This window comes from Erinaceus europaeus, chromosome 12 (genome assembly GCF_950295315.1).
Source record: "Erinaceus europaeus chromosome 12, mEriEur2.1, whole genome shotgun sequence".
Taxonomy (NCBI): Eukaryota; Metazoa; Chordata; class Mammalia; order Eulipotyphla; family Erinaceidae; genus Erinaceus; species Erinaceus europaeus.
The window spans coordinates 93,813,690-93,945,405 of record NC_080173.1 but is presented as its reverse complement, the minus strand read 5'-3'; the positions used below and the strand labels follow the sequence as shown (position 1 = coordinate 93,945,405).

Below are 131,716 nucleotides of genomic sequence, written 5' to 3'. Positions count from 1 at the left end.
TTTCCCTAGTGGGGCAGGGCTTTGGAGAGGTGGGATTCCAGGACACATGGTGGGGTCTTCTGCCTGGGAAAGTCAGATTAGCATCATGGTAGCATCTGCAACTTTGTGTCTGAAAAAGCATTTAGATATAAAGAAGAATACATTGTTTAATAATCTGGAACCTAAAGGCAAGAATATAGCAGATGAGATTTGGGGTTTCCATTTTGGGAAAAGCTGGTAGGTCTATTTGAGGTATATTCCAAGGGGCCCATGACTTTACTAATTTTTGCCTGAGACTGACAGCTAACATGCAGGTGAGCTAAAGGGAGATGGTGTCAGGGTTGGATATAGGATTAGATAGCTGGATCAGGGCAGAGAGTAGCTCCCAAATCTGGGAAAAGTATATTAACAAAGTCAATTCTAAGGCTGTGGTGGAGAGTTAGCAATAGGTGTGGTCTGTTGAGAAACATTCTCATGAAAACCAGAGGTGCATTCTAATTATAGCTGAGTCAGCAGCATGGGTTCAACTTCCAGTTTTTTTTTAAAATACAGTGCCTTTGGTCTGGGAAATGTGGGGGTGGGGTGGGGAGAGGTGGAAGAGAACTGTGGGGCTGGGTGCAGAATGAAATTATATGCACGTGATAATGACTGCATTGTAATAAAATAGTTAAAAAAAAAAGAATACAGTGCTTTCTGGTAGGTTATTTAAGCCCCCAAAATCTTAGCTTCCTTATCTGATAAATAGAAACAATAACAACTCTCTGGGTTGCTATGTAGATTAACCCACAGGATACATGAAAATTTTTAAAAAATATTTTATTTATTATTGGATAGAGATAGAGACAAATTGAGAGGGGAGGAGGAGATAGAAAGGGAGAGAGACAGAGAGATACCTGCAGCCCTGCTTCACCACTTGGGAAGCTTTCCCTCTGTAGGTGGGGACCGGGGGCTTGAACTTGGGTTCCTGGGCACTGTAATATGAGCACTTAACCAGGTGCACCACCACCTGGGCCCATAAACACTCATTTCATTTCCTTCCTTCCTTCCTTTCTTTCTTTCTTTCTTTCTTTCTTTCTTTCTTTCTTTCTTTCCCCCAGGGTTATTGCCAGGGCTGGGTGCCTGCACCACTAATTCACTGCTCCTGGAGACCATTTTTCCCACTTTTGCTGCCCTTGTTCCATCATTGTTGTGCTTATTATTATTATTGTTGTTGTTGCTGTCATTAGATAGGACAGAGAGAAATCAAGAGAGGAGGGGGAAGACAGAGTGGGAGAGAGAAAGATAGACACCTGCAGACCTGCTTCACTGCTTGTGAAGCGACTCCCCTGCAGGTGGGGAGCCGGGGGCTCTAATCGGAATCTCTACGCCAGTCCTTGTGCGTCACACGCTGCTTGCTTTCTTAATAGACTTTGCCCACATTTCTTAATAAACCTTTTCTCTTTTAATTAAATAGCAATGAAGGTTTTTTTCTTGTAGGTGATAGAGGGAGGAAGGGAGGGAGGGAGGGAGGGAGAGAGAGAGAGAAAATAGCATTGAAGCGTCCTTCCATGTTGTGGGTTCCAGGCTGAAACTGGGACTGTACACAAGGCAAGATAGCACTTCATCCAAGTGCACTGCTTTGCTGGTCCACATTGTCTCAATATCCTGATGGTGCCTGTGCTCGGTAATCCTTTCTGTAGCACTGGGAGGAACTGAAAGACCCAAAAGGAGGTCTTGAGATCCCTAGGAACATTACCATGCTTGAGGTGATGAAGAGTGGGTCAGGAGCTTTGGTTCCTAGTGGAGGATCCATTTGGATAGGATCCTATCTCTCCTCTCTCCTTGGGAAAACACTGTGACTAACATGTCTGTGCCTCCTAGTACACCAAACATCCATCTTTTCCTTCCCTTCCTTCTTCCTTCCTTCCTTTCCTCCTTTCTTTCTTTCTTTAAAACATATTTTATTTATTTACTAATGAGAAGGATAGGAGGAGAGAAAGAACCAGACATCACTCTGGTACATGTGCTGCAAGGGACTGAACTCAGGACCTCATGCTTGAAAACCCAGTGCTTTATCCACTGTGCCACCTCCCGGACCTCCCCTTCCTCCCTCCCTCCCTCCCTTCCTTCCTTCTTAGATAAATTTTTAAAAAAAAACTTATCTTTGTTTATTGGATAGAGACAGAGAGGGAAAGGGTAGGGGAGACAGAAAGGGAGAGAAGGAGAGACACCTGCCACCCTGTTTCGCCACTCAAAAAACTTTCCCCTTGCAGGCGGGGATCGGGGGCTTAAACCTGGGTCTTCGCTCATTGTAACAAGTGCGTTCAACCAGGTTTGCAACCACCCGCCCCTCTCAGATTTTTTAATGAGTTGATGTGATTTAATATTGATTTACAAAATTATAAGATAATGGGGATATAATTCTGCACTGTTCCCACCACCAGAGTTCTGTATCCCCATTCCCTCTAATAGAAGCTACGTTAGTTCTGCCAAGGCTGCAAATGTGGGTTGACTATTATTTCTATAGCCATATATATATATATATATTTGCCCATTATTTTTTCTAAGGTCTTATATCTTCTCTTCCTTTCTAAATCATGCCTACATCTATTACAACTTCCATATATACCTCCTTTTTTCCTCTTCTCTCTTTGGGTCCTGATAGAATTGGGAGTTCAAAGCCCTCTGGTCATCTTCCCCTAATATTTTTCCCCCTCTGGGGGTATGGACCAGAATTCTTTTTGGGCACCAGACATCTTTCTATTTTATTTTAATTTTTTAATTGCTAGCAGGGTTATTGCTGGGGTTTGGAACCTACACAATGAATCCACTGCTCCTGGCAGCCATTTTTTCCTTAGCATTTAAAAAATTGATTTATTTTTGTTATTATTTGATAGGATAGAAAGAAGTTGAGGGAGGTATATAGAGAGGAGAGGAGAGGAAAAGGGAGATACCTGCAGAACTGCTTCCCAGCTCCTGAAGTTTCCCCCTGTAGGTGGACACTGGGGGCTTGAACTCAGGTCTTTGCTCATGTGTTCAACTGAGTGTGCTCTTGCCTGTTTCCCAGCATCCCATTTGCTGTTAACTTCACACAGGCTCCTTCCTGTCTGGCTTAGTCCCAGTTTCTTTCTTAGAAGCCCAAATGCTCACTTTTTGTTCATTTCCCTTTTGGGCTGTCAGTATTTCCTGGGAGTTTCTGGATTTTGGCAATTTTCAAGTCATGCTTTGATCAAGACCCAATCTTTCTTTACCACATAAGCACACACACACTCTCACAGACAGTGGGCAATGCTTTTGGCTTGTCTTCTGAGACTCACAGCCATCTTTTATCACAACAGCTGCCGCCTTCTTGCTGACTTGATGTCATGTGTCCTTAGAGTCAAGTCAGAATGGCCAAAGGCCCTACCTGCTGCTGTCTTGTGACCCTGTGTGTTGATTTGACATTGCCTGTGTGTTCCTTCTGAGCCTGAGTTTCCTTATTTATAACTTTTGGGGAAAAGGAGTGAGTTACTTTCCAAGATTCTTTCCAAATGTGAAGATCTGTGCTTCACTAGGAAATATAATTTCCCCTTCACACTGGCCCTATAAGCTGACTCCCTGAGGATGCTTCTCTGTGTTATTATTATTATTATCATCATCATTTTTGTCTCCAGGGTTATTGCTGTGGCTCAGTGCCTGCACTATGAATTCACTGCTCCTGTGGTCATTAAAAAAAATTTTTTTTTTTTTGGATAGGACAGAGAGAAACAGAGGAAAGGGGAAGATAGAAAGGGAAAGAGAAGGAGGCCCGATGGTAGCGCAGCAGGTTAAGCACACAAGGTGTGAAGTGCAAGGACCTGTGTAAGGATCCCAGTTCAAGCCCCCGGCTCCCCACCTGCAGGGGAGTCGCTTCACAAGCGCTGAAGCAGGTCTACAGGTGTCTCTCTTTTTCTCCCCCTCTCTGTCTTCCCCTCCTCTCTCCATTTCTCTCTGTCCTATCCATTAATAATGACATCAACAACAACAATAATAATAACTACGACAATGATAAGCAACAAGGGCAACAAAAGGGAAAAAAATAGCCTCCCAGAGATTCATGGTGCAGGCTCCGAGCCCCAGCAATAACCCTGGAGGCAAAGAAAAAAAAAAAAGAAATAAGAAAAAAAAAAAAAGAAAAGGAGAGAGATAGACAGACACCTGCAGCCCTGTTTCACTACTTGTGAAGCGACCCCCAAGTGGGAACCCAGGATCCTTGCTTAGGTCCTTGTGTTTCATACTATGTGCACTTAACCTGGTGTGCCACTGACTGGCTCCATTTTATTTTATTTTATTTTATTTTATTTTATTTTATTTTATTTTATTTTATTTGTCTTTTTTATTGGATAAAGACAGCCAGAAACTGAGAGGGTAGGGGTGATATAGAGGGAGAGAGAAAGAGGGGCACCAGCAGCACTGCTTCACCACTTGCAAAGTTTCCCCCCGTAGGTGGGAACCAGGGGCTCAAACCTAGAAACTTGTGCACTGTAACATGTGCGTTCAACCAGGTGAGCCACCAGTTGATGCCAAGAAGGTGCTTTTCTGTATGCCCAGCCCAGCCCAGCCCAGTCCAGCCCAGCCAAGCCCAGTCCACCTGGCTGCTCCCTGTCTAACATGACGCCCCACCCTCACCCCAGCCCTGTCCACCCCTCCATTCACTCACTCACTCACTCACTCACTACTCACTCACTCACTCACTCTCTCACTCACTCACTTCCTCACTCACTCACTTCCTCACTCACTCCTTCTCTCAACATACTGGCAGTGATCACACCCTGACTGGGTGAGGCCGGTGTCAGCTAATTCTGCCCTTTGAGAAAGTGAACATGTCTCATTGGAATGTGTGACATCAAAGAAAATTATAAGTTTAAACACGCCCATTTTGACTGGAGACGGGGATGCCCTCCAGCCTCCAGAAAATGGGAAGTATCTACAGAAAAAAAAATTGGTTTTGGGTCTTTGGGTGGAGCCAGATTTAGAACCCAACTTCTGTTCCTAGGGTAACAGAGAATATTTGCTACACATTTGCAAACCTTTTATCTCATTTGGTGTGAGTAGAGTATTCTGCCTACTTGGGCTTAACCCATAAAGATAACTATAGTTTAATTTACATAACCACTCTGGGTTTTATTATGCCATAATACTTAGAGTTGCTGAAGAGGTTGATATGGAGAGTCCACAGATTACAATTAAATGAGTATGTTTGTGCCCCACGAAATGTCATTCCCATGGGTCTGGAATCAAATAAAAATCCCTGGAGTGTGTGGGCAGATTACTGCCCTCTCCATATCTAGGGCTTCCTGCTTGGTCCAGTCTTGATTCTGGTTCTCTAAGTCTGAATGGCTTGAGTAGGTTTTTTTTTTTTGCCTCCGGAGTTATTTATTGCTGGGGCTCGGTGCCTGCACTAAGAATCCACTGCTCCCGGAGCCCATTTTTTTTTTCATTTTTGTTGCCCTTGTTGTTTACTGTTGCTGTTGTTTTATTATTATTGTTGTCACTGCTGTCATTGTTGTCGGATAGGACAGAGAGAAATGGAGAGAGGAGGGGAAGACAGAGAGGGGGAGAGAAAGATCTACACCTGCAGACCTTCTTCACTGCTTGTGAAGTGACCCCCCTGCAGGTGGGAGATCTGGGGGCTCGAACTGGGATCCTTACACAGGTCCTTGCGCTTTGAACCATGTGCGCTTAACCTGCTGTGCTGCCGCCCCGCCCTCTGGATTTGGGCATTTTTTACCTCAAATTTTGCAGCATGAGTTTGGTGGACTGACTTAGAACACTTCCAGTAACATCATCAGCTTCATAAAAAAAGAAAAAAATTCCAGGGAAGCCGGGTGGTAGCGCAGCGGGTTAAGCACAGGTGGCAAAAAGCGCAAGGACTGGCGTAAGCATCCAGGTTCGAGCCCCCGGATCCCCACCTGCAGGGGAGTCGCCTCACAGGCAGTGAAGCAGGTCTGCAGGTGTCTATCTTTCTCTCCCCCTCTCTGTCTTCCCCTCCTCTCTCCATTTCTCTCTGTCCTATCCAAACGACGACATCAACAACAACAATAACTACAACAATAAAACAAGGGCAACAAAAGGGAAAATAAATAAATAAATATTTTGTTAAAATCCAGAAAAGAGGGAAAGATACAGCCATAGCTAAGAATATTCCTTTACAATCAATCACATTTAATTTTAAAAACATGGAGCTTTTGATGAATCTGCATGTTTTCCTTGTGTAAGGGTCACGCTAATCTCCACATTGCTCCGACTTTAGTGTATGTGCTACTGAGTGAACACCACATTTAAGTTTAGAATTGGTGTCTAACATTATTATTATTATTATTATTTTATTTTTCTCAGATCCATAAACTGACTTTTCTTAGTTTCCTTTTTTATTTATTTATTTAATTTATTTTTTATTGGGGAATTAATGTTTTACATTCAACAGTAAGTACAATAGTTTGTACATGCATAACATTCCCCAGATTCCCATATAACAATACAACCCCCACTAGGTCCTCTGAATCCTCTTGCAGCCTTCAGGATCCTTTCTTTATCCTTATCCCTTTCCATTCTAAATATGATGTGTCTTGGTGTCTTTAAGTCTGGGTTAATTCTGTTTGGGACCCTCTGGGCTTCTTGAATCTTTATGTCTTTGATGTTGTCTAGACTAGAGAAGTTTTCAGCTATTATGGCCTGAAGAATGCTTTCTTCCTCTCCCTCTCTTTCTTCCTCTGGTAAGCCAATAATGCGTATATTGTTTCTTATGAAGTCATCCTATAGGACTCTGTTGTTGTTTTCAGCATCTCTTAATCTCTTTTTGAGATCTCTTACTTCTTTTTTAGTTGTCTCTAATTTGTCCTCGATCTTGCTAATTCTGTCTTCAGCCTCATTGCTTCTATTCTCTCTGCCCTCTACTGTTTTCTGGAGTTCATCTATTTTGTTACCCTGTTCTGATACTGTTTTAGCTTGTTCAACTAGTTGTGTTCTTAGCTCAGCGATTTCAGCTTTCTGCTCTCTAATAACCTTGAGAGTTTTCTTCCAGAGTCTCATTTGTTGTTCCTGTATTTCTGATTACAATTCTTTCAAACTCTTTACTCACTCCTGTGATTATTTCCTTAGCTAATGTTTAGCTAATGTTTATTTTCTTAGCTAATGTTTGGATATTGAACTTGTTATTTTGGGGGACTTTTAGCTGGACTGTTGTCCTGGTTCGTTTCTCCAATATTTCTTCTTGTTGGTTTACCCATTTTATATGTTATGTTATGAGTTCCCTCTCTTAGTACTTTTCAAATTACTGATCACTATTTCCTGGATTGACTTGTGTCTAAGTAAGGTAATTAAAGAGTTCACAGTGGTGGAAGTTAACAGTTGTTTCAATAGTATTTTAATCCCTGAGTTGGAGCTCAGTGGTTTAAAAAGCCTCTTTTTTTTTCTTCTTTCTTCTCTGTAGGCTATGGGAGCCTGAGGGCTTATAAACTATAAGTAGGCTTCTTAGCTTAATCACTGACTCCTGACCAAGAGATAAGGCAGGGTGTGGCAGAGATAGTCCAGTGGTTATGCAAAGAGACTTTCACAGCCCTACAGCTATGCCACTGAGGTCTTCTGACTTTCCTGGTTAGATCTCTGTCCCCTGGTGTCCCTCCTTGCCACTGCTCCAGATTCTGAGGGCAGTAGCAATGGATACTCAGAGTTGCACCGTGAGTCCCCGGGGAGTCCTGTTCTCCCTTCAGCTGTCCCCTTGTTGGTGGAATAGACTGGAGGTGGTGTCTCAGCTGATAGACCACTGGACAGTTACCAGCCAGTTAGTCTCTCCCTGGGTTCCTCTCTGTCACCATAAATGTGTGTTTGCACTCACTGGTGATTTGGTGGGTTCCTGTAGTCGTTCTAGTCCTGTCTTGTTTCAGTCCCAGGTGGTCTCCTTTGGTATTCCTAGTTGATCCTGGAGAGGCCATTTCTTAGTTTCTGAAGACTGATGGCTAAGTATTAGCCACATTTGTGAATCACAGCTCTGAATGACTGAGCAGAGATGCAAATTGTAGTTGAATGTGGACTCACTGCCTGGTGCCCCAGAAAGCCAACACTGTCATAGTACTTTTGGATGAAAGGAAAAAGTTCATTTATTGTTGGTCCAGTGCAGTGGGGGAACTCCACCTCCTTCGTCTCCATGCAGGTAGAAAGAGGGTGAGGCTGAAAAATAAGGAGATGAGTTCCTAAGGTCTTTGCCAGTCTTTGTACATTTTCCTCTTGGTTTTCAAATCCAGTTTGACCATATTAGCAGCAGCTGAGTCTAATCCAATCCATCAATTTCAGGCCATCTCCTCACTCTAGGGTCATAGGGGACCTTAGGGCTGTGGTTTAAAAACAAAAATGCAAACAAAAACATAAAACTAGCGAAAGTTTTGGAGAAACTAAAAGTGGCTCAGGAGGCAATCTTGGGAGTGCTTTTAGGCAGAAACAGCCCAATAGAACCTTTGGATTAAGAAAATGCTCCTTGGGGCCAGGTGGTGGCACACCCGGTTGAGCGCAAGCATTGCGGTGTGCAAGGACTTGGGTTCAAGTCCCTGGTCCCCACCTGCAGGGGGAAAGCTTCGCAAGTGGTGAAGTAGTGCTGCAGGTGTCTCTCTGCCTCTCTCCTTCTCTGTCACCTCACTCTCTCTTGATTTCTGACTGTTTCTTTTTATTTATTTATTTATTCCCTTTTGTTGCCCTTGTTGTTTTTATTGTTGTAGTTATTATTGTTGTTGTCATTGTTGGATAGGACAGAGAGAAATGGAGAGAGGAGGGGAAGACAGAGAGGAGGAGAGAAAGACAGACACCTGCAGACCTGCTTCACCACCTGTGAAGCAACTCCCCTGCAGGTGGGGAGCCGGGGTTCGAACCGGGATCCTTATGCCGGTCCTTGTGCTTTGCGCCACCTGCGCTTAACCCTCTGCGCTACAGCCCGACTCCCGTTTTCTGACTGTTTCTATCAAACAAAATAAAGATAATAAAAAATTGTAAAAAAAAAAATTTAAAAAGAAAAGAAAAGAAAAGAAGGCGCTCCTTTAATTCTTTTAGATGTGTCAGACCTTAAGCCCCCAGACTAAAAGGAATTTGTTGGTGTTCAATTCTGTATTTACCTCTTGGGAGATTCGTCAGTTTTGTGAGATTATTTCTAACAAATTCAACTGTGAAAGACCTCTCTACCTTTTACCTACTACATGCCTTAGTAATGTTTCTTAATTTTCAAAACTCTGGGTGGATGGTGCCTGGTGCATGTCCAAGGATCCTGGTTTGAGCCCTGACTCCCCACCTGCAGGGGGTCTGCTTCACAAGCGGTGAAGCAGGTTGCAGATGTCTACGTTTCTCCTTCTCCATCTCCTCTCCTCTCTCAATTTCTCTTTGTCTGGTCAAATAAAAATAAAGTAGAAAGAAAAAAAAATGGAAAAAATAGCCTCCGGGAGCAGTGGCTTTGTAGCGCTGGCACTGAGCCCTAGCAATAACCCTGGTTGGAAAAAAAAAAATTCTGGGTAGAGAAACCCTCAATTCTGGAAAGGAATGACAGACTACAGTTTGATATGCCTTGTGGCAGGGCTGACTCAGGAAAGGATACTTCGCTGAAATTTATTTGCCTTTTGAGGAAAGGCTGCATTTTATAAAAGACTTGAGTTTGGAGGGTTAATTAGGACGAAGTCAGCAGTGTCCAATTAATATAACCAGAAAAGCTCTTACTCAGTCAGACCGTCACTTTGCCTGAATTTATCTCAGGGGACTGTTTGCATATAATGATTTGCAGAGTCCAGAGAGTCCCACAGGAGTTGAAGGTCAGAGCTGAATCGAGTAGGGATCGGATGAGAGGAGAATGGCAGACAGAGCTCCAGGTCTTTCTGGTGACTGCAGAAAACAGATGACTGTGATCAGAGTCTCAGCTTCTCACAGTGACTCAGAATCCAGATACGGAAAAGTAGGCAAGAATCAGAAGTGCCTGACCGTACAATCAGAAAGGACCTCCTTGGGGGCCGGGAGGTAATGCACCGGGTTAAGCGCGCACGGCGTAAAGCGCAAGGACCCGCGTAAGGATCCTGATTCCAGCCCCCCAGTTCCCCACCTGCAGAGGGTCACTTCACAAGCGGTAAAGCAGGTCTGCAGGTGTCTGCCTTTCTCTCCCCCCTGCCTTCCCCTCTTCTGTCAGTTTCTGTCTGAGCCAACAACAATAACATTTAAAAAAAAATTTTTTTTATTCTGCCCCTATGGGCAGAGTGGAATGGCCTTTCAAACCCCCTTTCAGACTACCGCAGGAGCAGTGGATTCAGTAGTGCAGGCACAGAGCCCCAGTGGCAACCCCGGAGGCAAAAAAAAAGAAGGCACCTGTGGAAGCAGCTGGACCACACTAAACAGATCTGTGCTTCACATGACCAACTGTGAGAGTAGTGTGACACAGTGAGCGGCCAGCAGTGACCTGACCAGGGAGAGAGAGAGACACAGGTGCTGAAAAAAACTCAGCTGGACGAGCACACACAGGCAGGATACGTTTTTGTTTTTTCAAGATGGAGCATCCTAGAGGGCATCTGCCTGCGACGGGCTCTATGCAGTAGACAGGGACGTAATAAAGGAACAGGAGGAAACACAAATGAAGGGACAGAATCCCTGACGAGGGAAGGAGAGTATGCCTTTTTTTTTTTTTTGCCTCCAGGGTTATTGCCTGCGTTGTTTTTTCTTTTTTTTAAAATTTATTTATTTATTTATTTATTCCCTTTTGTTGCCCTTGTTGTTTTATTGTTGTAGTTATTATCTATGTCATCGTTGTTGGATAGGACAGAGAGAAATGGAGAGAGGAGGGGAAGACAGAGAAGGAGAGAAAGATAGACACCTGCAGACCTGCTTCACCGCCTGTGAAGCGACTCCCCTGCAGGTGGGGAGCCGGGGGCTCAAACCGGGATCCTTTCACTGGTCCTTGCCTTTGGCGCCACCTGCGCTTAAACCGCTGCGCTACCGCCTGACTCCCTTTTCTTTTTTTTCTTTTTCCATTTTCATTAGATAGGATAGAAAGAAATTGAGAAAGGAGTGAGGGGGAGATGACAGAGAGAGAGAGAAAGACAGATACCTGCAGCTCTGTTTCGCTGCTTGTGAAGCAGATGGGGAGCTGGGGCCTCTAACCCGGATCCTTGCATTTAGTGCGTTTTACTGGGTGCACCCCTGCTCGGCCCCAGGAGTGTCTGTCATCCATGAACAGGAACTAGACTTTGGCAGATCGAAGGAGACTGCTTTTGGCACAGGTGAGGGCACAGGAAATAATTGCTGGCATCTTAGTAGAACTGACTGTGGAAAATCGAGAGTGGTTCTAACTGTGGACTTTTTCCTTTAAAAACAAAACAAAACAGGACAGTGTGAATCAAGATCTTTTGCCCAGAGTGAAGGTAGTAAGAAGAGGGTTGGGGGACGAGGAAGCCAGCTCTTTGGAAAGAGAGAGCAGTCTTCTGAGAGGAACAGTACCATGCTTCTGCGATGTTGAGGTCATTCGGAGGGGGAATGCTTTGAATCCCTCTGTGATGTGCTCCAGAAACACCTGTATTTTAGGTGCTGGCTCAGAGGAGGCGGATGGATGGTGGTGATTAGTGACAGTCAGATTCTTGCCAAGGGAGTATGACGGGGGTTTGAAAGGCTATCTACCCAGCAAGTGCCAGAGAAGGATGGTGTCTAGAAGAAGCTAAGAAGAAAATGGAGACAGGAAAGGAAAGATGACACAGAGGAAATTATGAAGATTAGAGACCTGATGTAAATAAGTGGACTAACTGCTGTTGAGCCTGAATCATTCCGCTGTGCCCACAGGGGCATTCAGGCAAGTGGACTGTTGGCACAGTCAGAGAGTAGAACTAAAAAAAAATTTTTTTTTTTTTTTAGTATGGTCTGGGAGGTGGTGCAGTTGATAAAACATTGCACTCTCAAGCATGAGGACTTGAGTTCGATCCCCAGCAGCACATGTACCAGAGTGATGTCTGGTTCTTTCTCTCTCTCTTTTCCTATCCCTCACATTGATAAATAAATCAAATATTTAAAAAATTATTATCTTTATTTGTTGGATAGAGACGGCCAGAAAATGAGAGGAAGGGAGAGAGACAGAGAGGGAGAGAGACAGAGAGACACCTGCAGTCCTGCTTCACCACTTGTGAAGCCTTCCCCCTGTAGGTGGGGACCGGGGGCTTGAACCTTGGTCCTTGTGCACTGTAACGTGTGCACTCAACCAGGTGCACCACCACCCGGCCCCTGAGAGTAGAATTATCAGTTCATAATTTTGAAGATAGATTTATTTTTTAAAAAAGAGTTTTTGATATTTATTTATTCCTTTTTGTTGCCCTTGTTATTTTCTTATTGTTGTTGTAGTTATTGATGTCATTGTTGTTGGATAGGACAGAGAGAAATGGAGAGAGGAGGGGACAGAGAGGGGGAGAGAAATACACCTGCAGACCTACTTCACTACTTGTGAAGCGACTCCACTGCAGGTGGGGAGCCGGGGGCTCAAACCAGAATCCTTAAGTCAGTCCTTGTGCTTGACACCAACTGTGTTTAACCTGCTGTGCTACTGCCCCACTCCCTGAAGATAGATTTCTATTGGATTCAAAATCCATGTGTGAAGAAGGGTATTCAGACATCTGCTACAACATAGATGAACTTTAAGGACCTTTTATGCCAAGTGGAATAAGCCAGTCTCAAAAGAAAAAAATCTGTATGGTTCCTCTTATAAGAGATACTGAGAGTAGTCATATTCATAGAGAAAGGACATCAAGTGGTGATTCTAGGAATTGGAAGTGGAGGGGTGGGGAGATCAGTATTAAATGGAGGCAGGTTTGCAAGAGTCCTGTGGGTGGACGGTGGTGATGTTTGCACAGCAGTCTGAATATATTTAAGGCCACTAAACTCTATATTTATAAGCAGTTAAATGATGCATTTTATATTTTGTGTATTTTGTAAATTAAAAAAACAAAAAACAAACCTAGGCTGGAGAAATAGCTCAACAGATAAAGCACTGGACTCATATGCCTGAGGCTCCTAGTTCAGTCCCCAGCAACATATGTAATGAGTGTGGTGGTGCTCTGGCTTCTCTCTCACACTTTTTTGTCTTATTGAAAACTCTTTCTGGGGGCTGGGCGGTAGCAGAGCAGGTTAAGCGCACAGGCATAGGATTCTGGTTTGAGCCCTTGGCTCCCCACCTGCAGGGGGTTGCTTCACAGGCAGTATAGCAGGTCTGCAGGTGTCTGTCTTTCTCTCCCCCTCTCTGTCTTCCCCTTCTCTCTCCATTTCTCTCTATCCTATCCAACAATGACAGAAGCAACAACAATAACAACAACAATGATAAACAACAAGGACAACAAAAGGGAAAAAATAGCCTCCAGGAGTAGTGGATTCGTAGTGCAGGTACCGAGCCCCAGTGGCATTGTCCAGAAGGCTCTGCTGTAGGATTTGGCCATGAGGTGGACGAAGAAGTGGTGGTAGTTTCTGATTCCAGAGGGCTCCATATGGTTGAAGGCTCACACTAGGTGCCGTCACTTGAGATGGTGAGATGAAGGAAGGGGTGTAAGTGAGTAACTATGTGGAAATCTAGGCTGGTTCCGTGCCTGCTGATAGGCCCTTGAAGTTGGGATAACAGTCGGACCGGGGAATCACCCTCCCTCCCCCTTCCAAGAAAGATCAGAGGTTTCCTGGTATGTGGTTAGACCAGTTCAGTTTCCAGCAACACCTCTATGGGAAAAGGAACTCAAAAGAAAACTGTGACCCATAGATTAGTCTTGCAGAAAGCACCCCTTGAGGACAGTCTGGACTGGCAGAACCTAGTTTCCTTCCCTCTTTGCTGAGATCTAAAACTAGGCACTGCAACACAATAAGACCTCTCAAAACGGGAACAGTTAGAAAGGTTTTTTTTTTTTTTTTTACAGATTTTATTTATCTACTTATTTATTTTCTGATGGTGAGAGACAGAGAGATAGAGATGGAGAGGAGAGACACTTATAGAATTGATCCACCACTCTTAAGCTTCCCTTTACGGATGGGCATGGGAGGACGGGGGTCTTGAACCCAGGTCTGTGCACATGGTAATGTGTGTACTGAGACACCACCAGACCCTGGGGAGATTATATGGCTGGAAAAAGAATGGCTGCTGGGAGTTGGGCGGTAGTGCAGTGGGTTAAGCACACATGGCAAAAAGCACAGGGGCTGGCGTAAGGATCCCGGTTCAAGCCCCAGGATCTCCACCTGCAGGAGGTCACTTCACAAGTGATGAAGCAGGTCTGCAGGTGTCTATCTTTTTCTCCTCTTCTCTGTCTTCCCCTCCTCTCGCCATTTCTCTCTGTCCTATCCAGCAACAACAGCTACGACAACAATAACAACAACAACAACAAGGGCAACAAAATGGGAAAAATAGCCTCCAGGAGCAGTGGATTTGTAGTGCAGGCACTGAGCCCCAGCAATAACCCTGGAGGCAGAAAAAGGGAGTCGGGCGGTACCTCAGCAAGTTAAGCGCATGTGGCACAAAGTGCAAGGACTGGCCAAGGACCCTGGTTCGAGCCCTGGCTCCCCAACTGCAGGGGAGTCCCTTCACAGGCGGTGAAGCAGGTCTGCAGGTGTCTGTCTTTCTCTCCCCCTCTCTGTCTTCCCCTCCTCTCTCCATTTCTCTCTGTCCTATCTAACAACAATGACATCAATAACAACAATAACTACAGCAACAACAAAAAAACAAGGACAACACAAGAGAAAATAAATAAGTATAAAAAAATAAAAAAAATTAAAAAATGGCTGCTGTCAGGAAATCAATGACTTGTGTATTCTCGCGAGATGCATAATAAATCTGACACAGATTTTCAGTTTTCTATGGCCTCCAACTCTGACGTTCTTGACTTTCGCGAAGTTCTGACCAGTGACCAGAAACATTCCTCCTCGATTTATCTGGTTTAATCCAGAACCTGCAGCACTCGCCCCCAGGGTGGAGAGCCCTGGGCTGTGCAAAATCTTGGAGACACCCCGCTTCTGACCTTGGGAGCTAACTGGGCCCAGGACGTCCCCCCCCCCACTCCAATCTGTTAGTGAACAAAGGTTCAAATTGCTCCTTGTTCCGTAGGCAAATTAACGGAGAGACAAGCACTGATGTGAGAAAAGCAGATGTAATCAGGCGTGAGACAAATCTGAGAAGATGGTAGACTCATGTGTCCAAAGCCGTCTTCTTCTGAGGTGAGGCTGGGGTTCCGCTGGCTTGCCGGCCTTATAAAGGGCACTGAGTCAGTGGGGGAGAAAGGTCTAGTCACAGACATTTGACTGACATAATGGTTCTTGTCATGAGATTATTTACCCGCCTGGGAAGGGTCCTGTCACAAGAGCTGAATCATTAGAACCGAGTAGTCTATGAATCTTAAAGGCAGGATCGCTAAGCAACACATTCTCCTTGAGGTCTGCATAACAGGTTCATCTTTTCCTGGAAACTTTTGGTTTTTAACTTTCTTTAGTATCAGGAAACATATGTATATATATAAGGAGAGCAAGATGAAGTCTAATACTTTCTCTCTTACACTTCTTTTTAAATTTTTTAATGATTTAATAGTGATCGACAAGACCAAAGGATAAGAAGGGTTTAATTCCACATAGTTCCCATCCCTATTGGAAGCTTTCCTATTCTTTATCCCTCTGGGAGTGTGGACCCAGGATAACTTCTACCTCTATTGTGTTAGTTTTCCAAACTTGTTTGAATATATCTGAGGAAATCCAAGAAGAAAGGTGGAGACACTCTCCAGGATATAAAATGTAGCATCTGGAAAAATCTGGGTTCTTCCTTGCCTGTCTGGCAAGAATTGCTCAGTTCTTGGGTTCCAGATTTCTGATTTTTTTTTTTTGAGTCATTCTTGACTAAAAGCACATAATGACATAGCACACATGTCACGCCCTCTTCCTTGACTGTTTAACTGTATAAATAAAACTGGTGAAAGGTAGCCTATACCTCATAAAGAGTGTGGTACCTGCACTCAGGAAATGTTTGCTCCTTTCCTCCTCCCCCAAAATAACGACAATTAAGCCCTGTGATTAAAGGACTATTAAAACTTCGTTGTTATTCCATTTTTGGGAGAATTGTGCTTTTTTTTTTTTTTTTTTTCCTTTCTTTTTTGAGTATGGACTCTCTGTTTTCCCTCCTTGGAGTTGACCCTTTCTTTTTCTGTAACCTCTTCTTTTCTTCTTCTGTGTATTTACTTTTTTTTGCCTCACAGTCTGAATGGGACCACTGGCAACGTCAGTGCTGTGTATACCTCCCATTCAGTGGGGCCCAGGGAATGCTCTCTTCTAAGGAGCTAAGTTATGGGCTGTATCTAACGTCCCATTCATGTTTAAAACCCTGATTCCAAGTACTCAGAATGTTACTGTGTTCAGAGACAGGACCTTTAATGAGGGAACTGGGTTAAGATGAGGTCATCAGCATGGGTCAGATCTAATGTACTGGAATCCTTATGAGGAGAGCCGAGTAGGGCATAGGCACGTACAGAGAGGAGCTTTTGTGAAGACTCAGGGTGAGATGGCCTCCTCAGTTTGGGTGGGGGTAGATAGCATAAGGGTTATGCAAAGGGACTCTCATGCCGGAGGCTTCAAGGTCCTAGGTTCAATCCCTGTGCCACCATAAACAAACAAACAAACAAACAAGGATGAAACAGAGCATGAAGGGGTTAAGAGTCTGAGGGAGAATTTGGTGATGGTTGGGATTGCCCACAGGATACTTGTCCTTCACTCAGCAATTGAGAAGAGAGTCAGGAGCGAAACGCCTGTTCTGTAATCACACCTCCCAGCCCAGGATATTTAAAAACTGCCATGGGACAGTGGGGGTTGGAATGATTTGAGGAACAAAAGCTTTCTTTCCCATGTTGTATAACACATATCATAGTTAGGCTCTTTCTTTCTTTCTTTCTTTCTTCTTTTCTTTCTCTCTTCCTTTCTCTTTTTCTTTCTATCTTCCTTTCTTTCCTTTTTTCTTTCTTCCTCCCTTTCTTTCCTTCTTTCTTTTTTACCAGAGCACTGCTCAGTTCTGGCTTATGGTGGTGCAGGGGATAGAACCTGGGACCTTGGAGCTTCAGGCATGAGACTCCCTTTGTATAACTATTATGCTGTTCCTGCCCTGTATACCACATAGAAATTAAACCTTTCCTTCCTTTGTACAAATGCTGTTAACAAATTTACTGTGAGCCACGGGGTAGGGAGACTTATTTGCATGGTTTCACTTCTACAAACCCAGAAAAGAATCTTTAGAAGGAACCAACCCTGACTACCCCTTAAACTTGGATTCTAGTCTCAAGAAATATGAAAACAAAAAAAGACTTTTTTTTTTTTTTTTTGCTTCCAGGATTATTGCCAGGGCTCAGTGTTGCACTATGCATCTACTACTCCCATGGCTTAAAAAAATTTTTATTTTTGGATAGGATAGAGAGAAATGGAGAGAGGAGGGGAAGACAGAGAAGGGGAGAGAAAGATAGACACCTGCAGACCTGCTTCACCGCTTGTGAAGAGACCCCCCCCTGCAGGTGGGGAGCTGGGGGGCTCGAACCAGGATTTTTGCATGGGTGCTTATGCTCCATACTATGTGTGCTTAACCTAGTGCACCACAGCCCGGCCCCCTAGACTTCTGTTGTTTAAACCAACTGGTCTGTAACATTTTGTATGGCATCCCAAACTCCCAAACCACGTGAGGAACACTTTATAGAGAGGGCAGAAGGGTTCCCTTAATACTTGCTGCATATTTAGCATTCAACAGTCTGTCAGCCTCACGGCCGGAGTCCCATCATGGTAGAAGACTAGAAGACTAAGTCTTTCCTGAAGCTCCTGAGCCACACTGAGATTCTCATTTCAAACCTGCCTCCCAGAATGTGGAAGAAGAGGAGAGGGTGAGAGTCAGGTCGGAAACATGTACCTTTGGGGTTAGGTGGTGATACACCTGGCAGAATACACACGGTACTATGCACAAGGACCTGGGTTCAAGCCTCTGGTCCCACTCTCTCCTCCACTTGCAAGGTGGGAAGTTTCACAAGTGACGAAGCAGTACTGCAGGGTTTTTTCTCTCTCTCTCTCTCTCTTCCTCTCTACACCTCCATTCTTTATTTCTATTCTAAATAAAATTAGAATATATAAAAACGGGAGTTCAGTGGTAGCGCAGCGGGTTAAGCGCACGTGGTACAAAGCGCAAGGACTGGTGTAAGAATCCCGGTTCGAGCCCCCGGCTCCCCACCTGCAGGGGAGTCACTTCACAAGTGGTGAAGCAGGTCTGTAGGTATCCATCTTTCCCTCCCCCCTCTCTGTCTTCCCCTCCTCTCTCCATTTCTCTCTGTCCTACTCAGCAAGGACAACATCAATAATAGCTACAACAATAAAACAACAAGGACAACAAAAAGGAATAAATAAATAAACATTAAAAAATTTAAATTAAAAAAAGAATACATAAAAACACACACACACACGTAAGTACATACGCCTAGCTTCCTCAATGCCTGACTTGTCACTGGAGTCCTTATATTTTGGGTTCCTCTAAAAAAAATTAGCTGGGAGCCGGAAGGTGGTGTAGCCTGTTAAGCGCACCTGGCGGAAAGCGCACAGACTGGCATCAGGACTCCGGTTCGAGCCCCCGGCTCCCCACCTGCAGGGGGGTCGCTTCACAAGCAGTGAAGCAGGTCTGCAGGTGTCTATCTTTCTCCCCCCACCCCTGTCTTCCCCGTCTCTCTCCATTTTTCTCTGTCCTATCCAACAACAACGACAGCAATAACAACAATAATAACAATGACGATGACAAACAACAAGAGCAACAAAAGGGGGAAAAATCAGCCTGTCAAAGAACATATAGCAGCACAGGCTCTTCATCACTGAGCTTCTTCTTCTAGCGTTTGCCCTTCTTCCGTAACCAGTCAACAGCGTCAGGTTGAGCCTGATGTCTGCTTGTTGCTGGCTTTGAAAGTGACTGGGATCCATGTGGATTCAGTCGGCTAGGAAGGATCGTCAGTTTCCCCAATAAATGGGTACTGAGCTGAGGAATACCCACTCCTTTCCAAATCAACAGACACATTGTGGTCCTCAGCAGATTTATGGGGGAACGAATGACTCACATAAGAATAGAAGTTGCAGGGTTGGACCTGAGTTGCGGCTGGTCTGTGGAGAGAAACCCTGGGCTGGCTGGTGTGAGTGACCTAGCTGCCTCATCACAACAGCTGGCTGCCTTGTCATGACAGCTGGCTGCAGTCCCAGCCCCAGGGGAAGAATGAATGACTATCTGAACTTCCTCTGGGGGCAGGAAACAGTTAACATTGTAGCAGCTGCAGTCATCGAGGCGTGGCTCTGTTGTCTGACTAGGCACTGACTTGAGCTGCTACACAGACGCTGGGTTCAGGGGCAGAGGAAGGGCAGCTCAGGTGGGCAGAGTCTTCCAGATGTCAGAGTTAGAGCTGATGGTTCCCGGGCCACTGCCTGGGATCACTACTCACCCTCTGCTCACTCTCAGCACAGATTCTGGGCCAACTGACCCAGCAAGAGAGGAGGACATGGCTCCCCTGGGTAACTCCCAGGGGGAGCTGGAGGGACAGGGCAATGGCTCTACAGAGCAGGGGGCTCCTGGCGGTGACTTGGAGGAGGAGATTCTCTGTGACTTCTGCCTGGGGGACAGCAAGGTGAGGGCAGTGAAGTCCTGCCTGACGTGTATGGTCAACTACTGTGAGGAGCACCTCCGGCCACACCAGGAGAACAGCAAACTGCACAGCCACGAGTTGGCCGAGCCAGTGAAGGATCAGGACCTTCGCATCTGCCCTGTCCACCACAGCCCCCTGGTCGCCTTCTGCTGCCCTGACCGGCAGTGCGTCTGCCAGGAGTGTGGCCAGGCTGAGCACAAGGGCCATGCCTTGGTGTCGCTGGATGCTGCTCGCAGGGACAAGGAGGCAAGTGCCGGGGTCCGATCCGGGAAAGGGAGGTGGGGAGACACGTGGCCAGGTAGAGGCTGGGCTCCTGCCACTGCCCCCGGAGCTGGCGACTTCACTTCTGTGCCCTGAGTTTACCTTAGTGCCTGACCATTTGTTCCAAGTGAATATCTATTGCACAGGGCTTTGGAAACTGAAGTGGGTGGGGCTGGGTGGGGTGGTGGCACACCAGGCTAAGCACACATACCACTAGGCACAAGGACCTGGGTTTGAGTCCCCACTCCTCACCTGCAGGGGGAATGCTTCATGGGCAGTGAAGCAGTTGTGCAGGTCTGCCTCTCTCTCCCACTCTGTCTTTCCCTCGTCTCTCAATTCCTTTTGGTCTTGTCAAATTAAAGAACATTAAAACAAACAAAGAAACAACCACCACAACCACAACCACAACCACAACCACCACAACAAAAAATGTCGAGTGGGAGCAGTAGACTTGTAGTGCTGACACCTAGCCCTAGTGATAACCCTGGTGGCAAAAATAAATAAGTAAATAAACAAGTAAATAAGTAAATAAATAAATAAATAAGTGAAAGAAACTGCAGTAGGTTTAAAAAAATTTTTTTTCCCCTCTCAGCCCTGTTGTTCCTGTGTCTGGGTCTGTTTGTCTCTCTTGTTTGCTGGTTCTCTGCTGTTTCTCACTCACAATGTCTGGTGATAGGAGTGGGGATACAGAAGGTGAGGCCCCCAAGTGGTGTTTCCCTGGCTGGGTCAGTGTAGCATATCTACTAACAACCAAGAAATGTGGGGCTGGGCAAGAGAAAAGAACGAAACCTTTCCCTTCATTTCTCTTCTGCCCTGTACTCCAAGCAACAAAACAAAACAGACAACAACAACAACAACAAACTCCTGGTATGAAATTTAAGCTCTCGAAAAGTACTAAGATCACACCGAATTTGAAACTTACTCCAAGTACTAAGCCAAGGAGGGTTTAACTTGGGGAAAATGAAAACCCTTCATCAGATAAAGGTCTCAGGAGAGACGGAGAAAACCTGTGATCACAGCCTGTAATTTTATTCCTGTCAGATAAGGAAATTGTTTCTAGAACAACTAGATTTTGTCTACACTGGAGCTGGAAGCCTAGAGAAGTTCTTGGGAATGGATTTAGCAACTTCACTTCTCTTACTTTGACTTTCTCAGCAGGAAAGTGCAGTTGGCTTGTCCTTGTCCCTTACCTATTCCTGGCTGTTCCCAGTATGATGCATTGCACAAGACCTCTCCAGGGATTCACACACACACACACACACACACACACACACACACACACACACACACACACACACACACGGCAACTTCCTGACCCAGAGTTCCTGGGCAGCAGGGGAAGAAAGTTTCCGCAAAAGGCAGCTTACTAGCTGGGCCTGTCCTCCACGCCCTTCCTTCCTCGGGCACAGATATTGACCCAGTGAAATTGCCCCGGGGCCAGGAGAACTCTGTATTCCAGATGCTGACAAATTACCCTTCGCCCTGGAAGTCACTTGCCAACTGTTTTCAGCATCTCCAGTGTCACTGAGTGTCCTGCCAGAAGAACAAGCCTCTGTCACTCCTTTCCCTACTCCTATGACCATTAAGAGCCACAGTACTGGGGCCTGAGGGTGGGGGTGGGGGCAGCTCAGTGTCTGCACATCTGCCTTGCAAGCGTGAGCCTCTGGATTTGGTGCCCCTACACCACATGAGGACAACAAAGAGAACTTGCAGAATTACCTCAACCTCAACAGTTCCATCTATTGAAGGAAAAATTCCACACAATTGGGGGAATTTTTTTTTTTTTTAAATGAGTAATGCCAGATGCTAAATGCTTTCCGGGGGTTTTTGTTGTCGTCGTTCAATTCTCAGATAACTTTATACATGTCCCAACATAGCTGTGATAGACAATAAAGTGGGAGGTAAAGTGTAGCTTCTCCTTCCTCTTTTTTTTCTCCTTCCTCCTCTTCTTCTCCTCCTCTTCCTCCTCCTTCTTCTTCTCTTCTTCTTCTTTTTGCCTCTAGGCCTGCACGATGAATCCACTGCTCCTGGAGGTTATTTTTCCCATTTTTGTTGCCCTTGTTGTTGTTATTGTTGCCACTGCTGTTGTTGGATGGGACAGAGAGAAGTGGAGAGAGAAGAGGGAAGACAGAGAGGGGGAGAGAAAGACAGACACCTGCAGACCTGCTTCACTGCTTGTGAAGTGACCCCCCCTTCTGCAGGTGGGGGCCAGGGCCTTGAACCTGGGTCCCTGCGCATTTTAAGGTGAGCACTTAAGCAGGTGCATCACTGCCTGACTAGCCGGTGAATTCTATCAGAGGGGGAAGGGGAAAGCAAAGCAAAGGAAGAGAAAACAAAACCAGTGACTGACCCTTTAGATGCGTATCAGATGGGTTTAAATAGGGGCTGGAAATAGTTGGATTTCTCTGAAGGCTCTTCTTACCAGCTACCACATTAACAGAGGCTTTCTATGGGATGTGAAAAGGTCTGTTTGGGGAACGGGAAATACCTAGTCTTTCTTTTGCTACAGACTTTCTACAAATGTAACTGTCTGGCCCCTTGGTGTCTGGAGGAAAGCAATGTACCTATGACATAGATCTTCATGGTTTATTATTATTTTTATTCAACAGACAGTTGTTTCTTTCTCTCTGTTTAAAAAATATTTTTATTGGGAGCTGGGCAGTAGCACACTTGGTTAAGCTCACATAATACGAAGTGCAAGGGCCGGCACAAGGATCCTGGTTTGAGCCCCCGGCTTCCCACCTGCAGGGGGTGTCGCTTCACAGGTGATGAAGTAGGTCTGCACATTTTTTCTTTGTATCTTCCTCTCCCCTCTCAATTTCTCTCTGTCTTATCCAACAACAACAATAACAGCAGCTGCAACAACAACAATAATAGCAATAACAACAATGGACAAAGATGGCCGCCAGGAGCAGGGGACTCATGGTGCAGGCACCCAGCCCCAGCCATAATCCTGGAGGCAGAAAGAAAAAAAAATTATTGGATAGAAATAGAGATAAATTGAGAAAGGAGGGGTAAATAGAGAGGAAGAGAGACAGACAGACACCTGCAGCCCTGTCTCACCACTCATGAATCTTTCCCCCTACAGATGGGGACCAGGGGCTTGAACTTGGGCCTTTGTGCACAGTAATGTATGTGCTTAACCAGGTGCGGCACCAGTGAGAGGGGAGAGGGAGACAGAGGGAGAGAGAAAGAGAGACACCTGCAGACCTACTTTGCTGCTTGTGAAGCGTCCTCCTAGCAGGTGGGGGGCGGAGGCTTGAACCCGGGTCCTTTCCGTTAATACTATGTGGGCTTAACCGGGTGCACCGTGGCCCGGCCCTGCCCCCCATGACTTTCTTCATCTGCGTTTTCCTTCCCTTGTTTCTGCTTTCCTTTCCTGGTGCCATCAGTGATGCCAGGGGCCTCCCTCGAAGCAGCCGGAGCCTGCTGTTTCACTGAGGGCTGAGGGCGAGGTTGGAGTCTATACACGTGACCTTTATTGCTGACTTGAAAAACCACACATACATCTTTATATCACAGAAGAAAGACCCTCCTGTGTTCCCCTCAAAAATCTTACAAGCCTGCCTCAAGATTGCTGTGCAGATAGAACAGCAGCTGGGCGAAGGACTCTGGGAGAGTTCTGGGTGCTGTGAAATGATACTCTGCAGTGCCAACAGCTCTTACCCCAGCTGTTGTGACGGTGCTCCACCCACAACCTCTATTTTCTGGTCTGCCTTAGAGAACTCTGTCCTTTATGTCCTCTAGTGCCTTGGTGCCTTGTTTTCAGCTCAGAGAACAAGATTCTTCTTCTCCTCCTCCTCCTCCTCCTCCTCCTTCTTCTTTTTTGCCTCCAGGGTATCACCGGGGCTGGGTGCCTGCATTATAAATCCACAGTTCCTGTAGCCATCTTTTCGACTTTTTTTTTTTTTAATATGGGACAGAGAGAAATGGAGAGAGGAGGGGAAGACAGCGAGGGAGAAAGAAAGACACCTGCAGACCTGCTTCACTGCTGGTGAAACGACTCCCCTGCAGGTGGGGAGCTAGGGACTCAAACCAGGGTACCTGAGCTTCGTATTATGGGCACTTAACCCGGTGTGCTACCACCCGGCCCCCAGCAAGCTTATTCTGTGAGTACAGCTACATTTTCCAAGTGATCCAAAAAATCTTTAGAGATTTCTAGTAAGGAACTCAAGAGTCCAGCTCAGAAGTCAAGAGTCCAGCTCATGATACCTCAGTGAGGCTGCAGCTACCACCTGGACTGTTTTGAAAGTGTTACTGGACACAGTGAGGGGTCCTGAAGCCCATTTTTACCTTCGGCGACTTGAGCCTGTGGGAGTTTCTTGCTGAAGGTCACTTTGATTCGTGTCAAGGGCCAACTGCTCAGGCAGGCGAGTTGCGTGTTGGACGCTGCAAATGGCACGTCTACCAGGACACAAAGCAGCTGAGATTCTGCACTGGCTTCCCAGTACAGTACAACTTGCCCCTCCACAAGTTCTCGTTGTCTCTAGAGACACCAGTGGACAAAATTAGGAGGTGAGTTTTGATTATTGGCTTTAATCACCTGAGCTTACTAATGGAAACTCAGCTCTTCCTCATGGGGACATCAGTGCTACCCTTGGCCCCCAGGCTACTCACCCTTTGCTGTTTTGACATGTGGCTTTTTCTGCTGGTTGCAGACTCTCACCTTCTCAAATCTGTGGTTTACTGATGCAGACATCAGATGGTTTGTGTGTGCCTGTGTGCGTGTGTGTGTGTGTGTGTGTGTGCGCGTGTGCATGTGCATGTGCATGTGTGTGTGTGTGCGCGCGTGTGTATAAGGGTTGTAAAACTTATATTCTTTCTGGAACTGCTTTCCAGTTCATTCTGACCCACAAAGGGCTTCTATTTTTTCCACTTTTCTCAAATTTATCAAACATGTACAGCATTACTATTATTATTATTATTCTTTTACAAAGATAGGGCCTCACACATACATTTTCACTGTTCCAGGCCTCTGTTTTGTTCATTCATTCATTCACTCATTCATTCATTCAGAAAGGCGGAGAGAGAGAGAGAGAAAACACAGCATCAGAATTTCCTCCAGTGCTATAGCACCTTTCATGTGTGTTCAGGCTTAAAGACGAATCTCATCTGTGGCAAGGCACCTTGCCCTACCCAGTGAGCTACCTGACTGCCCCTAGCACAGTGTTGTACTTTTTTTTTTTTTTCCTTCATTTTGGTTCTTAAGATATTATTGTGGGGGGGGGGACTTAGTGCCTGCACAATAATTCTTGGTAGCCTTTTCTTTTCTCTTTTAAGTATTTATTTATTCCCTTTTGTTGCCCTTGTTGTTTTATTGTTGTAGCTATTATTATTATTGCTATTAATGTCATCATTGTTGGATAGGACAGAGAGAAATGGAGAGAGGAGGGGAAGACAGAGAGGCGGAGAGAAAGACAGACACCTGCAGACCTGCTTCCCTGCCTGTGAAGTGACTCCCCCTGCAGGTGGGGAACTGGGGGCTTGAACCGGATCCTACAACGGTCCTTGCACTTTGTGCCACCTGCCATTAACCCATTGTGCTACTGGCCGACTCCCAGCCTTTTCTTTACTATGAGAGAGAGAGAGAGAGAGAGAGAGAGAGAGAGAGAGAGAGGAGAACCTGCAGTACTGCTCTAATCTTTGTAAATCCCTCCTCCCCCTTGTAGGTGGGGAGGTGAGGATTAGGGCATTGAATCCAAGTCTCTATGCATGGTTTTGTGTGCATTATATTAGGTACCTCACATCCCGCCCAGCAAGCATTATCAAGTACTTCCTTTGCGCTTGGTGCAAAGCTATACCATCTGGAATCCGGAAGTGTGGATTCCAGTCAGGAAGCCAAGACACGTTCCATAGCTCCCTAGTGTACCAAAGGGCAAGGCAGCCAAATGCCACAGATTCCAAGGAGGAGTAGGTAGTGGGTGTGAGGTCAGAGGAGGGTTCTTGGAGGGAAGACCTAAGTGGAGTCCTGCCTTAGATCTTGATGTTTAACAGTGACACTCAACCTCAGGATAGTTCAGGCCTGCTTGCTGAAGGTGGACACAGTCCCCTTGTAAAACAAGGGCCAAGTTCCTGGAAGCCACGAGTATCTATGCCTGTCTGGGAGCAGTTAGCCTGCCCTGATCATAGCCAGTTTGCTGAGCACCAAAGGGTAGAGGATTTCTTCTGGAAAGTATAAAGAACTCCTTGGTCTCAGTATTAAATAACTTTTGTTGTTGTTGTTGTTTTACCCTTAAGTATTCTATCAGGCCATGTCTATGTCTCAGAAGCAGGTGTCTGTCTTATTGGACTGGACTGGCATGGAGTAGGCGCTGACCAGTTAACAGAAGGAGAAGTAAGGAGCTGACTCTCCTCTCTCTGAGGTTATAGTTTGCACCACTGCTCCCTGGCCACTGAGCTCTGGGTGCCATCTTTGCCCTGTAGACAGAAACAAGAATATTTCTGTGAAAGGGGACCTGAATCAGAGGAAGAAGGAACTACTTTGATAAGGATCCTACAATCAGCAGAGTTAGGCGGTGGCACACCTGGTTAAGTGCTCACATGACAAGGACCCAGGTTCAAACCCTTGGTCCCTACCTGCAGGGAGAAAGCTTCACGAGTGGCGAAGCAAGGCTGCAGGTGTCTCTCTGTCTCTATCCAATAATAAAATAAATTAAAAAAAAATGTTGACATTAAGGCTTTGGAAAAAAAAAGGATCAGGGCCAGGTGGTGGTGCATATGTTGCAATGAGCAAGGACCTGGGTTTGAGCCCCTGGTCCCCACCTGCAGGGTGGAAGCTTTACAAGTAGTGAAGCTGGGCTGCAGGTGTCTCTCTCTGTCTCTTCTCTGTCTCTCCCTTCCTCTCCATTTTTGACTGTCTATCCAATTAATAAATAAAGAGTTAAAAAAAAAAAGGATCACACAGTCAGTCAGCGAGTGCCGGGTCTTCAGGGCACAGCCTTTTTGCACAACACGTGATGCCCCCTTGCTGCAGGAGGCAGGACTCTGGAGCTTTCCTTATAAGGCTGTCCCGGCTCCTGGACACCACTTGACCTGCTTCTGTGCAGAGTCCAGCCTGGTCTATGATGTGCACAGGGCTGACATCATGGGAAGCTCTGAAACCAGAGTCTGAGGCACCCAGTCCTGTTCTAAGAAGAGGAGTAACTGGAGGTACTGGTTCTCCAGGGTGGCCCCACCTCTTTGGCAGTCAGGAGTGTCTTCCTTGGGGTGACTTACTCAGGTGGCTATTAAGTACTTAGGAACCCTTTTTCCCCCTTTTATGGCAGTTTGAAGACCATGGAGAAAGTACAGTCACTGGATATTTCCTACATGTCTCCCTCTAGCTTTGGCTAATGCCAGGCTGACTGCTTTTATACAATCTCATGTCTGAGCCTGTTGCTAGGATACTCTGTTGTGTCTTATAGAGCTTTAAACTCATGCTTCTCCTACTCCCTTGGAGGAGGCCCCTGTACAAGACAGACCAGGATCCCATGATTGCCACCAGATATGCCAGGCCACCACTCCCAGGCACTGCCTTTTCCCCTTCTTCACCTCTGGACAACAGAGCTCAGGTCTCAGGGGTAGGCCACTCAAGAGATTCCCTTGGCTTCATGTCAAGCACCTAAGCCTGAACAAACATGACTTGCCTTCTGCAAAGTGTCCTTGGGCACCCGTCCCCTGCCTGCCCTTGCCTCCCTCACTGTGGGGACCCAGAGTCCTCCTAGGTTTCAGTAGGGAGAAAGGGAGAGACACTTCATTGATGGCCTTTGAGTTCTATTATGGTTTAATGACTCAGAGCTTCAGATGCAGACATAAGCTATTAAAAGCAACGAAAAGCTATTCTATTTTCTTTTCTGTCTCATGTCTTGGAAGAAGCAGGAGAGTAACCAGGCCTTTGAACTCTGCAAAGGCTTACATTTTACATATTGGCAGGCTTCTTGGCAGAAAGTGCTTAAGGAGTCCCAGGAGGCGAGAGAGAAGCTGGCCAGTGGGGTCAGAGCAGGCAGACCTGAGGTTCTCAGGCAGACACTCATCTGGGCTGGCAGAGCTCACTCGATCTTACTTCAGGACTAAATGAGAGTTTTTACTTACTTCCTTCTATTTTTTTTTGTTGTTGTTGGGTAGAGACAGTGAGAGAAATTGAGAGGGGAGGGGGAGATAGAAAAGGAAAGGAAAAAAAAAAGCTTCTGATGGTAAACAGCAGCAACGGCAATGATGGAAAAACCTAACATTGACGAAACACTTGGCTGTGTTTCCAGGTGAAGCCTCAGCTATTCCAAAGAAAACTTGGACCTCCAGCATTAACCCTAAGCCTGTGCTCTTTCTTAGGGCTACTGGGGTAGATGGCTGGGGCTCAGCTTCAATCATCAACTAAGTGACCTTGAGTAGATGACTCCCTTGTTTCACCTGTGAAGTGGAGATAATGACATTTACTTCGTGTGGGTGTGTGTGATGAGGATGATATCAGGAGATTCATGGACATGCTTGAAACGCCAACTTGCAGGCCCAGGTTTTGTGCTTATGTTAATTTAGCCAATTCATGCTCTTGAAGTGGGAAAGAAAAAGAGAGAATGTTCAAACAAAGAAAGAGTTAACTAACCAAACTGTAGGAAGGAGGGAAGTCCCATCCCTGGCATTAAGCCTGCCCCCCCCTGCCATTGATCTATCTTCTTTCTACCTCAAATCACCCCTGCCTGCAGGGTAACATTAATCCCACTGGCTAAAACCCTCACAACAGTTGCTAAGGAAGCTTCCACCTTCCCAGTGTGCTTTGCTTTTCTCCACCCCCTTTCCTAGCCATTTCCGTTTCTGACTTGCCACTTCTGGTTTTATCCTAAAAAGCCACTTCTGTTTCTGGTTTCTCTCTCTTCTACGTCCCTACCTAGAAGAGGTCAGGCGTGCAGACCCGGAGGCGGACGCTGGCCATTGCGGCTGGCTCCGCATGGCTTAACCTGCTGCACCCACGCCTGACTCTGGGGCCCCCTGCATGAATAAAGATTTGTACTGCTACTGCCACGAGCTTGGTTCCTGGGTCATCTATCTCCCACGTTGCTGAGTGAGTAGCAGCACAGGCTGAGTCCAGTTGAGTTCTCTCCAACCCAGAGAGCGCGCACCCAGGGAAGAGGCACCCCGGGAAGAGGTACCCCACACTAGCCCAGCAGTCCCAGATACCAGGAGGCCTTGAGAAAGGAAGCCCCCCATCCCCACCCCAGGCACCCAGTGGCACATCCTGTCCTGACTGGCCATGAAACTTCAAAGTCCAGAACCTTTCCCTGGACACAGCTATGCAGGAAAAGATCACAGTAACTAAGGCAATCAGACTCTGAGCAGTGGGTACCAGTCCCACCCTTAACCTTGCAGCTTCTGCTTCTGTGATGAGGCGGCTTTCTGCTCTCAGCCCTGCAGCCGCCCCTGTAAGCCTGTAGCTTCCCTTTGTTTAGAATTGTTTTAAGAGCCTGGGCTCTTTTCTGTGGCCCATTAACATAAATAAAGTTTCTCCTTGTTGCCTCCATCCATCGGCTGGCCTGAGTCTTGAACCTGTAACACGTCAACCCCAGGAGAAGCATAGTTTACTGACTCACTAGGCCTTTATTTGAAATGATCCAGGCTGATTTCTGTGAGCACTTTCCCATGGTCCAGCTCTCCTTTCCATGGAAGAAGTGTGTGTGTTACCATTGCTCCTGATGTCCTACTGTGTGAATTGGGCTCCTTCTGTCTTAACATTCTTGTTCCTTCTTTTTAGGCTGAGCTTCGATGCACACAGTCTGACCTGAACCGGAAACTCCAGTTGAATGAAAATGCCATCGCCAGGCTCCAAGCCAACCACAAGTCTGTTTTGGTAAGGCTGGTCTGGGCCACCTGCTGGACTTTAGCACGTCTGGTATCTGAGACAGGTTCAGTCAGGTCTAGCTGGGGGGCATAGGGCATGATGTCTGCAGGTTAAACTTTTATATCGGGGGGGGTCCATGGGGTTTCTTAGCAAATGAGAATGATACAGATACAGATATAGTTTCACCATAAATAAAAAAAAATGTTCAAAATTGGCCAGCATTTGTTTTCTAATAGTAAGGAGTAGAAGCAAACCTAGTCCTACAATAACAACATTCTTATTTTCACATTTGCATATGCTTCCTTTCTCTCTCTCTCTTCTTTTTTTTTTTTTTTTTTTTTGACCTGGAGAAAAGAATGTGTCTGGGAGTGGAGAGTGGTGTTTAGCTAGAATACTGGAATCAGGCATAATTTTGGCTCCTTCATGCATATGAATCTCACCAGTCCCATGTCCTTCCAGCAGAAAAACATTACTGAGAGCTGTTGTATTAGTGGACGTACTTGATGAGGCCAGAGGAATGCTAGGCGACATTGTTTTGGTTTCTGGCCATTTTTCATATGAACTAAGTGGACCTAAAACAAACATCTCCACATATGCATCTCATTGGCGCATGACAAACTAATAACTACCATGCAGAAGAGAATAGAAAACACTCACCCATGACAGTGAGTCACCAGGAATAATCCTATTCGTTCACCCATCCATGCATCTGTTTACCCAACCAGCCACATCTAATACATGTGTTTATTTCAATACACTTTCTTCCTCCTTGGTGTCTATAACAAACTGATATCTGAAGGATGGACATCTTACCACCATAATTTTATGAGAAAGAAAAAAGAAAATTGGTAATACTTTGAAAGTCTAATAAACCTTCAGGGGACTGACATCTAGGCTCTGTAGATAATCAGGAGAACCATTTGAGAGAGCATCTTGCCTCTTTTCAACTCTTGACTTTCAGACACTTGGATTCTACTGTGTTCTTCTCTGAGGTGCTTGGTAATGGGGGTGGGGTGGTGATCACTCCCCTAGTGTACAAGGGTCATATAGATACTGAGACACCATGTGTCTGGTGCCTGCAGATTGATGGTGGGTGAACCCATTTCCCGTTTGTTCCCAAATTGTTGTCTCCTTGACCCCAGAATAATTCAGGTCTTTGATAGACTCATGCGTCTTTTTCATTAACTTTGGATAGTCAGAGAACTTGTAGCCTCTCCGATTTCTGTTATTTGTCACCATTTGGACTGTAAATTATATCCTCGGCACTTTTTACTTCAGTGCAAGCAAGAGTGTTTCTCTTCTCTTGGGAAGGCTTATAAGAGAAAGTTTACCTGTGAGAGTAAAGGTGTTGATTCACCAGCATTATTCAAGAGCTTGTAAAAATGACAGTGATTGAAAGCATCCCAGAAAGTTGTTCCCTCTGTGAACAAATGCCATCCTGTCAACCCTTATCACATAACTTGTGTCACCCACAAGGTCATCTTTCTAGACAGCATGTGCATGACAGAGGCACGATACGTTTCGCCACATCTTTCCTTCTGACTATCGCAGGGAGCAGCTTCACCGGGCACAAAGAAATTCTAGGAAACTCATGTATGCTACTGACTTGTTCAAAAACGCTCTATTATAAGTTTACCATGGGAGGGAGTCGGACATGGGAGGGAGTGCAGCGGGTTAAGCGCAGGTGGCACAAAGTGCAAGGACCGGCGTACGGATCCTGGTTTGAGCCCCTGGCTCCCCACCTGCAGGGGAGTCGCTTCACAGACAGTGAAGCAGGTCTGAAGGTGTCTGTCTTTCTCTCCCCCTCTCTGTCTTCCCCTCCTCTCTCCATTTCTCTCTGTCCTATCCAACAACGACCATCAATAATAACTACAACAATAAAACAAGGGCAACAAAAGTGGAATAAATAAATAAATATTAAAAAAGAATAAATTTACCATGGAAAGCATGACTCTCAGGTATGTTGGATACCTGCATTACCCTGATAATGAAACTGACTTTTAGAAAATTTGACTTGTTATTTCCACACTGAGCTGGAAGAGGATTCTGAGATCATGTAACTACCGCCCTCATTACAAGGATGTGGAGAGTAGCTAGTGATGGTTTACTCATTCTTTCATCATATAGATGAGAAGACGAGTTTCTGATGGGCGAATATTTATACCATGGAGAGTAAATCCTTTTGTTCAGGAATCCAGGAATCGTATGAAGCTAAAAGATTCCTTTTACAATAAAAAAAATCACTGTAATTTATAAGATTCTAAGTATATTTCTTCCTTCCCTCCTTATTTCTTTCTTCCTTCCTTACTTCTCTTCCTTCTTCCTTCCTTATTTCTCTTTATTTTTCCTCCCTCTCTCCCTCCCTCCCTCCCTCCCTTCCTTCTTTCTCCAGGGTTATCACTGGGGCTCAGTGCTAGTACTATGAATCCACTGTTCCTGGCGTCCATTTTTTCCATTTTATTGGATAGGACAGAGAGAACTTGAGAGGAGCGGAGGAGATAGGGAGAGAGACAGAGATACATCTTCCGTTCTGTTTCACCACTTGTGAAGGTCCACCCTGCAGGTGAAGTGCTTTATACTACGTCAGCTTAACTGAGTGCACCACTGCCTGGCCCCATAAGTGTATTTCTTTCAAAGAGACTTACATGTTTACTAGTCAGAGAGAGAACCAGAGCATCGTGCTGGCATATTTGGTGCCAGAGATCAAGCCAGCGACCTTACACCTGCTGGTTTTGCACTCAGCTGCGGTGCCGCCTCCCTCACCCCTCCAGCCCACCAGGCTTACTATTTGATGCTTTGAGCTCTGATCAAGTTGGACGCCTTGCCAATAGTCTCTGTGCTCCTCTCCCTGCAGGTGTCCGTGTCAGAGGTGAAGGTGGTGGCCGAGGAGCAGTTTGGGGAACTCCTTGCTGCCGTGAGGAAGGCCCAGGCTGACGTGATGCTCTTCTTGGAGGAGAAGGAGCAAGCGGCTTTGAACCAGGCTAATGGCATCAAGACCCACCTGGAGCACAGGAGCACGGAGATGGAGAGGACCAGGCAGGAGCTGGAGAAGATCGCTTCCCTGGGCAACACTGTCTTATTCTTGGAGGTACAGGCGGGAGAGGGGTTTAGGGGCGATGGGAGGTGGGGCCCAGCATGCGGTGAATACCAGGGTGGGGGGGGCACCCACAGTCTGCTGGGCTCGTGGCAAATGTGGGAATGGAGCTACTCTTTGATACTGGGGGTACCTGAGAAAGTGTGGAGACAGTGAAACAGGTCCTTAAAAAAACAAGTATTTATTTATTCCCTTTTGTTGCCCTTGTTGTTTTATTGTTGTAGTTATTCTTGATGTCATTGTTGGATAGGTCAGAGAGAAATGGAGAGAGGTGGGGAAGACAGAGAGGGGGAGAGAAAGATGGACACCTTTATACCTGCTTAACCGCTTGTGAAACAACTTCCCTGTAGGTAGGGAGCCGGGGGCTCAAACCTGGATCGTTATGCCGGACCTTGCACTTTGTGCCACCTGCGGTTAACTCGCTGCTCCACTACCCAATCCCCAAAAAACAATTTTTTAAAAATCATCTTTATAGACACATCCAGAAATCAAGAAGGTGGGGGGGTTTACACTGGGGCTTGGTGTCTGCACAATGATTCCACCATTCCTGGTGGCTCTTTATTTTTCATTTTCCTTTCTGGTGGCTCTTTATTTTTCCATTTTCCTTTCCTTTCCTTTCCTTTCCTTTCCTTTCCTTTCCTTTCCTTTCCTTTCCTTTCCTTTCCTTTCCTTTCCTTTCCATTTTTTATTTTTCCCTTTTGTTGCCCTTGTTGTTTATTATTGTTGTTGATGTTGTTGTTGGATAGGACAGAGAGATATGGAGAGAGGGGAGGGGAAGACAGACAGGGAGAGAGGAAGACAGACACCTGCAGACCTGCTTCACCGCCTGTGAAGCGACTCCCTTCAGGTGGGGAGCTGGGGGCTCCAACCAGGATCCTTACACCGGTCCGGTCCTCGCTCCTTGCGCCTCGTGCGCTTAACCCGCTGCTCTACCGTCTGACTCCCTTCCTTTTATTTTCTGAGACAGGGAGAGGGAGGGAGGGGAAGAAAGAGGTCAATAACACTTCTCCATCTGTCATGAAGCTTCTCCATGGCAGGTGGAGACTGGGGGGTTTGAACCCGGATCCTCTTGCATAGCAATGTATTTGCTGGCAGGAGCACTGCCCAAAGGCCTGATTCTTCTCTTTTCTAATGATGCAAAAGGGAGAACAGGGAACTGCTGTCCTTCCTTAGTTGCTGATAAACTGAAAACAGTGTCTGAGTTAGGCTCACACACCTGGTCAACACGGCAATTAAGGAGGAGGAATCTGGACGGTTCAAGTAGGCTCCAAGGGGGAATCCCTGAGCTGGGTGCAAACTCCACCATCCCGAGCACTCCAAAGGGCTCTTCAGCTTTTAGCAAGTCGCTTGACCTTTTTAGGTGTTGGACTCATTTATTAGACAACCGGCTCAGAGTCAAGAACCTCCAGTGCTTCTTCACCTGTAAGATTCCTAATTACAAACATCTTTTTCTCTTGATCGCACTTTTGAATAAATTCCATGTAGTGAGACCCTAACAAAGTGGGGAAAAATGTGTGATACAGAAAAATAAGAAAGAAAAGAAAATCCGTATTTCCGTTGTCCAGTGACAACCTTAGTCATCCACTTAATAGAGGAAAGAAAAGCAGAAAAAGACAAAAAACAAACAAACAAACAAACAAACAACAACAAAACTACTCAAACCAACAAATACCTTTCTGGACTTTTTTTTTTTTTTTTTTTTGCTGCTTGATGTTAGAATAAAGAAAATATGAATAAAATTTGACTTCCTATGCCAAGCATTTCCTTGAAGTTTTCCATCAAATAGAGAAATATTTTCTTATTTTCTGTTCTTCTTTTATAGCTTTAACACACACACACACACACACACACACACACACACACACACACACACACACGTTAATAAGGGGAGTCGGGCGGTAGCGCAGCGGGTTAAGTGCACATGGCTGGCGCGCAAAGTACAAGGACCAGTGGAAGGATCCTGGTTCAAGCCCCCGGCTCCCCACCTGCAGGGGAGTCGCTTCACAGGCGGTGAAGCAGGACTGCAGGTGTCTATCTTTCTCTCCCCCGTCTGTCTTCCCCTCCTCTCTCCACTTCTCTCTGTCCTATCCAACCAACAACGACATCAATAACAAACAATAATAACTACAACAATAAAAAAACAACAAGGGCAACAAAAGAGAATAAATAAATATTTAACAAAAAAACTTAAAAAAATAGCTGTAATAAGGAAGGTTTTGCAGTGGCTAGAACGTTAAACTTGCAAACACGAGGTTCTCAAGTTCTGGCCTTGGTTCCCAAGTGCCAGAGTGATGCTTTGGCTCTCTCTCTCTCTCTCCCTCTCCCTCTCCCTCTCCCTCTCCCTCTCCCTCTCCCTCTCCCTCTTTTTCTCTCTGTCTCATAAATAAATAAGTAAATCTTAAAAACTTTAATTTTATAAGATGTATTTTTAAAGTATTTATTTATTTTCCCTTCTGTTGCCCTTGTTGTTTTTGTTGTTTTTGATGTCATCATTGTTGGATAGGACAGAGAGAAATGGAGAGAGGAGGGGAAGACAGAGAGGGGCAGAGAAAGACAGACACCTGCAGACCTGCTTCACCGCCTGTGAAGCGACTCCCCTGCAGGTGGGGAGCTGGGGGCTCTATCCGGGATCCTTATGCCGGCCCTTGTGCTTTGCGCCACATGCACTTAACCCAATGCACTACCACCGGACTCCCTTTATAAGCTGTATTTTAGTTTAAAGTAATTTATTTTTGGTTAAAGATAATTTCCTTCTCCCTGTGTTGTTAGCTAATTGAAACTATGTATTATGTAACCCATCCGTCGCCTCACTGATAGGAAATACTACATTTATCATATTTATCACAAAAGTTTCCCTTCCTAAGTTGTCTGTTGTATCCAGTGCCCTCTTTAATGTTCCAGTTGTATTTGAATTTTGATGTTAGGTCTAAAACATAACTTTTCCTAATCATTACTTTGGTTTGAAGCTTTAGCAGCTTACTGTGAATATCTTTGTGGAAACACTTTCAAAATTCTGAAACACAGTAAAAGGATAGACTATAGTATTAAATAGACAAGGAAGAGGAAGTATTCCTGTATATGGTCTATTCATGGACCTTGTGAGGTCTAGACCAGCTTCTCCAGTTCTAACTGAATTGTGCGTATGTTGGTGACACACACACACACACACACACACACACACACACACACACACAGAGTTATACACACATTTAGACATTTAAAAGAAAGTTCAGCTCCTGTCATAAGGGTGTGCATTGCAGCTATGACAGCTAGAACATCTCAAACTCTGTCCTGTTTCCCTTTTCTGAAGGAATATTGCAAGTTTAAAAACACAGAAGACAGCTCCTCCCCTAGTATTTACATAGGGTTCAAGGACAAGCTCTCTGGCATTCGCAAGGCCATCACTGACTCCACTGTCCACTTAATCCGGTTGCTGGAGGGTTACAAGGAGAAGCTCCAGGAGTTTGCCAAAGAGGGTAAGATACTTTCTGGCCTGTGGGCTGTGGGTGTGGCATGCTCACAGGGTACAGGGAGGGAGATTCAGTCAGGGGGGACTATCTCCTTCTCAAAGCCACCCTTCAGCTAGACTTTATCATTTAGCCCAGTTATTGTTGATTAATGAACACGTATCTTGGTGAGTGAATTTGATGCTTGAGACCCAGAGGAGGTAAATTCATTGCACTCGTTGTTGTTGTTGTTGTTGTTTGTTTTGGGCAGAGCAAGGACCGTGAGTGCGTCTGATTTCCTTACTCAGGTAGAGAGAGGGAAAGACCTCAGCACCTCCTGTGTGGTTAAACCTGGGCTGAGTGTGCATGGCAAGTTGTGCACTCTGCCTGGTGAGCTGCCTCCCTGGCCAGCGTTGCATCATGTAATTGACTGACATTTCCCCTTTTTTAAAAAAAATCATTTAAAAAATTTATTATAGATATATATTTGATAGAGACAGCCAGAAATTGAGAAGAAAGTGGAGACAGAGAGGGAGAGAGACAGACAGACACCTGCAGCCCTGCTTCATCACTCGCAAAGCTTTCCTCCTGCAGGAAAACCCCTGGGGGACAAGTGGCTCAAACCTGGGTCCTTGTGCATTGTAACATGTGCGCTCAACCGGGTACTGCACCACCCCGCCCTTTGATGGACATTTCTTTTTTTTTTTTTTTTGCCCCTTTTTAAAATTGTTGTTGTAGTTATTGTTGTTTTTGATGTAGTCATTGTTAGAACAGAGAGAAATGGAGAGAGGAGGGGAAGACAGAGGGGAGACAGAAAGATAGACACCTGAGGACCACTTGTGAAGTGACTCCCCTGCAAGTGGGGAGTCGGGGGCTCGAACCCGGCGGGATTCTTACGGCGGTCCTTGCACTTTGCGCCATGTGTACTTAATTCGCTGTGCTACTGGCCGACTCCCGATGAACATTTCTATGACTAGCTTCAGAGGTTGCTGGTGTCTGTCCATATTTTTTAAGTGAAACCTACAAGAGAAATATGGTTCATTGAACTAACTTATTCTTCTGAGACATAAGGAGGCTTCAGCACCTACTTCCTCCAGGAAGGCCCAGGGAAAGTCTGCTTCTGAGGTTCTCCTGAGCACCAGGATGAATGTGCATTTACAATTCTCTGATTTTCTAGAAGAATACGACATCAGAACTCAAGTCTCTGCCTTTGTCGAGCGCAAGTATCGAACCTCAAAACCTGAGCCCACAACCAGGCAACAATTCCTCCAATGTAAGTTATAAACAGCTCCTCCTTCCTCACAGATGGATGCCGACATAATGCTTTGTGGAAATAAGACCACTGTCTCTCACAGAGGTTTCAGGTTCTTTCTTTTCTTTTCTTTCCTTTCTTTTTCTTTCTTTCTTTTTTTAAAAAGCCAAGCTGAGAGAAGCTTTTTTTAAGATTTAAAAAATTTATTTATTCCTTTTTGTTGCCCTTGTTGTTTTATTGTTGTAGCTATTATTGTTGTTATTGATGTCATTGTTGTTGGACAGGACAGAGAGAAATAGAGAGAGGAGGGAAGACAGAGAGGAGGAGAGAAAGATAGACACCTGCAGACCTGCTTCACCGCCTGTGAAGCGACTCCCCTGCAGGTGGGGAGCCGGGGGCTCGAACCGGGACCCTTATGCTGGTCCTTGCTTTTTGCACCACGTGCACTTAACCCGATGTGCTACCGCCCGATTCCCCGGTTTCAGATTCTTACAACCTCAGATTCTTACAACCTTTTTTTTTCTCTTTTTTTAGATAGAACAGAGAGAAATGGAGAGAGGAGGGGAAGACAGAGGGGGGAGAGAAAGACAGACACCTGCAGACCTGCTTTACCGCCTGTGAAGCGACTCTCCTGCAGGTGGGGAGCTGGGGGGCTCAAACTGGGATCCATACGCTGGTTCTTGCGCTCTGCACCACGTGCGCTTAACTCACTGCGCTACTGCCTGACTCCCCTATTTAATTTTTTGTTTGTTTTCACCAGAGTGCTGCTCAGCTCTGATTTACAGTAGTGCTGGGGGATGTAGTCTCAGATCTCCAGGACCTCAGTCATGAATTCTGTTGCAAAAATCACTGTTTTCCCTTGGACCATACATTTGCAATATATTTTTTTTTAAAGGAGTCTACTAGCAACAGTGGACTTCCTTTTTTTTTTCTTCTTCTTCTCTTTTCAGTTTTTATTTATTTAACATTGGAGAGGGAAAGAGACAGAGACACCTGCAGCCCTACTTCACCACTCATGAAGCTTTCCCCCTGCAGGTGGGGGTCAGGGGCTTGAACCTGGGTCCTTGTGCACTGCAGCGTGTGGACTTAATCAGGTGCACCAGTGCCTGGCCCCATTTGCAATTTCTTTTCTTCTTCCTTTCTTTCTTTGTTTTTGCAATTTTTAATTTTATTTAGAAACATTTCACATATACAAGTACTTTGCCCAAGTAGGACAAAGAATTCTTATCTACTTTTCATTCAGTTCTCTACACATTAGGGCTTTATATGAGTACACTAGTCAAAACAAGGGAGTGGACATTACTACAATGTTATTAACTCGTCACAGAATTTATTCACGTTTCACTAGATGTTCCACTAATGCCCACACAGCTGCAGACCACACACCTTGGTGCTCAGCTTATACTCAGTTTTCCTTTTGACTCTTTGGAATACTGAGTCCTTATCTCCCTTCAGAATATGGTCTCATAGGTTACTAGTATGTTCCCTTACCCAGACACGAAGGAGTTTGGAAAGCTCCTTCTAAGGCAAAACTAAAACAATTTAAGTAGGGTTTAGCACATTGACTCATTTGGCAAATATATATTGAATGTCTCTGAGCAAAACCTCAGGATAGAGTCCTATTGGAAATGTGGAGGACAAGCATGGGAATATCACACAGATTACAGGCTGTTACACACTGTGATGATGCAGTGAAGTTTCACACACCAGGGTGCTTTGAGAGGAAGTGATGGAAGGCCTCTGACATTTCAGTAGAGGAGAGCCTCTCAGAGATGGTGAACTCTCCGGAGCAATCTGAAGGGATACATAGGTACTACTCCGAACACAGGTTAGGGTAACAATCATGTGGTGGAAAGAATGGTCTATGTCAGATTCCTCAATGGATGGGTTTGAGTTGGGGTAATTAATCAAAGAGGAGAGGGCAGGAGTTGAGAACTAGAGGCACAGGTAAGAGCCACTTATGCAAATGGTCATGCAAATTGACTCTCAAGTCGGAGGCTCTGAGGTCACAGGGTCAATCCCCTGCACCATCATAAGCCAGAGCTGAGCAATGTTCTGGCCTCTCTGTATCCTTCTCATTAATAAAATAAAATAGAATTTAAAAGATATAGAGAGAGAGAGACATTTTGGAAGTAATATGAGGAGCGACTTGAGGAACTGTGCAGATAGAGAATACGGAAAGTTACTCTCTGAAACTGGTAAGAGAATATGTCTGGGGGGACATTTCAGTGGTTCACAAGGCTAAATGCTGGTCAATGATTAGTCACCAAAATGAATGAGTGAGTGAGTGCACGAATGAATCAAATGTGGGAAAGTGAGTGCTTATTCTCCCAAAGCTGTGACAATGCTGGGAAAAAATAGTGCCTGGCTTTCAGTACTTCATTTATTGAATGAATGAGCGGATCAATGGGTTTTCTTTCTTGCTCGGGTTCAGCAAACAATAAATACAGCGTGTATCCAGCAATTTGCACTTCAGAAAAGAAGGAAGGAGAAAATCTGGTATTCTCTTTCTTGGTTTTCACTCACCTCTTTTTCCAGGGGGGGATTGGGGAGGTGACTGCTTTTTCATACTTTGGAAACTGACTGGGTTTGAAGTGTGGCGTTTAAATCAGATGTTGGTTGCTGATCTCTCCTCTGGTTTTCCACTCAGACGCTTGCGATATCACGCTCGACCCAGATACAGCGCACAGGTACCTCCGGCTGCAGGAAGACAACCGCAAGGTCACCAACACTACGCCCTGGGAGCACCCCTACCCAGACCTCCCCAGTCGGTTTGTGCACTGGCGGCAAGTGCTGTCCCAGCAGAGCCTGTACCTGCACCGCTACTATTTTGAGGTCGAGATCACTGGGGCAGGCACCTATGTTGGCCTAACTTGCAAAGGCATAGACCGGAAAGGGGAGGGACGCAACGGTTGCATTTCCGGAAACAATTTCTCTTGGAGTCTCCATTGGAATGGGAAGGAGTTCACAGCCTGGCACAGTGACACAGAGACTCCACTCAAAGCAAGCCCTTACCGAAGGTTGGGGATCTATGTCGACTTCCAGGGAGGGAGTCTGTCCTTCTACGGTGTAGAGCCGGATGCCATGACCCTTGTTCACAAATTTGACTGTAAGTTTTCAGAGCCAGTCTACCCAGCCTTCTGGCTTTCCAAGAAGGAAAACGCCATCCGGATAGTGGATCTGGGAGAAGAGCCTGAGAAGCCAGCATCGACCTCAGGGCAAGCTGCTCCCTAGACCCTGCTGCCTTATTCTCTGTGTGTCAGCCATTCTAAGATGCCTGTATTCTTCACCATCTGCTCATGACATTCTCTATCAGGTTGACAGGAGATAAGTGTCCAGACTTGATAACCAAGCCTCTTCAGGGTGATGGAAAACACTGTGGAGTAATGATAATAAATTGCTTTCTTGTGTTGTATGTCCCAGATGCTGTTCTGACTGCTTCCTGCGTATTCATTTACTTAATCTGCTGTCTGCTCCCTGAGCTAGGTATTCACACAAGCCCCATTTTGCAGATGGAGAAACCAAGGCGGTTAACTAGTTTTCTCTGGTGACACAGTGAATGAATAACAGAGTTGGGACTCCAATCTGAGAGAGTTGGCATGAAAGTTTTGACTAGTACCCCATGCTGCCTTGCTTACTAGCTCAATGGGGTTGTATATAATGGATTAAATTACACTATGAACTGTAAGACTTAACTATATATACTTGGCCATGGAACATCAAAGCCCTCTCTCAGAGTTTGCACCTGTCTCTGCATCTCCCTGTCTCACTGGGCCATGGAGTTGTACAAGGGCAACTACATCACACAGCAGCCCATCCTAATTTTGGACAGCTGGGATTATAACAAATATCTGAATGGAGGCCAAGTCTTGGTCCCTCTGGCCTTTGGGGAAATGTCTCATTTCTCTGTTCTGAACTCCGTTAGGTTTTTTATTTGATTTCATCGCCAAAGGACAGATCTTCAATTATCTGAAGGCAAAAGGCTTGTGCACATCCTTCTGGGGAGAATCCTTAAAAATTCATTTATTTGTTAAGCGCACTTGGCTCGAAGAGCAAGGGTCAAAAAGATCCCTGTTGGAGCCCTGGCTCCCCACCTGTCGGGGGATCACTTCACAAGCAGTGAAGCAGGTCTGCAGGTGTCTATCTTTCTCTCCTCATCTCTGTCTTGCCCTCTCCATTTCTCTCTGTCCTATCCAACAACAATAACAGCAATAACAATAACAACAAAATGGAAAAAAATGGCCGTCAGGAGCAGTGGATTTGTAGTGCAGGCATCAAGCCCCAGCAATAACTGTGGAGGCAAAAAAAAAAAAAATGAGTAGAGACAGAGAGAAAGGTGGCATAAAGAGGGAGGGAGGGAGACAGAGAGAGAGATAGAGAGAGATATTGCAGTCCTAGAGCTTCCTCTGGTGCTGTGGTGCTGTGGCCCAACTTGTGCTGCTAATAACATATGTGTACACAGATCTTTTTGGATGGGTGTGTTGAGTTCCTTAGGATATATCCCCAGGAGAGGAATTGCAGGATCATAGGGTAGGTCCATTTCTAGCCTTCTGAGAGTTCTCTCAATATATATTATTTGATAAAGATTTTTCAAAATATATTTGTTCATTTATTTTGGGCACAGACAGAGAAATTGAGATGGGAAGGGGAGATAGAGATGGAGTGAACAAAGATACCACCTGCCCTGCTTCATAGCTGTGTGCACCTAACGAGGTATGCCATTTCCTGGTCCCAACACATTTTTTTTATTAGTGAGTTAATATTGATTCACAAAATCACAAGACAACAGGGGTACAATTTCCCATCTTTCTCACCACCTGAGTTCTGTGTTCACATTCCCTTTATTGGAAACTGCAGTAGTTCTCCCAAGATCACAGCTACGGGTTGACTATTCTATAACTATCTATCTATACATATATTTCTGCCCATTTCCGCCTTTGGTCCTACCTTTTCTGTCTTTCTAAGTCACATCTACACCTCTTGCTACTTCTTGCCGGGCTAGCTTCATGGGCCGGAGAGAGAGAGACGACCAGGGACTCATGGCTGAGCTGGAACGCAGTTCAATCTTTATTGCCGAGCAGGGATGCAGTGCAAGCTAGCTATCTCCAATCACAATCCTGTCCTATATATATCTCCTGAGGCGGAAGTGTCAGGAAGAGGAAGTACGTAGGATAGGGGGTGGGGAGAAGGAAAAAGCACTAGAACCAGTGGGGATTAAACCAATGAAAACAATGATTATGTAAATAGACCACAGCGGCAAGCAATGCAACAGAAGGGGTCTTAGAAGCAGAATTTAGAAGCAGACCAACAACTTCTGTCATTCTTTTTTTCCTCTTCTCTTTCAGGGTCTTGATGGAATTGGGGTTCAGATCCCTCTTGTCATCTTCCCTTATCATTTCTCCTCTTCTATGAGTTTGGACTGAGATTCTCTTTGGGGTGCAGAAGGTGGGAGTTCTGGCTTCTGTAATTGATTCTCTACTGGATATGAGTGTTGGCAGGTGGATCCATACCCCCCAGCCCGTTTCTATCTTTCCCTAGTGGGACAGGGCTCTGGAGAGGTGAGGTTCCAGGACACATTGGTGAGGTCGTCTGCCAGGGAGTTTAGGATGGAATCAGCATTTGCAACTTGGTGACTGAGAGACAGTACAATATAAAGCAGGACAAAATATTTAATAAACAAGAACCAAAAAGTAGGATCAGACCAGATGAAAATAGGGACTTTAGGGTGGAAGAAGATAAGTCTATTTTAGGTATATTCCTAGAGGCCCATGACTTTAGTAATCTTTGCTTGACTTTGCTAGATAACATGGAGGCTGACTAGAAATATTGTCTGGGAGGATCGTGTCCCAGTTGAGAATAGAACTAGAAAGCCAGATTAGGGCAGAGAGTAGCTCCCAGGCTTGAAGAAATATATAAATACAATGAACTCTTTACCATTTTGATCTGACTCAGAGATCGTAGCGATTCATATTTAGCACAGGAGCCTGTGTAACCTCTGAGTCCCTGTCACTCTGAGCTCACAGTCCATGGTCACAGCTGGGAACATTCTAGGCTGGTCCTGCTTATTTCAGGACCAGTGTTCCCTGAGTAGGATGACCCAGCCTCCCTTCAGAGAGTGGGGCAGTCCTTACTACTGCTAGTTTATAGTGAAGGTAAGATCCTGGAGAGGCCCACAAAAAGCCTAATGACATCCCTGATGGATGTGGACAGTAATGGCAGAGAGAGCGAGAGCGAGAGAGAGAGAGAGAGATCTGTTTGAGGTCTAAGCCCATAGTATCTACAGGGAATCCAAGGATGCCCTAATTAGGACGCCAGGTGGTGAACTGGCCTGGTATTGGTCAAAAAGGTCATTGATAAGTGAATCAGTCTCTTGCCCTTTTCCAGCTTTTGTAGTCCATTCTTTGTCTGACAAGCTTACACTTTCTCCCAGTTGTTAAAACATTGAGTGTCTGGTCAACAATTTGTTTGGCTTTGTATGTTAACTTTTTTTTTCTTTTGATGGTTTTTTTCTCTTCATTCTTTTTTTATTTTTTAATTTTGTCTCATTATTATTATTATTATTATTTTGCCTTCAGGCTTATTGCTGGGGCTGGTGCCTGCACGATGAATCCACTGCTTCTGGAGACTATTTTTTTTCCCCTTTCGTTACCCTTGTTGTTTATTGTTGTTGTTGCTATTATCATTGTTGTTGTTGCTATTATTGTTGTTGTTGCTGTCATTGTTGTTGGATAGGACAGAGAGGAATGGAGAGAGGAGGGAAGACAGAGGGTGAGAGAAAGACAGACACCTGCAGACCTGCTTCACCATTTGTGAAGTGACGCCCCTGCAGGTGGGGAGCCGGGGGCTCCATCCAGGGTCCTTACTCGGGTCCCTGCACTTTGTGCCATGTGTGCTTAACCCACTGCACTACCACCCGGCGCCCCTATTTGTCTCCTTTTTTTTTTTTTGAAATCTTAAGGACAGTTGACATTCTTCCAGGAATCTTACCAGTTCTAAGTAAATTCCCATGTTTCCCCAAGATTCATGATGAGATAAGAATGCTGGTCAAGGGGCCAAGCAGTGGCACAGCTGGTTAAGAGCACACATTATAGAGCGCAAGGACCCACGTTCAAGCCCCTGGTCCCCATCCTCAGAAGGAAAGTTTCACGAGTGGTGAAGCAGGTCTGCAGGTGCCTCTCTCTCTTTCTCTCTCTCTCCCCCCTCTCAATTTCTCTCTGTCTTTACTCAATAATAAATAAGTTAAATTTAATTTAAAAAAGAATAATATAAGCATGTCCACTAAAAAAAAGAGAGAGAGAGAGAGAATACTGCTCAAATCACGGAGCTCTTTTTTTTTTTTTTTTTTGTTAAAGCAAGCATTTTAATTATGGCACAATATATATATAAGTTCTCCTTAAAACAGAGTACCGAACATGTAATTTCCAGGTCACGGAGCTCTTATACTTTTAAGTGGGTCTAGCATATTTTTGGCATTAGTGTCTTCAAATCAAATTGATTAAGCATACATAGCTTTTATAAAGTACAAAAGTCATTCTGCAAGAGACAAATATGTAGTGGTCCAGAAGATAAATTAGCCGTGTCTTTTGCTCACAGCACATCGATGTCAACGGACAGGAAAAGCATCCATATGTGAAGAATTAAATAGGGATCTGCTGTCCAAGACAGTCATAGGCAGGACAGGATAGGGAATGGATGTTTGTGCCTGGCTTCTCATCTCATGCTTTCCCTGGCCTCTTCTCAGTGGCTGAGTTCTGTAGCATGCCATTGACTGACCTGATTGCCTCCCTCTCTACAACCAGCTGCCCCTGCTCTGGGGTCTTATTTATTGAGAAAATCCCACCATCTCTCTGAAGGAAGGAGAGCAAGCACTGGACAAGAGGAGATTAATGGGGGTGGGGGGGCTGGACGGTGGAACACCAGTTAAGACACAGGCATTACCAAGCACAAGGACCCAGGTTTGAGCCCCTGGCTCCTTACCTGCAGGGGTCTGCTTCACTACTAGTGAAGCAGGTCTGCAGGTGTCTTTCTCTCCCTCTATCTCACCACCCTTTCTCAATTTCTTTCTGTCCTCTCTAATTAAAATAAGAAAGAAAAAAATGGCTGTAGGGAGTGGTGGATTCATAGTGCCAGCACTGAGCTCTAGAAATAACCCTGGTAGCAATAAAAAACAAAACAAAACAACAAAAACAGAGATGAGTGGCTCATCAAATGAGCACCAAAGCAGTGGTCAGCGAGACTTGAGATCAATTTTTTTTCTTCCTCCAAATTAATGACTTATGAAGTGTACCAGAAAAAGAACATGTGTATATCATCTACATATATGACTAGTTTTTTAAAAACTTGCCAAGCTACTCCCTTATGCTATCTTTGAACCCAGTAGTCACAGCCTTTAAAAATTCTTTTTAAAAAAAAAATTTATATTTATTTTCCCTTTTGTTGCCCTTTTTTTTTTATTGTTGTAGTTACTGTTGTTGTTATTGATGTTGTCATTGTCGGATAGGACAGAGAGAAATAGAGAGAGGAGGGGAAGACAAAGAGGGGGACAGAAAGATAGACACCTGCAGACCTGCTTCACCACTTGTGAAGCGACTCCCCTGCAGGTGGGGAGCCAGGGGCTTGAACCGGTATCCTTATGCTGGTCCTTGGGCTGGTCCTTGTGCTTGGCACCACATGCGCTTACCCGCTGCGCTACTGCCCAACTTCCAAATTCTTTTTTTTAATTAGTTATTTAATATTGATTAATAAGCACTGATGCTTCCCCGAGTGTGGAGGGGACTGCGTTTGAGCCTGGACCATCCCGATGGCAGGTGAGCTCATCAGGCTCAAATTCATCAATGACTGAGCATTTTATTACAATAATGATGTTGATAATAGTTAGCATTGACTAAGGGCTAAACATATACCAGCAAATCTTGCCTGAAGAGTCTTATTTAGTACTCCTATGACTTCATGAAATAGGAGTTGCTGTGGTCTTCATTTTACAGAAGAGGAAACTGAAGTGGGTTAATTAATTAATCACCAGAGTGGATTAACTAATGAATACATCTATGTTCAAAGTGGAGCAAATTGTTTTACTGGGATCCAGATCTGCACCATCAAGCTGTATTACCAACCAGACACATGGGTGGGCATACAATTGACACTGGAAGTGGTGCTCCCACCTCATATTTTCAGGCCTACTGACAAATTTTCAGAGTGGTTCCCTACAGAGACATCTGTTTAGCATTAAAATTTTTAAAAAATATTTATTTATTTTCCCTTTTGTTGCCCTTGTTGTTTTTCATTGTTGCTGTAGTTATTATTGTTGGTGTTATTGATGTCGTTGTTGTTGGATAGGACAGAGAGAAATGGAGAAAGGGGGAGAGAAAGATAGACACCTGCAGACCTGCTCCACCGCCTGTGAAGCGACGCCCCTAAAGGTGGGGAGCCGGGGGCTCCAACCGGGTTCCTTACGCTGGTCCTTGTGCTTTGCGCCATGTGCGCTTAACCCGCTGCGCTACCGCCAGACTCCCTGTTTAGCATTTTCTAGCAGTTAAACACATTTATATTAAACATCTGTGCTTTCACTTTAATAGTTAAGAAAACTAAGGTAAACATTCAATTATTAAGCATTCTTTTACATTTTCTGTTTCTGTATACACACACACACACACGCACACACACACACACACACACCTTGGAGTATTATTGGGACATCTACCTTGTAATTAAGCAGTTATAAATGTAAGAAGTTTACATGAAATTTTATATTCACAAATCTCTAAAAGTGATTAATAACAACAACAGCTGAAGCTCGATGACATCAAACTCTACAATGTTTTGTTTTTCCTTGGAAAGGAGTCGATGTATGACCCTTGAATTCAACTCTGGTTGTTGCTCTAGAAATGAGATGACCAGCTCTTACACAATATACAGCAACTGCCTTCAGCTGAGCAGCGCCGGGCTTAGGAGATTTACGGTAAAGCCATGTTTCCTAGGAGGTCAGTACAAAAAGCCAGGCTTCAACCGGCAGTTTATGGGAAAGACCAGCTTTCCATCCAACAGAGCGTTTTACCTTTTCTTTGGGAGATGTTTACAACAGAAAAGGCACAAGTGGGACATTCATCAGCGACTCCTGTTTCTGTGGCATTTGGTGGAATCAACAATAGACAAGGATAAAATGCGCTGGTCATCTCAGGGACATGGAAAAACTGGACTCCAGGCTCAACAACGCCCCGTATTTTCATTGTGAGAAGAGCAGCAATTCTGCCCCCGTGTGTCAGAAGTGTGAAACGTGTGTGTTGGCTTGGAAGATCTTCTGTACCAAAGAGTGGTTCCAGCGAATCAGCGAGCTATCACAAAGGAGGTTTCTAGTCAGCATCCTGGTGCAGTTAGACAGCTTGTATTTACTACACTATTTCCAAAACATGCTTCAGACGACAGGGGGGAAGGATTTCATCTACAACAGGTCCCGGATCAACCTCAGCAAGAAAGAGGGGAAAACAGTCAAGTCTTCCTTGAACAAAATGTTGGATAAGACGATAGAAGGGAAGATGAAGGAGATTCTGCAGTGGTTCACGAAGTGTACCCACAGGACCAAGGCAAACTATACACTCCTGCTGCTACAGATGTGCAACCCCCCGCTGCTGTGCGCCGCTTCCAATGTCATCAGAGTCCTGTTTCTGAGAGAGCAGAACATCATCGCAGGTAAACAAGGTCCCAGGTAGACATCAGAGAGCCCCTGGAGACCAGGGAGCAAGCTTTGAGGGATCTGTACAGTTAAAGAGTTGAGAGCAGCTACCTTATGGTCTTTTTTTAAAAAAAATTTATTTATTATTTTTTAAAAACACAGATTGTGTTTCTTTTTTTAAAAAATATTTATTTCCTTTTTGTTGCCCTTTTAAAATTGTTGTTGTAGCTATTGTTCTTGATGTCGTCGTTGTTGGATAGAACAGAGAGAAATGGAGAGAGGAGGGGAAGACAGAGAAGGGGAGAGAAAGATAGACACCTGCAGACTTGCTTCACCACCTGTGAAGCGACTCCCCTGCAGGTGGGGAGCCGGGGGCTCGAACCGGGATCCTTACGCCGGTCCCTGTGCTTTGCGCCATCTCCGCTTAACCCGCTGTGCTATACCGCTCGACTCCCTTATTTATTTATTAATGAGAAAGATTGGAGGAGAGAGAGAGGAAGAACCAGACATCACTCTGGTACATGTGCTGCGGGAGATCAAACTCAGGATCTCATGCTTGAGAGTCCAATACCCTATCCACTGCGCCACCTCCTGGACCACATGGTTTATTTGTTTGTTTATTTATTTATTTATTTATTTTTGCCTCCAGGGTTTTCTTTGGGGCACAGTGCCTGCACTACGAATCCACTGCTCCTGGAGGCCATTTCCCCCCCTTTTATTGCCCTTGTTGTTCATCGTTGCTGTTGTTATTATTGTTGTTATTGCTGTTGAATAGAACAGAGAGAAGTGAAGAGAGGAAGGGAAGACAGAGAGGAGGAGAGAAAGATAGACACCTGCAGACCTGCTTCACCGCCTGTGAAGTGACGCCCCTGCAGGTGGGGAGCCGGGGACGGGAACCGGGATCCTTACGCCGGTCCTTGCACTTGACTCCATGTGTGCTTAACCCGCTGCGCTACCGCCTGGCTCCCCACCTTATGGTCTTAACCTGCTGCGCCCAGCCCTCCATTAATTTTTTTTTTAAAATAAAAATATCGACAAGATCCATAGGATAATGGTCTTCGCCTTATGGTCTGGTCCTGCCCACGCAGTCACAAACAGGATTTGACCTTTCATGAACGTTAGCAGCTTTTTTTTTTCCACAGAAATATTAAGTGCCATTTTTTCCCCCACCAGGGTTATTGCTCGGGATGGTGCTGGCACTACAAATCTGCTGCTCCTAGAGGTCATTTTTTCCTTTTTAGTGGAAATTGAGTGAGGAAGGGAGACAGAAGGGGAGAGAAAGATAGACACCTATAGACCTGCTTCACCACCTGTGAAACAACCCTCCTGCAGGAGGGGAGCCAGGGTCTCAAACGGGGATTTTTGAGCCAGTCCTTGCGCTTCATACTATGTGTGGTTAACCTGATATGACCAGCACCCCAATTTTTTTTTAATTTATAAAATAAAAGTATCAAGAAGACCATAGGATAAGAGGGGGTAAAATTCCACACAGTTCCCACCACCGTATCCCATCCCCTCCATTGCAAGCTTTCCTATTCTTTATCCCTCTGGGAGCATGGACCCAGGATCATTATGGGGTGCAGATGGTAGAAGGTCTGGCTTCTGTAATTGCTTCTACATTGAACATGTTGGCCCCTAGATTTTAAGCTGATCGTTTTGTATACCCGACAATTAATGTTATAAATATACAATTGACCCTGGGCAGAAAAGGGAATGGTCCCCAGCCTTGTAGTGTGAAGTAGCAGGAGGTATGGGCAAGCCTAAGCAGGGGGCATTTTCCTGAATGCAGGCTAGAGTTCTTTGTCCTGACACCTAATCCTGTTTACCAAAGCAGAAATTACTGAATGTGATTTCCTTCTAGAAAAATTGTCAGATGACAACTGCAGACGGAAGTACAGGACTTTTTTACTGGCAAGCATCCAGAATATATTTCTGCACCTTTTGAAGGCACAGAAACAAATACCCCATACCTCTACTTTAAAAAACAAAAACCAGTGCACTGCTCAGCTCTGGTTTATGGTGGTGCAGGGGATTGAAAATGAGACTTTGGAGCCTCAGGCATGAGAGTCTATTTGCATAACCATTATGCTATCTCCCCCTGCCCCCCATACCGCTATTTAATGCTGATTCAGTCTCTGCATTAATTGGGTTAGGTACTGGGCTTGGGAGGAATGTGAGTGGAAGCTACTAAATTGCTTTATGTAGAAACCGGGTCGGGGCCAGGTGATGGCACACCTGGTTAAGCGCATTATACACATGACAGTGCACAAGGACCAGGGTTCAAGCCCCTGGTGCCCACCTGCAGGGAGAAATAAGGCTTCAGGTGTCTCTCTGTTTCTCTCCCTCTCTATCTCCCCCTTCAGCTCACAATTTCTCTCTGCCTCTATCCAGTAATAAGTAAAATTAGAAAAGAAACTAGGTCAACTGATTAAAACATATTAACTTTTAAAAAAATATCTTTTATTTATTTATTAATGGGAAAGATAGAAGGAGAGAGGAAGAGAAAGAGCCAGGCATCACTCTAGTATATGTACTGCCAGGGATTGAACTCGGGACCTCATGCTTGAGAATCCAGTGATGTATCCACTGCCCTACCACTGAAACATAGAACTTTCATCCCTCCCTCCAGCTGACCATATTCCTTGTGCCTAAAGTCCACCCTTGAAGTGAGGTTTATCTAAAGGTAGGGACAGTGAAAGGACCAAGTAAGTCTAGAGCGATAGTTCTCAAACTTTAGCTTGTATCAGCACATGGAGGCAGCACGAGTTATTAAAAGAGGTGCAGCTGGGTACTTCCCCAAAGATCCTGACTCTGACGGGCCAAAGTGGCTTCAAGATTCTGCATTTCTAACTAGTTCTCATCTTATTGTAGCTTCTGGTCTGGGTATTGGGAAGGGCTCAGTTTGAAAGTCATAAATCCAAGTAATTGGGGGAAAGAGAGAGGCAGGCTGGGAGTATGAATCGACCTGTCAACGCCCATGTTCAGCGGGGAAGCAATTACAGAAGCCAGACCTTCCACCTTCTGCAACCCACAATGACCCTGGGTCCATGCTCCCAGAGGGATAGAGAGTGGGAAAGCTATCGGGGGAGGGGGTGAGATATAGAGACCTGGTGGTGGGAACTGTGTGGAGTTGTACCCCTCTTATTCTATGGTTTTGGCAATGTTTCCTTTTTATAAATTAAAAAAAAAAAGATCAGAAAAAAAAAACAGAAAGTCATAAATATAGGTATCAGGGAGAGGATCTTGGATGTCTGGCAACTGGATCAATAAAACAAACAAACAAACAAACAAAAAAGAGGAAAGATTGATTATAGAGGGCCATGGGAGTAGCAGGTACAGGAAACACAGGTTTTGTAGTGGTTGGGAGAAAGTTGGGGTGGAGGGTGGGTGTCAGATGGAGGCGCTTCACAGTCTGAGCTCAGGAAGATGGGGAATTCCTAAAATCCATGAGTCTTGACTTGTGGTCATAGTTGTGTGTTAATGACATCTGGAAGAGTTTAAACAACAGACCTAGGCCGGGGTTAGATCCTGATATAGATTACTTGAATTCTTTGGTGTGTCAAGGATATAAAAGGATGATAATCTGAAATGAAGAAGTGACAGTAAAAATCAGAGCTGGGGGCTGGGTGGTAGCACAGCGGGTTAAGCGCACTTAGTGTGAAGTGCAAGGACCAGTATAAGGATCCTGGTTCGAGCCCCCGGCTCCCCACCTGCAGGGGGGTCGCTTCACAAGCGGTGAAGCAGGTCTGCAGGTGTCTATCTTTCTCTCCCCTCTCTGTCTTCCCCTCCTCTCTCCATTTCTCTCTGTCCTATCCAACAACAGCAACATCTATGACAACAATAACAATGACAACTACAACAAGGGCAACACAATGGGAAAAATAGTCTCCAGGAGCAATGGATTTGCCCCAGCGATAACCCTGGAGGAAAAATAAATAAATAAATAACATAAAGTAAAATAAAGTTAATTAATTAAAAAAATCAAAGACTCTTACAAGTTAGAGTAGATATTATCCAGTTCAACTTCTTATCTTATAGATGAGTAAATCTGAGAATTTGAGTGACTTAGCCTAGTGTCTCCCCTCAAAGCAGCCTTCACTGAACAGTGTTACCCTCCCAAAGTTGGACATACACACACACACACACACACACACACACACACACACACACACACTCTATTCTGCACTTCTCAGTCAGCACCACCAGGCCCTCAAAGTTCAAAAAAAGAGAAAAAGAGGGTTGAGTGGTAGAGCAGTAGGTTAAGCGCAAAGTGCAAAGACCAGTGTTAAGAATCCCAGTTCGAGTCCCTGGCTCCCCACTTGCAGGAGGGTCGCCTCACAAGCGGTGAAGCAGGTCTGCAGGTGTTGTTCTCCCCTCCTCTCTTGATTTCTCTCTGTCCTATCCAATAACAACATCAATGACAACAACAAGGGCAACAAAATGGAAAAAAAAAGGCCTCTAGGAGCAGTGGATTCTAGTGCAGGCAAGGAACTCCAGCAATAACCCTGGAGGCAAAAATAAATTAATTAATTAAATGTGAGAGAGAGAGAAGGAGGGAGGAGATTGAGCAATATTCCAAGGCTGTGTTTTTCTTCTTTGAGAAAGACTTCCAAGCCCAAGCCTGAGATCTGCTGGGCAGCTGGAAACAAGGCACACCCTTCCCTTTCCTGACATTCAAGGAAAAGGAACATTGCTTGAAAGTGTTTGGAGGGAGTATCATGTAGAACTGATGGTCAGTTGGTAGCTCCTCTGATATTTGTTCTACTTAATTCCACCTCTGGAAGGGGAGAAACCAGGATTAAAATCAGCGTGATGCTCCACTCCAAGTTTTCACCTCTTTACCAGGACATCACCAAGAGATCTCTGAAAACAGACATCAGAAAAGAAAGTATCAAGGGTTTCACTTGAAGTTTTCCTCTCCCCATTGGCACAGCCTCTCTACCCCCTGGGCTCTGGCATAGAGCCACCTCTAGGACCGATTCAACTAGTGACTATTTCTGTAGCATAGGAGTCAATATTTGGTGTCTCAGGCTTGAAAACTTTGTAATAACCATTATGCTATCTCCTCCCAGGAGTCAATCTTGAGACAAAAGCAGTGGGCAGTTAGGATCTGACCTTAAGTGCCGGGCTAGCGTGGGGGAACCTCTTGCCGGGTGCGGACTCTCTGGGTTGGAGAGAATGCAGCTGGAGCCAGCCTGGGCTGCTACTCACCCAGCGACGCGAGGGAGATGACTCATGAACAGAGCTCGTAGCGGCGAGGCAGTTCGATATCTTTATTGATCATAGAGCCAAGGCTTTTAAATGGCAGACCCAGAAGTGGCAAGTCGGAAACGGAAAGGGCTAGGAAAGGGGTGGAGAAAGGCAAAAGGGGCTGGAAAGGTAGGAACTTCCTTAGCAATTGTTGTTAGGGTTTTAATTGGTAGGATTAATAATACCCTGCAGGCAGGGAGGGTCTTGAGGGTAGAAAGAAGATAGATCAAAAGACTAGAATGGGTGGGGATCTTTCAGGCAAAACAATGATTATGTAGATAGTCCATAGTATCAGGAATGCAGGGTGGAGCAGGGGGAGCTGATTTAATGTTTTAAGGAATGCCAGGCTCATGGAGGCAGAAAAATGCAGAGTGCTTTGTGAGGCTCCTCACAATTTCCCAACACTCCAGGATCTCCTCTACTGGTTTTTGAGTAAAAACAAGTCACAGGAGAAGGAAATACAATTCCTAGGAAATGTCAAATTTGGGATGACATTTGAACAGTGCAGTCACCACCTAGACAGCCATCACCCAGCTCCAGTAATAATCAACATCTTACCAATCCATTGGATTCATACTCCTTTTAACTGCCCCCCTACCTTGCTGGGCACTTTTAAAGGGAATACCCAGCATAATGTCATTTCACTTGAGTATGGCAGGCCTTGATACTAGAGATATCTTCTTGAACTGCAAGACGCTTACATTTTTGTGTGTTTGGTCATTCATTTTGTCAGAAGAAATGACACAAGTCTAGTAGCCTGAGGGTAGGCCCTGAAAAGCTTTATTTTCATGCCATGCTTTTTGGAAGTACTTCTTATTGGCCTGGAGTTCTGCAAAGTCACCCCTACTATGTACCTTTCCGTGGTTTCGTTCTAACAGAACCAGAAAAAAGCTTGCCTGGGCTGAAGAAGCCCTTTTCTGGAAAAGGAGAAATGTTCAAAGCTGGAGGGGCTCCCTCAAGTCTGTTGCTTGACCTGGATACCATCAGAGAGCTGTCTTCTGGAGTCAGCAAATACCGCGATTTTATCCGATACCTGCCTATTCACCTCTCCAAGTACATTCTAAGTATGTAGGGTTGGATTAGGGGGATTTTTCTCTTCCTTTTATAAAATATCTAATTTATTTATTTGGTAGAGGCAGAGAGAAATTAAGAGGGGAGGGAGAGATAGTGAGAGACAGAGAGAGGAGCTGGGTGGTGGCGCATCTGGTTGAATACACGTTACAATGCACAAGGACCTGGGTTCAAATCCCCCAGTCCCCACATGCAGGGGGGGAAAGCTTTGCAAGCGGTGAAGCAGTGCTGCAGGTATCTATCTTATCTATCTATCTATCTATCTATCTATCTATCTATCTCCCCCTTCTACTTGATTACTGGCTGTCTCCATCCAATAAATAAATTAAGATAATATAAATTAAAAAGAGAGTGTGAGAGAGCACGCACGTGCGAGAGAGAGAGAGAGAGAGAGAGGGAGAGAGAGAGAGAGAGAACACTGCTTTACCACTTGCAAAGCTTTCCCCCTGTAGGTGGGGTCCGGGGGCTTGAATTGGGGTCCTTATGAATTGCAATATGTGTGCTCAACAAGGTGCGTCACCACCTGACCCCTGGATTGGGTAACTTCTCAAGAGGCTTCCCTTTATAGCTTAGTTCTGGGGTCCTCAGATCTATATATATATATATTTTTCTTTTTTTTTTTTTCTCCTCCTTCTTTTCTCCCACCCCCCAGGTATGTTGGATAAAAGCACCCTGAACAGATGTGCCTATGTGAGTCAGCATTGGGCTACCTTGGCACATCAGGTCAAGATGGACTTGTCTCTGCACATATACATTCAGAATGAGATCACCTTCTTGCAGGTACATCCTGTCTGGCAAGGGGCAGTCTGGAAACCCATGTCCGTGTTGGTCCAACTGGGAACCTTTCAGTCTGCTAGACAGACCCACCTCCGGTCTCCTGCTCCGTAGTCAGTCGCTGCCTTGGAAGTTCTCACAGTGACTTCCTTTTTGTCTGGACACTGCCAGTTAATTGCCATTTACTGCTGCACTGTTGGTGCACTTAGCAGAACAAGATTCTCGGAAAACCTACAAAATAGAGAATTTCTTTAGCTAGGGAATTTGTAACTTACACAGTAATAAGCAAGCCATGAATGTGTTTCTGGATCAGTCTATGTAGAGGCTTATAAAGGCAGAATATGCTTTTAGGTGAAAATATAATATTCCCTCTGATAGCAGCTGTCTCTGGCATTTTCACTTTTTTTTTTTTTTACAAAATATTTATTTATTCCCTTTTGTGTCCTTGTTGTTTTATTGTTGTAGTTATTATTATTGTTGATGTCATCATTGTTGGATCGGACAGAGAGAAATGGAGAGAGGAGGGGAAGGCAGAGAGCGGGAGAGAAAGACACCTGCAGACCTGCTTCACCGCCTGTGAAGTGACTCCCTTGCAGGTGAGGAGCCGGGGGCTCGAACCGGGTTCCTTACACTGGTCTTTGTGCTTTGTGCCACCTGTGCTTAACCTGCTGCACTACCACCCGACTCCTGGCATTTTCACTTTTATGAAACTTAAAAACAATTTTTTTAAATGTATATTACCAGAGCACTGTATAGCTCTGGCTTATAGTGGTACTAGGGCTTGAACCTTTGGAGCCTCAGGCATGAGAGTCTGTTTGCATAACTATTATGCTATTTCCCCCAACCCCCATGTTTTCACTATTGTTTCCAGTCTGAAGACCAACTCTAAATCATGGAGTTTTGGTATTCCCCAAATACAGAGATATAAGAAGCAGGCCACTCTGTGGAGAGCTGGGGACACCTGGCTGCCACTTTTAGGTCTCTCTGTAGATGTGCAGTTCTTACTGTCCTCCTTCAGCCAGTCCCCACACACAGCTGGTCTAACTGCCCACGTTCGAGAAGAATTTCCTCAACTGGGGTTTAGACATCTTTCAGATCTTTCCAAGAACTGATTTTCCTCCTGTTCTTGAAGAAGGGGAACAAAGAGTAACCAATTACTTTAAAAGAAATTAATTTTTTTTAAATTAACACCAGAGTTGTTGCTGGGGCTCTGTAATGGCACTAGGAATCCATTGCTCCCAGTGGCCAATTTTTTCCTTCCTATTTTATCTGCTAGGACAGAGAGAAACGGGGGGGGGGGGGGAGAAAGAGAGAGAGAGAGACAGACAGACAGACAGAGAGAGAGAGACTTGCAGACCTGCTTTTCCGGTTATGAAGTTTCTCTCCTGCAGGTGAGAAGTAGGGGTCTGAACCCGGCTTGTGCCTGGTAATGTGCTCAACCAAGTGCACCAACACCTGGACCCTGCCATTTGTGTATTTTGCCCCCGTCCCGCAGGGGTCCTACACAAAAGGAATAGATCCTAACTATGCCAACAAGCTTCCTATCCCCGTTCCTAAAAACACAGAAGATGGCAAACAAACGCGTGTGAAGAATCAAAAAGTGAAGCTGAGGACGAAAGTAAGTATTGATGATACCCGTGGACATTGTCTTCTTCCTGGCCATTGCAGACTGGCATCCAGACTCAGTAGTGCCATGGACACATGGTACTCTAGACAGAGGACAGGCACATGGGATACAGGACATAGGAAGGTCAGGGGTACGTCACACGAAATGGGGATGTAGGAGACGGCATTCTTTAACGGAGACCTGCCTTCTATGCTGGATTCCTGAGCAAATCACTTTTTGTCCTTTTGCCTTTAATTGTTTTATCTGTGAAAGAGAAGGGTGGATTTGGTGATGTTCTGAGTTCTTCCTTACTTCAGATGTCATGGCCATGTCATCTTTTCATGGCACCAACTTCTGGTGCATAGTACAGCAGCAGTACTTTTGTTTATTATTATTATTTTTTTAGACACCTGGAGACCTGCTTCACCACTTGTGAAGCGACGACCCCTGCAGGTGGGGAGCCCGGGGGCTCGAACCGGAATGCTTACGCCGGTCCTTGTGCTTTGCGCCATGTGCACTTAACCCGCTGCGCTACCACCGGACTCCGTATTTTTGCCACCGGTCACTAATGGGACTCTATGTGGCGCTACAGATCCGCTACTTCTGGGGGCCATTATTGTCCTTTCTATTTTTCTTTGACAGAAATTGAGAGGGGAGGAGAGATCAAGAGGGGGAGAGAAAGTGGGGACTCGAACTCAGGTCCCTGCACATGGTGATGTGTGAGCTTAACCGGGTATGCCACTGCCCGGCCCCGATAGCAGTCATTTTACACACGACTTAAGTGTCCGTGTGTGTGCTTGGCACTGTCAGGTGTATGCACTGTACATGGGAAGATCTCACTTGAGTCAGATGGCTGCTGAAAGCACACTCTTTGTGAAGTCATTTTCTGAAAAAGTTGTGCTCTGAGTACAGAGTACGGAGGTGAAGAGCGGGGGTGGGCGGTAGCGCAGCAGGTTAAGCGCACGTGACGCAAAGAGCAAAGACCCATGCAAGGATCCTGGTTGAAGCCCCAGCTTCCCACCTGCAGGGGCTTCGCTTCGCAAGCGGTGAAGCAGGTCTGCAGGTGCCTTTCTCTCCTCCTCTCTGTCTTCCCCTCCTCTCTCGATTTCTCTCTCACCTATCCAACAACAACGGCTATAACAATAATAATAGTAACAACCACAACAAGGGCAACAAAATGGGAAAAAATAGCCTCCAAGAGCAGTGGATTCATAGTGCTGGCACCGAGCTCCAGTGACAACCCTGGAGGCAAAAACAAACAAAAAAGAGTCAGGGTGATTGACTGTTTGCTAGCTCATGGATAACTCCAGTGCTTTCTCACAAGCCCCTCCTGTCACCACACAGAAGTACCCACAACCCAAAGAGGAAGAACCCGTGGACCCTGGTATCTTCGTATGGTTGATGCTCTGGGATGCGTGACTGGGGCCCTGGGTCAAGTTGCTGCCCTATATTGACTTCAAGTCTTCCTTAGCAGAATGATTATAGTCTGTGGACTGCCTACCAGAACCAGGAAACCCAGCTGGTCCAGATGGAAGAGAGAAATGTTTTCTGTGGGACTTACAACGTTCGTGTTCTCTCTGAGGTGTAAGTCTTAGGATCAGAATTCAGGAATTCTGGAATGCTTGAGTCACCCACACTGATATTTTAGGATGCCCGTGACCCTGGTTAACTGAAAAGGGTCCTGCTCACTTCAAACTCCAACCCCAGTCTGTCATAAGATCCCATCTAGAGATCAGAAGCTTGATTTTTATACCATGCTCAGGGGTGAGAAGGGTATCTTTGCTTATAAATGCTGGGAATACTGACCAATACTATTTGCATATTCATGTGCCTATCTATAATCACCCTTTGTTTCTCTCTCTTCCATTTTTCCTTTTTGAATATTCATTTATTTATTAATGAGAGAGAGGGGGAGGCGAGAGAGAACTAGGACTTCACTCTGGCAACATGCAATGCCGGTCGTTGAACTCAGGACCTTATGCCTGAGAGTTTTATCTCTGCTGCACCACCTCTTGGAACACAGTTATTTCTTTCTTTTTATCTTACTATAGTCCAGTGCCTCATACATGTACAATTCTGGGTGTCTGGGCAGTAGTGCAATGGGTTAAGTACACATGGCACGAAGCGCAAGGACTGGAGTAAAGATTCTGATTTGAGCCCCCCGGGATACCCACCTGTAGGGGAGTCGCTTCGCAGGTGGTGAAGTGGGTCTGGCAGGTGTCTTTGTCTCCCCCTCTCTGTCTTCCCCTCCTCTCTCCATTTCTCTCTGTCCTATCTAACAACGACGACATCAATAACAGCAACAATAATAACTACAACAACAATAAAAAGGTGCAACAAAAGGAAAAAAATATACATATGTGGAAATATACAATTTGACTGCTCCAGGACTGAATTTCCACTCTTTTTAGTTCAATTAGAGAGATACACAGAGAGGTATTGATTCATTCTTACTTTAGAAACTGTATCAACTGATTGGAAAAAGGTTTTCCAAATGCCAGAAAATGCATAGAGAAAAGCAAAGATGTTTTTATAATATTTCCACCAAGTGAGAACACTCATTACTATTAAGGCCTACCCCAAAGATTTTTTTCTTTGTATGTAGAAGTATATATTTCAAATTGAATGGGGTTATCTTATTTCTGTAGCCCACTTAGCAAAGTACTGTATCCTTCTGCACCACATAGAAAAAAAAAGGCATTTATGATAACAATATGTGACAAGAAGAAATGCCTTTAATACTCTAGTTTTCTGTCTTGGTTCAGGTCTAGCACCTCACTATTCACTGGGGTTTGTGAAGTTTATCTCTATTTTGTTTTTGGCAGCTGATGTTATGAACTAATTATATCTTGAAATATTTGAGTCAATAGAAAAGAGTAAGTAGATGGGGAGACCATATTGAATTTTTATGGAGAGTGTGGTGAAAAGTGTTTTTGTTTGTTTGTTTGTTTGTTTGTTTTTGTTTTTACCAGAGCATTACTGAGCTCTGTCTGGTTCATGGTGGTGGTGGGGGGTAGGAGGGTGGATTGGACTTGGGAGCCTCAAGCATGAGAATCTCTTTGCATAGCCACTATGCTATCTACCCCCTCCCCATACACACACATGACAATTATTTTTTATTATTATCTTTATTTATTGGATAGAGACAGCCAGAAATCAAGAGGGATGGTGGAGATAGAGAGGGAGAGAGACAGGGAGACACCTGCAGCACTGCTTCACCACTCGCAAAGCTTTCTTTTTGCAGGTAGGGACCAGGCACTTGAACCTGGGTCCTTGCACACTGTAACATGTGCACTCAACCAGGCACGTGGCGCCAACACCTGGTTCCAAAAGTATTCTTAGAACACATGATGGCATTGGCCTGGGAGAGAGTGCGGCAGCAGAGTACAGGACTTCAAAGCGTGGGGTCCTGAGTTCAAGCCATGAGATTGCTTGTGTCGGTGTGATGTTCTTGTTCTCCCTCTCCCTCTCCCTCTCCCTCTCCCTCTCCCTCTCCCTCTCCCTCTCCCTCCCTCTCTCTTTCTCCCTCTCCCTCTCTCTCTCTTTCTCTCTCTCTCTGTTTCTCTCAGTAAATATGTATTTCTTAAAAAGAAACGACTAACTCTAGATATGACAGATAGAATGAAGATAAGCATATCAAGATTTCTTTTATTCAGAATGACTATATCCCTGGGTGCTGAACCAATTCTACTCTACTCTACTCTATGGCACTGGAGTCACTAAGCTGTGGCTTACTTGACAAAGAAAATGTGAGAAATTATGTGGTTATCTTGCTCAGATCTCACATATCTACCAATAATTAATGGGAAAATTAACTCAATGCACTCTGTTTTATTGGACCACAGGCTTATTAAGCGTAAGGTTCATATTCTGTTCCCCCCCCCCCCATGGCATCTTCTAGCACAGGACTTTAAACCTAATATGTGCTCATATTGGCTAAGAATAAAACAACAGTGCAGTATATAAAAATGTTCCAATCTATGTTCTGCTGAGGTGTTTTATGAAAAAAAAAAACTTGTTTTCCATGGTCAAATAAGTTTGGGAGGGTTAGGGAGACAGCATAATGGTTATGCAAAAGACCTTCATTCCTGAGGCTTCAAGGTCCCAGGTTCAATCCCTCACACCATCATAAACCAGAGCTGAGCTGTGCTCTGGTCTTTCTCTCCGTCTCTCTCTGTCATTCAAATAAAACAAATAAAAACATTTAAATTTTATTTTAAAAAGTTTGGGAAATACTGTATAGGATAGTCTCCCAGGGGATTTATTGTAATATTGTAGTTTTTTTTAAAAAAAGTATATTTATATATAATCTGCCTTTTGACTTTAGATTAAAATGATTTGATTTACTTATTTGCTTTGTATAGAGACAAAGAGAAATTGAAAGGTGAGGGGGAGATAGAGAGACATCTGCAGCTCTGTTTCACTACCCATGAAGCTTCCTTGCCCCTGAAGGTGGGGACCCAGGACTTGAACCTCATTCCTTGCACACGGTAACATGTACACTCACCCAGGTGTGCCAACATTCTGCCTGGTCTTTAGGTTTTAATTTGCTTGAGATGGGCTTTGATATGGTGTGGGGCAGGGACCCTTCAGCTCCTTAACGCTAGACTTGCTGCACTTCCTTTGTTGGAAGGCTGTCGTTGGCTGTTATGACACTACTTTAGGGAAAAGCCAGGCCTGGTCCTGGAAGGGCACGGAGGTTTCTTTCATGAACCCTCCTCTTCTGCAAACCAGGTTGGACCAAAACAGAGTCATCCACTATTCTGGGGGAAATCTGGTAGCCATAGCATCCAATCGCAAGATCCAGCTTTTGGACATCATGCAAGCAAAGGAGATACCCATCAGGTTCCGAGGCCACGCAGGCAGCATCCGCACCATCATCCTGTGTGAGGAGGAAAACTTTCTCTTGAGTGGGAGTTATGACCTGAGTATCAGGTAAGTAGTTTAAGAAACTTGCGGTCTCTACTCTGCCTGGGGCAGTTTGTGAAAGAATCCTCCATGTTGATCTTTTTTTGTACTTAACTGAAACATTATTGCAAAGCGATACAAATTTCTAGCATACATGGCAAGTTTTCTTTATTTTTTTTTTTCAAAATAAAAACCGAGAATTTGTATACTGTTATTGATTGATACTTTAAATTACCCAGGGAGTCGGGAGGTAGTGCAGTGGGTTAAGTGCACGTGGCGCAAAGCAAAGCGTAAGGACCCGTGTAAGAATCCCGGTTCAAGCCTCCAGCTTCCCACCTGCAGGGGAGTCACTTCACAAGTGGTAAAGCGGGTCTGCAGGTGTCTGTCTTTCTCTCCCCCTCTCTGTCTTCCCCTCCTCTCTCCATTTCTCTCTGTCCTATCTAACAACAATGATGTCAATAACTACAACAATAATTACTACAACAACAATAAAAAACAAGGGCAACAAAAGGTAAAATAAATAAATAAATATTAAAAATATTTTAAATTACCCAAATGAATTTTTTTCCACACTGCTTTATAGCTTGTGAAGCTTCTCTGCCTGCAGCTGGGTGCCAGGGGCTTGAACCCTCATCTGATGTTGGACATCTGGGTTGCTTCCAGGTTCTGGCAATTACAAACTGTGCTGCTATGAAACATAGGTGTTTCTGTGTCCTTATTTTTATGTCTTTTTAAAGGCATAGTTTATATTTATTTTTATAGATTCTTTTTTGAGGGAAGGAGTTTTGTATGAAATGGAGTATAGAAGCAAAACAGTGTTTTTTGTTTTTTTTTTTAAATTTGTTCCCAGGGTTATCACTGTGGCTCAGAACCTGAACAATGAAGCCACTGCTCCCAGCAGCCTTTGCTTTTTTCTTTCTATATTTTTTTGGATAGAGACAGAGAGAAATGGAGAGGAAAGGTATGAAAAGAGAGACACCTGTAGCACTGCTTCACTGCTTGTTAAGCTTCCCTCCTGCAGGTGGGGACAGGCGCTTGAACTCATGTCCTCGTGCATGGTAGCGTGTGTGCTCTACCATAGGCACCCCCCTTGACCTCAAAATTGTTTTAAAATATACAGAAATACCCATTAATACTCAGTACTCAGACCAAGGAACAGAACATTACCATTCCCCAAATCCCCCTGAATAATTCCCTCCCCTTGTTGCTATCCTAAATTTTACACTAAATATGCTCTTATATTTATTTAAAGATTTAAAAATTAGTTTTTATTATCTATATATCTCAAAGTATATTGATCATTACTTTCTTACCATTTTTAATCTTAATATAAAGGGAATAGAATTTTCAAATTAGTTTGTATCTGATTCTTGGACTGGAATGTATTCATCCATGTGGGATAAGTAGCAGTCATGTTTTTTTGTTTTTTTTATATATTTATTTATTTTCCCTTTTGTTGCCCTTGCTTTTTATGATTGTTGTAATTGATGTCATTGTTGTTGTATAGGACAGAGAGAAATGGAGAGAGGAGGGGAAGACAGAGAGGGGAAGAGAAAGACAGACACCTGCAGACCTGCTTCACCACCTGTGAAGCGACTCCCCTGCAGTTGGGGATCCGGGGGCTCGAACCGGGATCCTTACACTGGTCCTTGCGCTTTGCGCCATGTGCGCTTAACCCGCTGCGCTACCGCCCGACTCCTATATGTTATGTTTATAGAAGCTATAGTAACTTATTATGTGACTGTCTCATGATCTACACATTTATTCTCAAGTTGAGGAGGATTCATGAACATTTTAGGGCGTATATTTTGGTGCCCTTAGTCTTGAGTTTTCGTTTTCTTTCTTTCTCGCGAAAGGTGCTTCACACCTGCAGGATTCCACAACTACTGGAAGGCTGCTTATCTTTCAGATCCAAGATGAAAGAGAGAGGGAGAGAGAGAAAGTGAGGAGGAGAGACACTGCAACACCTTTGTGTGATGCTCCCAGGTGGCCCTCACACATGGCGAAGTGTGCACTCTACCGTGTGTGAACCTTCACCTAATCCCCATTGAAGCTTAAAAAAAATTAAAAAAAAAATTTTTATTTATAAAGTAGAAACACTGACAAGACCATAGGATAAGAGGGGTACAATTCCCACCGCCAGAACTCTGTATCCCATCCCCTCCCCTGATAGCTTTCCTATTCTTTATCCCTCTGGGAGCATGGACCCAGGGGCATTGTGGGATGCAGAAGGTGGAAGGTCTGGCTTCTGTAATTGCTTCCCCGCTGAACATGGGTGTTGACAGGTCAGTCCATACTCCCAGCCTGCCTCCCTCTTTCCCTAGTGGGGTGGGGCTCTGGGGAAGCAGGGCTCCAGGACACATTGGTGGGGTCATCTGCCCAGGGAAGTCTGGTTGGTAATCATGGTAGTAGCATCTGGAAACTGGTGGCTGAAAAAGAGTTAACATATAAAGCCAAACAAATTGTTGACCAATCATGAACCTAAAGGCTGGAATAGTGCAGATGAAGATTTGGGGTCTTCATTTTGAAGATAGCTAGTAGGCCTATTTTAGTTATATTCCAAAGGGCCCATGACTGTACTAATTTTTTTTTTCCTGAGCCTGACATCTGATATGCAGGTGAACCCAAGTTATTGTCTCGGGAGATGATGTCATGGCTGGAAAAAGGGCTAGAAAGCTGGATGAGGAAAGAGACTAGCTCCCAAATATGGGAAAGGTGTATAAATATTGTTGACTGTAAACCCCATCGATTTGATCAGGGGCCCATATTCAGCTTAGGAGCCTCTGTGACCTCTGTATCCCTGTCATCTTATGTCCAACACCCTTGCTCCTTCATTAGTTCTACAAGTCTACAAGTTGATTTGCTTATTTTTCTTTTCTTTCCTTTCTTTCTTTTGTTTTTTGAGGGAGGAGATGACTTCATCAGTTGGAAACAATGACAATATAGTAAAAATGTTTCTAATAATTGTACTAACTTTGCCTAGGCCTCCCAGTTAAAGAGGCATCTATCTTATTTCATTTCTTGAAGGGAATACACATTCTGTTTTTTTCTCTCTTTATTTAAAGAGCATTTAAAAATTTTAAATTATCTTTATTTATTTATTGCATAGAGATAGCCAGAAATAGAGAGGGAAGGGAGTGATAGAGAGGGAGAGAAACAGAGATACCTGCTGCACTGCTTCACCATTCGTGAAGCTTTCCCCCTGCAGGTGGGGACTGGGTGATTGAACCCTGATCCTTACACATTGTAACATGTGTGCTTAACCAGGTGTGCCACCACCCAGCCCCCCTTTCTCTCTCTTTTTTAAAAAATTTAAATGAGCTGGAATGGGGAGGCTGATAGAAAGAGAGAAAGACAGACACCTGTAGGGCTGCTCCACCACTCATGAAACCCACCCCTAGTGCTCCCCCATCCACAATGCTGCAGGTATGGGCCAGGAACTTGAATCTGGGTCCTTGCACTTGGTAACACTGCTGAACCAATGTGCCAACACCTGCACCCCTTCCAGTTTCTCCACTAAGCATAATGCTTGCTGTTGTGACTTGACTGTTAGGGCTTTGTAAGGTTTACTAAGTCAAGGAATCTCCCTTGATTATTATTTGCTAAAATATTTAATAATATTGATAAATGTTTGATAAAATATCTTCCTGTATATGTTAAGGAGAGAACATACATATATAGCCAACAATTCCATTAGAAACAGAAATTCAGAACACACTTTTTTCCAGACCATTAGAACTTTATTGAATGAGTGCTCCAGGAGATGGTGCAGTGGACAAAGCACTGGACTCTCAAGCATGAGTTCCCAAGTTCAATCCCTGGCAGCATATGTACCAGAACAATGTATGATTCTGTTTCTCTCTCTCTCCTATCTTCCTCATTAATAAAAAAAAGTTCAAAAAAAAGAATGTTATTGAGTGTATTTTAAGTGTATAGTAGTAGGCTCTGACAAACCGCCAAAGTTTGTGGGACCTTTGAAAATTGTAGAAGAAAAAAAAGAGAACTAAAGGAAAAAAAGAAAGCAAAATACTTGTCATATGAGACTATGAAGTAAATGCCATTATTACCCCCAATTTACAGGTGATGAAACTAAGGGCCAGAGTGGTTCAATAACTAATTTACAATCCCATAGCTCTTAAGTGATGAACTCAGACCCTGGGCAGCCTGACTTCAAACCCACTTTCTCAATGTTAGACTTGGTTCTGTCCGCAGTGCAGTCTGGCTGATGTGGACATCTGTATCAATCATAGTTGAGACATTTCAATCAAGTTGGTTTCTTTAAAAAAATAGTGTATCTTGGGAGTCGGGCGGTAGCACAGAGGGTTAAGCACACGTGGCGCAAAGCGCAAGGACCGGCTTAAGGATCCTGGTTGGAGCCCCTGGCTCCCCACCTGCAGGAGAGTCGCTTCACAGGCGGTGAAGCAGGTCTGCAGGTGTCTGTCTTTCTCTCCCCCTCTCTGTCTTCCCCTCCTCTCTCCATTTCTCTCTGTCCTATCCAACAATGACGACAACAAGAATAACTACAACAACAACAACAAAAAGAAAAACAACAAGGGCAACAAAAGGGAATAAATAAATAAATATATTTTTTAAATAGTATATCTCACACATGTTCCCAAATGTCTATGGTACGTTTTAGAAATGCATGCAAGGTATTTTGGATTTAAATGACTGTGTCAAATTTAATTCTTGTTCAGAGATCAACTCTAAACATGCTGTTCATTTCAGGGCTCACTCCACCTCGTATCAGTTAACACACAACCCTGCATGTTGTTCTCTGTTCCAGGATTATAGGCATTAGTGCATAATTTCTCATCCTCAGCACAGATAGTATTGGGATGGGAAGGGTGTGTGTGTGTGAGGTGCGGGGGAAGAGTATCAGTATCATCAGATTCTACACTAGATTTTGGTAGAACACACAGTTGGAAAACCCCCAAAAATCCAGATATTTCTAAATGTACTATGGGGTGGGACTCACCCTCTGGTTGATATGCTCTACACTCATATCTTCCGTACTTCACAGATCTCCTATAAGGCAGCAACTACTATAATCTTCATTTCATCGATACATAAATGAAGCTTACACAGAAATATTAAGTAACCTTCCTAAAATTGTATCTAATAGGTTCTGCCACTGGGATTCAAATTCAAGCCTCTGACTGTGAGCTTAACTATGAAACTCTTCCATTGATCTGTCAAAAAAAGAACACTGTATAGTATGATTTTCTGGGTCCTTTTAAAAATCTCAAAAAAAAATTCTTTTTTTTTTTGGCCTGCTACTTGCAGATACTGGGATCTAAGAAGTGGGGCTTGCATGCGAATCTTCAATGGTCATCAGGGGACAATCACATGCATGGATTTATATAAGAACATGCTTGTATCCGGATCAAAAGATTGCCAAGTGAAAGGTGAGAAAAAAAATGTTGTAAGCTTTCAAAGAAGTTTCCCCAAATCTATGAGCTACCAAAGCATTTGCTTTGTACTTACTTTTTTACTTACCCACCCATCCATTTACTGATCCATCCAACACCTGTTTCTTGACTATCTGCAATAGGTTAGACACTGTGTTAGGTACTAAGGAAGATGCATGTGATATGGCCCTTTTTCACTATTATGTTTTTATTTCTCATATAGTCTTTTAATGGAGAAACTATACAAAGATACAACAGAGAAGCAAAGAGATAGGTGGCTAACAGCTGGTATTTATTGACTGCTACCTTTGTGATAGGCACAATGGCAGGAGTTCCCTTATTTGACCCCCACAAGAATCTTATGGGGAGGTTACACATGAGGAATGTAAAACTCAAGACAGGAAAAGAACTTTCTTTGAATCAATGCCTGTAAATGGTAGAGGAGGAATTTGATTCAGCTTATCTGGGTCTAAATTGTGTAGCACAACCAAGATGATTCTTTAGACTGAGCAGTGTCTGAACTTGTTTCCTGTCTCTACATAGTCACCTTCTCCAAACCCTCCTTCCATACTACTGTTAAGAGCCATCCTTCTGGGAGTCGGGTGGTAGCACTGCGGGTTGAACGCAGGTGGTGCAAAGTACAAGGACCAGTGTAAGGATCCTGGTTCAAGCCCCCGGCTCCCCACCTGCAGGAGGCTCGCTTCACAGGTGGTGAAGTAGGTCTACAGGTGTCTATCTTTCTCTCCCCCTCTCTGTCTTCCCCTCCTCTCTTCATTTCTCTCTGTCCTATCCAACAATGATGACATCAATAATTACAACAATAAAAACAACAAGGGCAACAAAAGGGAATAAATAAAAAAATATATATAAAGAATCATCCTTCTGTAATCCGTCTTTTGCGGACTTCTAAGGGATCACAGACACAAGAGTAAAAGCAAAGTACTGCAAACAGTACTGTTTGGCTGTGTCCTTAAGGATGAGTCGTTCTCAGGCAGAGAAAGAGAAGAGCATGGCAAGCAGAAGCAGCAACACATGCCAACTCGGAAAAAAAAGCCAAAGCAAATGGTGTAGTCAGAGAACTTCCCACTGTTGGGGGTGGCTGAACTGCAGTGTGTAGTATGGAGGCAGGGCCAGTTAGTTTGTTTGGGGCCAAATTATCAAGGGCTTTCTGCTTCATGACAGGACATTGAATTTTGTTTTAGAGGACATGGGAAGTTATAGTTGCATCTCACACAGAGTTGCCATTATTAAATAGGAAGTTTAGAAGGATGACTCTAACAGTAGTATAGAAAGAGGGTTTGGGAGGGCCGGGCGGTAGTGCAGCAGGTTAAGTGCACGTGGCGTAAAGCACAAGGACTGGCGTAAGGATCCCGGTTCGAGCCCCTGGCTCCCCGCTTGCTGGGGAATCGCTTCACAAGCAGTGAAGCAGGTCTGCAGGTGTCGCTCTGTCTTCCCCTCCCCTCTCATTTCTCTCTGTCTTATCCAACAGCAATAATAGCTTGCAGGAGCAGAGGATTCTTAGTGCAGGCTCTGAGCCTCAATAATAACCGTGGAGGCAAAAGAAAAAAAAAGAAAAGAAAAAGAAAAAAGAAAGAGGATTTGGAGAGGTGACTATTTGGAGACAGAAAACAGGTTCCGTCAGACACTGCTCAGTCTAAAGAATTGTTATGGTGTCTTCAGAATATCTGTGGAGATGTTAGTGTGGAGAAACCCAGATGGGATATGCATTTAGATGAGATAGCCCAGACCAATGACATTTCTAGAGGGAGACTTGGAAGGACTGCATCAACGATTCAGATATGAAATGTCAGAGAGCTAGAAGGGCAGATGATAAGGCCAGACTTGTTCATTTGGGCCACTGGGTATATGTGATGCCACTGCTAGAAGCAGTAAAGGTAGGGTAGAGTAAGGAATGGAGGAAGAGTCGACAGCTCACTTGTGGACACGTTGGGTGCAGGAGGCAGAATAACATTCAACCCAAGGAAGATGTTCACATCCTAATCCCTGCAATGTGCGATCCTGTCACCTGGCATGCTAAGAGACTTGGTTGATATAATTAAGATAAAGATTTTAAAATGGGGAGATTGTCCTTGACTATTGGTGTGGACAACTATAGACTCATAAAAATAGAAACCTTCTTGTATGTGATCAAAGGGAGATTACGGATAAACGTTGCAGTGTTGCCGGTTGTGAAGGTGGAGGGAGGGGGTCATGAGCTCAGGAATGTGGATGACCACTAGAAGGTAATATAGGCAAGGAAATAGATCACTCAGAGGCTCCACAATGAAATACACTCTATCGTAATCGAAGCTTGTCTTGTATTTGTCTACAGTTGGGCCATCCTTATTCCTGCATGAGAATAGTATAGTGAAATATTTAAGAATCGTGGGTTCTAAGTTGCAGATGCTACTAGAATTCCATCCTAACTTCCCTGGGCAGACGACTTCATCAGTGAGCCCCAGCTCTCAGTTCTCTAGAGCCCTGCCCCACTAGGGAAACATAGACAGGCTGGGGGTGGTGGTGGTGGATCTACCTGCCAACATCCATATCCAGCAGAGAAGCAATTCCAGAAACCAGACCTTCCTGTAGAGTCCAGCTCTACTGGGTCTGAAGAGAAGGAGGTAAATGAGACACTCGGGCGAGGAACCTTGGAACCATTCAGGGAATAGAACTTCAAGCACATTTATTGGGGGTGTTTTTACATAACGATTTTTGGTCCACTTCCCCATGAATCTGGATGGTCACCCAATTCTGTAATTCTTTATCGTTTTGGTCTGAGACAGTCTCTCTCCCTCTAATCTGGTCTGGGAGACGGTCAGGAGCAGCTTAGTGGTGGTCATAACCACACGTAGCACACTGAGAGTTTCCTCAGAGAGCCTCTTCATGGCACGTATTCACCATGGAGGTCTGCCTCTGGAAGCTGGACAGCATGTACTGCTATGAGGTTTGTCTCAGTTTGCTGTTTTCACAGGTTTTCCATCATTTCTCTCCTTAGGTCATCATGACTTTGTCTCCCTATACCTCCCACCTTCTGCACCCCAAAAAGATTTTTGGTCCATATTCCCAGAGAGAGAAAGAATAGGGAAATTTCCACTGAAGGAGATGGGACACGGAACTCTGGTTGTGGGAACTGTGTGGAGTTACATCCCTATTATCTTACAATATTGTTAATGATTACTAAGTCATTAATAAAAATTAAAAAAAAAAGAATCTTGGGTTCTGAGCCAATCTAAGTTCAAGTACTAGTCTTAACATTTAACACAGGACTGTAGGCAAGTTACCCTTTTCTGAATCTGTTTTCCCTTCTGCAAAATAAGAATAATAAGGATGCCTACATTGTAGAGTTGGGAAGATTAAGTGTATAGCTGGTAGTCCATTGCCTGTCTCAAACCAAGCCCTCACTAAGTACTAGCCTCCCTGAATATTATCATTCTAGGCCTTATCAATTTCAGCTGTTCTGTTGCTTGCCTAACTTTTTTTTCCCCCTTCATTTTTAATTTTATTTTTACCAGAGCACTGCTCAGCTCTGGCTTATGGTGGTGCAGGGGATTGAACCTGAGACTTTGGAGAACTCAGGCATGAGAGTCTCTTTGCATAACCATTATGCTATCTACCCCTGCCCTAAAAAGCTGCCTAGCTTTTAAGACCAAGGTGTTACATAGACCACAACAAGTTGTTCCTCTTTGGATGCCTATAATATTTCTTATTCTCTTGTCATCAACTGTAGTTAATCTTGTCTTAATAAAAATGACATCGTTCCCAATATCTACTCTATTCAGGGACTCTACAGAGACTTTCCTACTTTAACTGTCATCACAGCCTATGGACGTCATTATTTTTACCACCTCTCTTTTGCAAGTGATGAAATGAAAGCAAAGAAAAGTTAAATAGCGTTTTTCCCCTGTGATAAGACAGAGGAATTGAGAGAGGAGGGGGAAGTTAGAGAGAGAGAGAGAGAGACCTACAGCACTGCTTCAGCTCTCGTAAAGCTTCCCCCCTCCCCCCTCAGGTGGGGACAGGGAACTTGACCCTAGCTCCTTGTACTTACAGCACTCGAGAAGCTTTTCTCCCGCAGGTGGGGACTGGGGACTTGAACCCCAGTCCTTGCACAATGTAACATGTGCGTTCAACCAGATGAGCCACCACCGGGCCCATTGTTATTCCTTTTTAACAACTATCTGTAACCAAGGTAATATAAACACAACTTGTTTTTATCAGTATTCTGTATTCACCGAGGATTTGTTTTGTGCCCTAACACTGCAGAGAACTTCTCTTTCTAGGACTTAGAATTTAAATTCAATTATTCCAAAAATAAAACACACACAAACATAATGTCTGAAAACTTTTCCTTGATGTTATGATTAGAGTTGGATTTCTTTTCATCAAGAATGAAGTGCAGGAAATGCAAAGCAAGAGTTTCCTTAATCTCAATCAATAAAAAACAAAACAAAACAAAACAAAACAAAAATGACTGAAGATAGCTTTCTTTTCTGTTGGGCAGAGAAGTGTGGGTGAAGAGATTAGTCTCTGGGGAAGCAGGTAACACTCAACATAAAACACAATTGTCCTGAAAGCTAGTTAAAAATAGTAAATATGGGAGTCAGGTGGTAGCGCAGCGGGTTAAGCGAACTGGGGTGAAGCGTGAGGACCGGAGTAAGGATCCCCGTTCGAGCCCCCGGCTCCCCACCTGCAGGGGAGTCACTTCACAGGTGGTGAAGCAGGTCTGCAGGTGTCTGTCTTTCTCTCCCCCTCTCTGTCTTCCCCTCCTCTCTCCATTTCTCTCTGGCCTATCCAATAATGATGACATCAATAACAATAATAACTACAACAATAAAACAAAAAGGGCAACACAAGTGAATAAATAAATATTTAAAAAATAGCAAATATATTTCAGGCTTGAAGAGTTATACAGAATTGGACCCCAATGCTGAGTTCTAGGTCAGAGCCAAAAGCTGTGCAGTCCTGGCTCTTCCAAGGGCACATAGTCAGGGAAGTCTGTGTCACAGAGACACAGCTGTTGGTGAACTTGCAGGCCTTCTGATGTGTGATCTAATGACCGCAGCTGGTCTCAGCTTCTGGGAGGGAGTGTAAAACTCCACTGAAATTCTTTCATTTCTCTCTCTCTTTCTCTCTCTCTCTCCTTTCCTACCTCTCCCTCTCCTTCTCCCTTTCAGAGTGGGATTTAGAGACAGGGAAGTGCCTGAAGACATTTAAACACAATTACCCAATCTTGGCCACCAAGATCAGTGACACCTTCATTGTGAGCAGCTGTGAGCGCGGGATAATCAAAGTGTGGCACCTTGTCACGGCCCAGCTGGTAAAGGTGAGAGGGTGGTGAACTGTGGGAGGAACAGGGTCCTGATTTCTACAGATGGGAAGAAAGGGGTGGTCTCCCACTCTGTAGCTCCCCCAAGCCACTTAGAACATTTGTGAGACAGTCACCAAAAAGGTGGTCCTGGGAGTAGAGTGGTAACACAGTGGGTTAAGCGCATGTGAGGTGCAAGTACCGGTGTAAGGATCCCGGTTCGATCCCTCGGTTCCCTACCTGCAGAGGAGTCACTTCACAGGTGGTGAAGCAGGTCTGCAGGTGTCTATCTTTCTCTCCCCCTCTCTGTCTTCCCCTCCTCTCTGCATTTCTCTCTGGCCTATCCAACAACAATGACATCAATAACTACAACAATAAAAAAAAAAGGCGGTCTTGAAGAATGAAAGGTGACTCCCCCTCAAAGGGACCCGCTGGAGGGTCAGGATATATGTGGTCTCATGGGAGAGGAAGGCTGTCTGCTCACTCAGAATAATGTATGTGCTTAGGACCTTTAAACAGCAAAAGGAATAGATCCCCTTTCTACTTTTGGAACATTCTGCCCTGATTCTGGCATGAGATCAGGGGGTGAACAAATTCACAGTGGTGTTTCTCTTGCCTCCACTATGAGATCTGAACATTGGCCATCTTGGAAGTGATTGAATGGGTCTGGGGAAAGAGTGTAATTGTTATGCTTGGGGCTCTGAGGTCTCAGGTTCAATCCCCACCATAAGCCAGAGCTGAACAGTACTCTGGGACATCTCTCTCTCTCTATCTCTCTCTCTCTTCCTTTCCTCTCTCTCTCTCTCTAAATAAAGAAATAAAACATTAAAAAAATAAAGTGATTAAATGTACACACACACACACCATAATTGCTAGATTTGAAACTTTTTGGCTCTAATGGGTGTTTGTTTGAGAGAGAGAGAGAGAGAGAGAGAGTGTGTGTGTGTGTGTGTGTGTGTGTGTGTGTGTAAGAAGCAGTGGATTATAGAGAGACACTGCTGCCCTGCCTGATGGGTACCCCCCCCACACACACAGATCTTATTGTCACCATCTTTGAGCCAGTAGTGGTACCTCAAGTGTCCTCTGAGTCTTAGCAAGAAACTGGCGAAATAAACCTTGTGATAGCACGGTGATGAATTCTACCACCCTCAGATAGTTCAGGGTGATGGATTCTGTCCAAGCCACAGTCCTGCTAGGAGCAAGTCCTCCTCTCTCTCTCTGATCACATTCTTCCTACCTGGGGAGAAAACTCTAGAGAGAGAGAGAGAGAGGCATGGATTCCTTTGGTCTTCTTGGAGCAAAAGTAGTCAGCTCAAGTGAATGGTGGCATGGATTGGTGGGGTGTGGCTTTGGGATTGCAACTCAAGTAACCTCCAACTTTGGTCCTTAGAGGAGTCACACTTTACACTGAAGACAGAATGAAAACAGTGACATCTTTTATTGCAGTCTCTCATTGGTCACGAGGGAGCTGTGAAGTGTCTGTCATTTGACCAGTGGCATCTTCTCTCCGGAAGTGCTGATGGCCTGGTCATGGCCTGGAGCATGGTGGGAAAGTACGAGCGATGTCTCATGGCCTTCAAACATCCAAAGTAGGTCCCAGGAAAGCCCTGCTGATGAACTCAGTCTTCTCTCCTAGCCGTAGCCTAGATGCTGATTTTGTAGAACAGTCACTTCTTGCCTCTACTGGCCTGTCAGTCTTCTTAAACCCCTACTGTCTTCCCTTCCGTCTCCCTCTTTGGCTATTTCCTTTCTGACCCTCTTTGAAGAAATAACAATATTAGATGTGTACTTTGAGGAGTTAGTGAAATATAGTACTTATGACATATGTATCATAAACATTTAGCTCTGTTACCTATCAAACTGAGGAATATTGGCAGAACTGTCCCAAATAATGCCAATTCCAGTCAATTCAAAAATACCTAGAATTGATCTTTATACCAGGAAGCTTGTGGTCACCAAACCTTGCTGCCCAAGGTCTATAAAGAATGAAAGGGCTAGATTCTATTTTCTGACAGTAAGTAGATTTCATCTTAAGATTCTCATTTAGTGGTAGTGGCTGCTTGGAGTCAATTAAGAAGCAATATGAAGTTACCTCTGGGCTAATTTGGAAAGGGTGTTGGAGTCAGTTAATGGTTTTGTCATGACTTTTGGTTTTGTGGATTACTCTATACCAGTCTGCATGCATGAATAATAATGCTTCTTTCCCTGAACAGATTATTCAAAAATCCAGGAAACTAAATGCTATCCTAATTGATTAAACCAGTCAATAAATCTTCCAAAGGATCTACCAAGGGATGGGATTTAGTAAAATACAGCCTTAGATTCACTTGCACTTTCCCAGAAGTCTCAGCATAAGGCACACTGGCTTTTTGGGAGGTGGTTGGGGATATAAGTGTTTTTTTTTTTTAATTATCATTATTTTTTTTTAACATTTATTTCAAACTACACTGTTTATGTATAGGACTGCAAATTGACGTAAGTATTCTCTATTAAACAGCTATACTAACTATTCATAAACATTAACAGGAACAAATACTCTTCCAGCTGGGTACAATAATTTCCTTGCATTTTATAAACAACTGCCTAACAACTGGTAACATTTTAAATTACAGATTTGAAGGAAAAGTACTTTAAAAAACACATTTGAAAATAGTATTTAAAAATATTTTATATATATTTGCCCCCAGGGTTATTACTGGGACTCAGTGCCTGCACTACTAGAATCCACTGATCCTGGAGGCTATTTTTTCGCTTTTGTTGTTTTATCGTTGTTGTAATTATTGTTGTTGTTTTTGCTGTCATTGTTGTTGGATAGGACAGAGAGAGAAATCAAGAGAGGAGGGGAAAACAGAGAGGGAAAGAAAGACACCTGCAGACCTGCTTCACTGCTTGTGAAGTGACTCACCTGCAAGTGGGGAGCCGGGGGCTTGAGCAGGAATCCTTACACCAGTCCCTGTGCTTCGTGCCATAAGCATTTAACCTACTGCACCACCGCCTATCCCCCCATTCATTTAATTTTTTTTTGATAAAGACAGAAAGAAACTGAGAGGGAAGGGAAGATAGACAGGAAGAGAGAGAGACCTACAGCAGCACCGTTTCACTGCACATGAAGCTTTCCCTTTGCAGGTGGGGACCAGGGGCTTGAACCGGGATCCTCGTGCATTGTAGCATGTGCACTCAACCAGATGTGCCACCACCTGGCCCCAGGGATATATATATATATATATTTTTTTTTTCTATGATGTGTGACTGCAGTGCATTGCAGAAAGGGCCTTGTTCAACCCATAGGCAATTACCAACAAACCTCTTAGCATGTTACATGTCTACTGAACACTGGGCTGAAGGAGGAAATCAGACCTTATGATGCCACGTGAAAACTGTGACCTTACATTTAAGACATCTTCTCAGTATGGTTAAGCAGGACTTAGTTCAGTTATTGGAAACTGTTTGCTCCCAGCGATTTGAGTGGGAGGTAATTCCACATATCTCCCACTCCACTTAGCTATGAGACCTTCTTAGACCACTGTCACCCCAACCCAGTGACACCCTGTTTACGTTACTTCATGATACACGCGTTAGAGCAAACTCATATATATATATATATATATATGACAGAGAGAGAGAGAGAAGGAGGACATGATCACGGCTTTTGTTTGGAGCCGGGTGGTGGCGCACCTGGTCGAGTGCACATGTTACAGTGCATAAGGACCCAGGTTCGAGCCCCCGGTCCCCACTTGCAGGGGGACAGCTTCACAAGTGGTGAAGCAGGGCTGCAGGTGTCTCTCTGTTTTTATTTGTAGGGGCCCTCTTTCCATTTATCTATCTAATGTTGTGCTGTGTGTATGCTATATGACTAATAAACCTTTCATTCCCCTCCGGTCCATCTGTCCTTCCTTTCTTCTTTCCTCCCTTTCTTCCATTACTACCAGGGTTATTGCTGAGTGGTTATTGCTGAAAATACAAGTCCATTGCTTCCAATAGCCATTTATTAATTTTCTATTTTATTTAATAAGAAAGAGAAAATGTGTGTCAACAAGGGCAATAATAATAATCACAACGAAGCTACAACAAGGGCAACAAAACGGGGAAAACATGGCCTCCAGGAGCGGTGGATTCATGGTGCAGGCACCGAGCCCAGCAATAACCCTGGAGGAGGGAAAAAAAAATAAAAAAAAATAAAAAAAAAAGAGAAAATGGGAGAGGAGGGGGAGGCAGAGATAGAGAGACACCTGCAGACCTGTGAAATCCCCCCCCCCACAGATGGGGAGTAGGGGCTCAAACTCAGTCCCTTGAACACAGTGATGTGTGTGTTTGACCAGGTGTGCCACTGTCTGGCTCCCAATAAATCTAATTGACCGGTAATGGAAACCAATTTAACTAGTTGTCTTTATGGTAGTACTAGTGATTGGACTGATACCCATCTTTTGAATATGACAGAGATGAAAAGGCATAATTGTTGTCTGTACTTTTGTTGGAAGAAGTATCAAGATAAAAAAAGAGAGAGAGAGAGATCTCCTTTTTGTTCCCTTGACCTGACATTTTCTTTATGATCCAAGATTAAGATTCCATTGATTGGTAATGCAGGAGAGCACAGAAATGATGGGTGAAATTAGATGATGCAAAATGGTCTTAACAGAAACAATGATCCTTGGAAAATCTTCTCTACTTTAGAGTGTTTTTTAAAAAAAAATAATTATTTAGTAACTATTGAGAGAGACACCTGCCTTTGTTTCCTTTCTTTTTCTTTTTCTTCTTTTTGCCTCCAGGGTTATTGCCAGGGCTCGGTGCTTGCACCATGAATCCACTGCTCCTAGAGACCATTTTTCCCCCTTTTGTTGTTCTTGTTGTTTTATCATTGTTGTGGTTATTATTATTGTTGTTGTTGTTGCTGTCGTTGGATAGGACAGAAAGAAATGGAGAGAGGAGGGCAAGACAAAGAGGGGGAGAAGAGTGTCTTCTAAGAATCTTTAATATTTTAAAAAATACTTCATTTATTTTGGATAGAGACAAAGAGAAATTGAGATATAAGGAAGAAATAAAGAAGAGTAGAGAAAGAGAGACACCTGCAACCCTGCAGGTGGGAACCAGAGTTTTGAACCAGAGTCCCTTGTGCGTTGTAACTTCACCTGGTGCACAACCTCCAGACTCCATTCTTTACTGTCTTTCTATAGTATATATATTGCAATTTAAAACCGATACTACTTATGTAACAAAACATTCATTTTTACACTACGAAATGCAAATTACTCAAGTATATTCATAAAATCACGTAGTCCATACAACTGCCTAAGTAAATAGCCTTTCCATTGGTCAGTAATAATATTCTGTGATTTATTTCTAGTTTAATAATAGGCATTTCTCCTCTTATTGGTATGGTCAATGTAAATAAATATTGAATGATGGATGCCTCACTTTTTCTTAAGGCTTACTGATCTTTCCAAAGGACAACATTTTGGTTTCATTTATTTTTCTCTGTTGGTTTTCAGGTTTCTGCCTGATTGATTTTTGCTATAATCTTGGTTTTTCTCTCTTCTGCTTGGATTGAATTAATTTTGTCCCTTTTCATAGTTTATTCAGGTGAACGTTTTGTTTATTTTAATTGGGAAAAACATGAACAAGCAATGCTGTGTTTACTCCTTTTTAAGTTCTGCTTTAGTTGCATTCCATGGCTTTTCATATTGTCTTCATTTTCACTTGTGAATTTAAATCTTGTTTTAGGGATCACAGTTACCATCTTAACTGAGAAATATCATTCAAATTAGTATCTACTTGATTTCAATAGTACAAATCAAAGAAGTCATTCCTCTACAGCTCCTCTTCCTTCTTCTCCATACCGTTATTGTCACAGTTGGCCTTTATACCCTGTGTGTCCATCATTACAGAATTAAATTGTTGCTTTGTGCAGTAGTCTTTTAAATGAGATATAAGTGAGTGCTTAAGCCCTACCCCCACACATATGTATTTTCTTTACTGGCTCTTCTTTATTTCTCCATGTGGATTTGAATTACTATCTAGTGTCCTTTCATTCCACCTTGATGGATTCTTTTTAGAATTTCTTATAAGGTTGTCTGCTAGTGAAAAGGTAGGTCTTAGTTTTTGCTTTTATTTCTCTATTTTTGAGGATAGTTTTCTTGATTGATAATAGATTTCTTTGTTGAGAGGTATCTTTTTTTTTCCTCTTAACCATTCAACAGTTGCTGTTTTTTATTTATTTAAATTTTTTATTTGGGGAAATGCTGTCTTCTTATAAGACAGCAGTTTTCTCTGGGGTGCAATGCACCTCACACACCGTTACCTTTCAATACCTTGTCATTTCAGTGCCTGCTGGTCCCTGGGGTTTCTTATGAGAAATTAGGTATTCATCAAGTCAAGGATCCTTTTTTATGTGATTAACTGTCTCATTAACTGCTTCCGACATTCTCTTTGTATTTTGTTTTTTAACTGATTCTATCTAGTCTAGGTGTGAATTTTTTTTTTTTTTTTGAATTTAATGTAAGGGCTTTTTTTAGAACTTCTTAGACATGTAGATGAATGTTTTTTTTAAAACCCCATTTGGAATGTGGGGGCTGGTATGTCTTCGCTTTCCTCTATGCTAATTTCTTCCCATTCTGGGACTCCTGTCACACACAGGTTGATACGTCCCATGATGTCACACAGTTTTCTAGGGCTGTACTGATTCTTCTTCGTTATTTTTATCTTTCCTCAGATTGGGGCATCTCAACTGACATTCTCTCTTCAAAAACATTGCTTTTTAGCCTACGTAAGCCTGTGGTTGAGCCCCTCTAGTGAATATTCAATTAATTTATTATTGTCTTCAATTCTAGAACCTCAGCTTGGAGCATCTTATAAATCCCTAGCTCTTTATTGATTTTACATCGCTTGGTGAGTCACTGTTCTCATAATTTCCTCTCCTTTCTGCTTTGTAGGCATGGTTCTCACCTATCAATTCGGATTATATTTGACTTATATTATCTTAAGTAGGGAGATCTAAAACAGACTCAAATCTTTGTCTAGGAAGTCTAGCCACTCAGTCTCCACAGGAACAGTTTCCGTTGACTATTTCCTCTCTGTATATGATCATGATCAAATATTCTAATATCTTTTGATGTTCTATAATTTTCTTGTTGCAAACTGGACTTGGTGGATATTATGACGACCCTAGAAATCAACATTTTCTAGTTCCAAGGATTGTTTGTTTTTGCATGTGGTAGTTTTATTGTCTGTTTACTTAACTAGTCTGAATTCTTTATCTTATTCTGAATTCTTTATCTTATTTGCCCACTGTAGTATCTGCTCTACGACGTTGGTGCTGCAATACTGACTACTGGAAACAGATTTAGTCCTATGTCTGGAAACAAAATATTTCTCCTTCTTTGCCAAGGGGCTTTGTATACCCGTGGAGGAGGGCTTCCACACTCAACCAGGGTGTTTACAGCTCGGCCGTAGTGCTCACTTTGTTCTTGCGCAACTCATCAAGGTCGGCCAAAGACGGGACTTCTTCAGGTCTCTCCAGCATGTATACAGTCCTAGACATGCATGTGGCTATGTAGATTCGCAGGAATATGCCTGACTTAAAAAAAAAAATATTGGATAGAGACAGAGAGAAACTGAGAAGGAAAGGGGAGGTAGAGAAGGACAGGGAGAGAGAGAACCGGGTGGTGGCGGACCTGGTTGAACACAACGTGTTACAATGCGCGAAAGGTTTACAGCCAGAATTATTACATGAATAATTATGGCTAATGCTCTTTCAAGGACAGCCCTGAGCACTGCCTCCCAATTTTATGCAGCATACCGCAGACTACCAACAAGCCTAAGTAATTGACCGGAAGACGGTACTGCCTGTCCCTCTGTTTCCTTCCAGGGAGGTACTCCACGTGGCCCTTCACTTCCTCCGGGTCATCAGCGCCTGTGCAGATGGCAAGATCCGCATTTACAACTTTCTGAATGGGAACTGTCTGAAGGTGATGAAAGTCAATGGCAGAGGTGATCCAGTGCTGTCCTTCTTTTTTCACAGAAACAGGTGGGTGGCGGGTGTGGAGCTTCAGAAATACGGGCAGTTCTGTTTGGATCATTCTCCCCTTTCCTTTGGGACTGTCGGTCTGGATGTGTAGCCAGTGGGAGAAAGTGACCCATGTCCTTTGCCTATTTTGCCTGTAGTAGGGTAATAGTCTTATGAGGGACAAATCTAACTGTGCATAATATTTAGCCGTCAGGTGGTCCAGAGATGACAGAATGGATAAGGCAATGGACTCTCAAGCATGAGGTCCCAAGTTCAATCTCCTCTGATAGCATCTGTACCAAAGTGATGCCTGGTTCTTTCTCTCTCTTCTCCTATATTTCTAATAAATAAATAAAAAGATAGATAGATAGACAGATAAATAAGGGGTCAGGCAGTGATGTATGTACCTAGTTAAGTGCACACATTATAGTGTGCAAGGACCCAGGTTCAAGGCCCTGGTCCTTTACCTGAAGGGGCAAAGCTTCACAAGTAGTGAAGCAGGGCTGCAGGCGTCTCTCTGCCTCTCTCACTCTCTATCTCCCTCTCCCCTCTCAATGTCTCTCTGTCCCTATCCAATAATAAATACATACATAAAAATATTTTCAAATTAAAATAAATAAATAAAATATTTTAAAAAATTACCCATCAGTGCTGCTCAGCTCTGGCTGATGGTAACACAGGGGTTTGGACTTGGGACTCTGGAGCCCAGGCATGAAAGTCTCTTTTTGCATAACCATTAAGCTATTTACTCTCACCCTCCCTTCACTGTTTTTTTTCTTTATGTTTATTTATTTATTATTATATAGAGACAGAAATTGAGAGGAGAGGGGAAGTAGAGGGGGAAAGAGACAGAGAGACACCTGCAGCCCTGCTTCACCACTCATGAAGCTTTCTCCCTGCAGGTGGGGGCCAGGGGGGCTTGAACCCAGATCCTTGTGCACTGTAATGTGTGTGCTTAGCCAGGTGAGTCACCGCCTGGCCCCTTTAAAAATATTTTTATTTATTTATTATGGCTAGTGACAGAAAGAAATTGAGAGAAGAGGAGGCGGTAAAGAGGGGAAAAGACAGAGAGACACCTGCAGCCCTGCTTCACCACTCATGAAGCTTGGGTGAGGACTAGGAGCTTGAACCTGGGTTCCTGAACACTGTACTGGAACACTCAACTAGGTGTGCCACCCTCCAACCTCCCCTCCCTTCACTCGTAACTTGTCTTAGGTGTCTGGAAGAATCATTCAGTGAGTGCCATAGTTCTCCAACAAGGGCTATAGCTTTGCAAAAAGTGCAGCTTCCTGACCCTGTATTCAGTTCTACTTGCTGCCTCTGGTGCAGAGACTTATAAAAGGGTGGGGGGTGGCCACAGCAGGGGGACCCGTGCCTGGTGTGGGGGATCTGAGCAGCTAAGTTTACAGATGGCAGAACTAAACTAATGGTTGCATTTACCACACTGCTCGTGGTATGATAGGTTGGTTCAGTGTTATCTTAGGGGAAATGACCCAAGCAGAATTCACTTCTAAATGTTACCACAGGCATCACTTAATCCCCCTGTAACATGTTGCCTTTCCTTTTTATAAATTTATTTTTAATTTTTACTTTTAGAGGGTTAATGCTTTACAGTGGATTCACTGCATATGCATACAACTTCCACGCCAAAGTTTTCTCCTGCTCCCTCCCCAGAGTCCTTTGTTTCAGTTCATGTTTCACTTTGTGCTCTCCTTCCTCATCCCTCCTTTATTAAGTCCCACTAAAAAGTGAGATCATGTGCTATTCATCCTTCTCTTTTTGGCTTATCTCACTTGACATGATGTCTTCAGCTTTTATCCAAGAGGATGCAGAGGAGACAGATACATCATTTATAATAGCTGAGTAGTATTCCATTCTGTATATATACCACAGTTTTGAGTTTTTTTTCTTTTTTTATTACTCATCTGATGTTGGACATCTGGGTTGCTTCCAGGTTCTATTGATTACAAATTGTGCTGCTATGAACATAGGTGTACACAGATCCCTTCTGTTAGGTGTTTCTGTTTCCTTTGGATAAATCCCCAGGAGAGGAATTGCTGGGTTGTAGGGTAGGTCCATTCCCAGTATCCTGATAAGTCTCCAGACTGCTTTCCACAACAGAAGGACCAATTTGCACTCCCACCAGCAGTGAAGAAGTGTTCCCTTTCCCCCACCCCCACATCCTCTCCAACATTTGTCATTTCTGTCCTTTCTGATGAATGCCATTCTCACTGATGTAAAGTGGCATCTCACGGTTGTCTTTATTTGCATTTCTCTGATGATCAGTGACTTTGAGCACCTTCTCATATACCTGGTGGCCCTCTGGATCTCTTCTTCAGTGCAGTGTCTATCCATGTCCTGGCTGGTTGCTTGCTTTTTTAATGCTTGGTTTACTGAGCTCATTGTCTTTTGGTTATGAGTCCTTTGTCTGAAGCGTGTTGTATAAAGATCTTCTCCCATGCCGTTGGATGTCTTTCTGTTTGGGTGGTGGTATCCTTTTGCTGTGCTGAAGCTCTTCAATTTGATGTAGTCTCACTTGTTTATTTTCACTTTTATTTTCTTGGTTGTTAGATTTGAGTCCTTGAAGGCTTTTTTGAAGCATAGATCCTGAAGTGTCCTGACAATGGTTTCTTCTATGTACTTCATAGTTTCTGGCCTAATGCCCATGCCCTTGATCCACTTGGAGTTGACTTTTGTGCGTGGTGATGAGCGATGAATGCTTCAACTTCATCCACTTACATGTTTCAATCCAATTTTCCCAGCACCATTTGTTGAACAGACTCTCCTTTCATCACTGAGTGGTTTTAACCCCCCTTGTCAAAAACTAGTTAACTGTAGGTGTGGGTTTTTTTTTTTATGACTTAACTGATATCATTTATCATCATAAACTGGGAATGAGTCTCAGTAAATACTTTGCAGTTATGATTTGGTCATGCTGTAAACTAAACAACACATCTCTGACCCTTTCTCACTCATGTTAGTCAAATGTAGATGATGTCCTTCTGACTGGAGTAAAAGTAGGTCTGAAACATCTTTCTTATTGGAACCACTTCCCCAAGTTCCCTTCCAGAATTTCCAACAACTAAACAGTCACTTTCATAGAGAGTTTATGTTAGCAGTAAAGCCCTGGAAAGTGCAGACTTTCAGAGCAGGAAGGAAGCAACACATGGTGCTTCTGTTTCTTGTTTGTGGTTCTAAGAGGTAAAGGTGCCATGTGGAGAAAGTTTCACGTACTGTGAACATTGCAACTGAGGAACCCAGTGGGTGAATGGAAGACATTGGTATGGGAGTGGGGGTGGGGTAGAGGGGAGGTTTGAAACTTCTTTTTCTATCAGGCAATACAAGTTTGGGCTAGGGAAGACAGAAATCATCCTGTTTTTTGCAAATGTCCTGCCTAAGCACCAAGATGGCACAGAGCCCCTGAAGTGATGTGGTGAAGGAAGGAAGCTGGAGGTTCCATGTGGGAGAGAGGTTCTCCCCGATAGTTTCCTCACCCCCAGAACAATAATGCAAATATGGCATTTGGATGTTGTGTGTGGAAAAAGAGAGAGAGAGAGAGAGAGAGAGACTTTCAGGTGATTGGTGTGAGGAATGCCTCAGCTTTTTGTCTTGTCTTAGGTATTTGCCGTTCACCTCAGAACAAAAATTCATTTAGAAAGTTTAACAAGCAACATAATCAGGACCTATGTACCCTGCTCAAAGTTATTATTTTGAGAAAACAGTTACATACCGAAGGGATGCTGCATGACCTTCTCTAGACCCTCAAACAACCCACATCACACGGATTAGACAGCTGTCTCCCAGGCACTGGTGCCTTGGCCTCAGCACTGAGAGGATAGTAGTTGAAATGCATGGGGCAGGGGGGGATCTCTCATTGGTGGGTAACCTTCTTGTTTTGGTTGCAGGATGGTGATCAACACAGAGAGCAATATTCTTATCTTCCAGTTTGAGACTATAAAGTGGCAGTACCCCCAGGATCGGGCCAGACCCAGGAAGAACAAAGATAAAGAGGAAGAAAAGGAAGAAATTGGCCTCAATGACATTCCATCCAAGAGCAGCACTCAGATCCACAGTCTGAGGGACTCTGTGTCCAGTAAGCAAATGCTGATGCTGGAGTCTTCACTGAGTAAAACTCACAGGTCCCATATGTTTCTGAGGACAGTCAGGACACAGTCAGGTAAGAGGCCAGACTTTCAGGGCTACCAGTGAAGAAGAGCAAAGGACTCTTTTCCTTCCTTCCTTCCTCCCTTCCTTCCTTCCTTCCTTCCTTCCTTCCTTCCTTCCTTTCTTCCTTTCTTTTTTTTTATTAGTGGTCATGTTGATTTACAAAATGAGATTACAGAGGGTGTGATTCCATACCATTCCCTTATGTGTCCCCATTCCTTTCATTATTGGAAACTGCAGTAGTTTTCCCAAGGTCAGAGATATGGGTTGACTATTATTTCTATAACTATCTATATTTATATATATTTGCCCATCTTTTCTATGGTCCTGCCTTCTCTTCCTTTTTTTAAATTTATTTATTTGCCTCCAGGGTTATTGCTGGGGCTTGGTGCCTGCACTATGAATTCACTGCTCCTGGAGGCCATTTTTTTCCCCTTTGTTGCCCTTGTTTATTGGTGTTGTTACTGTTATTGTTGTCATTGTTGTTGGATAGGACAGAGAGAAATGGAGAGAGGAGGGGAAGACAGAGAGGGGGAGAGAAACATAGACACCTGCAGACCTGCTTCACCGCCTGTGAAGCGACTCCCCTGCAGGTGGGGAGCCGGGGGCTCGAACCAGGATCCTTACGCCGGTTCTTGTGCTTCACACCACCTGCGCTTAACCCGCTGCGCTACTGCCCGGCCCTTTTCTCTTCCTTTTTAAGGCCCACCTATACCTATTGCTACTTCTGAATGTCATTTATTTATTTATTTATTTATTTATTATAATGAGAGCGCTACAGAGAGAAAGGTAGACACAGAGTCAGACAAGAGCACTGCTCATCTCTGGTTTACGGTGGTACTGGGGACTGAACCTGGGGTCTTTGGTGTCTCAGGCATGAAAGTCTTTTTGTATAACCATTATGCTGTCTCCCCAACTCTCTTAATGTCCTTCGTTTTTTCCTCTTTTCTCTCTCTGAGTCCTGATGGAATTGGGAGTTCAGAGCCCCTTAACATTCATCTTCCCTTAACATTTCTCCCCCTCTGAGGGTATGGACCAAAATTCTTTATGGAGTGCACAAGGTGGGAGTTCTGGCTTCTGTAATTGCTCCTCTGCTGGACATGGGCATTGGCAGATCAATCCATATCCCTAGCCTGTTTCTATCTTTCCCTAGTGGGGCAGGGCTCTGGTGGGGGTGGGGGTGGGGGCGGGGGCCGGGGTGGGGGTGGTAAGGCTCCAGGTCACACTGGTGAGGTTGTCTGCACAGGGAAGTCATAATGAAATCATAGTAGCATCTACAACTTGGTGGCTAAAAGGTGGTAAGATATAAAGCAGGACAAAACAATAAAAATTAAACAATAAATAGGAACCAAAAAGTAGGAAAAGAGCAGATGAGGATAGGGATCTTAGGGTGAAGAGTAGCTAGGAAGTCTATTTTAGGTATGATCCTAAGAGTCCATGACTTTAGTAATTTTTGTTTGAGCTTGATAGCTAACATTGCAGATGGACTAAAAATATTGTCTGGGAAGATGTAGTCAGAGTTGAGAACAGGGATAGAAACCTGTCTTAGGGCAGAGAGTAGCTCCCAAACAAAAGGACTATTTCTTTGTAGAATAATTTTGTCAGTGATTTCTTGATATAAATCCTAACCTTTCCGGAAGATGGAGACCATTCTCTTTGACTTGTTATAATTATTATTTTACTTTAGCCAGTTCAAGGGAATGTCCTGATTCCAAGGCCCAACTTTTCAAACGTATTAGAATCTCTGTTAAGTAGATAACGCTAGCCCTTACTGCTTGCTATTCAAACAAAAAGAGGAACCAAAGATCTCCCCCTCTCTATGCCCAACTTGCAATACATAACCATTTCCTTAGGATGGAGATACATTGCCAAAGAATGCTCTCTGCAGAATGTATTACCTCTAGATGCCTGAATGATAAATGTATTTATTTTGAAGACATTAGCTATAGGAGAAATTGTGGATATATGTATGTGCATGGGGGGAAAATCACATGATTTATGATATTTATAAGACATACAAAGAATACATTATCTATGGGCTAGAATAGCCAGACTCCTTCACTACATCGTGCTATGACAAGTGAAATTGAACTGAGATTTCTATAGAAAATACAATAGATTAGGGAGTCGGGTGGTAGCACAGCAGGTTAAGCGCACGTGGCACTAAGCGCAAGGACCACTAAAGATCCCGATCCGAGCCCCCTGGCTCCCCACCTGCAGGGGAGTCGCTTCACAGGTGGTGAAGCAGGTTTGCAGGTGTCTGTCTTTCTCTTCCCCTCCCTGTCTTTCCCTCCTCTCTTCATTTCTCTCTGTCCTATCTAACAACGACGGCATCAATAACAACAACAATAACTACAAGGGTAACGAAAGGGGAAAATTTTAAAAAAGAAAAAGAAAAGAAAACACAATAGATTCCCTCCAAGTATATTACACCACAGTCATCTACCTCTTGGGGTGAGAGGACCAGGAATTTTAGAACATGCTGAAAGCTTGAACCAGAAGGAAAAGGAAGTGGAGAGAGAAGGGAATCAGGAAGTGATCTATGCCTTAGACTCCAGGTAACAGCCTGGATTCATACAACAGACAATAAAGTGACAACGTGGGTGAAAACTAGCGGAATTACTCACTGTACATCCCTCATTATTCAGACCTAATGAATTATACAAGTGCTACAGCATCTTTCTCAATCTTCATTTAGCATCACTAATGGACACAGCTCAAGGAAAATCAAAATCATCCCGAAGAGATGGTAAGAAAACAAACTCTGTTTGGAAAGAAATAAGCAGTGTGGATGGTGGGCAAGAGGATTTGGAAGAAACATCTGTTACAGGAAGCCAAACGAAAGGTGATGCTTTATTTTGAGCTAGTTATAAGATCCACCCTACCTCCTCTCTTCCTCCTCCTGCTCCTTCTTCTCTCTTTCTCATTTAATTTTCTCACTAGTCAGTGATGCTTATCTTCAAGAATTCAGAATGGATAAAATGAATGCCTTCTCCTAAGACCAAAGGATTAAAAAAAAATTATTGATTTAATAATGATTGACAAGATTGTGGGATAAGAGGGTACAGTTCCATACAATTTCCACCACTGGAGTTCTGTGTCCCATCCCCTCCATTGGGATGTTCCCTATTCTTTTTCCCTCTGAGAGCATAGACTCAGGATCATTGTGGGGTTCAGAAGGTGGGAGGTCTGGCTTCTGAAATTGCTTCTCCACTGGACATGGATGTTGGCACGTCGATCCATACCCCCAACCTGTTTCTGTCTTTTCCTAGTGGGGTAGGGCTCTGGGTAGGTGGGGTTCCAGGACACATTGGTGAGGTCATCTGTCCAGGAAGTTAGGTTGGTGTCATGGTAACATCTGCAACACGGTGATTGAAAAGCATTAAGATATAAAGCAGAACAAATTGTTTAATAATCAGGAACCTAAAGGTTAAGAATAGAGCAGATGTGATTTAGGGTCTTCATGTTGGAAGAAGTTGACTCATTTTGGCCTCAGCCCAAGACCAGAGATCAATGGATTTTTCTGAGTTGTCCTTTGCTAATCCTTGGAATCATAGCCTGCCTCCCTTTCCTGCCACTCTGCATCCTAACCATGATGACTGTTGTGCCATCAGTCTGAGTAACATGCACCGCAGAAGAAAGAAGAGACAACCACTATGGCTTTCAGATTTTCTGATATTTCTGAGGCAGGGGATAGGCTTGTGGGTGGGAGTTACGTAACTGAGATAAGGCACAGGAGACTTTTTTTTAAAGCAGAGTTGTTGGAAATCATGAACGGGATGTTCTTCTGTTGCTCTGGAGAAGCTTGTTTCTGTGAATTGTATTCCCTGCAGGGACAAGCTTCAAAGCAAGAATAGTTTCATCAATGAAGTCACCCACAGGCTATATTAACGTGAACATCCTTGTATAATTCTATGTCTGTGTACCTGAATAGGTATACCTGTAGGTGGCCTACCTAGGAGGGGCCGTGCTCAGCCAAAAGGATGACTGCATTGAAAACTTAAAAAGATGCCATCATGGTTGTCCTTAAAAAAAACAACACTGTTCTCAACTCACACTCTCCCAACAATAAAAGCTGCCCACTGCATCTATACCATCACTGGCTATAGGTTCTTGCTCATTTTGTATTTGCTTATAGGACAAGTAAAAATGTACTTTGATTTAAGGTTGATCACCAACAAGGTAAATATCCATCAGTGGGCAATGAATGACTAAGTAGCTGATAAAAAAAAGTATATTATGGAATCTAATATAATGGCTAAATAGTGTTATCATAAGGGTCCACAGATAGTGACTTGGGAAGAAAGTTATATTACTATATGGAAAAAAAAAGTCAGGGTACTTAACAATGATCTTACACAATTCTTTTTCATCAAAGGAGAAAAACTGTCTATATCACATACACACACATATGTTGGAAAAGTGTTTTATCCGGAGCCAGGTGGTGGCACACGCTTGGTTGAGTGCACACGTTACAATGTGCAAAGCTCCAGATTCAAGCCCCTAGTCCCCACCTGCATGGGGAAAATTTCGTGGGCAGTAGGGGTCTCTCTATTTCCCTCTTCCCTATCAAATTCCGTCTCTATTGAATAAATAACTTTTTTTTTTTTTTAAAAAAAGTGTTTTACGGGGGTTGGGCGGTAGCGCAACAGGTTAAGCGCAGGTGGCGCAAAGCGCAAGGACCGGCCTAAGGATCCTGGTTCCGCCCAGGCTCCCCACCTGCAGGGGCGTTGCTTCACAGGTGGTGAAGCAGGTCTGCAGGTGTCTATCTTTCTCTCCCCCTCTCTGTCTTCCCCTCCTCTCTCCATTTCTCTCTGTCCTATCCAACAACGAACGACATGGACAATAACAATAATAACCACAACAAGGCTACAACAACAAGGGCAACAAAAGGGGGAAAAATGGCCTCCAGGAGCAATGGATTCATGGTGCAGGCACTGAAGCCCAGCAATAACCCTGGAGGCAAAAAAAAAAAAAAAAGGTTTTTATTCTGGAATTCAGAGGAGATTGGGGAAAATTTTGACATTAATTTCACTTTATAAAATGTTTTATTATCTAGTTAACAAAGTCAAAGGCAGAGAGAAATTTGAAGTTTTACACACACACACACACACACACACACACACACACACCCATGCCTCTACTCAGTCCTCTTGGATTAAAACCTATTTGGTCAAGGGAAAAAATATGTTTAGCATCTGGTTGCTTTTTTATCACTGATTACAGATTGTTGGATGCTGGGGAACAGTTTGACTTCGCAGGTCAGACTAGACCAATGACTTCTAGTTTTCATGACTCAGTTATTTATTTTGTAAAATGGAGATAGTGTTTTCAGAGTATTTGTGAGGTTAGGGATTGAAAGGTACTTAAATTTTTTCACGGTGCACTGATTTGTTCTTGTTTTCTTTCTTTTTTCCTCCCTTTTTTCTTCCTTTCTTTCTCCCTCCCTTCTTCCTTCCATAAAAAAATAAAAAAAAAGAAGAAGAAACTGTGGATTCTCCTGAAGACTTAATCCTGAAGAAAAAATCCCCTCAGATCTCTTTGACTCCTGACCAGTTCCTCTTGACTGTGAACGCCCTACAGCAAGCCCATAATTCCAAGGAGCTCGCCTATCCCCGTAGGCCACAACTCCAAGCCTCTGATGTCTCGGGACCTTCAATTTCATACCCAAGGAAGGTCCTGAGTTTGAAAGGAAAATCAGTCCAACATGAAGTTGATCAGTTGAGAGCCAGCAACCCTCCCATAGATGTGAAACAAATTAGTATACCCCTTGAAATCCAGAAACTGCAGCCCAACTTGAAGAACTCTTTGCAGAGTCCCCAAGTCCACTCTACCATCCCCCAGCCCATGATTATCCGCTCCAAGTTCTCTAGCAGTTTAAAGGCTGAAGATGGGACACCCACCTCTGTGGATGGGACAGTGCGAAGCTTTAAGCCCTTAACCAGTATGCAGGTCATCAAACCAAACCGAATGTTGGCTCCACAGGTGGGCACAGCAAGCCTGTCTGTCAAGAAAGAACGGCCTCGCTTCTACACAGCCATCAATCCACTCAGAGTGAACACGGAGTTCATGTTGTTGACTGTGAGAGAGGGGAATGAGTACAGGGAAACCAAGATGAAGGAATACCAGGCCATAAAGCCCACAGGAGTGGTCAGTCCAGAAAAAGCCAGAAGAGCTGCCTGGATCAGGAAGATCAGAGGCCTGCCTATTGATAATTTCATGAAGCAAGGGAAGGTCGCGGCCCCTGAACTTGGACAAAACATATTTATCTGAACCAGCCTTGGGAAATGACAATCTTTTACAATAAACAATACCAAATGGAGGCTGGTGTTTGAGATAGTCATTTGTTTGCTTTTGACTGTTACCTAGCAATTAGCATGGGGCATCCTAATGATCCTCTATGAGTCAGAGAATAATTATGAAGACGGAACACAGAGGGAGGCTGGGAGAGATGAGAAGCTATATTTCTACTGCAAACCTTCAGTGGTGTTTCTGGAAGTCCAACTCATTGATAAGATCATGGGAAATTAAGGGGCACACATCACTACTGATAGTGTTATCATTCCACTAGCAAATAAACTGATGGGTTTTATTAGAATAGCATGTTGGAACGGAGTTGGGCGGTAGCACAGCGGGTTAAGTGCACGCGGCTCGAAGGGCAAGGGCCACCATAATGATACAGGTTCGAGCCCCCAGCTCCCTACCTGCAGGGGGGTCGCTTCACATGCGGTGAAGCAGGTCTGCAGGTGTCTGTCTTTCTCTCCCCTTTTCTGTCTTCCCCTCCTCTCTCCATTTCTGTCTGTCCTATCCAACAACAGCGACATCAGTAACAACAATAACTACAGCAACAATAAAGAACAAGGGCAACAAAAGAGAACATAAATAAATATAAAAATAATAGTAAAAAAGAATAATGTGTTGGAGTTCCCTGTTTTGTTTTGTGCTTCTGGTATGTGGTTGTCATGTATGCGAGACACCACCACAGCTTCCCAGGGCCAATTTTCTCATACCCTTTATGAGAGGGAGGGGGAGAGAGAAAGAGATATTTATAGAGAAGAGAGATACCAGAACACTGTACCACCATCCAAGATGCTCCCTTAGTGCCACCCACAGTGCTCCCGTGTGCTGCCCTGAGACAAAGCCAGGGTCTAGTGCATGCTACGATGTGGAAATCTACCGGATAGACGCTTCTCCCCTCACTCCGGCAGGTTGCACAGAAGCTTAATGAAGTGCAGTTATTTCAGATTAAAAGTGAAAAGTAGGCCTCAGCAGGAATGGCATATTGCTTTTGAGAATGTTGTGTGTGCTTTTCATTCTCAGGGGTAACTCCTAGAGAGGAGCAGTTAACATATTCATCCTTTCTATCAAGAGGGCCCTTCATATCCAGCATTTGAGATTTCTATTTAAATCTTCTGAGAATGGTATGAAAGACCAGGATGGTCATCTGGAAACATGCAGACCACTATAGAGCTACGGCCCGTTGGAGAACATAAGTGCTATACAAGGGGACAGGTCAGAACCAGTAGCTTAGCATGGTCATAAAAAGCTCTGAGGACATTAGAAAAAGACCATTAGAAAAGAGGCATATCGCTGTACCTGGTTCCAGGCCAGACTTAAAGGTACTTACATGAAAAACACAACCATCTTAAGATTTTCAGTGATAATGGACTGACAATTTATATATTTTTAAACTGTCCAATATAATGCACGACTGAAGAAAAGACACACACACCTTTCTTCTCCCCTATGCCAGTCTACAATCATAATAATAAAAGCCAGAGGGAAGAGAGCTCCATATTTCAGAAGAGGGTTTTAACTATTCTTACTATTTTCATGACTCTGAGGGTCACGCCTCTAACATCTCAGGTTCTAGAAAAACCTCAGAACGCACATATTCGGGGCTATTTTGCTTTTTCAATAAACATGCTTATAATCTAGCCTAAGACCCACCTCTGAATCCTTTCTGACAATAAAATTGATCAACCCACCTCAAGTCTGGACAGGCACAGAACCTTCTGTCCTGCACCATGAGGTGTGCTACCTCCTGGCCTCTAGAGGTGGGAGAATGGGTAAGTGGAGGAACAGGGACTCTACTCCATGTGCTCAAACTCTTAAATTCTACTTTATCAAACCATCTATTCCTTATAGCTTCCTGGTGTCTATTTTTCTCCCGCTAAAGAGTCACTTCTTACAAGAATCCTCCTACCTTGCTCTTCTACATGTAAACATTTTATGACTTCTGAGGGCCACATTTACTTTGCAATTCTAAAATACAAAGCACAAAAAGCAATACTGTACAGATGCCTGTGGCTGTAAAAGATTCAAATAAAAGGACATTATAAACAGCAAAAGCTAAGCTTCCCCGCCCTTCGACTTCAGGCAGCGACGCTGGCAGAATGAAGATTCCTGGACCATCTCCACTTGTCAAGCCTCAAGTCTTTCACTCAAAGCCCTTGGACACACCTGACACCTTTCCCAACTGTGATCCATTCCCTCGCTCTAGAACCATCCCCTCCAGGGAACCTGGCCCCGCCCAACCACAAGCTCCCTCTAGCTCCCCTCACTCGATGCCCCTCTAGTCCTGCCTACATACTTGTCCTCGAGCCCCGCCCACCTAGCCCCGCCACCACGCCTACCATTTAGCTCCGCCCACACTATGCGTATAGTCCCGCCCACATGAAGCCCCGCCCCTCTAGCCACCCCCCCCCCCCCCAACCTCCCTCTAGCTCCACCCACACGATGCTCTAGTCCTGCCTACTTGTCATCGAGCCCCGGCCACACGCACCGCCCACAACTGGCCCCTAGCCCCGCCCACTCGCGTCCCTCTAGTCCCGCCCCCACGATTGCCCTCTAGCCCCTCCCACATGATGCTCCGCCCACACGATGGCCCTCCTCTCGCCACGCCCTCCACGACGTCCTCTAGCCACACCCACGCGAGGCCCTCATTTCATCACTCACCCTCGGAGAGCCCCGGATGTCCCTCCCACTCGCTTGCCCCGCCCCCGAAGTTGTTCCTACGGGCGCGGGGTCCAGAGCGGAAGTGGACTCTGGCAGCGCCTGGTAGCCCGGCCCCTCCCGGGCGGGTGGTGATGACGCCACTGGGCGGCCGTGCTGACGTGGCTCCCGGAAGTGGGGCTGGCTCGGGGCCGCCATGTTGCAGCAGGTGAGGGCTTGTGGGCACTGGAAACGGGCGTGGGTGACAAGTGTCGGGGCGGGAGCCTCGGGTCCCGGGGGCATTGAGGGCAGTGTCCACCTGCTGCCGGAAGCCCCCGAGGGCCGCACGGAGGGCAGGGGGAGCGCGGGCGGGCACCCCGGGGCCTCTGGGGTGGGTCACCCGGGCCGCGCAGGGGGAGGGGGAGGGGGGCGGGGCATCGCTCCTGCTGGGCTCCGTGTCCCGTTGCAGGGGGCGTCGTCCCACTCCAAGTGGGGGGCAAGCGGAGGGCTGGCGGAGCCCCCTGACTCTTGGGGTGCCTTGCGGTTCTGTTAAGAACCCTGCAGACACCGTCCTTTGCATTCAAGTATCCGTCGCCAACGTAAACATTTAAATAAAATATTTTATTTATTTCTTAATATGAGGGATTTGGAAGGGGGAGAGAGACAGAACCAGACATCACTCTGGTACATGTGCTGCCAGGGATCGAACTCAGGACCCCACTCTTGAGAGTCCAGTGCTGTATCCACCGCACCACCTCCGGGACCTGCGCAGCAGGAACATTGATGGGAGTCCTGCGAGTTAAAAAGTCTGCAAGTTAATTTCTTTCTTTTTGAGGGGGGGGGTAAATCTTTTTTTTTTTTTTTAATTTTAAAGTAAGCATATTCTATAGTCTTGTCAGAATGACTATTATAGAAAGGCACATGTGTAATCTCTCAGAATAATAGTAGATAGCATAATGGTTACACAAACACTCATGCCTGAGGCTTTGAAGTCCCAGGTTCAATCCCCCATCATAAGCCAGAGCTGAGCAGTGCTCTGGTAAAAAAAATAAATAAAATAAATAAGAACTCCACATGCTCACCCCAGTTTTTGCTCCATAAAAATCTGTGTGTGTGTGTGTGTGTGTGTGTGTGTGTGTGTGTGTGTGTAACATATCAATGGCTTAAAAGACTTAGCTTTAAGGGTACCATTTCACACCTCTTCAAAATATGTGATACCACCCCACGCCCACTGTGTATATCTTATTTCCGTTTTTCTCTGTGTCTAGTCCTTTCAGTCCCCTTCCCCCCCCATTAATAGATCCCCTGTGTCCTGTGGTCTCCCACAGCGTCTGCTCTCTGCTTTCCAGTCTCTGATGGGCCCCTCTGTGCATACAGTTCCCTTCTCTTCTGATTGCTGGAAGGTGGTGTTGCAGCAAATCTCGCTCTCTGCATTCTTCTCCTTTTTCTTTCTTTTTTAGTCACTTATTCATGTCAGCACATAATATACTTTGATTTCTCTTGTCTTAAAAAATAAAACTTCGGGAGTCGGGCGGTAGTGCAATGGGTTAAGTACAAATGGTGCAAAGCCCCAGGACCGGCATGAGGATCCTGGTTCAAGCCCCCGGCTCCCCACCTGCAGGGGAGTCGCTTCACAGGTGATAAAGCAGGTCTGCAGGTGTCTATCTTTCTCTTCCCCTCTCTGTCTTCCTCTCCTCTCTCCATTTCTCTCTGTCCTATCCAACAACAATGACATCAACAACAATAACTACAACAACAAAAGCAAGGGCAACAAAAAGGAATAAATAAAATAAAATAAAAACTCCTGAAGATAAAAATAAAATCTCAACAAAGGGAAAATTGATGGAATAAACCCCCGAGGAGGCAGGAAAAGACAAAAACCAAAAACTTCCAAACATAGTTTTTAGCCTTGGATAAAAAAGAGCAGAGTTGGTGGTCCAGGAGTGGCGCAGTGGATAAAGCTTTAAGCTCTAAAGCTTGAGGTCCTGAGTTCAATTCCTGGTAGCACATAGACCAGAGTGATGTCTGGTTCTTTCTCTCTCTGTTCCTATCTTTCTCATCAATAAATAAATAAAACCTTAAAAAAAAAAAAAGCAGAGAAGTAAGGAAGATAAGAATGTGGTTAGACGATTTTGTGAAGAAAAAACAACAACAACAAAAAAAAAAAAACCCAAAACAAAAAACTCCCGAGTTTCTCCTTAATAGGCTCCTGTTTCCTCTGTGACTAGTGCAAAAGAATCAGAAGTGCCGCGGTAACTTGCAGGAGTGTCATCTACATTGCAGTGGCCTCAGCAGGCTTAGCAGCTTTGAGCAGGTGTGGAGATGGAAAAAACACTTGGATTCTGAGTGTTCTTTCCATGTGTTTTGTCAGATGGTTGTTATAAAGATAAAGGTACTGCGTGTAGTCTTTGAGTTGTGAATTCCAGATAATTGTGACCAACTCTTAAGTTCATTTTTTTTTTTTTTCATTTTTGACCAATATGCTCCCTTATATGAATAGGCATTTAAGTACTGAATTTCATTTTGATTCATGGATATTTGCTTTTTTTCTGTTAGGACAGTAACGATGACACAGAAGATGTCTCACTGTTTGATGCGGAAGAGGAGACAAGTAATAGACAAAAAAAATCCCAAGTCAGGTATGCACATAAATTGAAGACTTGTGTTGGTATTTAGTGCTGCTTTCTCTGTCCTGATGGGCTTCAAGATAATAACATGCTTGTAAATATTCCATTTAACTAGTTTCATTTTAGTCAGAAATACAGATGCGTTTCAGATTTTCTTTGGGAATAGGTAGTACATGAAATCTTACTACTGTTTTTTTTTTTTTTCTTGTTAGAATGCACAGTTTCTTTAGTTTGCATAGAAATGTTGTATTTGACTTATTGTTCGAAATGTAGAGGTGTGTCTTTTATATAAACTACCATGAAAATATCAAGCCAGTTATATTTCTATTTTAAATTTAATTTTCTTTTTTAAAAAAATTCATTTATTTATGATTTGATTGAGACGGACAGAAATTGAGGGGGATATAGAGAGTGAGAGAGACACCCGCAGCCCTGCTTCACCACTCGTGAAGCTTCCCCCCTGCAGGTGGGGACCAGGGGCCTGAACCTGGGTCCTTGCACATTGTAGTGTGTGCGCTTAACCGGGTTGCCACCGCCTGGCCCCTTAAATTTAATTTTCTCAAGACATTCACAAAATGCAATCAAGTTTCATCTGAACTTTGAGAATATTATGGTAGAGGAGAGATGCTATTACATAATGTAGAGCTTCGGTTATGTGAGGTGTCTACAATAGTTAAATCTGTAGACACAGTGTGTGTCAGTGAAGGTGTAGGATGGCGTGGGGCCCCTGGGGGTTGGCTGCCAGAGGTAAAGGGGTGTCTCTGTTCAGGTATTAAAGTCCTAAAGAGGTAAAGGGGTATCTCTGTTCAGGTATTAAAGTCCTAAAGTGAATTGTGGTATAACTATTAAAAAAAAAAAACCGCTATGGGATTATATACATTTTAAATTGGTGAATTGTGTGTGGATTTGTTTCAGTAAGCTGTTAAAACAACAGCAACAACAACAACACTACTGTATGGTGACTTTATTGTAATGCCTGGAGTAATTTCTGAGGACCTCGAGGTTATTTTGACATGATTTTTGGACATGTGAAAATAAGAATCAAATCCAAAGAGTGCAGTTCCCATATTTCTCCAAACTTAGCCAAGTCTCTTATTGTATATCCTGTGAAGACCAGTATTCAGTGAGGTGTTGAAGTCGTGTTCACAGGCTGTCTCCTCTGCGGCATCAGGACCTATAGGCAGACAGTGGGACTTAGGAAGGAAGAGAGAGAGAGAGAGGTAGGAAGTGTGCTTCTTTCCTCATGTCTTCTCTTCCTTTTGACGAGACCCTGTGTGCTGATGCTGAGGCTGAGACACTTTCATCTACATCTGCTGTCCATGTAGTGAAATGTAACCGCATTTATTTTATTATGTTTTGGTTTGCAGACACCCAGTGGCATCATTTTTCCATTTATTATTTCGCATCAGTGCAATTGTAGTCTATCTTCTCTGTGAATTTTTCAGCAAAAGCTTTATTGCCTGTATGGTGACAATTATCTTGTTGTTGTCATGTGACTTTTGGACAGTTAAGGTATGTATGATTGTTTTTATTTTCAACATTATATTTGATAGAGGTGACAACAGATGCTATGTGGTGAAGTGACAGGACACTTATCAGGCTGGATTGGTGCTGACTTATAATTCTGTCATCTCTGACTTCATCACATTAAAATGCCTGTTGAGGGGGCTGGGTGGCAGTGGTGCACCGGCTAAGCGCACACATTACTATGTTTAGGGAGCTGGGTTTGAGGCCCTGCTCCCCACCTGTGTGTGTGTGTGGGGGGTACTTCCCGAGTACTGAAGCAAGTGCTACAGTAAGTGTTATCTTTCTCTCTCCCTCTGTCTCCTCCTCCCTTCTCAATAAAATAGAAGAGGGGAGGGGCAGGCGGAAAAATGGGTGCTGGGTGCCAGAGATTTCTGGTGTGACACCGAGCCCCGGCAGTAACCTTGGTGGTGGCAAAATAAATAAAAATGCCCGTGAAAGCGCCAGATAATAAGAACACAAGTAGGTCCTTACACTGTGTGACGTTACTCTACAGCAACTTTAAAAATGAAACGAGCAAATAAAATGTGACTGGCAGCTCTAGCCTTGGTGCATACCGCTGGCGTTACTTCAAGGTTATTTCTAGATAAGTGATAAGATCCCGGGGTGCTTTGTCCGCAGATACTTAGAGCGAGCTCAGGGTCTGCACAGACTCTTTCCTCTCCCTGCACTGAGGGCCGCGCTTCTCAGCCACGGGAAATTTTGTCCCCTAGATGGTAACATTTAGATATTAACATCTAAAGACATTTCTGGTCGTCACAGTTTGGGTTAGGCGAGGTGCAGGTTGTCTAGCTGGCAGGGATGGGCCTGTTCACTGTAAAACTTGACTTTTCTGTGGTTTTGGAGATACTCGTGACAGGAAAGAAAATCAAAGACAAATAGGAGCCACCAAAAGCAACTAGCTCTCTGACTTTTTTTTTTTTTTTTTTAATACACATATTAGAAAAATTTTTTAGTAAGGTCACAAAATAACCCAGGCTCTTTTATATCTTTCATTCTTCTAGATGCCAGAAGTGTTGGCTTCAAGGTGGCCAGTTTCTGTAGGCCCCAAAATGCTGAGATGACTACAGAATTCTCTTTAGACTCTTTTTTTTTCATTTTTCATATATATACATAATATATATATATATTTTACTTACAAAAATATTAGTGACCTAATAAAGGCTTCTTAGATTGTAGGGTACTTCACACTGCGTTGACCACCACAATTCTGTGCCTCCCACAATGTGACTCTTCCTCCTGACCCCCCCCCCTTTTTTTTTTTTTTTAATCCAAGTGACGTTGCAATATTGCACTGTGTGTGTTTCAGGTAGGCGTAGTTGACAAGCAGCATTGTGTACACATACTAAGGTCACCATGGAAAGTCCAAGCTTACTTTAGGCTTTTGTTCTGTAATCTTTGACTTGTATTTCTTTTAGTTTATCCTGCCGTTTTATACTTTGTTTGACTGTATTGTGATCAAATTGTGTTTTTGTTTCTTAGTTATTGATTTACACTCCTGTGCGTGTTTTAGGGATACAGTTTCAAACCTCTTCAAATATTAACAGACCACACCTACCACCAAAATACCTATAAGTTCTCAAATTTTGTTTTGGAAAAAAAAAATTTGTTTTTCTTTAGTGATTATATAATTTCGGTTTGGCAAAGTAACTCTGGTCACTTTCAGACTTTTAAAAAAATTAAGTAACTAAATCATTCCAAGTTTAGGGTTCTGGACGTGAGAGCAGTTTGGCTGTGCTATCTGTCACCCCACTGATAGCCGGGGTTGGTTTGGCTGATCTGGCTGCCTAGGTGGGTGCTCCCTTCCTCCTAATACACCGTCGCATAGTGGTGACGATTGGAGTAGAATTTCAACATAGGATTTAAAAAAAAATTTTTTTTAATCCATTGGGCTCTTCTTGTGCATTCTTCTGGGCTGTTTTTTGTTTTTGTTTTTCTTCAGCTAGAAAGCAAGGGAACCACAGCACCAGAGCTGCTCCCAGTGCCATTGCAAACCCCACGTGGGGCCAGGACTTGAACCTGAGTTGGGCACATGGCAAAGCAGGTACCCTGCCTGGTGAGCTATTCCTCTGATTTGAACGTGAGTTTTAAGGGGACAGAAACATGCAGTCCATAACAACCATTTTTTCTGAGACAGTTAGAAAATCCATGAACCACAGGTGGCGAGAAAGCTGTGCCCGGGAACCAAAGAGCATCAGATTTAAGGAACACAGGGCTTGGTGGAAGGAAGGCTGAGATCTCATGGGGAAAAGCAGAGGGCAGTGTTTACGGACCCTGTCTGCTGGCCCTGCCATTGCTACGCCGCAGTTTCTTTTCTATCTGGCATGTAGTGACCTTCCACTGGGTCTCTGGGAGATTATTTTTTTTGTTATTATGAGTGACTACACTGAGAGATGAATTGGTTACAGCTATTAACAATGCTTTTTAAATGTGTGTATATGTGTTAACCTTTGCCAGAATGTCACAGGTAGACTGATGGTTGGTCTGCGTTGGTGGAATCATATTGATGAAGATGGAAAAAGCCATTGGGTATTTGAGTCCAGGAAGGTAACTGCTCTTTTTTTTTTTTTTTTCCCAAAGTGTTCAGTAAATTGTGTGTGACCTACACTAAATACTTAAGGATAAAGCATTCTAAAGTAAAAGTGCTGTCACACATCATTTGACATGTCTTCGCTAATTTAGATGACATTCTAAAATATTACTTTTTTTTTGTTGGTTTTTAACATTATAATTTCATTTCTTTTTTAATTTTTTTTATTTATAAAAAGGAAACACGGACAAAAACCATAGGATAAGAGGGGTACAACTCCACACAGTTCCCACCACCAGAAGAACTCCATATCCCTTTATAATTTCCTTATTAATTCAGACCAGACAAAAGGTGCACAGCAAAGAAACTTCTTAGAGGCTTTGGGTCAGACTTTATTGTAGAGAGAGCTGACGTACCCGTCAGAGGCTACATCTGATAAAAGCTTCTTCTTTCTTGATGACCCTGGGCTTTGTTTTGTCTAATCTGCTATCTCTAGGGTTCTTCCAGAAGCTTGTTCTCTCCTTGCTCCCATGGTCCCCTTCTATTGGTGGGCAAGAAAAGGAGAGAAGGATTGCAACTAGGTGCAACACCTGATTGAAGTAATCTTTCATAAGCCTGTGCCTTCAGGAGGCCTAGAGTACATAGTTTCCCAGTAGACATCAGTTTGAGGGTTCACAAATTGTTGGAGACAATACCGATTAAGTTGTTGTTTGCCTTTGGGTAGAAGGGTCTTTCTTGGCTTGGAAGCATCACTATTCCCAGCAAGTCCATATTTCTTTATATGATGGTGTGTACTGTGGAAATGACATCTCCCCTTTTAAAATTCCTAGGTGTTTCTAAGATTTTTTTTTTATTGTTGTAATTATTGTTTTTTTTTTTTTTAATTTTTTTATTGGATAGGACAGAGAGAAATGGAGAGAGTAGGGGAAGACAGGGGGAGAAAAAGATAGACACCTGCAGACCTGCTTCACCACCTGTGAAGCAACTCCCCTGCAGGTGAGGAGCCGGGCGCTCCAACCGGGATCCTTAATGCTGGTCCTTGTACTTTGCGCCATGTGTGCTTAACCCGCTGTGCTACCGCCCAACTCCCCTATTTCTAAGATCTTATGGCCATTGTACAGAGTTCCTTGATTCCATTTTTTCCTCTGGATCTTAACCCAATTATACAGTTTCTTAACTGTAGCCTTGAATTCTTTGATTTTTCACCTATCAAGACTTCCTCATGAATGAAGCATTTGAATGTGATGTTAGTGGAATAGAAACATAATCAGACCACTGTATTTTGTCTTATTTTACAAGAAACTCTATCTTAGCTTTGACAGTTCAGAATTATTGAGTTAAATCATAGTAAAGTCTATTCCTACAATTAAGAGGGAAATTCTCCTTCGGGGGTTTTAACTTAGGACTTGGAATTATCATTATTTAAATTCGAGGGTGAAGTGTTTCTCACTAGACATGTAAACTTTTTGCTGTAAGTATCACGTCAGCGGTCTTAAATCTCTCTTCTTTTATAGGCCTCCTCTCCAGAGAGCAAAGCCATTTCAGAGGCTGAGTCCAGGATCTTTTGGTTAGGACTTATTGCCTGTCCAGTGCTGTGGGTGATATTTGCCTTTAGTGCTCTCTTCTCTTTCAAAGTGAAGTGGCTGGTGAGTATAAATGTAAACGTATTGACTGATCCGTTAAGATGCCCGTGTGGCTGGGGAGGTGACTTAAATACAGCGCACACTTTCTATGCACACGCACGAGACAGCGTATTAGAAAAAGAAAGAGGACGTAATCAGAAGTGATCATCTGTGTTAACACTGGGGACCTGTTTTGAACAGGCAGCTTCACTATGTGAAGTTTCCCAAGTTCTGTTTGCTAGATCTGCCTTTCTTATCAGTCTGGAGAGCAGAGTCTTGTTAAAGACCCCATTTCATATTGCACCAAAGCAGAGAACTCGGGGGAGTGAAGGAGGTGGAGAGGACATTGGGATCTTGGCTCATGTTGATGGAAAAAGACCTAAGTGGGGGGTGGGAGCGTTCTGCAGACTCCTGTCGCAGGACGATGAGACATTGTACCTGTGTGCCAGCAGCCAAACTGTAAATCACTAACCCTCCCCAGTAAAATGGTTTAAAAATATCCTATGAAAAAAGACCCCATTTCACTGACCTTGTAGAATTTTGATTTAGTTCACCTTGTATATAGATAACCTTACTTAGAAGATTATCTTTTTGGATAGGGGCGTTCAACAGATTCCAAACAAACATGCCTGACTTAGTTCACAACTATTAGAGTTATCTTTTGAGAAAAGCTGAGTTAAAAATCTCTTTTGGAATGGTGAATTCACCTTCTTCATCTCATCTTGGGTGGAGCTTGAAGGAATCATGTGGAGACAAGCCAGAAAGAGAAAAATGAATATGGGATGATCCCACTCATAGACAGAAGTTGAGGAGTAAGAACAGAAGGGAAAACACAAAGCAGAACTTGGACTGGGTTCAGTGTATTGCACCAAAGTAAAGGACTCTGGTGTGTGTGTGTGTGTGTGTGTGTGTGTGTGTGTGTGTAGGGGTGGCTTTTGTGTCGTGGAGCATGATGATGGACATGGGGGGTGGGAGGTGAGAGTGTCATTTAGAAAACTGAGAAATTTTATACATGGACCAACTACTGTATTTACTGTCGACTGTAAACCATGAATCACTACAATAAAAAATAATGAAAATGAACAAAATGTTTTGATGAACTGAGATGATTACGATACCCGCATACATGACACAGAAGTTGAAGTTTTCCTTTGCCAATACATGAGTTTTGACCCCCACCCCCATTTTGGTTATCCGTTACATAATGCAGTGATTCTTCCTAAAACTCAAGGCTTAACAATAGTCATTTTTTATAAGTAAATCTTTTTTTTTTAAAGTTTTTATTTATTATTGACTAGAGACAGAGAAATTGAGAGAGGGGAGCTACAGAGAGGGAGAGAGACAGAGAGACACCTGCAGCCCTGTTTCACCATTCATGAAGTTTTTTCCCCCTGCAGGTGGGGACCAGGGGCTAGAACCTGGGTCCTTGTACACTATAGTGTGTGCACTTAACCAGGTGCGCCACCGCCTGTCCCAACAATAGTCATTTTTATTATTACAGTTTTTCTGGCTCTTGAGCTTGGAGAAAGGTTGTTTGGGAGCTACTGGCTTGTTACCTCCTGTAGTGACTTCAGACGGTGATGGGAACGATTGAGGTCTGGTAAGGCATCCCTTCAGGCGGTACTGTGACCTCATGGCCTCCCCATGGCTACCTTGGGCTTCCACAGAGCTCGGTGGCCTCACGCAGGTAGGCTACTCACTTGGAGGACGACAGCTCTAAGAATCAGGAGTGTTTCCCCCTGGCAAGTTGAATTGCCTTTTATAGCTGTCGGAGTTTGCCAGGGCTGCCAGGACAAAGTCCCACATTCTGGGTGACTTACACAACAGAACTTGATTTTCTCATGGTTCTGGAGCCTGGAAATTACAGATCAGGGAGTTGGCCAAGGTTGTTTCTTCTGAGGTTTCTCCTCTTGGCTTGTAGACGATGGTCTTCTGCTTGTGTCCTCACCTGGTCTTCCCGCTGGGTGTCTGCATCCTAATCCTCTCTCGTCAGGACTTCAGTCGGAATGGGTCAGGACTTGCCTGAGTGACCGTATTGTCTCCGTCTCCAGATGCAGCCACATTCTGAAGTACTGGGGGAGTAGGACTTGAACATGGGGACTGGGGCAGGGCTGTTTGTGCGCCTGTGAGTGAGGGAATGCAGTTTAGCCCGTAGCAACAGCCTAGCCTTGGAGCTCACCACAGCCGTGTGCGCCTTCTGTCCACATTTAAGGAAATTAGGCTGTACAGCTCCACCGGGGGTGGGGGTGGGGATTACAGCCTGCCGCTTGACTCAGACTGTGCATCTTATTTTAACAGATGCATTCTTGTGAGGCTTTGAAGCCTGACCACATACCTGGGAGAGTCGCCCCCGTATTTCTGTAGCACTGGCTCCCCTCTGGTGAAACAGAACAGAATGAAAGGTGGTGAGGGCCACAGAGTGACAGGGAGACATCTCCTGATTCTCTGTGAGCCAGCCTCAAAAGATGGCCAGCTTGGCGATAGTTGGTCTTTCTTTCATTCTTTGGGTTTTCTTTATATTTATTTATTTTCCCTTTTGTTGTTCTTGTTTTTTATTGTTATTGTTGTTGAGATTGATGTCATCGTTGTTAGATCGGACAGAGAGAAATGGAGAGAGGAGGGGAAGACAGAGAGGGGGAGAGAAAGACAGACACCTGCAGACAGACCTGCTTCACCGCCTGTGAAGCGACTCCCCTGCAGGTGGGGAGCCGGGGGCTCGAACCGGGATCCTTATACTGGTCCTTGTGCTCCTTCCTTCCTCCCTCCCTCCTTCCTTTTCTTCCTTCTTACTCAAGGACCGGGGTAAGGATTCCTTCCTTCCATCCATCCATCCTCCCTCCCTCCCTCCCTCCCTCCCTCCCTCCCTCCCTCTCTCTCTCCCTTTCTTTCTTTCTTTCTTTCTTTCTTTCTTTCTTTCTTTCTTTCTTTCTTTCTTTCTTTCTTTCTTTCTTTTTTGCCTCCAGTGTTATTGCTGGGGCACAGTGCCTCCACTATGAATCTACTGCTCCTGGAGGCTAATTTTTTCCCTTTATTGTTTATCGTTGTCATTATTATTATTGATGTTATTGCTGTCTTTGTTGGGTAGGACAAAGAGAAATGGAGAGAGGAGGGGAAGACAAGAGAGGGGGGAGAGAAAGATACCTGCAGACCTGCTTCACTGCTTGTGAAGCAACTCCCCTGCAGGTGGGGAGCCAGGGCCTCGAACCAGGATCCTTACTCTGGTCCTTGCACTTGACTCCACGTGTACTTAACCCATTGTGCTACCGCCCGACCCCTAGACTTTTTTTTTTTAATGCATTTGCCGTTTATATACCAGGGGCCAGGGAATCTCGATGGCTGGCTTTACTCTTATCCCCTTTTGCCACATGTCTCCTTGTTGTAATTTATAAAGGTACTTTATTGATATTTATTTAATCAGAGCACTGCTCAACTCTGGTTTAAAGTGCTACCAGGAGTTGAAGCTGGGAGCTCAGAGCCTCAGGCACAGAAGTTATTTCCAGAACCCTTGTGCTGTCTTCCCAGCCCTGTAAAGGCATATTATTTTATTTTCATTTTTCTTTAAAACAATTTTTATTATTTATTGAATAGAGACAGCCAGAAATTGAGAGGGAAGGGGGCGATAGAGAAAGAGAGAGACAGAGACACCTGCAGCCCTGCTTCACCACTTGCAAAGCTTCCCCCCTGCAGGTGGGACTGGGGGCTTGAACCTGGGTCCTTGTGCATTATGACATGTACGCTCAGCCAGGTGCACCACCACCCGGCCCCCGTCTAAAGGCATTTTACAGTGTGCTCCCCTTGAGTGCCTCTGATGCCCGCAGGGCCCGGCTCACTCTGAATTCTGATGTATACAAAGCCGGAGGGTGGGGTCAGGGGTACAGTTTGACTGGCATGGGAAGTGGAAGGAGGTTCATCTAAATAACATGTAGCTTTATGTATATTTAGGCATAACTTTATTTCCATGACACAAAATTAGAACAGAAAGTACAACTTTGCTAGGAATTTGAACGTATTCCTAAACTGAACATTGGATTCCCCCAGACTACTTGAACTCAGCTACACAGCTTGCTAAGGGTTGAGGAGAGTCGTAAGTCTGTGCTGGAAAAAGACTTTCTTTCTTTAATATTTATTTATTTATTTTCCCTTTTGTTGCCCTTGTTGTTTAACATTGTTGTGGTTATTGTTGTCATTGTTGTTGGGTAGGACAGAGAGAAATGGAGACAGGAGGGGAAGACAGAGAGGGGGAGGGAAAGATAGACACCTACAGACCTGCTTCACTGCCTGTGAAGTGACTCCCCTGCAGGTGGGGAGCCAGGGGCTCGAACTGGGATCCTTATGCAGGTCCTTGCGCTTTGCGCCACGTGTGCTTAATCTGCTGCGCCACCGCTCGACTCCCGGAAAAAGACTTTCTGTGTAGGTGTCTCGCTTTTCACATCTATAGACATTTGATGTGTAATTTTTAAAAGATAGCAGATGTGTTAATGGATCATTTTTGAAAAATACATCTTATTGGTCATAGTATAACGAGAAAGATACAGAGAGAAAGACCAGAGAGCACTGCTCAGCTCTGGTTTATGGTGGTGTGGGGGATTGAACCCGGGACTTTGGAACCTCAGGCACGAGAGTCCATTCGCCTCACCTCTGTGTTGTCTCCCCACCCTTGATGAGTCACTCACTCATTCTAGAATATGGGCTGGATAACAGGCTGCAGGCCAAGCCCAGGTCAACATCTGTTTTTGTAGATTTTGTTGGAACACAGCCTTGCCTGTTTATGTATGGCCTGTGGCTGCTCTGGGGCTAGCATGGTAGGATGACATATTTTTCTGTACAGAGAGCATTTGATTTGCAAAGCTTGTGATATTTATTAGTTGAACTTTTAAAATAAAATATTTATTTATTCCCCTTTGTTGCCCTTGTTCTTTTATTATAATTATTGTTGTTGTTGTTGGATAGGACAGAGAGAAATGGAGAGAGGGGGAGAGAAAGACAGACACCTGCAGACCTGCTTCACCGCTTGTGAAGCGACTCCCCTGTAGGTGGGGAGCCGGGGGCTCGAACCGGGATCCTTACGCCAGCCAGTCCTTGTGCTTTGTGCCACCTGCGCTTAACCCGCTGAGCTACAGCCCGACTCCCCCTAGTTGGACTTTTAAAGAAAAATCTTGGCTGTTCCATTCTGGAGTGTCTAACTTGAGGCCCTCTTTACTTTGTCATAGTTAGCCTTTCTTTTTTTTTTTTAAAGGATTACTCTTTTTTTATTATTTTTTTTATATTTATTTATTTTCCCTTTTGTTGCCCTTGTTGTTTTTTTCATTGTTGTAGTTATTATTGTTGTTGATTTCGTTGTTGTTGGATAGGACAGAGAGAAATGGAGAGAGGAGGGGAAGACAGAGAGGGGGAGAGAAAGACAGACACCTGCAGACCTGCTTCACCGCCTGTGAAGCCACTCCCCTGCAGGTGGGGAGCCGGGGGCTCGAACCCGGAGCCTTATGCTGGTCCTTGCGCTTGGCGCCACCTGCGCTTAACCCGCTGCGCTACCACCCGACTCCCATAGTTAGCCTTTCTTTTCTCTCTTTCTTTGACCCACTTAATTTTACTAAGGGGTTAATAGTTTACAGTATAATCTTTAACACACAGGCACAACCTCTTATCTCCCCTTGATTGGTGTCTAAGAAACACAACAGGATCCCAACAACCCTTCATCCTGTCCCTCTCCCTCCTTCCCCAGAGTCCTTTGCTTTGATGTAATATGTCACACCTTGTCCAAGTTTCACCATAGCTTTTCCCTTATAGTATTCTGTTCCTATACCTGAGATCATTCCGTATTGGTCTCTCTCTCTCTGGCTTGTCTCTCTCCACATGATGTGTGACCTTTTTTTATTGTTGTTTGTTTGTTTCTTTTGTCATTCTGTGTGTCAGTGCCCTAGAATTCTCCCTGTAAAGGTCTTTCACTTCCTTTGTGAGATTCACCCCAAGACATTTTGTCTTTTTGGGTTCAATTGTAAATGAGGTTGAGCTTTTTATTTCCCCACAGTTAACTTCCATAATATTTCAGGAGCATATTTAAAATTCTTACTCTCAATGCTTACTGACCTTAGTGGGCTCACCAATAAGATCCTTGAGGAAACTTTACCCAAAGTGCACTTCCTCCCAGTATTCCATCCTCTTTGGTCCTCTCTGTCTACACCCCTTGATCGGTCTCCTTCTCCCGCCACCTCCCAGAAGCCTCCTCTGTTTCCTCCGTAAGACGAACAGTGTCATAGGTTTGTTTACCCAGAGGCCACTTGCTGCACATACGCAGCATAGAGCAGACTCACCTCAGCGCTGCCTGTTTCTTGACCTTGAGATACCGCTAGTTCATTCTTTCGTGGCTCTTGAAGGTAAAGTGTACGTTGGCTTTTCTATGTGAAATAATGTAGGAAACTTGCTTTCTTTTTTTCACTTCACGGTTTCACTCATGGAACTGTAAGAAATATTAGAGAAGGTTTCCCCCAGCTCACCCCCAGGGGCTTGCCTGGCATTGAATATCCATGTCGAGTGAATGCTGGCTGGGGCGATGGTTTGCTTTGTACAGACCCTGTTCTGTCAAGCCAGAGAATCTCACTGGCATAACCCTCACTTTGTAGAGTTTATTTTTCCTCCCTCCTGACAGCCTGCCTTGTACAACTCATTGATGGGAGAGACAGAGACAGAGACAGAGAGAGAGGGAGAGAGTTCAGTCATTTTTAGACAAGTAACCCTTGGATTATTTTTTCCCCCTTTTCCAGCCAGTGGTCATCATGGGTGTGGCCCTGCAAGGTGCCAACCTGTATGGGTATATCAGGTGCAAAGTGGGCAGCAGAAATTTAACCAGCATGGCCACATCTTACCTTGGAAAGCAGTTTTTAAGACAAGTAAGTATTTTCTGGATGTGAAGGTGATTTTGACAAGGTTAGTGATGAATGCAATGGCTTCTAACTCTTGTAGAGATTCATTTTTATGGAATACTGTAAGTCTTAACAGATAGATTTTTGTTTCAGTATACGATGGGGTGATAAAACTATTATTATTATTATTATTACCTTATTATTTTTCTGCTTTTAGGGCATTCCAGAAATGTATTGTCAGTGTCTTGAACCTATTTTAAAACTAGAGGGGTTAAATGTCATTGAAAATAACTACTTTTACAAGGTTAATTTTATTTCAGCTGCTTCCCGCTTATTATGGTAGCTCAAAATGAACATTTTTGTATGATTTCTGTTGCATGGTTTTGGGATTTGTAGTAAGATCAAGTAGAAGCACAAGACAGCATCGTTAAAGATTATATTAAAGTCCTTTGGGGGCCGGGGAAATAGCTTGTTAGGCCAGTGTGTTGCTTTGCCGTGTGTGCAACCCAGGTTTAAACCTGGCCCTCATAGCATCCAGAGAGGCTCAGTGCTGTGTTCCTTTTCACTGTTCCTTTCTCTCTCTCTCTTCCTCTGACACTGTCTAAAATAAATAAGTATTTAAAGGACAGCAATTTTTTTAGTACCACTTTGATTAAACTTTCAAAGGACTTTAGAGCTGTCAATAGTATGGGCAGTATTCATAGGTAAATAGTTACTGGCTAAAATTCTCGGTGCTTATATAGTAATAGTTCACACGTGCTTTTATGAAGGAGGTTGGGCAAGTAACGTTAACTGCTTGTTGGGGAACAGTGACTCTCATACTTGTTCACACATTAGAACCACTGCGAGGGTTACACTTGGGGAATAAGGTCACCCTTAGTGGCTTATTGCCAAGATTTATTCTGTTGATCCAGGAATCAGAATTCACATTTCTTTTTTTTTAAATTTTTATTCCCTTTTGATGCCCTTGTCATTTTATTGTTGTAGTTATTATTGATGTCGTTGTTGGATAGGACAGAGAGAAATGGAGAGAGGAGGGGAAGACAGAGAGGGGGAGAGAAAGACAGACACCTGCAGACCTGCTTCACTGCCTGTGAAGAGACTCCCCTGCAGGTGGGGAGCGGGGGGCTCAAACCAGAATCCTTACTCCAGTCCTTGTGCTTTGTGCCACCTGTGCTTAATCCGCCGCACTACCGCCCGACTCCCAGAATTCACATTTCTAACAAGTTCCCAGGAGGTGTTGATGCTTGTTTCAGTGATTCCGTTTAGATAACCAAAATCAGCAGAAAGCAAGTAATGTCCCAAGGATAGAGCTATAAGTGGTAACAAAGTTGTTTTATTTATTTATTTTTTAAATAATATTTGCTCTTTTACTGTTTAGCATTTTATTTTTGAGAGAGATGCAGAGAGAGAAAGATAGAAACACCAGAGCATTGCACAGCTCTGGTTTATTGTGGTAGTGGTGGTGTTGGGGATTGAACCTGGGACTTGGGAGCCTCAGGCATGAGAGTCTCTTTGCATAACCATCATGCTGTCTACCCCTGCCCACAAAGCTGGTTTTTAGCTCAGTTTTCCACTCTTGCTGTTCATTATTCTATCAGTTCTACTGTATAGCTTCTTACGGACTAGAGAAGAGGTAGAGAAAAAACAGACAGACAAACAGCGTAGATCCTCGTGAGGCACAAGCGTGACTTGTGTGTGGTCTCCTTACATCTGTGCTGAGGGTAAAGCTGTAACGGCACTGCACAAGATAACGTGGGCAACCAGTCACGCTGGCGCTTCGTGAGCTCGTTCCTTTTGATTCTCCGTGTCTCTGAAGTGGGGTGGTGATGTTGATCCGGTAAAATTGAGCCTTGAGCCCGGCACAACAGGAAAGGGTTAGTAGACTTACATGGCGCCAGGGAAGACCCTGTTCCCGCGAGAGTGACTTGCAGGACATCCTGATCAGTCCATTGACTGGCTTCTCCTTGTGCTCACTACTTAACACAGTGGACCGCTGAGTACAGCTGAACACAGTGAAATGCGGTAGATGCCACTGCTTACACATACCAAATATTCATAGCCGAGTGCCTTGAAATCTGATCTGTTGATTGAAATAGCTTCTAATTTAAGGATTTCTTTCTCTTACAGAGCACTGGAGAGGATCAGACTTCGTGAAGACAAAAGGTCTATAGTTTTTTTTTTTGCTTACATTGGGAAACAGCTGAAACAAACAGATTCTGAACTTTGCGAATCATGAGTACAAGTTTTTTTTTTCCATTTAAAAAATGTACTTAAAATAGTTTCCATCTTTTCATTTTTCTTTTCTAGTATTTTGGACTTGAAAGTACCGTGTTGCCAGAAACACTGTCAAGGTTTGGTTCGTACGCACTTACTATGCATACGGTCATGTTGAACCCGTGTATCCCAAACGATCAGAGTGTAGGTATTCATGTTCATATACGACGGCAACTTTTGCATTTCGATCTTTAGAACATATAAGGGAGTCCTTAGTTGATCTTACAAGTCTGTGTGTTTACATGTTCTTTCCATAGATTATTCTCATGCTAAGATTGAGCACTGTCTAACGTGTAAGTTAGATGTAATTAGTAAGCCTACAATTCAGCACATGCACCATGGTAAGACTTCTTACTCTAGGTATTCAGAGGCAGGTAGAAAGCAGATTTGGGTCCGTGGTATTGACTGGTCTCAAGAGTTTATTTATTTTTCTTTGTAACAGATCATCTACTTAAGGTCTGACGAGTACAATTAATTTTGTGGTTTTGTGTCTGAGGGATTGCTGCTATTCTATGTGTGTTTTGAAAAGGAAGCTTTGGAACTTTCTGGATGCTCTCCAGTGGGCTCTTGGTGTAATGATAACTAGCTTCTACCATTAAAAGAGTATTATTCTTACATCATAGTAAGAATAATCATTTACATTTCTGGTATATTAAATGCCTAAAAGATATTTTACTACCCTGCCTTTTTTTTTTTTTCTTGCTGTAATGGGAACACTACATATGCATATGTAATTGTGCATTTGTATTAATGGTATTTCTGTAAAACACAATATAAGTAACTATCTGAAACCATTGTGCTCCACTGTAAATTTTGTTGTCCATCTATAAAACTTTGTTGCAGTCTTTTAATCAACAGATCACTCTCTGAATGTATTTATACACTGTTAAAATTTTTTAAATGCTGTTTTGTTGGATAAGAGTCTTTTTTTTTTGAGTGATGACTTGGAAAGTACATAACTTTATATTTGTATAAAACTCTACTGTTCACAAAGCACTCTGACATGTGTGATCTCATTTAACCCTCAGGACAAGCCTGCTACTTGGGACCTACTTATGATGATGAAAAGGAGCTTGGGAGTCGGGCGGTAGTGCAGCAGGTTAAGCACACATGGCACAAAGCGCAAGGACCAGCGTAGGGATCCTGGTTCGAGCCCCGGCTCCCCACCTGCAGGGGAGTTGCTTCATAGGTGGTGAAGCAGGTCTGCAGGTGTCTTATCTTTCTCTCCCCCTGTCTGTCTTCCCCTCCTCTCTCCATTTCTCTCTGTCCTATCCAACAACGAACAACATCAAATAACAACAATAATAACTACAACAATAAAAAAAAAGGCAACAAAAGGGAATAAATAAATCTTTAAAAAATTTTTTAAAAAAGAAAAGGAACTTGAGGTTATTGAGCCACTTGCTGAAGGAAACACAGATCACAGGAAGCTGCATCAGGATATGTCACTATTTCTAGAGTGAATATGTCTCTAAATGGCTTTTTATTCCCTAGGAATCAGTAATATATTTTTTATTATTTTGTAATATTTATTTTGATTGGACAGAGAGAAACTGAGAGGAAGGGGAGATAGAACTGGAGAGAGAAAGAGAGACACCTGCAGCCCTGCTTCACCACTCGTGAAGCTCTCTGCCTGCAGGTGGGGACCAGGGGCTTGAACCTGGGTCCTTGTGCACTGTAATGTGTGCATGATACCAGATGTAACACGGTCCCTCCCCCTACTGAATCATTTATTTATTAAATGCTGGTTTACCATTTTACATATCCTCATCTGGTGAGGAAAATTGATGCTGTACCAAGACATGTTTTTTTTCTTTTTAATCTGAGAGATCTGTCATTTTTAGAATTGATAGTCTGATAGAGGGCATATTAGTATAATTGGGCCTTATGTAATAATAACTCATGTTACCTGAACTTAAAGTTTCCAACAAAAAATGAATTGAAAATTTGAAATATGCCCATGCAGTATCCGCCATGTATCCCCAACACTAACGTACCCTCTTGGTTTGTTATTTAACTGAGACATGGTGACTTTCCTAAGTTCATGCTGCATCTTGGTGTGGCCACATGGCTACGTTTTGCTTGAGGCTGCATCTCCAGGAAGAAGTCTCAGAAGAAGGGGAACAGACCTGTCCACTGCATCTTTCCCTTTTGCTCAAGAAAATGTGTATGTCCTGGGATATTTACTGCCACCCCTCTGGACAGTACGTCCATCCTGTTTACAGTGCTTCTTCCCAACTTTTTTTGGAGGGAAGGGAGATACTTTATTACCTTAATGGGTTACAGGCTGATTCCTACCAGGCCCGCACCTCTTACCAGCTTTCAATACTAGGTGTTGACTTCCTGCTGTATGCAGAATGAAAATTTCAAAATCTCCCACGTGACTTTCATCCAGTTGGCTGTGATATGAAACCTGTTTTTCTTCAGTCAACTATTGTAATTTAACTTCCTTGATTTGTTTGTTAACTACAGAAAAACCACAGAAAACGTGTTTAAGTAACAACATATTACAAATAATAGTGGCTTAAACAAAAGAGGGCCCATGTGTTTTTCCACAGAGGAAGTCTGGAAGCATTCAGTAGACTGGTGCTGGTGGTGTTATAGCTGCCAAACTATTCCGTCTGGGACTCTGGTGTTCTGCCATCTTTAGCTGATTTTTGTTCCTTTTTATTTTTTTATATTTATTTATTTACTTATTTCCTTTTGTTGCCCTTGTATTATTGTTGTTATTGATGTCGTCGTTGATGTCATTGTTGGATAGGACAGAGAGAAATGGAGAGAGGAGGGGAAGACGGGGGGGGGGGGAGAGAAAGACAGACACCTGCAGACCTGCTTCACCGCCTGTGAAGCGACTCCCCTGCAGGTGGGGAGCCAGGGGCTCGAACTGGGATCTTTGCACCGTTCCTTGCATTTAACCCGCTGCACTACTGCCCAACTCCCAATTGATTTTTGTTCTAATGCTTATTGCCTCAGGGACCCAAGATAACTTGCTGTTGGAGGTAACCTCTATTTTCCAAGAAATTAAGGAACTCAGGTTTCAGCTATATCTCTTCTCTTTTATCAGAAACGCAAAAAAAAAAAAAAAAATTCCCAGACCTCACAGGAAACTTGCTTTTACTTACATCTCATCAGCCAAAATGTTGTCACTCAGGTGTAAGGGAATCTGGAAAAGCGGGTTCTCAGGCAGGCACACTGCTTCTTTGAATAAAAGTGATTTTGTTAGTAGGGGAAAAAAAAAAAAAGAGGAATAGAACATTTTGTTACTAGGAAGGAACAGGGAAGGGTTAGGCAGGCTGCAGTATTTAGCACAAACTTCTCTTGTGGAGTTTTCACGTGGAGGGAATTCACAGTGCAATTCTTTTTTCTTTGAAAAGAAATTGAGAGGGGGAGTGGGAGACAGAGAGGGAAAGAGACAGAGAGACACCTGCAGCCCTGCTTCACCACTGGTGAAGCTTTCCCCTGCAGGTGGGGACCAGGGGCTTAGACCCGCAACCTTGCGCACTGTAGTGTGTGCGCTTAGCCAGGTGTGCCACCACCTGGCCCCTCAAGATGTATTGGGCCATCGAGATAGTTCACCTGGAAGAACAGTTACTTTGCCAGGCATGTGACCCAGGTTTGAGCCTAGCCCCCACGGCACTGGGGGAGGCTGTAGTGCTGATATCTCTCCCTCCCTTCCTCTCTCTCTCTCTCTGCCGCTTTTTATCTGAAAACTGGCAGTTAGTTCACCATTGTGTGAAACCCCAGCAGTGATGGGGCAGTGGGAGAGGGTACACCTCTTGTATTTTTAATGAGAGATCACAGAAACACTGTCATATGTCATGCCACAGACTGAACTCAGAACCCCATTCCTTCCAAGTCCAAAATTGCCACTGCACCATGTCCTAGACCGTTCTGTGTCATTTATAAAATAAATAAATAGTCTTTAATCAGGACTGCATTTTTTTTTTTTGCCACAGTGGATACAGAGTCCTTCAAGCACAGCACTGTTAGTTCTGAGAGACAGTAAGTTCTGTTCTTATAAGTAAGCCGACACTTTTTTCCCCCTACATAACTCCAGCTTCAAGAAAAACTGATGCTTTAATATCTTTTGCTATATGTCAGCTGGCAATTCTGTTCTCATCAGCATCAAAGCAGTGTGCAACAAAATGATCTTGTTTGAGGATCTGCTCCAGATTCCTATTGATGCAAATTTGGGAGCTGGCTTTAGATTACTCAGAGCAGTGGTTCTGCTTATTGTCCACTAGATGGCAACACACCAACAAAGATGGGAATGAGCCAGCCGTGTCTTGGCACCTTACCTGCTTCATTTCTTGGGGGCAGACGTATTTTCTTGGAAAATGACTCCACAGGTCAAGTGAGTTAGGACTAGCTCCAGATCTCTTGTTTAACAGTTGACTCAGATAAGTTCAGCTGATGAATGAATAGATGCTGGGCCAGTGCACTGAAGGGAGGTTTGGTGCTGTGGTCTCTCTCACTCACTCTGCCTCTCTAGAACCAGAAAAAGGAGGAGAAATAGATGCTGAATGAAAGAGTACAGTGCATCCTCCCATACTGAAAATGGGCACCACAGACAGGAAGACCAGGAACTGTGTGATGTGATAGGTGTTGGCTTTCTTCACATCACCAAATCCTGTTGGGTTGCGTTGGGGGAGAGAGAGAAGAGGCCAGGAACTCGTGGTGGAGCAGGAACACAAATCTTTATTCACACAGATGCTCCACAGCTGGGTGTGAGCACAGCGGTTTAGGCCACATGGAGCTAGCAAAATGGCCGCCTCCCGCTATGCCCACCAGCCCTTCTCCAGGTCTTCGGAAGAGAAAAAAAATTGGAATAGCAGCAGGTTTTATAGGGTAAAAACCGGAAGTGGCAAGTTGGAGACGGAAATGGCTAGGAAAGGGCATGGAGAGAGGCAAAGCCATGCTGGGAAGGTGGAAGCATCCTTAGCACCTGTTGGGATGGTTTTAACGGAATTAGCAATACCCTGAGGGGATAACGTGGTGGGGATCTTTCAGGCAAAACAATGATTATGTAAGCAGAGCAGGGGGGGCTGGCTTTAAGGCCCAACAAAATCCTTCACTGAATAAATGAGAATTGTGAGAATTAGAGGGTCAAGAGCTTTCTCAAGGTCCCACAATAGGAAAGGCTTGAGGCTAAACCACTTAGTGGTGAGGGGGAACTTGATATGTTTGAATTAAAAATAATGTGTTGGACCAATAGTCATGTCAGTACTGGCATGTAATGAAACCTGGAATTGTTATTTTTTTGTTTAAAAGACCTATTTATTATTATTTGATTTTTTTTCAGAGTTATCTATTTATTGGATAGAGGCAGACAGAAATCGAGAGGGAGGGTGATAGGGAGAGAGACAGAGAGACACCTGCAACACTGCTTCACCACTTCCAAAGCTTTTCCCCTGCAGGTGGGGACCGGAAGCTGGAACCTGGGTCCTTGTGCACTGTGATATGTGAGCTCAGCCAGGTGTGCCACCAATGGGCCCCCCTATTCATTACTTTTTAAAAGTTTATATTTATTAATGAGATAGGAGGAAGGAGAGAAAGGGCCAGATGACATTCTGGCACATGTGCTGCTGGGGATTGAACTCAGGACCTTATACTTGAGAATCTAATGCTTTCTCCACTCCTCTACCTCCGGGACCATAGAGCCTGGAATTCTACCTTAAGACTGGGTTGGAGGTCTGCATTTAGGAGAAGATGCTGAAGAGCAGAGCTGAAGTAACAATTTGTTAGTTAAGGAAAAAAAAAAAAGTGGGCTGGGTGGTAGTGCAGGGGGTTAAGCGCACATAGCGCAAAGTGCAAGGACCGGCTAAAGGATCCCGGTTCCAGGCCCCGGGATCCCCACCTGCAGGGGAGTTGCTTCACAAGTGGTGAAGCAGGTCTGCAGGCATCTATCTTTCTCTCCGCCTCTCTTTTTAAAAAAATTTAAAAAATATTTTTATATTACAGAATTACATGTTGACAGGGGTTTGAATCCACACCATTCCCACCGTCAGACTTCTGAATCTTCAGTCTCCCCACTGCCACCCACCACAGTTCCCCTAAGGTTGTAGACATGGGCCGTCCATCTTCTCTACAACTGTCTGTCCACATTTATACATAGTTGCCCCTTCTTTTTCTGACCCAATCCTCTTTCCCTCTAAGCCAACATGACATCACACCTACCTCTGTGTGTCCCTCTCCTTTTCCTTCTCTCTCTCTGGGTGCTGATGGAGCTGAATGCAGAGTCCTCTCATCTTCATCCTCTCACTGCTCCCCTGCTGGGAATCTGGATCAAGGTTGGTTATGGGGAGCAGAAAGTAGCAGTTCTGGCTTCCGTAGCTGCCTCTCCGCTGAGCATGGGCATTGACAGTCCGATCCATACCCCCAGCCTGTTTTTATCTTTCCCTAGTGGATCAGAGCTCTGGAGATGTAAGAGTCCAGGACATATTGGTGTCTCTTCCCCTCTCTGTCTTCCCATCTTGATCTCTCTCTGTCCTATCCAACAATAACAACAACAACAAGGGTAACAAAATGGTGTGGGGGGGGAGGCCTCCAGGAGTAGTGGATTCATAGTGCAGGCACTGAGCCCCAGCGGTAACCCTGGAGAGGAAAAAAAAAAAGCCTGTTAAAGAAAAAATAAGTTAAGTTCAATTCCCCAGGAGCAAGCTGATCTGACAGAAGGTTAGCATACAAACACTGGAGGTGGACAGCTGACATCCTGACTTTGTACTTAGTAACTATGTATAGGTCCAGGGGTAATATTAGTCTCTATCACTCCATTGTAACAACCCACAAAGAGCTGTGATCTCGGTTTTATAGTTAGGAAACTATAGAGAATGGAGGTATTGACCCAAGTTCATGGCATAGTATACGGTTAACCAAAGATTCAGATCTGGAGAGTGAGTTGAGCTGAGACTGTGTATGGTGGCCCTTCATGTAACATGTAGTATACTGTTTTTTTTTTAAATTAATTTTATTATCTTTATTAATTTATCGGGTAAAGATAGCCAGATATTGAGAGGAAGGAGGAGATAGAGAAAGGGAGACAGACACCTGCTTCACCACTCATGAAGCTTCCCCCCCCCCTTCAGGTGGGGAAGGGGGGCCAGCTTGAACCTGATTCCTTGAGCATTGTAACATGTGCGTTCAACAAGGTACAACTCCACATAATTCCCACCACCAGAGCACCGTATCCCATCCCCTCCTTTGAAAGCTTTCCTATTCTTTATCCCTCTGGGACTATGGACCCAGGTTCATTATGGGGTGCAGCAGGTGGAAGGTCTGGCTTCTGTAGTTGCTTCCCCACTGATATTATTTTATTTTTACCAGAACACTGTTGAGCTCTGGCTTCTGGTGGTGCTGGGGATTGAACATGGAAGCTTGAAGCCTCAGGCCTGAAAGTCATTTGCATAGCCATTATGCTATCCTTCTAGTCCGAGAACTAGATCTTTTTTTATTTTTTACTTATTTTGTAGCCCCTGCGGCTACAGACAGACTATGACCCACATAGTCAACGACTGCCACCTCTCCAGATTCAAAGGAGGTCTCGAAACTTTACATCAGGCTCAACCTGACGCTGTTGACTGGCTACGGAAGAAGGGCAAACACTAGAAGAAGACTTATTTTGTATTATTATTATTATTTTTTAACCAGAGCACTGCTCAGCTCTGGCTTATGGTGGTGCGGGGGATTGAACCTGGGACTTCGGAGCCTCAGGCCTGAGAGTCTCTTTGCATAACCATTATGCTATCTATCCCCACCCGAGAACTAGACCTTTAAGAGTGGTGATTCAATTGGAATGTGGTTGCTAGGATGGCCATAGTCCAGTGTGTCTAGTGTGCTTAAGGAGAGAGATCAGTGCTCAGCCCCACACAAAAGGGAAGACCCACGAGGACACAGGGAAACAAGTACTGTCTGCAAACTGAGCAGAGAGACCACGGGGCGGGGGTGGGGGAGTGGAATCAACTCTGTAGACACCTTGACCTTGATGTAGAGCTTCTAGCCCACAGAACCAAAAAGAAAAAAAATGCCTCTTGTTTCAACCTCCAATTTGTGGTACTTTTGAATGTATCAGCCAGAGCAGACTCACACACTAACGTCTTTGCACCTCTCACATCAAGTTATCACCCTCTTTGTTCTCCTTTGTTGGTCCTCTTTTTTTTTTATTGGCTGCCTGCCTGTGGGAGGCCCTGTGCCTGTCGTGCCAGTAATAATTCATCTTACTCACATCCCAGAGGTTCACCCTGAAGACAAGAAGACCCCAGAGCAAAGGGGGCATTTGATCAAGGCCAAGTTTTAAGGTATCTACAGTCTCAGCCAGCTAGCCTGGTGTGAGTTCAGCGATGAGACTTTGGTTACCTATCCCTCTGAGATCCTGGCTTGCCATAAACAAAAACATTTCAAAAATACTCCATTCTCATACATCACTGAGTCCGAATGATTTTGGTCACACATTTGCATGCAAGTCAGACTCCATGGAGTTCATCTCTCCACCTTCCAAGAGACACATGCTCCCTGAATGGGTACAGGTGCGATTTTAGTCCTGGCAGCTGTCAGTGCTGTGATTAACATGAAGAGGTACATGTTCTTCAGATGAGAGTTTGATTCAGATGTACATTAGTATGGACAAGGGCAGGGTTACATGTGTGTATGGGCGTAAGGACCTATTTTACTTGCTTCAGACTCCCCCCCCACACACACCTATTTTATTGGATAGGACAGAAAGAAATTGAGAGGCGAAGGGGGAATGAGAAAGAGAGACAGAGAGACACCTGCAGACTGGCTTCACAGCTTCCCCTCTGCAGGCGGGCTTGCTTCAGACTTTACAAGTTGGTAGCACAAGATGTGTTGGGGAAGGAATTACCTACAAATGTAAGTAAGCATTTGGCAGACACTAACCTCTTGGTTGAAAAGAACCTTTTGTTCTGGTAATTGATACCATGAAAGAGAATTCTCAGACTATTAGAAGGCTAGGAGAAGTCCTATCTCTTGATTTTGGGAAACTGTAAATTGCTTTGAGATTTGAAGTTACAAATTTTGGTCCTTTGGATTGATTTTGAGAACAGGACAACACTTTGGACCATGATGTTCAATCCACTGACCTGAGGCCTGAACCTCTCTATTCTTATTATTTCTGCAGTGCAATTCTCAATAAAGAAAATGCTAACAGTTTTAAAGAAGTACCCATTTGTTTTCACACAGAAAGGGTTTTAAGACAGAGTTTAAAATTCTGTTCTCTTGGGATATTTTTAGTCTCTTGAGAATGTTCCACACTGCTGAGTCAGTGAGCCCAAGCTCTTAAAAATGCCCAGTTTCAAAGTGGACAATGTAACATTGTCCAAGGCCCTTGCCATTTGAGTCTGACAGCAGAGTCTGAAGTCTGCGTGGTTTCCTAGGGGCTGTTCCCGGCACTTAGGAATATCCACCCGCCCCCCTTCCACTCCACCCCTACTCAAATCTGATGATGAGAGCGAGTTCTTAGCATAGCACAAGGAAAGGAGGCCAGTAGTGACATTGAAAGAACAGACAGTTACTGTGTTTGTGGCAATTAGAAGTGAAAGAGCTCCTGACATAATGAAATCCAGCATCCCACTTTGCAGAAGAAGCAACGAGAGCCCAGGAAGAGTGCATTGGCTTGCAGTGGATCTCTCTCTCTCCATTAGGTGTGGCTCACTTATCTGGGCATCTCTGTTTGGACCAATTTGAGTGAGCCATCTTAATTGGCCCAGTGTGGTCGAAACACAGTGGCTCCTTTTGGAGTTGGTAAGCAGGGCATACAGCTCATTTCATCAGTAAATATCTTACACTGATCACCTGTGGATAGACTGTTTGCCATTTACGTGGAGATAGGGAAAATGTTTATCCAATACTGGATAAAGGTGCCCATTGGAGGGCACCCTTCCAATAGTTTTGGGAGGCAGATCACTCCACAATCAGGTCTTAGGGACCCCTGATTAAAGCAATAACAATATCACACACACTCCCTTCAGGGTTACTGCTAGGGCTCAGTCCCTGCACTAGGAATCTACTGCTCCTGGCGGCCATTTCCCCCATTTTTATTGGATAGGACAGAGTGCAATTGAGAGAGGAGTGGGGAGGTAGAGAGGGAGAAAGACATCTACAGACCTGCTTCACCACTTGTGAAGCATTCTCCCTGCGGGTGGGGAGCTGGGGGCTTAAACCCAGATCCTTGAGTGGGTCCTTGTATTTAGTACTATGTGTGTTTAACCCGGTGTGTCACCACTGGGGCCCCCTATTTATTATTTGCAATGAAAGAGAGATAATAACAGGAGGGAGGGAGAGACAGAGAGGGAGAGGGAGAGGAGAGTACTGCTCAGCTCTGACTGATGCTGGTACTGGGGATTGAACTTGGGACCTCAGAGTCTCAGACATGAAAGTCTTGTATAATCATTATGCTACCTCCCCAGCCCCATCTTGTTTTTCCTTGTGAACCCAAACATTACAGAGTTTGTGTGGGGTCTGCTATAATTACTGGTACAGTGAATTTCCCCGGAAGTCTTGGCTGATCCCTGTCAGGGATAGGGCTTTTTTTTTTTGTTTGGTTTTTTTCTTGTTTTGAATCCCAGAGAGACAGAAAGGATTGGCTTGGCTAGAAAGACCTTAGATTTCATATTTCAGCCTGTTTTGTCTAATCTCGGTGCCTTCACCATAATAATAACCCACATTCCAAGAAAAACACAAGAGGAGGTTCCAGAGGTTTGTCTTTTCTTGACTTTCCAGTAACCACTGTTTTTAAGTCAGTGATTCTCAAAGTGAGGTCTGAGAAGCAGCACCACCAGCATCATACAAGTGGCCGGCACAACCAGAAAGACCTGAGATACAACCGAGCGAGCGTGGGACGAATTTGAAGTGTAAGTTTCGATTCCTGTCTAAAGCTACTTCAGGACTAGGAGAGGAAGCTGTTTTGTCCAATACGCAGGTGCACACTCAGCCAATCAGAAAGAAGAGACAGAGGAATATATGTCAGATGCAAGAATGTGATCCCACCTCAGAAAAGACCTTCATTAAATGGAGACCTGCAGCCTAGTTGGTACAGAATTCAAAGGAATGATCGTAAACATGTTCACCACACTGAGGAGAGTGGATGGACAAAGCCAGACCTTCCACTATGGGACAGACACGAGTCACTTCCAAACAGAAATCACAGAGCTGAGAGATGCAATAACTGGGCTGAAAACCACAACAGTGGGGCTCAAAAGCAGATGGAAGGAAACGAGCTGATCAGTATGGATCAGTAAGCTCAAAGGTCAAGAGCCAAGGAAGTCACAAAGTCACTCAGAGTCGGGGGTGGAGGAGGGAGAGAAGAGGAAGAAAGAGAAAGAAAAAGGAAAGGAAAGCGTTTAAGGGAGCTATGGATCAGCCTTGACCAGAATAATGTTTAAAAATATTGTTATTATTCAAAATTTTAGTAGGGGAGAGGAAAAGGAAGAGAGGCCAGGGCACTACTCAACTCGGATTATGGTGGTTCCAGGGACTGAACCTATGGCCTCTGGGTGCTCAGGCATGGAATGCACAAACAAATAACCAGGATAACATCTGAATTATAGGGCTGAAGGAAGAAAAACTGAAGAGACTGGTTGGCCTATTGATGTCTTTCCATTCCTTCCAGAAGGTTTGGGAAGGAGACAAAGACCACAAGTATGCAGACTTGTTGACAAACATTGACTTCTCTTCACCTCCAAGGTGAGTCAAGAGGGAAGCTGTTACAGAAGGTGGAAAAGAGATGCTCTGGGGACAGGTTGAAGACAGGGAAAGAGGTCTCTCGTCACCACCTCCTCTTGACTATCAAACTCAGAGACACTTTGGACCCAGTAGATGGAGAGATGCGATTAGAACTAGTGCCCCTAACCACTGCCCTTCACTGCTGACAAGGCTGGAAGCCTCTGGTGCATACCTCACAGTCTCAGACCCGACCAATTAACTTCCACCCCGCCCAGAGGTTCATCAGTATTTTAGTGCCTTAGACCAAAGATTTCCTGACAGCTTGAAAAGACAAGAGTCCAGGTGGAGAGACTGACATAGGCTTATTTTTCTTTGGTTCATTGAACTTGTTTTAAAGGGGGAAAATGTCAGAGAGATAGCTCCACACCTGTTGTTGTTGTTTTTTTTTAATATTTATTCATTTTCCCTTTGTTTCTGCCCTTGTTGTTTTATTGTTGTAGTTATTATTGTTGTTGTTATTGATGTCTTCGTTGTAGGATAGGACAGAGAGAAATGGAGAGAGGAGGGGGAGATAGAGAGGGAAGAGAAAGACAGACACCTGCAGACCTGCTTCACCGCTTGTGAACCGACTCCCCTGCAGGTGGGGAGCCGGGGGCTTGAACGGGATCCTCTCACCGGTCCTTGTGTTTTGCGCCACCTGCGCTTAACCGCTGTGCTACCGCCTGACTCCCCACACCTGTTTTTTTTTTTTTTTTCCTTCTTCTAAATTTATTTTTATTTTGTCATTGCCACCAGGGTTATGGCTGGGTCTTGGTGCCTGCATGATGAATCCACTGCTCCCGGTGGCCATTTTTTCCCCTCCCTCTCTTCCCTTCATTTATTGACAGGACAGGGAGAAATTGAGAGGGGAGGAGGAGGTGGGGGGGGGGAAGAGAAAGTCGAACACTTGTAGCACTGCTGCATCACCTGTGGAGCTTCCTCCGTGCAGGTAGGGAGGGGACCCAGAGGCCTGAACCCAGGGCCTTGTGCACTGTGATGTGTGTGCTCACCTGGGCGCTTCATTGCTTCATCCCACTGTAGCCGTTGTCTTTGACTCCACTTCTTTGCAGTGCCGAGAAAACTGCATGTGTAACCAGCATCTAACTGGGGGTTTTGTCTGTAAACGACGCTGACCTAAGAAACAGCACTTTGACTTTCCTCCTTGTCCTCCCCCACACAAGTCTTTGAAAGCCTTTCAGATTGTCAGCCCCTTAAGGAGCTGTCAAAGGAGAGTGCAGGGGAGAGGGTCTCTTCTACAGGCAGGAACAATCGATGTAAAAATCTCTCTCTCTCTCACTGAAACGGTTCTAAGTATTTTCCACGTTGCTGGCTGAAGCTCTCCCAAATGGCTAAGATTTAATCTTCCCCTCTCAGTCCTGCCAATCCTTTTCAAACTTCAGCCTACACAGTACTTTTTTTTTTTTTTTTTCCCCAGCAGTGACTCTTTTTAAAAAATATTTTCATCCAGATAAATCCTGTGCTTGTCCAGTGTCAAAACCCCACGGCTGTGTCACCCTTCCTGCTTCTTCTCCTTCTTTTCCTCCTCCTTTCCCTCTTCCTCTTCCTCCTTTTTCTTTACTTTATCCATCTGCACTCCCTTTATTACTAAAGCTCAGGGTATACTCGGCAAGACAAAAGGGTTTCTTTACAGAGCAGATAGAAAGAGAGGCCGTAGGCAACTCCACGATGTTGAATAGAGTCTCTTTGGGAGCTTCACATTTTCAAGCCTGGGTACCTGGTTCCTAATCTGGATGATGAGGGGGGCTCGCAGAGCCTGGCAGTCTCTGGGACCTGGTCAGGCCTGATTGGAGGCAAGCAGGACCACAGTCAGATGAAAAACAAACACCACTGGGCCATGCAGGCCTCTTGAGAGACTACATGCTTTAGCCTCCTTTTTTTTTTTTTTTTTTTTAACATTTCTTTATTGGGGGATTAGTGTTTTACATTCCGCAGCAAATACAATAGTTTGTACATGCATAACATTTCTCAGTTTTCCACATAATACAATCACTACTAGGTCCTCTGTCATGGTTTTCGGACCTGTACTCTCCCCTCCCCCGCACCCCAGAGTCTTTAATTTGGTGTAATGCGCCAAAGCTTTAGCCTTCTACCTAAGAAATGATAGTCTAGGTTTCTGTACAACTCACCTAGCCCTTAGGTTGTGTCTGGTTCTACATCCATATGCTTTTTAGAACCTTCTCCTTCCTTTCCCTCTTGCTAATGGATTCGAAGCCATTTTGCTCCATACAAGTGCAATCCACCATCTTGGAACAGTTTTCTTAGGCTGAGGTGGCATTTTGCATAATGGTTCTGCAAAAAGACTTATATTCCTGAAGCACTCAAGGCCCTAGGTTCAAACCCCAGCACCACCATGAGCCAGAGATGAGCGATGTTCTGGTAAAAAGAACGAAAGAGGGGCCGGGTGGTGGCACACTTGGTTAAGCATGCATATTACAATGTGCAAGGGCCCAGGTTCAAGCCTCACCAATAAATAAAGACAAAAAATTCTTTGTTTGACTAGAACACCAGTGACCCATAGGCTAACCTCCACGTGACTGATATTTTCTAAGAGTGATGGAACTGTTTATTTCTATTTAGTTTTTTTTTCCTAATCTGTATTTATTTCTCGGATAGAGGCAGCCAGAAATCAAGAGGGAGGGAGAAGATAGAGAGACAGAGACATCTGCAGCCCTGCTTCCCCATTTGCAAAGCTTTCCCCCTGCAGGTGGGGACTGGGGGTTCGAACCTGGGCCCTTGCTCACTGTCACATATGTACTCAACCAGGTGCACCACCACCTGGCCCAGTTTATTTCTATTTACTGTCCTTCACTTACTTTAAACTATCCCTCCATCTACATATTAGATTTCACCAAGTCATAAACTCACTGGCTAATTTACATAGGATTCTTCTCTTGGCTTATTTAAGATTGGGTCAAAAAAATCTCCATCTTTTGAAGGATTTGACATTAGAGACAGGCCAGCTGGGCTCCAAACTGTAATCAAAAGGAAGAAAAAGGTTTTTTTTTTTTTTTTTTTTTTTTTTGCCTCCAGCGTTACCTCTGGGGCTTGGTGACTGCACTAAGAATCCACCGCTCCTGGAGGCCTTTATTATTATTATTTTTAAAATTTTTTATTTAAGAAAGGATTAATGAACAAAAACATAAGGTAGGAGGGGTACAACTCCACACAATTCCCACCACCCAATCCCCATAACCCACCCCCTCCCATGATAGCTTTCCTATTCTCTAGCCTTCTGGGAGCATGGACCCAGGGTCGTTGAGGGTTGCAGAAGGTAGAAGGTCTGGCTTCTGTAATTGCTTCCCTGCTGAACATGGGCGTTGACTGGTCGGTCCATTATTGTTATTTTTTATGAGAGAGGAGGGGGAGAGAAGGATAGACACCCGCAGACCCGCTTCCCTGCCTGTGAAGCGACCCCCCTGCAGGTGGGGAGGGGCGGGCTCAAACCGGGATCCTTGCGCTTGGAGCCACGAGAGCTTAACCGGGTGCACTGCTGCCCGGCCCCCAGTTATTTATTTATTTTCAGTTTGTGTATGTGATAGCGTTTCAGATGTTTTTAGTAACTTCGGAATATGTCATACAGTAATATTAACTATAATCATCATGCTTTGAGTTACTTCTCTAGGACTTGGTCATCTTTCAGCCACCACAGTGTATGGCCATACCTCTTGTAGTTAATCTATTCAATGAAGAATGAGTTTAAGTAGAACAACAGGGGTATCAAAACGAGGCCAAGACGGTTGTTGAAACGCTTTATAAATCTTCAGTGCCCTTCACTGCCCATTCAGAAGGGTGAGAATCTTCTAATTTCTGTCAACTCTTCCCTCAAGAACTTTTCATCAGATAAACCTAGTCCTTTCTCCGCCCAGTTCTGGTGAAATGAGCTCTTCACTCTCAGGAAACCCTGAGCCACACCCTGTAGGACCTCCTCGTCTCCTCGGAGCTCTAGGCTGCAGCCAGCAGGTGGCGCCCACCTGCCTGTGTTGTCTCCTTGGCCTTTGCAGATGAGGGGGTGGGGAGTGTGAGCGCCAGGCATCTGGAATGCATTGACAACCCACAAATCTGAATCTCGTCGCCTTAGAGTGTAACGGGAGGGAAGGGGTGGGGGAAGAAGGGAGGCACGGGGGAGAAGAGGTAGGAAGGAAGAGAGGGAAGGAAGGAAACAAAAGTTTGAAATACTGAGGGGAAGCGGGTGGAGGGCAGAGAAGAGGGTGAGCATGGCCCTGGGTGTGCCACTGCAGCCCCTGGGTGGACAGAGGCTCACAGCCTGGGGAAGGAAGCTATGAGTGAGGCTATGAGGAAGACTGCAAAGACAGGATTCCGTGATTGGCTCGCCCAACACCTCCCCTCCTGCTCTGGGCCTCTACTGCTCTTTCCTGGCACCCCTGCGCCTTCCAGGTGGGGGACACAGAGTGGAAGGGGAGGGAGCCTGCCATCACTTCCCTCCTCTGCAGGCAACTCTCTCACTTCACAGTATGATGTGCCCTTGTCTCTGAGGGGGACTGATGGGGGACTGATGGGGTCCAGTTCCAGAAAATATCTCTTCTTCTAAAAAATATCTCTTCTTCTAAAACCATTCTCTCCCCTGCCCCCAGTCTTGTTTGATTCCGCCTTTCCTTCCTTCCTTTCTTTCTTTCTTTCTTTCTTTGGTCTCCAGGGGTATCTCTGGGGCTGGGTGACTGCACCATGAATCCACTGTTCCCTGGAGGCCATTTTCCCCCTCCCCATTTTTGTTGCCCTTGTTGTTGTTATTATTATTATTGTTGTTGTTGGATAGGACAGAGAGAAATCAAGAGAGAGAGGAGAAGACAGAGAGAGGGAGAGGAAGATAGACACCTGCAGACCTGCTTCACCACTTGTGAAGTGACCGCCCTGCAGGTGGGGAGCTAGAGGCTCGAACTGGGATCATTAGGCCAGTCCTTGCACTTTGCGTTTAACAGTCCACTGAGTTCACTAGCTTGTGCCTGCAAGATTGTGATCTGCTGTTCCATGAGGCCCAGACACTGCTGAGGGCAGGTGGCTGAAGGAGGAAGGACATGGAGGGACATGTGAGGGCTAATCTGCCCGAGGCCCCCTCAGTGTGCTTCAGTCAGGAGGGGAGAGAGTCTGATATTCTCGTTTCCTAGGAAAACCCTTGTGGTTCCCATGGAGAGGAGCTGTGTCAGGCTGTTCTTGTCAACAGATGGGCCACACCTGCCTTCAGGTGGATGGCTGGATGACAGCCCCTGACTCTGGTCATTGGTTTTCTTTCTTTTCTTCATCATACTGATCCTGTTTGCATCCTCATTACAGCTTGCTGCTCTCCCCTTCTTCACAAACACTTCCACCACCCTTTCTCCTTTAAAAAAGATTTTGTCTTAATTAGAAAGATACAGAGAGACATATACAGAGAGATGGGGCTGGGTGGCTGTGCACCGGATTAAGCACGCATGGTATGAAGCGCAAGGACCGGTATAAGGATCCCGGTTTGAGCCCCCGGCTCCCCACCTGCAGGGATGTTGCTTCACAAGCGGTGAAGCAGATCTGTAGGTGTCTATCTTTCTCTCTCTGTCTCTTTCTTCCCCTCCACTCTCTGTTTCTCTCTGTCCTTTCCAATAAACTGGAAAAAATGGCCTCCAGGAGCAGTGGATTCAAAGTGTCAGCACTGAGCTCCAGTGATAACCCTGGAGGAGAGAGAGAGAGAGAGAGAGAGAGAGAGAGAGAGAGGCAGGCAAAGAGAGTGATCAGAGCTTTCTGGCTGTGTGAGAGAGAGAGAGAGAGAGAGAGAGAGAGAAAGACAGAGAGAGAGAGATCAGAGCTCTCTGGTGGGGATTGAATCTGGGAGCTCAGAGCCTCAGGCATGAAAAGTCTTTCTGTGTAACTAACACTCTGCCTCCCCAGCCCAACCACCTTGGGCTTACTGCTTCTGAAGACTACTTTGGCAACATTGTAAGGAGGAAGGTTTCTTAGCTCTGAGGCAGAGCCAACAGGCCAGGCTAAATGAACTCGCTGCTCTTTTCTGCTCCCACCCCCTAGGGGACCCCTGGAGGAAGGGTTATTAGCAGCAAGTCCTGAGCCTTCTGATTGGAGGAAAACCAGGGCTGGTCCCACAGTAGGATGCTCTCTCCCTAATGACACACTGGATGGAGTGGAAACTATTTAATAGGTCATGGAGTTAGCTCCACACTGGGGGCTGGGAAGGCATTGCAAAGACAGAATTAAATAGTATCCAACTGGTCAGAATAAACTCCCAAGAGGGACAGAAAACAGAGGAGAAAGGGGTGACACACTGAGAGAACTCTGAAAGAAATGCTCCAGCTACACCCTATACCTGTCCTCATATCTGAAGATGCGTATGTCTGGCTTTAAGGAGTCTAGGAAAAGATGTAGGCTAAACAAATATTGAGCTCCCTCAGGGCAGTGTTTCTTTTCTTTCCTTTCCTTTTTTTTTTTCTTTTTTCTTTAATGTCTCTTGCCTATCCCAGGAGATTTAGAGATGAATGATTGCACATATTGAAAGAACATATAAGGTCTTTTCACACATAGTTATTATTAGATAAATTGTGGAAACAACAAATAAATAAATTATAGAATGAAAACAAATGTGAGGACCAGGTGGTGGCGCACCTGGTTGAGTGCACCTGTTACGAGGCTCAAGGACCCTGGTTCGAGCCTATGGTCCTCACCTGCAGGGAAAAATCTTTGTGAGTGGTGAAGCAGGGCTGCAAGTCTCTCTCTCTCTCTCTCTCTCTCTCTCTCTCCCCTTCTCTATCTCCCACTACCCTCTTAATTTCTGGCTGTCTCTATCCAATAAGTAAATAAAGATAATAATTGAAAACCAAAAAAAGGGAAAAATGGGCTTACGGGGCAGACAGCATAATGATTTTGCAAAGAGTCTCTCATGCCCGAGTCTCCAGAGTCCCATGTTCTACCCCATCTGTCCGGAGTCTTGCCCCGGTAGGGAAAGATAGAAACAGGCTGCGAGTATGGATCCACCTGCCAGTGCTCATGTCCAGCAGAGAAACAATTTCAGAAGCCAGAACTCCTACTTTCTGCACCCCATAAAGATCTCTGGTCCATACTCCCATAGGGATAAAGAATAGGAAAGCTTCCATTGGAGGGGATGGGGGAATGGGACATGAAACTCTGGTGGTGGGAACTGTATGGAATTTTATTTCTTTATATCCCATAATCTTGTTGATAATTATTAAATAACTAAAACAAACAAACACCCCCCCAAAAAAAAAAAAGAAAAAAAAAGACACAGTCCCAGGTTTAATCCCCCGCAGAGCTGAGCAGTGCTCTGAGGACTGCAAGTTCACAGCAGTCAGATCATTAAGGACCTACCGTCCGTCATAGGGCCTGGGTCTTCACACTTTGCATGACTGTGCCCCTCACCTCCTCACGTGCTAACCCCACTCAGCACATTTGTCCTTGGCTCACGAGACCCTGGCTGCTTTCTGGTGAGGCAGAGGGAGATGTGAATAGCTGAGATTTGAAAATCAAGTGATGGTAGGTTGAATCCCGGCTCAGGGATGGACTGGGCCCTGTGATCTTGACCTCGTCATGCCTCTATTTGCGATTCAGTTTTGTTCTTTACACAGTGAGGATGGGAAGAAGGTTCCTTCAGGGGAAGACTCAGAATTCCTTTCACAGGGCCATGTGTATCCCGTGAGTGACGGAGTCTTGCAGGCTGCACCGTGGTGTGTTCAGGACCCGACACTTCCTACTCACTTGGATGGCATCAAATGCGAATGACCTGCAAGTGGGAATCTGCTGGGCTGGTGTGGAAACAGGTGGAGGAAGCATAGTTTTCCTTCTTCTTCTTCTTTTTTTTCTCCCTCCAAAGGCAGGGCCACAGTCCAGACTGGACCCCTGAGCAAGATGGAAACCCTGAGAGCAGAGGTGTTTCCCAGGATAGTTGACAGCTGCCAGAGTAGGAAACGTGATCTGTCTGGCGTGGCCTCTCTATGATGTTCTCAGGTACCTGGCAGTGTCAGGATGGGCCTCTGGGATACCTTTAGTGTTAGCTGTGACCCCAAATTGCCTGAGAGTAAAGTGGGAAAGAGACAGTGTCCAGGCAAAGAAAGAGTTAACTAACCAAACCCTAGGAAGGAGAGAAGTCCCAGATAACAGGAGACCTTGAGAAAGGTCCTCACCAGTGGTGTATCTTATCCTGAGCTTCTAAGTTCTGAGGTCAAAATTTCCCCAGGCAGAGCAATGAAGGAAAAAATAAAAGTAACCATAACACTAACTAAGACAACTAGACCCTGAGGAGTGGGTACAAGTCCCCTGCCTTAACCTTGCAGCCTCTGCTTCTGTGAGGATGCTGTCTGCTCTCAGCCCTGCACCCCCCAATAGAAGCTGGACTGTCCCTTTGTTCGGGGACCAGAATTCTTTTTTTTTTTTATATATACTCATTTAAAATTTTTCCCTTTTGTTGCCCTTGTTTTTTATTGTTGTAGTAGTTATTATTGTTGTTGTTATTGATGTCGTTGTTGCTGGATAGGACAGAGAGAAATGGAGAGAGGAGGGAAGACAGAGAGGGGGAGAGAAAGACAGACACCTGCAGATCTGCTTCACTGCCTGTGAAGTGACACCCCTGCAGGTGGGGAGTCGGGGGCTCGAACCGGGATCCTTAAGCTGGTCCTTGTGCTTCGCGCCATGTGCGCTTAACCTGCTGCACTACTGCCCGACTCCCAGGGGACCAGAATTCTTTTAAGAGTATGAGCTCTTTCTGTGGCTCGTTAACGTTAATAATGTTCCTCCTTTTTGACTCTGTCGGCTGGCTCTGATTCTCGAACGCGCAAAAAGAGGAAGATTCATTCAGTTACTAGGATAGAAGACTCACTCATTTTGAGGTGAAATGTTCAGCAGGGAAGCAATTACAGAAGCCAGACCTTCCACCTTCTGCATCCCACAATGACCTTGGGTCCATACTCCCAGAGGGATAAAGAACAGGAAAGCTGTCAGGGGAGGGGATGGGA

At 44.4% G+C, this 131,716-nt stretch overlaps 3 protein-coding genes, 1 long non-coding RNA gene and 1 other non-coding gene across 14 annotated transcripts; 3 read left to right on the top strand and 2 right to left on the bottom strand.

Moving 5' to 3' along the window:
* Nucleotides 1-6,149: 6,149 nt before the first annotated feature.
* Nucleotides 6,150-6,252, bottom strand: LOC132542276 (U6 spliceosomal RNA). Its single transcript, XR_009553373.1, has one exon. It is a non-coding gene; the product is annotated as a U6 spliceosomal RNA (small nuclear RNA).
* Nucleotides 6,253-19,288: 13,036 nt separating this feature from the next.
* Nucleotides 19,289-40,908, top strand: TRIM16 (tripartite motif containing 16). Of its 2 annotated transcripts, none has more exons than XM_060204522.1 (6): nucleotides 19,289-19,871; nucleotides 29,608-29,703; nucleotides 32,549-32,782; nucleotides 36,099-36,264; nucleotides 37,415-37,507; nucleotides 40,137-40,908. In XM_060204522.1, exons 1-6 carry the CDS (start codon nucleotides 19,371-19,373, stop codon nucleotides 40,718-40,720), a joined length of 1,674 nt encoding a protein of 557 aa, XP_060060505.1. In that variant the 5' UTR covers nucleotides 19,289-19,370; the 3' UTR covers nucleotides 40,721-40,908. The 2 variants fall into 2 exon arrangements, with proteins under 2 accessions (XP_060060505.1, XP_007519247.1); XM_007519185.3 differs by having other exon boundaries at nucleotides 19,291-19,871; nucleotides 37,412-37,507.
* A 6,326-nt stretch (nucleotides 40,909-47,234) lies between these two features.
* On the top strand, nucleotides 47,235-90,965 carry FBXW10B (F-box and WD repeat domain containing 10B). Of its 2 annotated transcripts, none has more exons than XM_016186485.2 (13): nucleotides 47,235-48,172; nucleotides 54,284-54,469; nucleotides 55,129-55,256; nucleotides 56,746-56,868; nucleotides 58,331-58,440; nucleotides 61,591-61,791; nucleotides 67,051-67,172; nucleotides 72,350-72,498; nucleotides 73,927-74,069; nucleotides 80,342-80,500; nucleotides 84,385-84,656; nucleotides 87,342-87,488; nucleotides 90,129-90,965. In XM_016186485.2, the coding sequence occupies exons 1-13, from the start codon at nucleotides 47,668-47,670 to the stop codon at nucleotides 90,914-90,916; spliced, it is 3,033 nt and encodes a 1,010-aa protein (XP_016041971.2). In that variant the 5' UTR covers nucleotides 47,235-47,667; the 3' UTR covers nucleotides 90,917-90,965. The 2 variants fall into 2 exon arrangements, with proteins under 2 accessions (XP_016041971.2, XP_060060494.1); XM_060204511.1 differs by having other exon boundaries at nucleotides 47,236-48,172; nucleotides 58,328-58,440.
* Nucleotides 64,114-93,709, bottom strand: LOC132542080 (uncharacterized). 3 transcript variants are annotated; one of them, XR_009553224.1, is made up of 4 exons: nucleotides 93,602-93,709; nucleotides 87,529-87,638; nucleotides 67,260-67,309; nucleotides 64,114-64,186 (listed from the first exon to the last, which is right to left on the bottom strand). It is a non-coding gene; the product is annotated as an uncharacterized LOC132542080 (long non-coding RNA). The 3 variants fall into 3 exon arrangements; XR_009553226.1 differs by having other exon boundaries at nucleotides 64,172-64,186; nucleotides 67,248-67,309; XR_009553225.1 differs by lacking the exons at nucleotides 64,114-64,186; nucleotides 67,260-67,309 and adding an exon at nucleotides 84,071-84,112.
* Nucleotides 93,651-112,013, top strand: TVP23C (trans-golgi network vesicle protein 23 homolog C). Of its 6 annotated transcripts, XM_007519186.3 has the most exons (8): nucleotides 93,651-93,806; nucleotides 96,134-96,216; nucleotides 97,572-97,716; nucleotides 100,186-100,275; nucleotides 101,773-101,904; nucleotides 108,642-108,767; nucleotides 110,871-110,906; nucleotides 111,051-112,013. In XM_007519186.3, the coding sequence occupies exons 1-7, from the start codon at nucleotides 93,795-93,797 to the stop codon at nucleotides 110,895-110,897; spliced, it is 615 nt and encodes a 204-aa protein (XP_007519248.2). In that variant the 5' UTR covers nucleotides 93,651-93,794; the 3' UTR covers nucleotides 110,898-110,906; nucleotides 111,051-112,013. The 6 variants fall into 6 exon arrangements, with proteins under 6 accessions (XP_007519248.2, XP_060060513.1, XP_060060510.1 ...); XM_060204530.1 differs by lacking the exon at nucleotides 108,642-108,767; XM_060204527.1 differs by having other exon boundaries at nucleotides 110,871-112,013.
* The last annotated feature ends 19,703 nt before the right edge of the window (nucleotides 112,014-131,716 follow it).

Bases quoted from the DNA above. Each gene is read 5' to 3' on its own strand.
- TRIM16 (XM_007519185.3), top strand. From the start codon at position 19,371: ATGTCAGAGTTAGAGCTGATGGTTCCCGGGCCACTGCCTGGGATCACT. The intron at 29,704-32,548 runs GTAAGGCTGGTC...CTCTCCCTGCAG, and splicing joins CCAACCACAAGTCTGTTTTG to GTGTCCGTGTCAGAGGTGAA. The intron at 32,783-36,098 runs GTACAGGCGGGA...CCTTTTCTGAAG, and splicing joins ACACTGTCTTATTCTTGGAG to GAATATTGCAAGTTTAAAAA.
- FBXW10B (XM_060204511.1), top strand. From the start codon at position 47,668: ATGGAAAAACTGGACTCCAGGCTCAACAACGCCCCGTATTTTCATTGT. The intron at 58,441-61,590 runs GTAAGTCTTAGG...TCTGCAAACCAG, and splicing joins GTTCGTGTTCTCTCTGAGGT to GTTGGACCAAAACAGAGTCA. The intron at 61,792-67,050 runs GTAAGTAGTTTA...TGCTACTTGCAG, and splicing joins AGTTATGACCTGAGTATCAG to ATACTGGGATCTAAGAAGTG.
- TVP23C (XM_007519186.3), top strand. The intron at 96,217-97,571 runs GTATGCACATAA...TTTGGTTTGCAG, and splicing joins CAAAAAAAATCCCAAGTCAG to ACACCCAGTGGCATCATTTT. The intron at 100,276-101,772 runs GTAACTGCTCTT...CTTCTTTTATAG, and splicing joins GGGTATTTGAGTCCAGGAAG to GCCTCCTCTCCAGAGAGCAA.